Raw genomic sequence first — 144,179 nt, 5'->3', positions numbered from 1 at the left:
TGAAGGACTTTCATGAAACCCAACACGAGATCTGAGAAAACCAACAAAACAAAGAGTGGTGGCTTTTTAATGTATTTTCTTGCAAAGTACCTCAGTCAGCAGGAAAAAAATGGAAATATTAGAAGCCTTTTGCAACAATAGGCCATAATGTATCTGTGGGAAATACATTATAGCCATCTCTACGTTGATCAAGTAAAGAAAACTAGGAGGTTTGCAGTAGATAGTATCTTTCTGTCTCAGTGTATGCCTTATCCATCCATCCAGCCATCTATCCATCCACCTCCATTGTGGCCACTATCCTGAAGGTGACCTGCTATAGGTGATCTGCTCTCCCTGAAGGGGAGCAATGAGCTGAGAATTTCCCCACACAATGAGTCGAGTTTCTAATTATCATTAAAAGGCCGGGTCCGGACCAGGAGCAGATGAGTTGGATGGTAATAGAGAGAGTGAACCTGGTTTATCCAACACGTCACATACCGCCCTTTGGCGTCAATAAAATCCACTATAGTTAGTTTTAAGAAAGAACTACATAGTTGGGCTTTAAACTACGTTTGTACAGTGAAAATGACACTGAACTTTGTGAACACGGGACACGAACGAACAGCTGATTGTAACGCGATGCACGGGATACAAGCTGCTGTCTCCTGGATGAAAGTGTTCTGTTTGTTGATCCCATCCACATCCCCTCCTGCCTGGTTTACATTGTAGTTAATGGAACGCCCGGTGTGTTTCATACCGGCGCTAAAGGGTGCCTTGTGCAGCGGTATCAAACGACAATGGCCGTGACAAAGCCTCGGTATTTAACGCCCTGGGAATGAGAACTGGTTGTTGTATCACTGTGATGGGCCTCGGGCCTGTTTGGCAGGTGCATGTAATTGGAAGCCAGGACCGTCCACTTGGGCTGACTGGCTGGAAGCGCCTGGGCTCAATACTCCCAGTGAGAGGAGAGGAGAGGAGAGGAGGAGAGACTCTCTTCATGAGCTTTGTTTGGTCCTTTATCATTTTTTCCCCACCAACACCGGCACACCATACTTCCCACACATCCACTCAATTCCATCCCTGACTTTACTGCCATCCACATCTCATCTCTTTTTGCTATTTAATTTTTTATTTTTTTTTTAGGGCTGTCAAAGTTAACGCGATAATAATGGGTTAACGCAAATTTGCTATAACGCTACTAATTTATTTAACATATTAACACAACTTGATTTTTAGCTCAGTTGGAAAGCTACAGTTAAGATACTGGTATCATATGAAGCTCAAGAGATCCATTGGTACCAACCATGTCATGCTAGCTTGTTGAGACGGAGGCTAAATAATGCTCCAAACTTGCGCAACATTTTGGTGAGGAAAAACTGGCATGGCCATTTTCAAAGGGGTCCTCTGACCTCTGACCTCAAGATATGTGAATGAAAATGGGTTCTATGGGTACCCACGAGTCTCCCCTTTACAGACATGCCCACTTTATGATAATCACATGAAGTTTGGCGCAAGTCATAGTCAAGTCAGCACACTGACACACTGACAGCTGTTGTTGTCTGTTGGGCTGCAGTTTGCCATGTTATGATTTGAGCATATTTTTTATGCTAAATGCAGTACCTGTGAGGGTTTCTGGGCAATATTTGCTCTGTGGTGTTAATTGATTTCCAATAATAAATATATACAGTACATACATTTGCATAAAGCAGCATATTTGCCCACTCCCATGCTGACAAGAGTATTAAACACCTGACAAATCTCCCTTTAAGGTACTTTTTGAACAGAAATTGTGTGATTAATTTGCGATTAATCACGATTAATTATGGACAATCATGACATTTTAATCGATTGACAGCTCTAATGTTTTTCTAAATAAATCAGTTCATTTAAGTGCTGTCTTGGTGTCTCCCCCTTTATTTGCCACAGTCCTTTGAACCAGTCTGTCACATTGACTCATTACCATGCACTGTTTTGGACCCCACTGCAGTAAGCTAATTTCGCTGCGGAAAGAGGATCTCAGAAGTCGTGTCGTGACTCAGACTAAAACATTTTGAAAAACTGCTACAACGCTGTAGAGTTGTGGGAAACCAGCCGTGCTTAAGCAGTATATTGATCATCTCTCTGCAAAGTGTTGACACACTGTGTAACTCCACAGAGCGGGTTCACCTGCTCTGCACCAAACCAAATCATCGGAGACTCTTCATGTTTACTGCCCCTCGGCAACATAACAATGAGACAAAAACAACAGCTACGTCGGAGAGAAAAGATGGCGAATGTTTGGGAATATCGTGAGACTATTTTAAATGAAGCACAATGGCTTAATTTCCCTTCACTCGTAGCCGGAAAAACTGACACATCTAGCCCTTTAGATTTTCTTCTCTGTGCCGCTGCAGATGAAAGCGGGGCAGGAATCACGCAGCTTCAACATTCTCACTTGCAAATTCAGGGATGACAGGGTTCCTCCGCCAGCTTCAATTATGAATGACAGCCTTTTATCTCCTGCCTGCTAATTAGGTGAGATGATGCTATATGCTCACACCACGTTCTCTTCCCTTTTTTGTTCTCTTAGATACCTGAACCCCAGCCTATTCTAGTGAAACAGATAAGTGGGGAGAGAAATGGGTCAAGAAGTGTTATCGTGGAGTTCAAAAGAGTGAAGTTTAAAGTCGTACAGGGGAGGAACCACAAGAGGAAAAACAATTTCACTGTATATCAAAGATGGAATGAAATATTTTATCTGCAGATCCTATATGGGAAATTGGCAGCTGCTGGAACATCTAAGGCAGAGTTGATAGCGGCATTTTAATAATTTGGCTTTATGGTGAATATATTAATACGGAACAACGCTCAAGTAGCTTGATCCTTCGCTCGCCCTCTTTTCTTTTGTGGACGCTTAACTGCATGGACATCCTCGTCCAACGTCACAGGGACTGATTTGGAACGGATATCCAGAACTTTAACAAGTCATTTTTAGAGTTATATGGAAGCGTAGCATTTAAATACAAGTCAAAAAGGGGCGCCTCTGAAGGATTAGGTCACAGTTGAGATAGGGGAAAGGATCTGGGGTCAATCCGACTGGATCCAATTAGCTGCCTCTGACAGGAGGCCATGACAAGCCTAACGCTGCGGCGACATCTCATTCTCTGAGCCGGGGTCTTCACTCGCTCAGGGATAGAGGACTCTGGGAATAATAGAAGAACAAACAAGTCACGACTCCAGGAGAACACCCACCAGATACTCATTAGAAGAGAATCTCTGCCTTTTTCCCTCCCCTTCCTCTGCTCGCCAGCCCACCCTCCTCCTCCTCCCTCCCTTCGTCCCTCGACTTTCCCTCCTCCGAGTGTGTGTGCTCTTCAGATTGGATAAGATGAGAGGAATATTCTTTTTTTTTCCGGGCTCTTGGACACTGACAGCATTTTTTTTTTTTTCCCCACTTTGCAGAATATACAGTGAGCAGTATTGACAGCACTTTTGATAGCATTCAATTAAAGTTTTTTGAAATCTGCCTGAGGTGACAGTATTTCCCGTTTCAAAGGAGAGCTATAAGGCTTCTTCGTTCTGTAGAAGAATCGCTTCCACGGAGTTTTGTGCTTTCCCTTTTTTAAAGTGTTGTCAATTATTCATTCTTAAACTTTAAAAAAAAGCCTCTATTTGATGTGGGTCATTAAAAAAGGAAAACAGTGTGAATGTTTAATGAGCGGTGTCACTGTTGGCAAAGAGCTTAGCAGATTACAAAACTCAGCGAGTAAGACACTGGATTGTACACAAGCTAACCTCCACATGAGGAAAGTTTGGCTTATTTTTATCACACCCAGGCTTCGTAGAACAGTTCATCCTACATTTATACATATTAAGCAGTCACTTAATGAAATGCTGTTTGCCCAAAACTTCACAAAGTAATCCATGCCCCCCCTTAAGACTTAAATACTTAATTTTCAATGCATGAATCTAAACCTCAGAGAAAAGTGAGGTGATCAAAATGCAATCTTTTCAATGTGGCATGTTCATTATTGAGACGAAAACCATTTTCAACAGTAATTACTCACAGAGAACACCGCTCCCAGGGACTAAACTCTTTTCAGTTGTCAAGACAGTAAACAAGTGGTAGAAATGGGGCTGAGGGGATCAGTGGTCCTTTGAAGTGTTCCCTCCTTGTTTAAAATAAGAACAGTGGCTCGTCTGTTCCCCTTCACGGCCGTGGAAAGAAGCAGCAGCTCCAGACAGGAAGCTCCGTGGCCTTGGCTCCCCATTTCAGGGACCCTGGATAGCAGCCTTGAAGCAGGAAGCACTGGGCGATGGACTAATCGTATTCAGGTCCCTGAACAAGTGCCTTCTAGGCCGACTCCCGCACAGCTGTGTGCGCCTCTGAAACCATCACCAGCTGGGCTGAACAGGCCATCCAGCTAAGGTTATACAAAGGGCAGGAGAGGAGCAGCGATGACTGGGGGGTTTAGATTCAGGGTTTTATGGAGGGAAGAGCAAGTCCTCCATCATAAATAACAACAACTATCACATCAGCGGCGCCGGAATGAGTTTTCAAGTGTGGGGGGGGGGGTCAGATTCGGATGACGTAGGCTAATACAGTGTTTGTTTTACAGTGTGTGTGAGTTTCAGAGACTGTGTTTCCTGCATTCTGGTGATTTTAAAAAAGTGAAAATAACTAAATAATAAATATTGTTACACTGCAACAGCATTTTATTTTTGATTTTACCTTTACCTCACAGGAAAGAAAACTTAATAATTCGCCCCTCTGGAGTGAACTTGGTGTTTAAATCCATGGCATAAACTAATATTCATCCGTTTTTATCTTTGCTCCTGCTTGAGTATTTCTTTCTCTTATTACTCTCCATTTCTCTGTCCTTCTCTCACTGAAGGTCCCTTCAGACACAATGCGACAACGGCACCACCGTGCTCTGAAACACATTATTTCCAATGGCTTGCGCCGCGCTACGACGGCTTTCTGCTCTCTTCTGCCGGGAAATGACAGTTGGTGTAGCTCTATTGTCATCTGGGTGGAAACAGTAGGCATTATACACACTGTTCAGTTCCAGAAACAGGCTAAGATAACGAAAAGAAAAAAAAAAGTGTGAAAATTTGCCATAAATCGTGAAAAATACGGGAGAATTGTGACCGGAGGAGGAAACCAGGAGAGGGCAATGAAAAACGAGAGTCTCCTGGGAAAATCCGGAGGGTTGGAAAATATGGTGAAGGTGACCTCAGAGCCTCTGGTGGGGTTCGGGGTCATACATTTTAAAGTTAAATGCATCAATCTGGTGCACTTTGAGAGCAAAATTACGAGGCTAGATCTATGAAGGACTTGGTGCTGTAGTAAACAATTTAATCTTACAAGTTGTATGGTTATGAATGCTGATGGCAAAATGTCACACAGCATAAGGATGGTAAACGAGGCGGGGTGTCAACATTGCTACAGACCCCTCGCACTGAGGACAGTGCGCCCGGGTTGACAGTCGCTCCGGGAATCCCGCCCCTCCCCACGGGGAGAGAGGGCGCACTGCACAGCCCCGGGCAGCAGCGAGGTCCTTGCGAGAGATGTTATAAAACTCACGGTCAGGCCTTTCCAAGCAGACCTCTGTTGCGGCACACCGGACGATGCGCCCAGCGAGGGTCAGCCCAACAGTTGAGAAGTGTAAAAATATTTTAGGTTCATTATGGAACTGTGGTGGGCTGGATGTCAGGTCATTTTGATTTCATTTGAATTAGGATACACAATGGTTGATTATGATTGGATAAAGATCCCCATCACACTGTGCGATTGCAAAATGTGGATACAAATATTATTCTGTGCTTTTGTATTGGGCGTCAACCTCGCGTTCACACACGTATTGTTGAAAAAAAATAATAGACTTGAAGCATAATTAAACGCTTCGGTTCAGGTTTAGGTTATGTGAGACACAAGTGCCAATCGCCCCTTGACCCCCCTAGTTCCGGCGCCCATGCATCACATCTTCAATAAATGACTTTGTGTTCTGGATGGAAAGCAGCTCATCTAAACCTCCACATGTCTTTTATCGTGAAGAATACAGTCAATCACATGTACATTTCATTATGCCTATACATAAGGTATATGTGGGCAAGGCCACGTTTAATAAGACTGCATCAGATTCACTTTGCAATATCTCCCCCGCATGTAACATCCTATATATGAAAGGTCACATACATTCTTTGCTAATAGAGGTTTTGCCATTCAGAGGGACCGCCACGGGCAGATTAAAGCAGAAACACATAATTTGTGCTTATAATTAATGTTTCAAAGGGCTATTTGCTTGTGCGGTGCTCTTCTTGAGTGCTTATTTGTGACACAGCTTGTTTTTAAAAGGAACTTCTTTGCAAATAAGACTGAAGTATTATGCTTTAATGTTAAGCAAAATGAAGCCCCAAAAATGCTCAGGCGCCCTCGGAAATCATTGCAGTGAAACTGAACCTTGGTTTGAGAACATTAAAAGAATAAATAGCAGATAAACAGCGAAACTCTGTCCTCCACTATATTTTTAAATCATCGAGCAAGCACTGTAAGTACCCAGGATAGCTGTCTTTATTATCCTCAGAAACCTCTGTTTGAATTCATTTTCTCTTACAAGGTCTTCAGCTTCACCAAAACAAATAGTCTCAGATGAAAAGTACTCAGGGTCATGAGAACTTGGATAAAAAAGGTACTGAGAAAAACAATGTTGCCCCGATATTTTTCTTTTTTTTTTACAAGTTAAAAAAAACAACAACATACTGTATTGCGCAATGTAACACTCACATCTTATTTTTATGAAGATTAAAGAGATGACTTTATACATTATTTAGTCAACCTCATTACGGATTTCCAGAAGGATATTTTGAATTCAACTTTCATCACATCATGAAACTTATTAGCCTACAACAAAAACTGACTTCCTAATAATTGTGCATTACATGTCATTTACTTGGAGCCAATCACAATTACATTTTTATTTATATGCTTCTAATTTGTTTTCTATATTGCATTGTGATAGGAAATGCAATTACTGGCTGGATTATGGCAACGTTTTTTACAAGTGAGGGAAGTTACCAAGCTTATGTACCCAATCCGTTCTCACTCCCAACTCATCAAATACCACCGTTTGGTCAGTGCCCCTCGGCATCGGAACCCAACGCACGGAGACACCCTTTAGCAACAGTATGTCACGAACTGGGCTTTCAACTAACTCCACTGTAAACTCCTCCTGCAGCGTTATTCGACAGTCAGTGCAAGTGACGTGATCATAGCGTGAGAGTCCGCTAAGGACGGGCGGAAAGGGTGGTGGATGGGTAAAAAAAACACAAGACTCTCAACAGGAGACCGCTGATTGTGTCCCTGGTAAAACTAAAAGTAACATTGACTTATCCTGTGAAAACAGAAGTTTATTTTGAAAGGACACTATGCATGTAAGAAGCGTGTATTGACATGCCGTCCCCGGTTCATCCAAAAGTAACGCTAGAGCGGTACCCCTAGCGTCGGTCTCCGATGCCGACGGACACTGACCAATCGCGGTATTTGAGGAGTTGGGAGTGAGAATGTGTTGATCTACTACATGCCGATCAGGTTTGGGCATCAAAAGCACTTTGGTTAAGGTTAGGGAAAGATGGTGGTGTTGGTTAATAAAGTAAACATATTGTGTCTTGTGCATTAAGTCATTTCATCTGTATTAAACCAAGACCATAATCTTTTTCTAACCTTATCCAAGTATTTCCTTCAAAATAAATTTGCTGTTGCAAAGTGGTATCAACATCATTTCTAAGAGACAGAGTTGCACTGCACAGTACGACATTAAACTGAAATATGTCTACCTTAAAATAAATAAAGGCGCCCATTATAAAATGATTTATAAGTTAACAACTTCTGGATTGCCAGCTTGTAAAAACTGTCTTGGTGTTGATCCTCCTCCAGCTTTACACTGGTTTGTTTTGCCCTTTAGTTTATCAGCGAGACCTCTACAATAAACCGTTTCACCAGTTCCTTTATGGAAAAGAGCAGCAGACCACCTGGACCATAATCCATTTATTAATGATTTACTAATTCTAAGTGCAGACTTGATTAGAAAGTTAGACGTATTGCCCTTTATTAATGTTTCAGCAACATTTCTAACTGCATATTTGATGAAGGATGGAAGTAGATCATTAAGTCTAATTTCCAGCAACATGCTAGTCTAGATGCTAATACCTGATGGCCAACAAAGAGAATACATTTTGGAGGTACTGCTGAGCATAAACAACAAGCTATACCGCCACGCTCAATTTAAGAGATAGATAATGCTCGAGGATATATTCGTCCTACTGATGGGCAGACAATCTTATGTATGACAATTATACATGTTGACTACAATAATACCACACTGGGAATAGACATATAGTCACTGCAGGCAAAATGAACTACATGTAAGACAGCACAGACCCATGATTTGATATCACTGAGAAATTTACCAGCACTCCTCTATGATATGTTAATTTTAAGTCAATAGTACCACTTTCATAGTCGATCTCATGAGAAGGTATATAAATGACACGATATTCTTTATTCTCATTCAACGGTTCGTATGATATCTATCATATCAAAAGTTATTTTTCCTTTTTCATTCTTTTTCCGACTAATGTGTCAATTTACACTCATTACATGCATACAGACTTCTCAAAATAAACTTCCGTCTTCACAAGAAACAACTTCCTTAGGCAACAAAACTACTTAATTAAGTTAGGAAAAGGTTGTGGTTTGGCTTAAAATAACACCGAAAGTTGCATTACTTAAGTACGTAAGTTACGTGACAAATAAATCAACGTCGACATCTGGTTTCACACGGGATACCAACACTGGTCTCCTGGGCAAAAGTTCAGTATTTCTTTTCCCACCCATCCACCCTGGACTCCTCCCTACACTGCGTTTGCCGCTCTTTATATTTCCTGGTTGACAATTACGTGGATTACATACAAATTGATTCCTTGGGATATACACAAATTACAGTGCGTTACTTTTTGTATGTATAGCTACAAACAGTGCATAAGACCAGCCTGCGATATTACGGGGACATTCAGTGTGTTGCATTTTAGGCTTTTCGCGTGTCATTTGCACCCCATGCAAACCAAAAAGTTTGGTTTAGGCAACAAAACCACCTATGTTTAGGAAAACATCATGGTTAGGCTTAAAATTAGTACATAAACTAACTAAAATGTGTACGGAAACAACATAACATCAGTATGGAAAACACAAATGTCACTAATGTAAATTACAAAAAAAACCCACCGGTCTCCAACACTGGTCTCCTGGTTGAAAGTGCTGTTTGTTGAGCCTATCAATCATTTTTCTCACTTTTTATTCTACATGACTAGCTCTGAGTGTAGCATATTTGCGCTGCTGCGTTTACATTACAGTCAGTACAGACTACATGGCGTACAAATGACATGCCACAAGCAAGAACGGTTTTCTTATTGCACTCCAAATGCCTTGAGAATCATCGTGTCATTCATACGCCATTTCAGTGCAACCGGGCTGTCCACAGACATACACGCCAAAGTACAGGATATAAAACTACAGGGGAATCTCTACCTGAAACCAATTCAGTTGCCATAATTACAACTTTAATGAGACAAACTCCACAGTAACAGACAGAAGCTGTGATACTTGCATGAAAAGAACGAGGGGGATAGCAGTGAGAATCTGAAGTGAGTTGTAACCTGCCTACTGTAACTCCTAGTGACAGCAGAGCGTCTCCCCATAACAACGCCGGGGCTTGTTATGCTAATTGCGGTGCATATATCCAAGTGAGAATCCAAGAGCTGCAGTCAAAGCCGCCGAGTTTGTCTGTGTAAAGTAGATTTAAATCTTCATTATACTCTTCGTCACGTTTATTGAATTACAATGCTCTGCATCTGAATAGGGAGCGGATCTTTTTTTCTGTTCATTTTCAGATAAAGATTATTGCTGGATCTGGGCATCGGACCAATTTATGGCTTTAGAGGTCTGAAAAATCTAACTTTAATTTGAGGAGGTGGCGGTGGAGGGAGTCATTGCTGATGGACATCATTTTCTGTGTCCGCGCCGAGGATTGCCGAGCCTTCGGAGGAGGAGGAGATTGGAACAGTGTTCTCATCATCCCTGAGCCACTGGGTCATGGTTTAAACACTAATCCTAAAGGATGAGCGAGGCAGAAACATCCACCACAGCATGCTCCAAAGATTGCACCCCTTCTGTCTGATCGCATGCTCACAAACCAAAGTACTCGTGGTGGTAGGGAAAAGGGCAGCTGCAGCTGTCAAGCACTATGGCTCTGTCATTCTCAGCGGGGGAACCAAACAGAACAGTTTATCCAACCGCTCTGACAAATATGTGACAGAGGTTGCAGGTGAACGTTGGTTAACACTCGCGGAGTCGTGGCACGGCTCTGCCTGACATTAAATCGTGGACCAAAACAGATTTCCTCCACAATGTTCCATCACAGCAATCAATAACACACTTGTAGGCCAACCATGGGCGTTTGCTTGACATTCACCGAGCGCTGGTACTGTAAGACACTTGGAAATAAAAACCAACAGGTGCAGTTGTCAATAGGAATTGAAAAGCCTTTACAACAAAGGCTACCTCCGGCTCTGCCTGCCTGGAGGCATCACTGCCAGCTTAATTATTGTTTTGCTGTCACAGCGATAATTCATTGAAATTACAGTGCTGTTGTGAAACATTCAGAGGCATGCCAGCTTGTCTTGCTGGGCAGTACAAACAGGTACCGTGCTGCTTTGATTAAAAAAATGTGCACCCTGTTGTTGGCTGAACCGTTTCTTCTGTATCGGAGCCGCCATTATTACTGGAGTTGCACTTAATGGTTCAATTACGGAACAACCGCTGACTTTTGTGCTTAATTGCCAAGGAATCAATTAAGGTCTATTTTACCCACACAAAGAATGAGATCCTTGTTAAAAAATGTGGCCAATCTGGGATTCAGTTACTGGAGTATTGAGCAGACACTCGCCATAAAACCTCAAGACATGGATGCACCCTGAAAGGAAATTTCGACCAGGTTAAAAAAAACTAAAACTTACTGAGGCAATTATAGAGGCAAACCATGGAGCATAACAAACTCATTATCTTGTGTTACTGGTTGCCGGAAGACAACGGTAGAAACGTGGGTGTGAGAGTAGGAGAGAGGAGTGTGTTGTGTTGGAGTACAGAAACTGTAGCTTAGTGTTATCACAGACTGTATATAAGGAATGGACAAACTCACCGTGATGTGGTTTGTGAACAGCCGTTTTGAAGCCTCGAGTTCAGAATTTTGGCCATCACCATCTTGGTTTTTTGCAACCGGAAGTGACACGAGAGGGTGGAGCTAAGTACGACCGAATGCTGAATAAGACATTTTTAGGTAACCAAAATGTTACAATTAACTTTCATGAACTGAAAACCCACTAAAGTTTTAAAACGAAAACACAAAAAACACCCAGACTGGACAACGCCATGGTGGCAACAAGTTAATCACAGGGTAGCCACGCCCTAAAGCATCCCCTGCTTTATGGTCTATTTGACTCTAAATGGGACCATAATTTACAAAATGAACATCATGCTGTATTGAAGAAGACTCGAAACTAGTGATTGAGATCATAAACTCATGTTTACAATGTTTACTGAGGTAATAAATCAAGTGAGAAGTAGGCTCATTTTCTCATAGACTTCTATACAATCAGACTTCTTTTTGCAACCAGAGGAGTCGCCCCCTGCTGGCTATTAGAAAGAATGCACGTTTAAGGCACTTCAGCATTGGCTTCACTTTTCAGACCCGGACATAGCCCACTGAGTGTCATCTCAGCGAATTTCAATGTTATGGCTGAATATTTAGCTGATTTTGACAATCAATATGCAACACAAGATTTCAGAGCGAGACTTCTCCGATCGAGACTTGGTTAGACACAATAACAAATAGACCAGATGAAGTGAAAGGCAAGGAAAACATTTTTTATTTCTCTCTAGGGTCCTTTCCATAATGTTGTCAGACACTTCTAAAAATCTGAGCCCGTCAGTGGCAAAAACAAGCACTTTTAGTTGGCGCATATTGATGGTGAGGAATTGCCCCGAGTGATTACACTATACAGCCCATTTAGCGGCTGTCTTCTACAGCGTTATCCCTCAATACTGGACCAATTTTAAAAACAAATATTGTCCCCACTTACACACAATAACATGGGAAAATAGGGTCCATTTCAAAAAGTACCAAAGTTACCCTTTAAGGCTTATTGGGTATTCAATATTGGATTTTAAGGTGAGAAGGAATTAACATAATCTTACTGGAGATGTTTGCTCCATTATTGGATTTAACATTTAAATATCAATATTCCCACACAAGAGGGCTGAGTCTTGCCACATCAAAATATCTGTATATAAAAATTGTCAATATTAAGAGCGACGAGTGTTTGTCCTCATATTTTTGTCTTGCAGCAACTATGATCTTAATGTATACAGCAGAAAAAGAGTGACTATAGGACTGGAGTTGATCTTTTCACTTTTTTTACTGCTGCTTACAGATAAAGGGCATCACACAGCTTCAAGCACAACACCGCAGATGCATTGTGGGAGATATTCCCAGCCCTGACGCACCTTGGACCTGTGAGTAAGACGTGAGTTACTTACCGTCAGGTGCGCTGTCGCCTGTTCCTGGAGGACCAATTACTCTGTATGTTTGCCCTAAAGTCTCATCATTAAACACATCGAATGTTTGAATAAAATATCAGCCGAGGCAGAAAATGTGGTTCACCCTATTGATGGCCTCACAGCTTGATAAGAAGAAGCTGTCAGTTTACAGGATAAGGCTGAAGATATTCTATGTATTGTCAAGAAATCCCATAAAAAAAAAATATGCAGTCTCAATACATCTGGAAAATATGAACTCATGACCCTCACAAACACAATGAGGACCCAAAAACATTTCATTTATATATGACAAAAATAATGAAAGATTGAAAATACCTCAGGCTCCCCAAAATGTTAAAACCTATTTTTATAGCCCACAAATTCTGGCTCGTTCCCCTGAATCCCCCCGCATGGACAGATGGCAAACAAACTCTAATTCCTATCAAGTTAAGGCAGGTGTGCATTTGCTCGAGGTAAAATGCCGTGGCAATCCGGAGTCGAAGCTGTCTGGCCCTTGGCAACCTCACAACCTTGAAGGTCAGCTTCTCAAAGGCAACTGATACCCCTGACTGCAGCTCTTTCTGCTCGTCATCCATTTTGGCAAATGGCAAGACCGAGCTGATCAATCAGGAGCCGTCAAAAGGCCAAATAGAAAAAAAAAGGCCAAACCGTAGTCCTGATCCTCTGTATCGACTGCTTGGATTATAGAGGATCACCCTCCGGGCTCTCTGCATGATTTGGCCATAACTCCGATCGTGATGATAACTGCGAACTTCAGAAATCAAACTGCGTGCATCTGTCCTCCTGCTCGTCTGCCAATCTGTAAAACGATCGATCTGTTTGAATGAAATAATGCATCTGTTCTGCATTGCAGCAGCAGGAAATATGTTGTTGAAAAGTCGTAGTCGTGGAGCAAAATCGACGTGTTCCAACATCAAACACCGTATATATTCCAAGAATTTCCTCCGGCAAACATACTTAAACATGCATTCAATAATGGAAAATCTGTAACTGTTAAATTTTTAAATCAAATAGTGAGCATCTGTCTGCTGATTTGTTCATCCGTCTTACCCTGAGGAGGTACAACGGTGTCGATGCGGTGAACAGATATCATGAAATTAAACTTTCAGTATAAAAACACTGTCATTATTAACAGCAGTGAGTCAGTGATTGTTAAATGTCAGGTGCTAAAATCTGTGCGATTTTATTGCCTGTAATCTTATTTGTTGTATATCTACAACTTTGTTTAATGTGCTGCTGCTGTCTTGGCCACGACACTCTTGAAAAGGAGATTTTTTTAATCTCAATGAGGCTTTTCAAGGTGAAAGATTCAAAGATTGCTTAAAGGTAATCTGTGGAGTTTTAGACCACTTCTGTCAATACGGTGCAAGGTTTGATTTTGTATGTATCTCGTGCTCCGTTATCAAGGTGCACAAGGACAGACATGTATGTGAGCTAGGGTTTGATGGCATTTTATTGAATCTGAATCCAGCATTGATTCCAAACCCATTTGAATCCCTTATAGAATCTTTTAAGGTTTAGCTTTAAACATTTACAAGTAACTAAACTTAAAGATCTGAAATCTCATTTCATTAGATAAGAAACACTGCGATCTTTGGTGGTAGTGAAAATGAGAAATTAAATCTCACTTATACCTCTTATTTTTCCCCAAGCTATTTACTCCCAACACTGGAGGTCCTGATGCAGTACTATTAAAGGGGACATATCATGCTCATCATGTTTCATACTTATATTTTGGGTTTCTACTAGAACATGTTTACATGCTTTAATGTTCAAAAACACATTATTTTTCTCATACTCTAAAATCTGAATAGCTTGTTGAAACTTGTTGCTGCCCACAAAAAAAAAGCTGACTGGGTTGTTTTGTTTCACATTTAATGGGTTGTTAGGCACTCCAGATACCCAAATGAATGTGCACAAGCACTGAATGGGATTTTTTGGCTGAATAGAGTTTACCAGACAACAGCTGAAAGTAAAATTTGACTGTAGCTGTCAAATAATTCATGTTAATTAGCAACAGTTTCTATTGCATTTATATTGTTTATCTGCATTTTAACCAGCAAAAAATGAAAAGCCACCTTAACGTTTTCTACATTGCTCTTTGCTAATAAAAAAGTAAGCATCAGAGCTTAGCGAATGTAGGTATTTTGCAGACAAGAAACCAGACAAGAAATGGAACCAGCTACCAGAACCCTAATCCAATGAGCATGTGGGATGCAATACACATTCCTCTCCACTGGTTGAAATATAAACACTGTCGCTTCACAGCAAGAGGGTCGCAGGTTCAAACCCAACTTGGGGCCCTTTCTGTGTGGAGTTTGCATGTTCTCCCCGTGTTAGCGTGGGTTTTCTCCGAGTTCTCAGGTTTCCTCCCACAGTCCAAAGACATGCAGGTTAATTGTTGACTCTAAAATTGCCCGTAGGTGTGAATGGTTGTCTGTCTCTATGTGTCAGCCCTATGATAGTCTGGCGACCGGTCCAGGGTGTATTCTGCCTTCGCCCAATGCCAGCTGGGATCGGCTCCAGCCCCCCCACGACCCTGAATAGGATGGATGGATGGTTGAAATACAAATATGGAGTGCACACAAGCCATAAAATATGAAAGAAAGAAGATGCAACGCTATGAATGAAAGATGTTTGTGGTAACATGCCTAGAAATAACAAATTGCAAATATTTTGAGGAAAGAAATGCATTCTGTATAATTGTAAGGACTCAAGGACATTTACAGTACAACCCACAGGGAACCTTTAATGTTCCATATCATCACAATTCTAGTATCTACAGCATCCGTAGAGCCTGCAAGCTGGGAAGCTTGAAATAGATACAATAGCAGCATTTGAACACAGGCTCATATATATTTGAGAGAGCTAATGCATGATGGATAATATCACCCTATTGTCCCACCAAGTGCTGCTTTTCATCCCTCGTTGGCTCAAGTATCACTGCGGTTGCCGTCCTGAAAGGAAACTGTCATCAGGAATCACAATAGACTGCCAGTAGCTTGTCAGTTGAGAGACATTTCATCTTACAATAATAATTTCACCCCAGTGTTCGACATCAACAATTGATAATGTGCAGTGTGAATTCTGGGGTGTGTTGAATATGAATGCGCCGAGGATTTCAGCAATAGTTACCACTCTGCTTAGACATTTTGGAAATCTCAGAGATCAAACGTTGTGCTAACTCTTCACAGTGTCAGTCCTCTCTGAGTCTTTCAGCCGTGTCGTGTAAGAGCTTTTGTGATCAATACAGTCAAGAATTCTCCTTGAAACAAAAAAAATCTGTTTTAGTGAATAGGTTTCACAACATTACATCATGGATGAGACTGTACACGGGCAGAAACATCTCAGTGAATCGCCGCATTCATTCGGAAGGCATTTAATACAGCTCATGCATTTTCCAATTACACTTCAGTGTCGGCCGCTGAATTGTAAATGCATAGTTAGCAGTCATCTATTTTGTTTCTCGAAGGTTTAATGAAGTAATGAATCAACATAGGACTTCATTATTTCTCTGCCTACAGTGAATCCACAGTATGCTACATACTGTGAGCTTTTGGCACAGGTTAAATTATTGAGGCTCAGAAGGCCGACAATTTTATTCCTTAACAATTCCCCCAAGGACTGTGGGGATACGTAATATTAATTAAAACAACTAAACATGACAAACACATTTACAGTGATCCACACTAGATGGCTAACCTGAAATGTACTGCTAGACAAATACATGAACTGTAACAAGTGCACAGCACTTAGTTAAATGAGATTAGTTAATCCTAATATTGTTTACTATCAATGAGAAGGACAGTATGTACAACATCTTCGTGTTCCAGTATTAGGTTGGTTGCAAAGAGCGCCTCGCAGTCTCTTTGGGAAACTTAAGGCGGTCATTAAATATTAAGTGTTGTACCCAAACATGTACAGCACGAGAACTGCCTAAATGTGCTTCCATGCATGCATGTATTGATGGAAACATAAAAGCAACATATATAATATGCATGATGCCAAAAAGGCAGTTGCTGAGCTATAAGAACTCTATGCACTTATTAGACTGTGCTAGTATTCACATACCACTGCATTCCCCTACAAAGCTACTTAGACAGTATACAATCTGGACGTAGTCTCCCTAACATCACCCGTAGGTTTCTGAAAAGCCATTGAAGCTCAAAGTGGGTGATTCTGGCCATTGGCATCTTGGTAGTGATGCTTAACTCCCTCTAATCCAAAAATGGGCAAAGAGGTGGATCGTTGGTGGAGCTGAAGTGAGCCCGGGTGACACAGCAGAGCAGACAGCTAGCAGCTCGACCTGGTTTGGCACCCACCTGTCACTCAAAGCGGCCACACCCTCAATTATGCCGAACTTTAAGCCTTAATGCAATTTAAACGGGTGAGTTGTATAAAAATTAGGGCTGTCAATCGATTATGATATTTAATTGCGATTAATTGCAAATTCATCACACATTTGTATCTGTTCAAAATGTACCTTAAAGGGAGATTTTTCAGGTATTTAATCAACATGGGAGTGGGCAAATATGCTGCTTTATGCAAATGTATATATATATTTATTTTTGGAAATGCATTAACAACACAAAACAATGGTACTGCATTTAGCATAGAAAAATATGCTCAAATCATAACATGGCAAAGTGAAGCCCAACAGGCAATAACAGCTGTCACAGTGTGTCAGTGTGCTGACTTGACTATGACTTGCCCCAAACTGCATGTGATTATCATAAAGTGGGCATGTCTGTAAAGGGGAAACTCGTAGTTACCCATAGAACCCATTTATATTTCACATGTCTTGAGGTCAGAGGTTAAGGGACCCCTTCGAAAATGGCCATGACTGTTTTTCCTCGCCAAAATTTAGAGTAGGCTTGGAGCGTTATTTAACCTAATTCGCGAAAAGCTAGTATGACATGGTTGGTACCAATGGATTCCTTAGGGTTTTTGTAGTTTCATGTGATGCAAGTATGTTCACTTTAGCATTAAAACTGAGACTGAGAAGATCGATTGCATTAATGCGTTAAAGAAATTTGTTGCGTTAAAACTAATTTGCGCTAACGCGTTAACTTTACAGCCCTAAGAAAAATCCGCCCCCGTACAGTTGTCATGAACGGGCAAACTAGCTAGAGAGACCAAAACCGTTTTTTGTACAAGGCTGTAAACATGTTTATTTCTGCTGTAAAGTTGGGTATTTTAACACAAGGGCCTGTGGGGATTGACTCACTTTTGGAGCCAGCCTCAAGTGGCTATTTGAGGAACCGCATTTTTTGGCACTTCTGCGTTGGCTTCACTTCTCAGCACCGGAGGTTGTCGCTTGGGAAATGCACATAATTACATTTGTGCATAGCGTGGACCCAGTCCAACTCATATACTGAAAAAGCACTGCATTATTAATGATGGTGTAAATTCCTATGGAATGAGCCTCAGTGTTTGATTCACAAAATAGGGATATTTCCTGAGAGTGAGGCCGTGTTGCAGCATTGATCCAAATGTTGGATAACGTGGCAATTTGTGTAATGAAGGACTTCTCCTGCCACAATCTGTAGTGCTATAATCACAACCCCATTCACTGACATGCCATTTTTCCTCCATCAATTGAACGCCGCTCAAATGCACCGGTACTCTAACCCCCCCCACCACCACCACCCTGCCCCGCCTCGAGATTTCTTGGCATTTGCCGAGCTTTGGCCCCTGCCTCGTCTCAGCAAATGCACAATCAATTTTACCTTCTTGTCTCCTGTTTCTAATCCCCCAACTACCTTCGTTACTTGCTCGATACAGTTCGGGTTCGGTACACTCACTCTGCTCGATGGTTTCTGCCCTATCAGGTGCGCAGGGGATCGAATGTCGGCACTGTCAGGCGGCTCGTCTCAGCGCCTGAAGACGAATACCAGACAGTTACTCCTTCTCTTCGCTCTGTCTTATTATCCTTCACCTTGTCTCGCGTTTTCTGCTTCACCTTTATGCTGTGCACGGAAATTAATAGAAATCATAGCTATTACACACAAATCAATTCCCAAAGGCTCAATCAGGCATAAAAGGCCTTATTACATTATTTTATACTCATTATCAGTTGAACACAAAAGGCATAGAAGAGGCCTTAGCCCTTTTGTGATTAATCAAAAGCACTTGAGGGTAAAAGCTTTATATCTGATACCTTTGAACAAATGTATCCATTTTCACACAGATTAGAGTTATTAATTTTGATGGGCACAGTGGAATATCTTTCTTATTCTCTGCCACAATGCCTCTTCTATATACTTTACAGCTGCGAGTCTCCAGCTGTGATAAAGGCGATGCAGTCAAGATCTCGGAAATCACACTGTACAGTCTGAATAAATAAAGCCTCGTCAATCATCGCCAGGCTGACATGTTGTAAAATGCCTCATTAATGGCTTAATGAATCACAATATAAAGGTGTTGCCATCTCTCCCGCCTGCCTATAGGCATATATACGTGCATGTCACTTTTATTGATCCAGCCCGTACGTGTTGATATATGGTCTCAATCTAATTGCACTCAGTGAAGGTTTTTATGGGTGTTTGCAGGGAAGGACATTTATATGGGGCTGCTTGAGCTCACCTCCAGTCATGTGATTTTGTCATCTAGTTTCCTGGGACAAAACTGCGCCTCCGTCATTAAAAATAATCACTGGTTAGGGAGAAAGATAGCAAAATGAAAGGGCACTGTATGTTTTATTAATAAATCCTGCGACAATCACTCCGTGGCTGCGAGAGGTAACGAAGAGAATCACAGATGAGACGATTCATTAGTTTGTGCTGATAGTTGCGGACAAAACACCGCTATTATGAGCAGCATAACTTCTCAGTTGCTGAAAGGGCTAATTCACTTTTTTTTTTCCCAGTTTACCTCATGTGAGTTTGCTGTAATGTAAAAAAAAAATCAATACTCCATCCCACAGGGAGAATACCAAGAAAATTTATGTTACAACGTGATGTATGTGAAACAGTCTCCAAGAGCAAACAGCTGTGGTAAGATACAATCCCTAAAGTGGTATTGCCAAACATTACCTTCCCAAGGTCACCCATAGAATAACAGGATACTGTTCTCAGGGCCACAGAGAAGATATCAGGTAGTGGGCTAAATGACCCGCCTCATTCCTGCAGCCATTACTCCCCTGTCAGTCACGCTCCCCACAGAAATTGTAGACAGTAATGACTTCATAACTGATAACAGTTGTTGAACTGCCAGTAATATGAATGTCTTCAATTGTTCTTTAGAATACAAAGCCACTGATTACATTCAGATATCCGTAATGTCCTTTAGATCGATGTTTGTGGCTATTGCAGAAGCAGTTAAATGTGTGATAATAGGTCTCAATTGTACTGAAGTGGTGTATGTGTAAGTGCTAATGTGCACATACTAAGAGTGTTAGGAGCATCCGTGTGCCATGGTCTTTGGTATAAATTAGCGAGTAATTATCAGTTTCTTAAAATTAGCCCGTAAAAATATGATGGACAATTTACCCTTTTCATTGCTTTGTAATTAGTCCAGAGGGATTCTTTTTTATGAGTCACTGTTAAATGTCTAGATGACAGCCCCATTTATGTTCACCTTTTCGCACTGAAAAAGCAAAAGAAAAGCACAGCTGATGTATTAAATTGATGAACTGAATGTAGAAAAGCGAAGGATTCATCGTGTAATTACTTTCAGGGAATTATGATATAACCATTCTTTTTCCCCATTGTTGAGAGGTTTACAAGTCTTCAGTTCTTGCATGGAAGCTCTGCTATACTGTACATCTGCTGTACTTTTATATAGACGGCAAAATCTAAAGTGAAATGTGAGCTTGACTTCTATGTCAAAGATGTTAACAAGTGTCAAAGTGCACATGTAAACCTTAATTTCTGAGCGACCAGTTAAAGTTACATGTTTTTAAATTGCACAAAAGTCATTACAGGTTTTACTAGAAAAGTGCACTCATGCACACACACACACACACACACGCACAACCAAATACATAAAAGACAATAATGTCAAACACAGTTATTGCCACTGAAATGCACTGATGTATTGTAACAAGCGTTTTACAGGTAGGGTTGGTAATTGTCTTGGGCCTGTGTGTTTACCTGTGTGTGTGTGTGTGTTCTTTTGTGCCTGTGTGTTTCCCCACGTACCGCCTTTCTCCCCGACCCTTGTGGTTGCAGCGGGTGGCCGAATCATATCGCTAATCATGGCTGGGGAATTTACGATGGTCAGTTGACCAGTGTCCGTAGTCGTATGACAGCTACCTTGAAATCTGTGTGTGAACTGTGACACATGTGAACTGTTATATTTTTGTGTTTTGTCTGTTTTTGTCTTTGGTTAATAAATCCCTCCTTATTTTTGCTTACACCTCCATTTTCTGGATTTTTTTTCTCCCCAGTTTAATTTTATTGTTACCCCCCTCATTCCCCGGCCCAATCGGGGAACGTTGCACAAATACATTTTTGTTAAATTTGTTGAAATTCTCTTTACATCCCGACGGCAAACAATAAATCAAATACTCTGACACAAAAAAAAAGAAAAACTGTGTATCTGTGGCTGTCGAAGGATTGTGATCTGTCTGCAAGAACTCTGCCTCGTGCACTCATTACACATTACCAGAGTCTTCCACAAGCTGCTTGGTTGACAGCTTTGAGTACTAACAATAGCCATTTTCATTGTTTACGTTGATAGTGATAATTTTGGGGGAGTGGCTTTGGAGGGAGGCCTGAAGTGATGGGCTGTCAGTGTCGCCGCTTGCCGACTTTCTCCCTAGATTTAGTGACTTTTGGAGCTAGTGCTGCCAGCTACTTTCATTGGAAAACAGTTGGCAACACTGGGCTTGGTTTTTCGGTTAGATATTTTTTTAAATCTAGTGTAGTCTTGCTAGTTTCTCAGCATTACCGACCCGACCTTTAAACACGTTAGGGCTGTCAGTTTAAATAGATTATGCAACATTGGAAATGTTAACAATTTGGCCCCTAGCAGCCAGTAACGCTTGATTGATGTTCATATAAATGCAGGATACATGTGATGTATAGAACTCTCAATTGGAAATGATTGAGATTATTTCTTGTATTTTTTTTAAACCTCATGTTCTTTGGCTGTGTCTATAGGGCATCGCACACATCCTGACTTTTCAAATACCATTTGCTGCGCTTCCATTTCTGTACCTTTATGTCAATACATCTTACTGTAAGGAGGACGGATACACCCACACACTATAACAAAGTTTAACAGGTTTCAATAATGTGATACTGACAACTTAACATTGATCGAGCCGTCTTTTTGCTACAGTGACCAGGCAGGTCACCAAGACACAATATCAGGATCATGGACAGTTACATCACCGCTTTAAATGGAAAAGAAGATGTCTTTCACTCTCCGACACACATACACACAGGAAAAGCTGAGTTAATCCCTCCCAACAAATAAAGTGCCAAAGTCATACAGTCATGGTCGAGTTCAGACACACAAAACACAGATTGCCTGATATTTTTTCAACTTGCCACATACTGCCACTTTGTCACACCCCTTGGTGTCACTTTAGGATTAGGCAACAAAACCACTATAGTTAGGTTTAGGTAAGAACAACATGGTTGGGCTTAAAACTACTACGTTTCTACAGTGAAAATTAAACTGAATGTACGTACGAACGAACAGCTGATTGTAACGTGACACATGTGACATGAACAACAGTCTCCTGGATGAAAGCCCTGTGTTTGTTGGACCCATTCACCTCGTCTCTTTCGCTCTTTAAACTACGTCACCACACTTCCGCCGCACTTTCTATGAGCATTTACTGGGTTTACATTGTAATTAAATGCCGTGTGTGGCGATACCAAACGCTGACGGCCGTGACAAAGTGTATTTAACGCCCTGGGAATGAGTACGGACAGATTATTTTTATATTTACACCATGTTGAATTTAAGTTAAATGCATCATTTGTTTGAACTGAGGCAACAACAACCAGGCATTTGGTGACATCTTATCGTATTTGGTGGTTACTGCACTAACGCTGGCATTATCACAGTTCTGAGGCCAGTTTTGTGACCTCTCTCAGGCCATTAAGTGATTTTAACACTGGAATTATGTTGAATAACAGCAATTAATGTTTTGTGACAAACTGCTGTGGAATCAAGCCATTACTACAATACTGCATATAGCGTTGTTTGTATAGTAATATTAGTTGTGCTCTCCTAATATTGCAGTAAGACTCAAAACTAGGGCCTTTATAAGGCCTGGACCCTAGACTAAATATTGAGTGACCAGACACGTAGCAGCGTGTGAAACTTATTGTGACCAGAGTGAACTCTTCATTTTTTAGTTCCTTTACTTACATAACCAACAAGAAGTATTGATCAGACTTCTAAACTTAAAGTGTAGACTAAATTTGGATTGCAGTTACTCACTCACTGTGTAACCTGCTACAGCTGCATAGTCATTCAGCATCACACCGGAAATGTGCTAAAAACAAATCCCTCCATAAATGGGTTTCCTCCAGTACTGTACATTCAATCATGGTAGGAGGATATACAGTAGATTTAAAATAGATCACAATATTATACCCTATTTCAAGCATCCTCTCATCCGTCTCTGCCCATCTCCGGTTCCTCCAGGGATGAGTAGGAGGCTTCTTCTGCTCAACACTGAGCCAACACATAATGTACTCTTGTTAATGTTGTTCCATCATTTCATAACCTATTGTGAAAGCGGAAGATGATACACACTGACCAGCTAATGTTAGAAACCCAGACAACGAGAAGCAGCTCATGCTGCATCCTGAGTGAGGAAGCGCTCCCTGTCCTATGTAAACAGAGGTTACAGATAACTTTAGCTCTATGTAGCTGAGGACATATATCATATCGGTGCTTGTGCACATACATTTGGGTATCTGGAGTGCCTAACCACCCACACACTATGGAATAAGAAAATTCAGTACCTAAATCCGAAAACATGTGACTTGGGTGTTAAAGAGACAGGCGCTAAAATGGAGCGTTTCAGACAAGAGGGCGAATACAGGTATATTCAGACCGACAGAATGAGAAAGATAATGTGTTTTTTGAACATTAAAGCATGTAAACATGTTCTAGTAGTACTAGTAAAAAACCCAAAATACAAGTATGAACCTGAAAATAAGCATGATATGTCTCCTTTAAATACAAAATCCCTTTGTATTGAGGCTTGGGGGTTAGGCGGTTAACAAAGCCATGCTGTTATATAACAATAGATGGATGGTAAGATACTGTGAGCTAAAAAATGTCCCTGATAAGCAGCTGTCAATGTCAACTGCCTTATGAAAGGAAAATGCTGTTCGGTCATGATGTCTGGAGAATGGCTATTTTGTTTTAGCCTTGGTTGGACAATATATAAGGAGGACACAGATGATTTAACTGTAGACTTTGCTTCACTTTGCTGTCCACACTGCATATTCATGAAAACATTAGTTAGTTTCAAAGGATTGTTCTGGTACTTAAAGTCTATAATTATACAGCCTTTTCTCAAAAGTTATTTGTCCTTATTGTAAACTATCTTAAACAGCAATTTCCATTTGTTTAAAAGGTATCAGTGGTGCTCATGGGACATTTCCAGCTCTACTATAAAAATATATTTCATTTTAATTTCCTCTCTCTGTCTCATAAAATACACAACAGAGATTTATCAAAGCCTAATAAATTGCAGAGGAAAGCACATAACATCTTGGAGTCATGTCAAAGAGGAGGTCGGGCACTCAGAGCACAGAAATATAAAACATACCCTGCTAATCACGTTGCGTATGCTTTGTGATTAGCACAGCTGCTTTTGGCTACAGTTGCAGGTCTGGTGTATACCTTCCTCATTAATTTGATTTAGAAAAAAAAAAACGAGTATCCCCTGCAGCAGACATCACTTGGAAAAGGAATCCATTTCAATTTAGATAGCTTCCAATCAGTGGCACTCCAGGTGGTAATTACAGTATATGACAAGTGGCCATGTAAACCCTGATACCACTAACAAGGTGTCGGAGCTGCTCTTTTTGCTATTTAAATGTGAATGTGTTGACACCTGATTAATTGGCCACACTGATTGAAGATTCTGCATCACCTCAGAGGCGTAAACAGTGGACATAAAACCACCTTAGATCAAACCTTTGAAGGATTGTGGATAGCTGCGAAGGCTTTAGCATCATCTGATTATTTGAAACAAGAAAACAAAGTCGCTTGTTTCACTATTTGGTCGGCCATTGTCATGACTCACGCTCGTGCTCAGTGGTTTCCTATTCGAATCACTCAGCTGCTTTTTGGAATAGATCTATTAGGAATCACAAGCTCACCTTCTTGGGTTTGAATATTCTGACAAAACTTTCAAAATAAGTCCCAAATGTGTTCATACTGAGCTAAATAAAACAGAGCACTTTTCAGAAGACTTTTCTTTTGTCACATCTCTTGAGCGTGTTGGGGGAATGATGCGTGCAAAGTCTGCTTGTCACATGTTTGTCATACTTTTACAGGGAGTGCTGGAAATGTGACAACATGACTTCTCAATCCCTTGGAGCATATTGTAGGAACCCAAATGGCAAAAAAAGTTTTTCTTTTAACCCGTCAAAATAGCACAAAGGGAAATGGCACATATCCTTTGATGTGAGAGAGGATTCACTCTCATGGATCACAGTATGATGACACACCCAGTTAAACAGACCTAATGAAGGTTAATTGATCGCAATATTGTAATATGTATATTGTAATAATATACATGCTGCACTTCTCGGCCTATTTTGTTGGTTCGTAGTTTATTTATCCTATTACTGTGGATAATTGGTCACACAATGTTACAATATCAGAGCGGAGTTTAATTAAGTTTTCCCCAGAAATCATTGTTGCTGCAACCATTAATATAAAACGCTTCACTCCCTTTGCACCAGAGATTTTTTCCAGGAGGAAAGCTACCCAGCCAGCACCAGAGTTGCAACAAATGTAATCAACAAGGAGCTGAAGCGTTTATATGCTAACTGGTTTATTTGTTAAACTGCAGAGAGATACATTTAAAATTAGTTATCAGCTCAAAAGTATCAGGTAGTGACAGAGAAATTAAAGCTAATGTAAATCTGGTGTTATGTAGCCTATGACGGCATATTAGGGCCATAGGTAAAAAAAAAAAATATGATATGATATTCAAGTCTTTAATAATGTTTAAAAGTAGATGTGTTTCTCCTTGTGACTAGAAATGTGGGCCTTTTTTTTGTTCATTCATCTTTGTTTGTGTACAACGCACAGAGCTGACTGCAAGATTGAGACGCATATTCCGAATGCATTACCTACAATGGCCCTATTTGCCAATGTAGTTATGTGAGCCCAGTTGAAGAAATTATTATTGAGATAAAATCATAAATCTGTATTATCTGTGGGATATCCGAGATGAGGCATAACTGGGAGATCTGGCAGGTTCAGGCGTTCGGCCAGGGATGGGCCTGGATATCGATTGAAATGCAACAGCTCTTCTGGTCCATCTCAAGTTAATACCAACATAGCCTTGCTATTTTATCCCTCAGTTAATGACTCATGTGACATGAGGATATGAATGAGCCCCAAGGGTGAACATATCTGGGACCCCCCCAACTAGAACTGATGGAAGCCTCTAAAATCAGTGGTGAAACAGCTTCAAGACCAAACAGCAGCTCATGGCGACACACTGCCCTCCAACAAATGGTTTGGACTCTTGGCTAATAGTGGTAATAAAATCTCTACATGAGAACATGTGTGATTAGAAAGCATGTGTTAAGCAATCTCCCTGCATAATGACTTAAAAAGATAAATAAATAAAAAGGGTGCAAAAACAGGGTGAACATATTGCAGGCAACCAGCAATCAGCATTGACCAATCAGGAGAAGGCAAATGAGAGGCAGCATGTGTCTGTGATTAACCCATCATCTATAGGGTGTAACCAGAAAGCCTGCAACAATGACTCGGTAGATGAAACTGATTTTGTCACCTTTTACCTGATTTTTTCACCCTTTCTCCCTCTTGGAAATTAATTAAACATGTTATTTTTTTGGGATCTGAAAACATGTGTCGGTTCTTTATTTCTACGTTATTTTTATACTATTCTTGCACATATCTTGTCTTGAAGATGTTCTGAAAAACACTCCCCCCCCTCCCAGTACCTAAAACTCATTCTTCAATGATAAAGAAAAAAGCAAATTCAGTTTCTTTTCATGAACTGCTGGGTATCCTATTACCTGAATGACTGAGAATCATTTTAGAGATTTTGTCACCGTATTTGAAAAGAGATGCAGTGGCAACCATTTGAGCTTAATTTACTGCTCAGTGCACACGTGCTTCTTTTCCTGTTATCTTCATAAACTCTTTTTGTTGTAAATGATCAGAAAAATACTGACAACTGCAGGAATCTTGTGTTAAGTTACCACCTGCTGTGGCTATCCAATACGCTTCGAGGAAAAGCTTTGCTTTTAACTTTTGAATATCTTCTTAAAAGGTAACCAGCATTTAATCAGCACACCCAATCAGCAACCTCCTGTTGGGCTGCGTGCAGCTGATTTCAATTCAAATCAACTGGGGAAATTATTTACAGGCATGAAAAGAAGGAGTCACTGTCTCACTGTGGCAGGGTCCAAGACACTGACTGGAGCCATGAAGTACTATATGACAGCCCTGCTGATGACTATAATGATATATATTCCACATAAGAAAAGATGAGATGAACCAGTGTAGCATAAAGCTCTGCATTAAATGCCAACCCAGTTTAGTGAAGCCTGAAAATCAAAACAATAGAGCTGATATGCAGTGTTTGGTGATAATTATCTGCGGGTTCATCACTATGAGTGACCCCTTTCACATTTATTTATATTCAATAAAAAAAACAAAATACAGGCTCCTTAATTATGAAAAACATATTTTAATTACTTGCTTAAATAAGACACTGGAAGGGCTTTATGCCAGGATCAACTGAGAACAAATGAAAATACTAAATGTATCAAACAATATCACTAAGATGAGTGACCGTGCACTAATAGACTTGCGTCTCTTATAAGCTAAGAGGGCAATGGCTATAGAATGGGGATCAGCATTTATCAGCATGTGTTGCTATGGGAATACTAATATACATCACTGAAGGAAAGCTGGCTGCTTTTCATAATAAATAGGATTATAAAGTGAAGTAGCCCGTGTGACCTTTACATTTCTTGTACATTGTAATTTCATCTCTGTTTTAATTACTATGTTTAATTTATTTACTTGCATGATCATTTGATGGTATACTATATTTGCTGCCAAAATTGGTCCTTTTATTAATATGTAATGTTTGTTATAATTGGAAAACCCTAATAAAAACATAAAAGAAAAAAAAATGTCTCAAACACATAACTCAAACTCAACAATGCACCCTTCAACTTCTGTTTGGAGCTGAAATACACGGAATTTGTGCAAAACATCAAGAAGAGGAAAGACTGCAAACATTTCAGTCATTAGCCTGCAGCTGTGCTGCATGGCCTTCGTTTGCACCTACAGGTGTCTTCAATAGCAAATCAAGAGAACAGAGCAAAAGACTTCATGCTGGCCAACAACAATCAGCACACAAAACACCTGGTAGTCAACATACAGGCAAATAATTATAGGAGCCAGGCTATGTATTTACACAAATAGCATACACAGCAACATTGTAGAGGACACACTGGTATTTGCATAAAAACAGCATTATACCATTATAGACAGCATGATGGGTCTAAAACCTCTTTTTAAAATACTACAATGTGGTGTTTTTAAGGAACAAAATACATCTATATGTAAGTTCTTACTTCCAAATTTACATCCCCTCATCAACATTAACAATTCTTGTTGTGGCATAAAAGCGTCAACTGAGGAGAACACTAATGAAAAAAAGGACATATACTTTGCACAAGAAAGGAACTTGTGCGTTAATTTCCCTTGTCCGTGACAATTTGGTGTCTGAAAATGTCTACAAATACAATAACCTCATTCTCTCAATCGACAGGCTTACATTTCTTGATTGCCTCCCCTCTCTTTGGTTCGAGACCTTTTTCTATGCTTCTCATTGCACTTTCCCTCCTTGTAGCACATCGGATTAAAGACTGCTTTCCAAGTCCTGTGAGGCTCCCACTAATATAATGTCAAATTGATCTGTCAGCCAGAGGCCCTCTGAATCTGGGACACTTTCCCCATCCCAGAGGCATGATTAGTGATTAAAATGCCGCGCTACATCCGCGGAGCAACTGGTGGCTGCTGCTGGTTGATCTTTCAAAATAAAAAATTAACATCAGGGGTTCACTGGTCAGCGTGTGTCACAGCTCCAAGCTTCGTCCTACTTTTGTTCTCCAACACTTTGAACTCGGCGTGACCCTGTTCATCTGTAAACCAGCAGATGAGCTGTAAACCTCCTCCTTAATTTGCAGAATAAGTGCCGCCTTGCCCTTAAAACGTATAACTCCGGAAACATCTATGAATGTTAAATCTCTCTCCCCCCGGCTATAACTGCATGGCATTTATCTTGTGCGAGCGTTACCGGCAGATGAAGCGTGTTCATCATTTTGATGCGTTTACTTGACAGAGGAAAGGTATTGTGGTCTAAAGCGTGTGGCGGGAATGTGACAGGCATCCCCCGCAAGCGCCCGATATGACTGTCAGAGGTAACATAACAATGTTTGTAGGCCTGACAAAGATGTGAATCAACTGTCGCCTTTGAGTGTATCCCATGAGCTTTCTCATATGTGCTGCTGCGTGCATTTCCACTCACAAAGGCCAGAGAGAGAGAGAGAGAACTTCACAGACCTGAGAGGTGATCATTGGGAACGTCAAGAGTGATGGATTCAAAGACATGCCTTGGCACATTTATGCGCTCAGGGAGAGTTGGCTAATGATCTGTGGCATATGGACAATTATTCTTATGGCATTGATCATTTCCTAATCAGAATAGTGCCCCTTAAGGCCGCCATGCTGGATGGCTTTCAGCCTCTTGCAGAGATGTCAAGGGGGAAATGATCTGCAAAACAAAAAACACCAAAGACGGATGGATGAATAATCTCCACAAGGTCATAGATCTTGTTTTTAATGATAAATAATTGTCAATTATATCAAACTATACTCAAAATCAATGCATGTCTAATCCTACATGACATTTTTTATAACACTCTCCATGATCTCACCAATTTCCACTCCGCTAGCCGCACGCATCAGTGATTCTCTCTTACATGAAGCGAGCACGTAAACAGCTTCTCTTTGCCACATTGTGCTGTCATTCGCATAATGTGCTTTGTGTGTTCAAAGAACTATGGGTAGAAATGATCAATTAAAAAGAGACAAACCCATCATTTACCTCAATTATTGCGGGAATTTATCAGTTTTCCTTCAAGGCAAAGATATGGGATCATAAATCACAGGCACACAAAACATTCCCCCGAGAGAGTCGCAGAGACTCTTGGAATGGAGAATGGCTCTTCAGTGATATAAAGACATGCCTCCAGGAAGAACAACATGCAGCTACTGTACACTGAAGGCCCTCCTGCACTGAAGAAAGTGGAATTTAGATAATATTTATGTAGAGGTATAAAAAAGGGTTTATTGTTTTTAAGAGCCTTGTGTCACCGGAGGTGCTCGCTTATCAATAAGAGCAGCTACAGTTGTGTTTATTGTACAATCCAAACACTCCACAGTAGTTTACTTTTTGTTTTCTATTGATAAGTTATATATATCAAACCCTTTTCCCACCAAAATAAGCACATCTATGCAGTTTTTTTAAACACTGGAAAACCTAAACTAAAAGTAGGTGATAGACTAAAAAAAAAACTTTAAACTTGAACTCCTTTCCCATTGCGAGTATGCCATTGCTGTTGCATTGAAGCAGGGTTGGTAAACAGTGAAATGTTACGGTTGTTACTTCTTTTTTACATATATCTTACTTATTCAGTCTCTCTTTCAAACTCTCAAACCACAGTTAGTGATTGTTGGAACTGTGGAAAGACTAACAAAGACGGTTTTGATGAGTTTTATTTAGTTTCTGTTGAGTTTGAATGAAGTGTGTTTCGATGATCAGTGAGGTAAAATGACTGTTGTCTGACTGGAGTCTTTTGGCTTTGAGAAGAACTTATTAATTGTATGTTTTGTATGTTAATACATTATAGTAATTGTCCGAATCCCTGTTGATTTTATTTGTTCAGTGTCCATCCGGGTGGCATGTTTCCATCACTGCTGATTGGAGCTGGATCTGATAAATACCCGACTATTGCATAGTTATTTGTCTGGGAATGAATGCTGATGGCAACATTTCCCACTAAAGACAAAAGCCAGATATTAGTGGGTGTTTTTGTCCAGTGGGAAAGGGGCACAAGTCTAAGTAAAATATGCTTAATTTTAACAAAATCAACACCACTTTAATTTTGCCAAGTGATAAACAGATGGAAAGCAGAACTAAGCCAGTTCTTTTACACAGTTTAACACAGGCAGCACTGAATTTAATCATTGTCCTGGAGGTTTAGAAAATAAATATGAATAAAATATATTCCTGCAGTGGAAACGTGAAAGCCTCTGAACAGCCACACAGGTGTTTTCAGTTAACCTGGCTGATTTAGACTGGACTGAGTGTGCGTGTACACACTAATTGGTTGACATCTACCTGTTAGTCTCCTGGTAGCTTTGTTGCACCTGTTAGGGCGGGACTAATTACACCTTCATCATTTTTATTGGTAGATGAAGATTTGTGAAGTGATAAAGTCTCATCAAAGCTCTACCCACCTTCATTCTGAGCAGAGCAATCCTCCTTTTGGTTTGCTTTCTGTTCAGTCTTCACCAACACTTTCTAATCTGCTGTCTCACATTTCTGTCCAGGTTCACAAACCCTCCAGCAAAACCTGCGTAACTCCTTGTAGGCTTACCAGCTGTGAAGACACAACATGTATATAAGACAACTTTGGAGGATACATTTCTCTTTTGGTAAAGGCTGACTGCCACCTCCAGCCCCTGGACCACACGCTCCACTGAATGCACAGCAAGCAAACTGATATCAACTCTCCATTAAACTCCCGTTGCGACCGCAAACACCCCAAATAGTCAAAGCAACAAGAGCGTTACTGGGAAGATCTGTAATGATATTTTTCAATAATACACATTACTGAAAAAAACATTCTGCAACGAGCAGTCCAAAACTCTAGTGCACTACGTCAAAGATTTAATCGAAATAAAAAAAAAATTAAAATTTTCAAAACACATGAAAGAAGCACTAAATTAAAAACAAACTCCACAGAGCTCGGGCTTGGCTGGGGGTGACTGCGCTCTTGGCGTAAATCACTTCATTAGCTGGATAGTAAATAAAAGAAAACAAAGTCTTGCATCAGGTTGAGCTCGGCTCTTTTGCAGATGAGGTAAGCAGCTTATCTGCCTTGCAATTAGGGAGGGATTTTCTTTTTCATGGGCCACATTATTTAGCACAGCTAATAAGCAACTTTGGAGTGCCATCAGAGCAATGCAGGAATTACTTTAGTAGTCAGAAGATGTGGATAATTCAGTGGGATCTGATTTTCAAAGTCAATCTCAAGTACTTTAGTGATTTGAATCAACCCATCCACTACTCCCAAACTTCCTCACCCGCCCTGAATCAATATTAGTCTCATTCAACACGTTAAAGCCCCTGTTAAAGGATTTAGTGCGTAATGGAACTGGTAACCCCTGACAGCTCCTCCTGTGTGTTGGATTGCAGTATAATGAATCCTGGGAATACAGCAGAAGGGCAAGGTATTTACCCTAGCTGCAAGGCAACCGCCGTCCATCCTGCAAACAGCTTCGCTGCCACACTGAAGCCCCGGTAATGAGCTGACAGGTGAAATGTTTACACTCGGATTGCCACTCAAGTCTGAGGGGCTGATTCTCGATTTAGTCTCTTTTGACATTAATGATGCCAGCCCAAATGGCTCACCTTTCCATTGATTGTCACATGTTTCCTGAAAAGGGTCCTCACACACTTTGATTCTGATACACAAAATCCAAATGGTGCTGCATATTGTTTTCTGTGTTTGTGACGAACATTTTGACCCTGTGCCGGACAAGATTTATATTCAAATACAGCTGTCTTATCAGTGTAAATGTCAAAGTAGTTCTGCAAAAGAAGAGAACTATCCTATTTCCATTAGCCGAGACCTTGTGATGTCCAAGATCAGGGCCGTTTCTAGCTTTTGAAGGCCCCTGTTTTGTGAAAGTATGGTGGAGGGATTCCATCCATCTAAGGTGGTCCGGGGGCATTCTTTTAATAATTAAACACATCACTCTGGTGCACTTTAAGAGAAAAATAAGTAGATCTGTGAAAAACTCTTGACATATTTTTTTTTTTCTCTCAAATTCAAGAATTTAATCCCACAGAAAATGATAATAAATGGGAAACACTGGGGCTCCTCTGCATCAAGAAAACTCCTGAAAACGTACAGGATTTACAGAATCTGCATTATAACATCTCCCAAATGCACATAAATGAGACATTTTCCTTAAAAATGTTTATTATAAATTATATTTTAAATGTTAGGAACACATTTAAGTTGATAAAGCCTCTGAAAACACCTGTGTGGGTGACATGGGTGTTTTCAGTTAACCTGGCTGATTAGACCTCAGGACTGAGTGAGCGTGTACACACTAAGTGAGTGATGTCTTCCTGACTCTCCTGGTAGCTTTGTTGAACCTGTTAGGGCGGGACTAATCACACCCTGATCAGTCTTATTGGTAGATGAAGGTTTGTCCACCTGAGTAGAGGTCTAATCAGCCACAATAACTGAAAACACCTCTGTGGGTGTATGGAGGCTTTAAGGAATCAAGAATGTCTCCCAAAAACAAATAAAATGGTCATTACACAGATTAAACATAAACAACCAAAGCTCAGTAACTACATAGCCTATTTACACATGTATTGTGAGTATATTATTAAATTCTTGTGAATTAGGCTGGATAACAAGATAAGGTGTATCCGTTAAAATAAGGTATTGCATTAACCAAATGCATATGAAGTAAAAACAGTACATACATGTTGTCCACGCAGGGAGGAAGAGGGAGAAGGTTAGAGAAAGCGGAAAGACAGGTTTGTGTGTCAGTGAATTGGTCTACACGTTCACAGAGCTATATTTTATTCATGATAATATATGTTTAATTACACTAATTGCCATTTTAGCACCTAGGTGAAAGAACTGTTCAGGGAAAACTGCTTTTAATGTTGGCACACTAAACATTTATGGTGTTACTTTGTAGATATTACAATACATTTGGTAATGATAGCAATGCTGCTGGACTTTAAAAGTATGGTACGCTATAGGGTTTGACGGGGGCATATTTTGTTTTCTGGTTTTAGGGGCTGGTTTTGTCAAACAAACCTGGAAACCATGCCCACCACCCACACCCCACTCTCTTTGTCAAAAATGGCATGGTAAATGTGTGCATTTACTAAGAAGTATATTCAAGTTAAGTGTGTTTCATCTCCCCTGATGAAGGTCTAGTTATCAAAGACTTGGCTTTATCATTACATTCTTACATCTTATTGTGCAGAGCTTTCTTTTGACTGTCTAATATCTTCGCATTGATCCATAAATTGCAGTGACATTCTCATACAGTATGTAGGCGAGTGACAAAGTGAAAAAGACCTTGACAGAATACTGTATAGTCACCAGCCTTTTTAACCATTTCCATTATGGATAGGCTCAAACATTTACCTTGAACGGAGTATATATTAGGCTGTAGAACTGCCTTGAAAGTCCTTCATTATCCACTTTGTTGGCCTTTTCTGAGGTCAGCTCAGGCTGTGGTTAACCCACAGGAAGAAATCAACCGAAAAGCTCGCTTCTTGAAGGCACCTCAACTGCCGGCCTCCACTTGGCTTGTGCGCCACAAAAGGGTTCTCAGCTCCTCTGTGGCTGGCGAGTGGGCTAATGCTCCTCATTAGAGAGGTGACCTTTCCGGAAATTGCCGCTGTGCACTCCTCGCCGCCGCCTGATTACCTGCGTTACTGCGGCTAAAATCAAATACCCCGCTCATTCTCACAAGTCGGAGAAAACACATTTCGCGGACGCTTCTCTTGGCAGGCGAACCGGATGGCGGCGCAGGGGTTGAGGAATGGACTGGACATGATGATTGTGCTTATGTCAGTAATAGTGGTGTATGGGAGACATGTGAAATGTGTCCTGGGTTTAATCGCAGTGACAGAAAATAACAGCTTTGGCCATTGCTTTGATATGGTTGTATAGAAAAACAGACCTACGTCCTAAATGCCCGCTCTTAGTTTTTCTAGGCACTTAATCGTACATGTTGCTTCAAAACCTTCAAATCCTGATACATCAAAAAAATCTGAAAAAGTTTTGCCTCGGGCCAATGAACAAGTGCATATACTTTTTTGTTTTATGTGGATTCAGGATGATCTTTTCTTAACATAGTGAGATATGGCACTTTTGAACATTTTAACTATTCTCATGGATTGCTGCTCTTCAAGGCGGAGAAACATTCTGGCAAGCATCCCATGATTTCCTCGCTATATTTTGATGCAGATCTGGATCCAGATGAAACATTTCTACACCATTTTGATCATTTCTACCAACATTGTTGTCTCTTATTAAAGATGCAGTGCAGTCTGCTCTCTATGAATGTTTTCTACTTTGTTATATGGTCTGTTTTTTTTGTTTTTTTTCATCAGTAGCATATTTTTCCACAAAAAAAGTAATTTCAATGGAATATGGTGGATAATTAGGCTATAGTCCAAGAAACTGCAGTTCTTTGCAATGACATGCTCATACTACACAAGTTGTATGTTTAATGTACAACTCAACACATCACATTCTCTGTATATGGAAATGTACTTGGCCAGTAAAACAGACCTTGATTGTATTTCTAGTTAAGGTGAAGGGATCTGCCTTCACCTGCAGTGAATGCTGCTGTTCAGCGACGCTGCTCCAACAGTAAACACATACAGACGACAAATGACACGTCTATAAAATCCAGATTCATTGAGGTCCTCGCAGGAATGTCGATGCCGTTGTGGATTCATTCATCACCGGCCAACTATTTCCTCTGGAATGAAATCTGAAGACTGAACTGCATGTGTGTGTGACTACTGTAGAGAGAGTTACTGTACTGTAGTGGTATAAAGAGACACTATCTTTGGTTGAACAGCAGAGCAGTGCTTTTGAAGAGCAGGTAAAGAGCAGAGTTTATCCTGCTTCATGCAAGAGAGAATCATCAAATATCTGAGTTTTTTCCCCACTCCACAGATTTAGGGAAGGTCATTCATGCTTATATTTCTACCTCTTTACACTGCGACAACTCTCCCTACTCCTGTCTCAGTCAGCTAGAAGCAAGCAGCTTGAATCTCAACTGCAGAATATGTACAGTATGCTGTCATTTTTTGTAAAGTAGTTTTTCACATATCTTTGTTGAACTGAATTTCAAATTCTTTCAACAGTGTACATTATTTTTTATCTACATTTCAGTTGCCTGATCAAATTGTCCAGCAAATGCAAATAAATGCCATAAGACACTGAGCTTTAAACCAATATGCTGAAGGAGACGATGCAGCTGGACAGGTTGGAGACACTTATTTTGAAAGTGGCATGAAATGAGGTTTCATAACGACACGCTGAGGGAGAAGGTAGCTGCAGTACCTGGCAGCTTTCTCCATAATCACACGAGGCTCCCTGTTCCAGGTGGCATTTCTGGCAAACACACCTTGCATTCCTGGAGGTGCCAAAACACATTGACGTTAAACGCAATGTTAATCTTCATATTCTGAACTAAGAATGTGTTTTTCACCGAACAAAACCACATACCTTCTCTCTGAGCACAAGACATATATAAAGGTTTGCCATTGGGTGATAGCCAGAGATGGGTTTTACCTTGCACTGAGCCACAGATGGAAGCTTTCATCAGGCTCCTCCAGGAAGTATTTGGAGCCTTCAAAATGCAGATTCTCAAACAAATAGCAGTAATCAGGATACATTATAAATGCTGTATGATGGGAGATTGTGTAAAATGGAACAACCAGTCGGGTGTTCTAAAAGCAGCAGAGATGATATTAGCGCTAAAGGAAACCCAGCTTGAATCTCTTACTCTAGTATGATGTGATGATGTGCATCTGAAGAAGCACTGGAGCTACATACTAGTGCTTTTTTTTTGCCATTTTGAAATTTAATGTAGCATTAAGCCTGCGTGTAAAAGCTTGGCAGTTTTTTTTTCATCATCGTTGATGCATATCTTTTTGGAAACACAGCTCTCAAATCTTCTGCTATAAGATGTGCGAACAAAATTACTTAAACATTACAGTTATAGGGCCTTAAATAGCCTATTTCCATGAACATTTGGTGCCTTTCAGATTCAGCTTGGATTTTTATGTGCCATAATAACATCACATCCAATTCCATAAGCCATGGTCGCAAAGAGCTTTAGGGGCATTCAGTGGCTTTAACACAAATAACATTTTGCCATGTGGCACATTGTTTTAGCCTATTGGCCTGGGTGGTTCTAATTCAATTCAATGATCATAATTATGATGAATTATAATGTGAAAAGCCAAACCTAATAATAGTGAAAATACATTCAATTAAATCACTTACACATTTTTATGAAGCTGTGAAATATGTGACATGCACCCTTTTAGTGCCCATATGTCCATCCATAATTAGCACTTTGGGTATTATTATTCCATCAAACTAAGCAGACTGTACAAAATGTGTAATAGAAACATCAGGGCATAACCAGTGTTTAGCTACCATTAACAGGACTTGACACTGCACTAATCAATATTCTTATATATAAACAATGGCTGAAATTATTAAATGAAACATGAAATATGACCAGAAAAAATTAATTAAAGAGGAATTATTATGCTTTTTCCCCATTCATTTAGTGTGTTATATGTTTTTTTTGTGCATGTAAAAGGTCTGTAAAGTTACAAAGTCCGGGCCAAAGGGAGTTACTCTCCCCCACAGAAACACTGCTCCTGAAGTCCCGCCTTTCCTTCTGTAACGTGGTGATGTCACCAAGTAAGATATTTACATAATACCTGCCTAGCGGCTAGTTTAGTACGCTCTTAAACACAGCTAGTTAGAGCGGAGCTGGAACGGAGTCTGAAGAGTCCCAAGAGAGTGGGTCAGCTGACCAGAGCAGACAGGGCTTTTCAGGAAGGGGGAGGGGGGGAGCTAAAACAGAGCATTTCAGACAGAGGGTGAAAAGAAGTGCTGCAATAAAGCCGGTATGAGAAAAGTAAAGCTTTTTTTTAACATTAAAGCATGCAAACATATTCTAGTAGAAACCCAAAATGCAAGTATGCATTGGAAAATAAGCATAATAGGTCCTCTTTAATGCAGCTTTAAACTAACAATGAGGTTTTATGATTTCTGATGGCTTAAGAGGACTAAATATACTATTCTGAATACCAGATTACAGCTGTCTTCTGTGTAGAATTTGCTTCTCAATAACAGGTATGCATGTAAATGAAAATTGTTAATTTGTAGTAACTGTATATGTATTTTTAGTTTCTGTGATACAGACATGTGAGAGGCAGCTCGGAGAATTCATGCCGCTGTACAACAGCTTAACACTTTTTTAAATCAATGTTGACTGACTGACAGTGGCTTTAAGGCAATGTTTTACTTGTTACAAATTAAGATTTCTGTTGTCATATCGGGGTAAAACGGTAACCGATCACAATTGTGCTGACATACGATGATATTTCAGCCCACAGTATGAAAACAGCAAATCTCTTCCCCTGAGCGGAGGCTCATCCCTCTTTAATGTGTTCTATTCCAAGAAGGGCTCGTGGGGTGAATGCCTCTCGGATGACCTTCCCCAGCTGATGAATTCCTCCACAAAAACACCCTATGGTATTGCGACGGCGCTCGGAGCAGTCATATTGAAAAGTCATGTTCTGTCAGGTGCAAGTTAAGCTGTCATCCATTTGTTTTTTTATAAAAACGACCTCTCTGTCTTGGGTTTAATAGGAATCTGCTCCAATAATATGACGCTTTTTCTGTCTGAGAAATTGGATTGTTGATTCCTTCCTGTTCAATATGAGTGGTATTTAAGGGGCATAACTTTTTTTTTTTTTAACACTGTGCATGGGGCACAACCAAAGATTAACTTTCAACCAAGCTTTACATAAAGCATATGGGATGTAGCAAACGCATAATAGACTTCTTACAGTGGATCAGGGATCTACTCGGATGCCTATGAAATGGAATTTTCCAGTCTGACACCCTGATAGACACACTGTTGGAAGCGTCTGCAGGTATATATGCCACAGTAAGCCATTCATGGAGAAAGCTCAGCCAATCTGATATGGTATGCATGGCGTCGACGTGGTGCGTGCGTCCACATGGTTTGTTTTTATCAGTGTGCCGAGGTGGTAGATGGAGCTTGGCGGAGTGTAATGGAACTCCCACTGTACCCCTCATCCCAGGGGTTGAGATCTGTCTGATACTATTAATAATGACATTCTGCTCATAATCAGGCAACAGAAAATAGATGCACACTACTGAAACATGGGAGGAGGAGGAGGAGAGGAGTCGCTTATGTTACACAATGCACTCATAGATTCAATATAGAAGTGGCAGTGCGGATGGGGAGCAGACAAGTGGAGGCTGTATAGTGCTATTGTTGGAAAGTTCCAACTTTGACAAGAGAAACAATGGTAAAAGTAGAGAAATGCTCTTACATACTGGAAGTCTTAGAAATGTGTCTGTATTTAACTGTATATAAAGTATGGCTCCGACCAACTATTATTTTCATAGATTTTCTCTTGATTGTTTTTTCTGAATAATTGGTTAATCTGTTAAAGGTCCCATATTGTACGTGTGTATGTGCTATATAAACACTGTGAAATACAGCCCATATTCAGAAGCTGGGCCTTTAAACGAGCCATCAGGACTTCCGTAACGTTGTGATGTCACTGGTAGAAATGCCGCTAAACTCTGTGTAGTTGACAGTCCCCGGCTGCAGTGATGCTTTGAAGATGGCGACAGCTGCGCAGATGTCGAAGACTGCAAAACGCTGACCAATCAGAGCAGACTGGGCTTTTTTCGGAAGGGGGTCTTCAAGAGACAGGCGCTAAAACGGAGCATTTCAGACAGAGGGTGAATACAGGTATATTCAGACAGACAGTATGAGAAAAATAAAGTGTTTTTTGAACTTTGAAGCATGTAAACATGTTCTAGTAGAAACTAAAAATACAAATATGGAACTGGAAATGAGCATGATATGTCTCCTTTAAATGTCTGAAAATAGTGAAAAATGCATATCATAATTTCCCAAAGCCCAAAGTAGCATCTTCAGATTACTTGTTTTGTTAAACAAGTAAAAGCAGTGAATCATCACATTTGAGACCTTGGAACCGGCTACTTTTTGGCATTTCTGCTTGATAAGTGACTTAAACTATTCATCAGTTATCGTTAACCATCTATTTCCACACTAATACAGTATATGTGCTGTAAATATTCATGGGCAGACCCTAAAGATTTATTCAAAAAATAACTTTGAAGTTGCTAAATCACCATTTCAAACACTAAAACAAAGGTGGGTGGTAAAGGTTCAGTGCTAACATCATTCATGAATCCCTTTTATACGGTGACTTTGAAGTCAAAAGTCATCGCAAGTCTAACTACTCACCAGAATACCCTGTGAATTTTGGCAAACTACTTCAATTACTGTCTCTTACCAGTCATATTTAGTTTGCCTTATGATTATTTTTTGCAATAGTGAAAAATAAATGAACAAAATTAACTTTTTAGCTACTTTTACAGCAACGTGTCTGTACTGTATAAGATGCAGTGGAAACATTCTTTAGACAGCACCTCAGGTACAACATTACAGATACATGGCTCGCCTTATTGCTGAGTGGAGCAATGGTAGTGTGAGAAAGTTTAACTTTTCAGTTTTCCTTATTTATCCTTATTTATTTCCTAACTTTGTATCTTTATTTTTTTAACTAAACTCATAACTATAATAAACTCTTATTGTAGCACAACTTTAATGGGCCTTAAGTGTTCTGTGACCTTCTTCATTGACCTCTTTGGCAACCAGCCGGATTTACCACATCAATACAACTAATCTCCTCCTACACAGTTCTCTGACACGGCATCCTCTGACCCATCACTTCCACTACATTCACCCTGTAATACACATAAACGGCAAACATTTTCACAACAGAACAAGCCAGTAAGAAAGAAGAGAAAAAAATACTACAACAGTATATTAAAAGACTTAAGAATGAGGCTTTAAAATAAATGAAATGAACAGTTAAAATGTCTGTCTGTGTGTGGGAGTGCTGTGTAGAGTGGGGCTGCAAGTGCCTTGAAATCCCACCAGGCACAGACTTTATTCCTATTTTTGAAGAAATCTCAGTACCTGGTAATCGTTGAGTCATTGGTATTGATCAACAACCCCATTAACGGCGTCCCCTTCAACATATATTACGAACATTTGGTGCAACGGGGCAGTAAAAATCGTACTTATCGCCACTTAAAGGAGTTTCCACTTGTCTGAAAGGGGACTTTTACCGGTGACAAAGCTTGCAAATTAAATAACCGCACTGAGATTATGTTCTCTAGAAAATGGAGAGCTCAAATGCAGACTCCGTCTTAGTGGAGAGTTGGTGGACTACTCTGGTGTTCCTTATGTGAACTGCATAAATATTAAGTTTCTTGTCCTCAAAAGTGTGTGGCAAAATGTTGTGAATTCAGCCTGTCAACACCTCCCACAGAGTATTATTAGAGACGCATGTTTTCCCATCTGAACTCCGAGGTCATGCTAAAGGATGGAGCTGATGATGGCTGTGATATTTCGAGTCTATTCTTAATGTTTTCAGTATTTAGCTGTCAGCTATTGTCAGTAACGTTTATGATGAAAAGGGAACATGACAGCTGTTCTTTTTGTTTTGGCCCCCGACGAACTATTGTGCCGTGCATATTGTTTGAGCAGGACTCACGGCATTTAACATCATGTCTGTCGTGTATCAAGGCTTGAGCATTTTGTAAGACATTGTCTCTCAATGCCTGCTTCACTTGCATACAGAAATCCATATTTCTTTTTTTTTCATGCAAAATCCCTTCGATATGAGTCTGGCTTAAATTCCCTTAGCTGTCTGTGTGTAATAGCTCAGGCTCAAATAGGGGTAATATATGCATGCCTCTGAAACAATCAGTCTTGTTTATCCAGAGCCCTTGAACCTCCAGGATCAGAAAGTTTCTGCAATGAATTCTGATTTGCTAAATCCCTGTCCAATTTATTGCCTCAACTCTGCACAAACATCAAAACAAACTCTCTCCCTTTTTGTGGCACCAGCTGTTAGATTTACAGAAAGAAAGGGTTGGATGATAGAGACACGGCGGATTCACAATTTGTTTATTAATGTCGGTTTCCTTCTCGCCCTGTCTCTGCCTCCCTCCTCTTCATTTCCTCTTTTCATAAAAAAAAAAAAAAAAATCTTTGCATCTGCACTGCAGCGCTTGCTAACTGAGAGGGAACTTTTACAAATTTTGATAGAGATCTTGCAGGTTGGTGGATTCATTTGAAAGTTGCCTTGGCTGTGTCTCCTGCCACACTCGAGAGTTATATTTGGCGTTAGTGAAAATTCTGTTTCCTGAATGTCTATGAAGTTGTTAGAAGGAGACGGAGCCGTGTGGGTTGAGAGAGCACGGATGCATAATTTGTATCTCAGGTGCTCATTGAAGTACACTCGCTTGGCTGGAGTCGCAGCTTCGCCCAAAGTGTAAAATCTCAGTTTATGGCGCATCTGTCCTCTTTGAGCCTCGATGAAAGGAGATAGAAAATGGAATCAAAAGACTCAGATTTAGTGAAGAGGGGAAGTGATTAATTGCTCAAAGCCACAGTTGATGTTTGGACTTCTGCTTACTTGTTATTGTCTCTAATTAAAATGATGAACAATTAGGAATGCAAATCTGTGTCCTTTTGGATTTTGGGAGCAATGGAGAAGTATTTAGCTGGACATGTAGCCTGATTGTGATCTGCATATATTTCAGATTGAGATGACTTATTCTCCACAGTGGGAATGTTTATTCTTATCTTTCCAGCTGTTTGGTATTATCCATTTTTTTCCAATGATTTGACCCAATTAAGACGGAGTCTTCAGTCATGATCTACGTGGTTACTGTATATAGAGTGCTGCAGGAATGAGTCCTAAAACACAGAAATTAGTTAGCATTTCAGCACTTCCAGTTCCCTCGTCTGGAAGTCAATGTGTTCTTTGAATGGGTTTTTAGTTAGATGCTTGAAATAAGGTTTGTGGTTAAAACAAGCTTAGTTCGTTAATAGCCTAACGTTAGCTTTTTACTTCTGGCAATTGCATTCATGCTTCAAAAATCCTAAAAGTGGTGTTCATTTGTGAAGATTATCTTGCTGAACAAAACATGTAAATATTATAAACTTTGCCACAGAGCTTATTTTCTGCAATAATCCAAAAAGTCAAGGGAACCGGGGCGATGCTAACTTCCTGGTTGGCCTACAAAAATGTCACCCTGCACCACTCTATTATGGCACAGCAGTGCTTTGTGCTTAATGCTAACATGCTCAATGAGAATCACATCAGGCTACGCAGGTATAACGTCAATCATAAGATAAGATGAACCTTTATTAATCCCCAGGGGGGAAATTTGAGTGTCAAAGCAGCAACTGCAGCAAACAGAATGAAACACAGGAGCGGTACAGATACATATAATAAAACAATAAGTAGAGATATAAAAGATACAGCGTGAATGGGTGAATAAATGTAATATGTGCAGTCTATATAGTGGTATATGGGATGTATGAGAGTGGGTGAATAGCCATGTGAAAGTGTGCCAGTGGTTAGAAGTCCAAGGGGGTTGCAGATAGTGCATGTTTGAAGTTGTTAAAGTCTTCCTAGTTCTCATATGGGGGTCAGCCGTGGTTATGGAGCCTGATGGCCACCAGCAGAAGGACTGACCCAGGCGCTTTGTGTTGTGCCGAGGGGCGATGAGTCTGTGACTGAACGTGCTCCTCATCTTGACTAGCTCATCATAGAGGGGGGTGGGAGGGGTTTTCCAGGATAGCGTCCAGCTTCCTCCTCTTCCTCCTCTCTGCCACCACCTCCAGATTGTCCAGTTCAGATCCAACCACAAAGCTAGCCTTCCTCACCAGCTTGTTCAGTTTGTTGGCATCCCACCCCACCCCAAACATACCACAGCAAAGAAGAGGACACTGGCTACTACTGACTGGTAAAACAGCAGCAGCCTGTTGCAGACATTGAAGGACCTGAGCCTCCTCAGGAGGAAACAGTTTGCTCTGTCCCTTCCTGTAGAGGGTTTCCACCACCTACAATGATCATGATCACCAGCATGTTAACTAAACAAAAGAGGCGCCTGAGGCTGAGGGGAATGTCATTAGTTTTGCAGGAATTTAATGATAAACCAAAGTGTTGGGACAAATTTTGACCTGATGACACTAAATGGAAAGTTCACAAAATGTATTTCAATTCATCCTAAAGAGGAACATGAATGTCTGTGCCAAATTTCACGGCAATCCATCCGGCAGTTAAGATATTTCTCTTGAAGCGAACACTTTAACCTGGTGGTGGCGCTTGAGGAAAGCTCATTAGGATTCATCTGGCAATCCATCTAAAGGTTGTTGAGATATTTCAGCGTGGGCGAAAGTGGTGGACAGACTGACCGACATTAAAGCCCCTGAAAATGACCTTGTGTACTTCCAGTCACAGGGTCCAGGATTAAGATTAAAATGTTAATATTTAGCACACAAGCTGTGATGTGTTTCTAACAAGCTTCAATTCTCCATTTGTTGCTCGGTTTGATCTTTTGCCAGACCGTGCGTGTCAGATGTTTTGGATGGGATTCAACAGCCTTTTTTGATCGCAAGATGGTAATGGCTTGTATATAGACCGGAACATTTAATTCTGCCTCTCACCACTATTTCAGTGTTTTCCTTTTATCATCTAAGCACAATTTTGCATATTTCTCATTTCTATTTCCCTTCACCAATGCCGTCTGGATTCAACATTTGACACCTTAGAAGAAGAAAAAAAAATGCAGCAAAGAGGAGAAAGTCTGGCTGTGAAGTGATACACTCTATATCAGTCTATATACAAACCTCTCATATTACGCTTTTTAATCACATATCCACACCAGCGGGGCATTAGGTGGTGGATCTCATTGCAATGACGCAGCATTGCATTAGGACTCGGGTTACGTGGGATATTCCACCACTAAATTTCCCCGTGTCCGTCCAGAGGCCCTCTCCGCCGCCGAGTTTATCGCAACAGCTTGAGAGTAGATGACCCGCCAGATGTTTGTAATCTCACACCGAGAAGCTTGTGACTGGGGTTGCAATCAGATAACGGAACATATAGGAAGGGATTATAAATGGTGACAGTGAGGGGAAAAAAGGCTATAGATTCGACCGTAATCGCTGATAGATGTCCTCTTCCATGCTCATCACAGAATACTCAGTGTACACACCAACCCAATATCTAATATATATATATATATATATATATATATATATATATATATATATATATATATATATATATATATATATATATATATATATATATATATATATATATATATATATATATATATATATATATATATATATATGCCTGTTTATTTTCCACTGTATCTAAAAAAAACACTCCCCTCATGATTGTGTTGTTGCAGCTGTGAATAAAGTGAGTGAATTTAGAGCTTGCACACAAGGCGCAAGCTCATTTCTTCTTGCTAGTTTGTAAAGCCCCATTGAGAGTGTATGGTTGTGTGGGCAGGTTAATGATATCAGCTTGAGAGTAGTTTTTAATCACAAACAGACTAATGAGATAGGTTGGGCTGGAGTTACTCCAGCAATAAACAGCATCACAAGTAGCTCCCTCCCTGCCTCGCCTGCCGCCCTCCCCTCCATTTCTCTCTTTCTCCATTCCTCTTTCTGCCTCCTTCGCTGTCTAAACCCAAGAATGAAGAGATTTAGGAGAACCTGAACGACGAGCGAGAACACAATGGTGCGGATTAAAAGGAATCAGTCACATTTACAGGAGCGAACAGCAGGACATATTCACCCCGTGGCGGAGCACCAGCAGGTTTATTGGCGGTGGAGGAGCGGCATTGTGAGCCAATCCTGGTGGAAAAGTAGGAAAAAACAAACATTACCAACACGTCCTGACTGCTTTTGACAGAAAGAGGTCTTTGTTTGTTTACATGCATAAATAAATATTAATGACGGCATTAACGGGATTTAGGAGTGAAAAAAAATAAAGTAGCGCTGCGGTCAAACGGCTTTAAAGGAACATTGTCATTTATGCATAGAATTATTCATAGTGAATCAACAGAAGAAAATGGATCCATTTAAGTTTTTACTGTTTTGACTCCACATTCCTGCAGTGCTGCGGGGAACTAAAGCTTTTTTTTTTTAACATTCCTTAGTACTGAAGTATGTTTCACTCCATTAGAGAGTGAAAATTGGAGCCATGGAAGTGTAAAGAATTGGACATCAGTCCCCCTAGGCCCCTGAGGTACATCAAGAAATGTTGGTTTGCCAAGCTCTCCCAGTTAAAAGCATGTTCGGTCCGTGAAGATGGCTCCGCCGGGGAGAGTACATTAATGCAACATGTTACTCGGTGCCGGCTGAGTCCTGCGGTTATATCTCATCCTGTAACATATGGGTTTGGATGGTGGCTGCTCCTGATGAAAGGGCTCACGTTTTCCAATCCTGCAGTCCTATTTAAAGAGATAATCCATGACATTTTCATATAAATAAATTATCTTTTTGCTTCCACCGAATTGAGATGGTGCCTACTGATTTAACCTATACCCAGTTCATGAACACTGTAACAGCTTTTTTAAACATCCAGTGATCAGGAGCAGACTAGCTGTGGATGAAGTGGGTTATAGGTGTGAGCAACGATGGGGCTGATTTAATCGTTCTTCGTTCCCACAGTTTAGCAGTGGATGTCTTCCCTGACAGAACCACAACATGGAGGAAAGCTTAGTGCATCAGGTGAACACAGGCAGGCTGTTCCCATACACCGTTCGTAGCTATACCTACCAAAAGTAAGTAAAGAACCAGGAACTATAAAGAGTGGAAAACACCAGACTTTTGTCCTGGAAACCGGTGTTCATATCCCGTGTGAAACAGGAATCAATGTCGATTTGTCACTTAACTTCTGTACTTAAGTTATGCCACTTCCGTAGTTATTTTTTTCCTAAACCTAACCAAGTTGTTTACGGTAAAAATGGAAGTTTATTTTGAAAAGACTGGAGCAGAAATCGACACATGCGTCACATGTAAACGTATGAAAAATTAGGAATAACTTTTCGTGAGATATTGTATGAGGATATGTTGACGCAGGTGAGTGGCATTAAAAAACATTTTTTATCACGTTAACTTTGACAGCCCTACGTATTTCATGTATAAAATCAGTGTTACTGCTCCATATAATATATAAATATCATGCATTACTATCAATCAAGCTATTTATTTATTTGTTTTGGAGTTAAACACACTGGAAATGGTTGTTTTTCTTCTCCCTAATGTGCAAATCAAACCAAAACCGTGACCCAAAAACCACCATACAAACCGAACCATCGGCTTGTTGAGCCATTGCACCACTATTGTGTATAGAGGACACCCACATGGTGATGGTGGTCTGTTACTCTCAATCACTTCCCCTCCATTAGAAAGATTGACATCTTATCTCTGCCACTTCATGAATGCTCCAAGTTGTATTAATGTGTATCATAATTCAAAAGTGGTTTTGTATCTTCATCAGCATATTGTTCTTCCAGCTGCTCCATTTCGTGTTTCTATCAATCTTCCTTGGTAGAAATTGCAAACTCCATTATTATTATAAAGTATGGGACTGATATGGTCAACAGGAAGTGGGAGATTTCAGGGATGTAAACTTTGGCTCCTGTGCAAAGATACAATTACCCTCACTGCTACAGAGACATGCACCATCACAGGTTTCTATATTGAGCGTTGCCTTTAATTCCTGAGAAGACGAGGAAAGGAGCACCTCTTCCAGGAACCGAAGCAGCAACAACAAAGCAATACAAGGAAAAACACATCACAGCAACGGCAAATAAATGCACCCTCCCGACAACGACCATTTGACACCGAAGATATTGCGTAAGGAAATAAATAAAAAAAAGAAACAAATTATAAATTCATGAATAAGAACATGAATTTGCAGATTATCACTTTACATCCATCCCAGTTGGTTTGTGTTTGTGCGTTACGTCACAGTGGATTAGCCGCTCTGAGTGCTGGTGGGTGTTTTTCAGTAGGCGTGGCGTGAGTCCTGCTCTCGGATTGTGGACATTTGGTTTGGAGCAGATTATGGGTCTGTGCTTGTGCTGTTGGCCTTGTGAGGATAACCACACATGAGCACAGATCACCGCACAAACTGGCGCGGTACTGGGTAATGTGAATGGCCCTGGGTAATGCAGTGTGTGTGTGAGGGATGGACCAACAGAGAGAGAGAGAGAGAGCATGTGTATATGGGTAGCTTTATTCTTTTTAATCATATTAAGTTGGATCATTAGATGGACCCATTTAAACAGCGCTTTCACGAGGTGTACAGGACCAAATCCTATTGGATATCGGCCTAATCTACCGCAAAAGCTCTGCAGCGTCCAGTTGCAGCTTTGGTGGGGACTCTGTGTCCCTCGGTGCAGGCCTGGGTATGAACATACGTGCAGCATTAATTTGGCTGAATTAGGATTGAGAACAAATTGCCACTCTACATTTCCAAATCCGGGCGTGATTGAGAAATAATGAGCAGCTCAACCCACATAAATGGTTCACGAGATTATCCCCCTCTGAATTACACAGCTCACCCCTTTTCCTGGCTAGGAAGTCAGATGGTTTCATAACGTACAGACTTATCATGGACATAACAAGCCGAGATAACGCCTCGACGTGAGACAGATAGAACTGTCCTCATCAGTCGAAGGTCCTCGCTGTTGATGTCAATCTAGCCATAATTCTTCTAATGAATCTTGTGATGTTTTCCAACCTTGTGTCCATCAGATTCTGCATCATTTTTGGTGTGGTGCAAATATTGTGATGGCCTCATATTGACTTTGACCTTCCCTGGATGGTGGAAGCCTCATTCTCAGTCCACTCCCATCTAAAATGCTCACAGATTATCCCTTCGCAGCATTTCATGCTATGATAGCACTAATGGCAAAAATAGAATCCTGATCCTCATCGTTTAAAAGAGGATCAGGATGAAGGTCCTGCTGATGTGACCTTTAGAGTGGGCCCTCGGGGGCGAGAGCCAATACAGTCACAATTCTGGAGTTGGCTCAAGAGAGCACTGGAAATGGTGATGATCGGTGGAATTACAAGATTTTAGCCCCCCTTTATTCATAACGTGAGTGAAGCACTCACACGGTGCATGAAATACTCCACTGGGAAGGGATCACAATGTGTGAAATTCTTAGATCATACTGTATATTCTCACTTTATATTACACAAAGTCCAAGTTCTGTGGTTTGATAGAGGTGTGCGAAGTTGTCTGCTGTGTAAATCATGTTCTATTATACAGACCACAATCAGTAGGTTAAAAAAGATTCATGTCAGCTTTTTGTAATTATATGTTCTGTCTGTTTCAGCTATAATATCTCCAAGACGGAAAAAGAACTACGTAAGTGTCCACAAGCCAATCAATACCAGTTCAGTGTGAATAAAATTGAATCTGATACAATCAATGAACCTATTTTAAAAAAAGCGATATGACCTACATAGCTTGTTGTTATACGGTTAAATGTCGTTGACGTGTATTTTATATATGATGGATGATGGTACAGTTCTAGGACAAAGGAGGTTATATGGACATTTCAATGAAATTGCTTTGCTAGGCAACAGCTTGGGTCCATGTTTACTTCCTGTCAGTTTATGCCATTCACATACACTGCAACAGGAAATAAACTGGGACACGTTTGGACTGTTTACAACCGTGAAATATTGTGTTCTTAGGTTATGTCTAATAATGTCAAAGGGATTTTTAATATGTGTTTACTTATGGATGTTGTATGTTTCTGGTGGTTGAGAGAATTTTGAGTGGTTGGTTCATGGTGTGATCATGGACACGCCTCCAACACAGCTGTGGACTATCATGACCGAAACAGGAATTTACTTTTTCCTTTTGAATTAACCTTGTTGACAAACTACAAAAAAAAAAAAACTACATTTCTTTTTTTTTTTGTATTTCAAAATGTTACTTTAAACGCCTTGAGATGCACCATCTCATTTTCAAGGGGTCCTGGAAGTGTACAAATATTTAAGCACATAAATAACAATAATAATATTGATAATGATGATAAATTAAACAATTCAACAACAATTTAATATATAATAATATAATAATTTGCCTCTTGTGCTTGTGTAGCCTGTCCTGCAGGTTTCCATGGTGGAGAGGAGGTCGTGTGGCTCAGGTTCTATTTGTTTGGAGACACCTAGAAGCATCCTCTTGGGATTTTCTTCTTTTCCTACCACAGGCCTTTGTCACAGCAGACATTTTGACAAACATGATTGTAACAGCTGTTACTGATAGCAGTGATAACACTGATGATGGCTCCTTTCTATTCAAGTGTCAGTAAGCCGTGACTGTGTGGAAGTGAGCCAGCATGTTCAATACTGGGACCCTGCAGCTAAATGGAATTCAGCTATTACAGGCTTACACCTGCGCTTTGTTGTGCCTGGTAAACATATTGGTTTTACATCTTAATCTTTTTTTTTTTTTTTTTTTTTTTAAGAATGTTTTTATTGAGATCATTCATGCACACGGGCATATCACAAGGCACATAAAGGTTTCAAATAAAACAAACGAGAAAATAATAATAATAATTATTCGTATTATTATTATTCATTAAATAAGAAATAAAATAAAAATGAATTAAATGATAAAATAAATTCATTATATAATATATGTTAAATAATTAAATGCAGAATGTATACTCTCATATACTATAAATGTATTTTCTTTTCAGTTGACGTGTTTCATTTTCCAAGAAGGACATAAATGAGCTCCAGATATATACAAAAAAACAAACTCTTCCTTTTAACAACATATACGTCAACCTCTCCATACGTCAACCTCTCCAGCCCAAGGCATGTCAACATCTCCCCTCTCCACACTCAGCGTGATGGTGGTTCTGCATTTTTCCAACATATGGCAATTATTCTTCTAGCTTGAAGAAGTCCAATGTCAATCATTTTTGTTTTGCATTATTGTTCTTGCGAAGTCCTTTGGGTATATTCCAAGTACACATCATTTTGCCCTTAATGGGGTGTTACTTTTAATTATCTGTGATAAACATTTAACAACATTAAAAAAACATCTGTGTCTTTGGGCACTCTCGTAACTTTCTCATTCGGGCATTTAACAGAGATATTTGGGGGAAATGTGATGAAGTTTAACAGAGGTTAGGTATGCTCTCATTAGTCACTTATACTGAAGTCATTTTAAGCTTGTATTAATTGACTTTTTTTGTGCCCAATCCTCCTCTTGTATGTCTGTTCTCCCAGCATTTAATCTATCTGATGTTGACTCTGCTGAATGTGTTGCCAACAGGTTAAAAACATGTTCCTTACCATCCAAATGATTAAGTGTAGTTTCCTCAATAATATAGATGGGGTATGGCCATCATTTTCTTATATTTTGACGTTATGAAGCTTCTCGTTTGCAAATATTTGAAAACATTTTTTTTTTAATACTTCAGACACATTTGATCGAATGAAAGAAATTTGCCCTCCAAATAAAGATTAAAATCATCTGAACGCCCTTTTCTGCCCATATTTTGAAGCTTCAAATTTAGACAGACATGAGAATGGTATTAATCAATCATCTAACACTCCGCCAGAAAGCAAATAAGCCGTAAAACGTTGAACTTGTTCTATATTTGAATTAAAATTTCAAAGATAAATTTTAGAAGTCACACAAATTTGTTCAAAGTATTTTACTTGTAATACAGTTTGAACGGCTGACTCAGTTTGCTTAAAACACTTAACTCGATGATATTTATACTTCTGACCTCTTGGTTATTTTTCATGCAGTGTTTACAAAAGCTGCAACAGCCTCAAAACACATCAAACACTTGTTTGAGTGGCTGATCTTTATGTATATTAAAGAGATTTTCAAAGAATGAATTATAGAGTGAGTGTGTGTGTGTGTGTGTGTGTTTGTGTGCCGGTGGAGAAAGGTGAGCAAGAGGAGGAAAGGTAGAGAGGGACAGAATAAACAGCCAGAGATAGATAGAGGGCGAATTAGAGTGAGATTTGATAGAAAGAGAGCGTGATAGCTTCGGAGCGTTTAGTATGCAGAACGGAAGGCAAACACTTTTTAGCCCCTCTGTCGAAGTCTGGGACTCCTCTGCAGTGAGCGGTCTAAACTTTCTCATATAAGCCTTCGCCTCGAGCCACGAACTCACATATTTCAGTCACATTCACTGAAGCGAAGGGAAAAAAAATGCCTTATTACTTATGATCAAAGGTTGGTGTTTTCTGGAGGAGACATGGTGCGTCTGCTAGAATTTGCATTTGGAGTTGAAGGCGGGTCATTTTCAGTGACTGGAGAGAGACGTCGAGAAAACGGGCGGGGATTCGTTGTTTTCCTGCTTTTAAGCTCACTTCCTTTTGAAGACTGTTTACAGGAGTAAATATAGCTACGTGAAATCTATGAGTAATAGGAAGGAAGAGTGAAATCACTTTCTCCTGGTGAAGTCACATGACCCTGTAACCTGCAAAGAAAAAAGTCTGCTTAACCTCTTTAAATCTTTGAAGTCAATTTCTAGAGATAAAAGAGTTGTTGTCAGATCTTTGACTGCTGCACTCAGTGTTGTCTTTTCCAGGCCGGTCTTCTGAGAATATATAAACTTGCTCAAAAATATAAAACCCATTCATACTACATTACATTATGGAATGAATGGGGGCCTTTATTAACATGTTGAGATGTCAAGAAAAGTGTAGAACTCTAAAATGGCCAATTTTACTCAAATAAATCAGAATTAGAAATACTTTATTGATCTCCGGAGGAAAATTAGGTTACATTTGCTTTTATATATAAGCATAAAGAAATATAAGTATATCAATAATATATCAATAAAGGAGTATGTAAGATGTAAATAAAGAACATAATGCTACAATATATAACACAACATACATGTATGTAGCATAAAAATAAATAATGAAATAAGAAATGAGAAATGTGGAGAAATATGTGCATCAAACACATAATATATAACCACAATTTAAATAATAATAAACAATTAATGACGAGTGGGATCTATTTAGTGTTAAATATAATTCATGAGAAGAAACATATCATATTCTGTCCTTGCAATCATCCAGATAAGTGTCCAGTTGATTTACACTTAATCAATAAAAAACACATGTATGTATATGTAAACTCATCATATGCAGAAACTCCATAGAAAATACAAAGACATACACACTAAACATCATCAAAAGATAAATACTGCAATATATAATATATAAATACATATGCATCAATAATACCCATCTGTGTTGGACAGCAGCAACTGTGTTGTGGTCTGCCAGTTTGTGTGGTTAATGTGCTTACGAGTGAATAAGAGAGAGGGAAACGGAGGAATGTGAGTACGGGGCAGGAAAAAAAAGACATCAAAATACAATAAAATATTAATAATAGCAATAATGATGAAATAAGCTGGACCAAAGCAGCAAAGCAGGGTTGGAGAATCACTGGAAAGCACTCAAGCTGGTCAGCTGCTGAAGACCAGGTTGGTCAACATTACTGTAATTATTGTTTAATTGCATCATCACTCACACGCCCACCTGTTACATCACAATTTGTGTAATACTCCCTTTAGGCTACTGAACTGTGCCTGATGCTGGTCTTGCTTTGGGCCAACCAAGACCCTTAGAGGGGACACCGTCCTCCATTTCACACATACTGTATATGTTTATATATATATATATATATATATATATATATATACAGAATACAGTTAATTTCATGTCACTTTTTCATGAGTTTGTCGTGACCAATCTCCACCCCCACTCACCCTTGAGCCAGTCTCATCAGCAGCAATCAGCTCGCTCGTGTTAACTTATCTTTCTGCCCTTCTTATCACAGTGAATATAATAACGAAATAACATTTGAGCTGAGCGTTAATAATTCATTGGATTATTTCATATGTGTTGGTTAATTTTTAAAGATATCTTTGCATTGATATGATTATTTCACAATGTTTTATTTATGCATTTAATATTTGCTATTTCGGGCTGTGCACTCTGGAAGTATAGCACTACATGGTTTCTGAGCAAATTCCAGTGAAATGCTTCCAGCTGCTGGAGCTGGTTCACATCTCCTTGACTCTTCAGTCCGTCAGTGCTACTCAGCCTGCTTCCGAAGTGCCAGTTAGTAACACCTGCATCATCCCTGCTAAAAAAGCTTAGGATTTTTGATAGTTTTTTAGAGCTGTTTGGAGATTGATGGAAAGCTTTTTTGTGTCATGAGGTCCATCATTTAAAAAAAAACACAAAAAAGCCCTGCAACGATTAAAATGAAACCATTTTCTGGCATTAAAATGGTTAGATGGATATGATTAAACAGCGGGTTCTTCTATCTAATTATGATCAATATCCAAACCCATAACTGTTGAATTTAACAGTCTGTTCTCATACACTGTTCGGAGCTAAAGTAATGCACTGTAATTCATATATATATCCCACAAAATGTATGTAATCTATGTAATTGTTAATCAGGAAGTATAAAGAACGACAAGCTCCGTGTAGGGAGCAGGTCGGAGTGGATGTGTGGGTCCAAAAACACCTGACTTTGACCCAGTAGACTGCTCTTCGTGTTCCGTGTGGAACCAGAAGTCATCGAAGATTTATTTGTCACAAAATGCCAGTGCCGTAGTTATTTTAACCCAAACCACAATCTTTCCCTAAACCTAACCAAGTTGTTTCCTGTGAAGACGGAAGTTTATTTTGAAAATACTTTATGTAAGTAACGAGCGGAAATTCATACGTGTTGCACACGAAAAATGAGGAAGATATATGAGGATACATTGATATTTAACTAAAATTTGAGATAGACCTATCCCTGATATTATTAAAGGATAACAAATTGGTGAAAGTATGATTGACGTGGATGTCGGCTGCAGAATAACGGCTAAATGCATCATTTTGCTATGCTGATTATTTTCCTTTGCCAGACTTTCTTCCATACCCTGTAGTTATTTTGACTCCCCTCCAAGATGCTAATCCATGTTGCATCCGGACCCTTCGCTGCAGATGGAGTGCCCGTAATTAGCTTCATTTCCCCTTCATCAGTGCAAAAGGAGGGTGAGACTGTTGTTGGTGTAAAAAAACTGAGAGCAAGAAATCCACTCTGACTGAGGGGTGTGTTTCAGCTGATGCGCCGCGTCTGATGAGTAAGTTCTTGACGTCCAGCGGGCGCCTGCAGGCTGAGGTCATACTGTTTCTAGGTACTGTTAAATGGAGCTGTGGCCCCGGCGTGGCACTGCTGTCAGACCTCACAGCCTCCGCAGACAACTTTGGGGGCTTGTAAAGAGGCCAGGGCTGATGGGTTTTTAGTATCCTTGGGCGGTCAGCTGGAAGAAAATTGGAATGATCCCATGGTGTTGGTGGATGTGTGTGTGGAAGCAAGACACTTATCGACTTTGAAGTTCCAGAAATAAGGACATTTAGTATATACCTCCTTCTGGCTTGGGTGGGAATCCTAACCAATATATTGGCAGTGTATACTGGTGGGAAACCAGTGACGAAGCATGTCTATTTTGCTCAAACCTCCTACTAACAAACCCACATTTTTCAAAATATTGCCAAAATATAAAAGACAATTGAAATAAATCAAAATGAAAATTCCACAGAGAGCTGCATGAAAACCATGATTCTGCTGAGGGAATAAAAAAGATACAATAAGAGGGAAGTTGAAGGGAGACTATGAAATCTAATTATGTAAATGTAGAGGGGAAATATATACTCCAATGTGTGAATGTGATTTGATGTACTCGTGAGGGCGGATCCTTGTATCTTGCCAAATGTTCCAAATGTTATTAATGCCAGGAGGAACTCTAGCTTCCTCTCAGCGTGAGTCTCTTTTTCAAAGTCTCAAATCCGCAGGCCTTGTGTTTGCCAGCATGGAAATGTTTCTGATGATCAAGCTAATTTAAAAGTGTGTTCTTGAAGTCAAGACACTTCATGATATTTTCATCAGAGAAGTGCCTTTTAAGTAATCATCCCGGACAAGGACTTCTATCACAGAACACAGTGGTGATTCCTTCCAGTCGACGAGGTTTTATGTTCGCAACAGCATCAACAGTGATTTATATTGAATGAAAAACAGCGGCAGTGATCTGAAATGAGCAGAAGGGTTCACTGCATGGCAGCATGAACAGTGATGGCCACCATCGCTGAATCATTGAGGGTAGCAGCAGTGATTTAACCCTTTACTTTCTGACCAGAATTTGGTTCAGCATTTGCTGGTTTCTTTGGAGACAGAAAACCTGACAGAAAAAAAAGAAAAAGATTGCATATACTGTTTAAAGATGGACGACGCGTCTCCACTTCCTCCCACTGTACAAAAGTGATGCCAAAGAGAACCACAACTGTCAATCATGACATTTCACCCCCTTTTTATAGCATCAAATAACTAACTGAAACCAAACTTATCAAAAATGAACCCTTAAACACATATCAGTGTGATAAGAACTACCTAAAATGACAGAAACCATCTTTGAGAAAAATGTATTTGACTTTTTAGTTTGGCCAGTGTTCCATCTGCTAATATGGAAGGGGGTGGGATTCATGACCTATACTGCAGCCAGCCACCAGGGGGCGATCCAGATGTTTTGGCTTCACTTTATGAGGAGCTGTCATGTCGTCCATCCTGATATACAGTCTATGGGAGGGTGGACACAATTGTGCCAAATACTGTATATTGGTAAACATATGTGTCTGTAAGCATTATTGGAAGAATAGAAATTAATGGCAGTACAATTTATTTTTTTTTTTATTATCATTCAAGTGCAGAAATATTCAATAAAACAGGGAAAATGTTCTGGGACCTAGAGCCCCTAATGTTTGTTGGCCCATGCTACAACTTTCTAACCAAATTTTATTGATATTAATTCAATCGTTTTAGAATAATTTTGAGCAATCCTGCTGAATAAATGACACTAAAAAGCAAACTGCATAAAAAAACAGACTGAAGAGGTATTAATGACCTTGCATCAAACACTTTTCTTTGATTTGTATTTTTAATACATGTAAAATATGAAGAGGTGCTTTTTGAAAAGAGGCAGTAATTGGTATTTCCCGCAGTATATTAGAGATCTATTTTTTTTATTTGTATAATACAATACATTGGAGATGAATTGGAAATCATGTCAATATAGAAAAAAAAATGTAACTCAATCTTAACTTACTCGCCTCTTATTTGTGACATGAGGGCAGGTTTTATCTGAAAAAGTTATTTGTTCATTTACCACAACTTTACCAGAAGAGTAGTTGTAGAAAAGAGGAGTAGCAGTCATTTGAACGGTTTAACATCTGAATGGGACTCAGATAAGGAGTGTTTTTCTGATGATTACCTGAGCAGATATACATGAGAGGTTTGACTGCGTCAGATACAATTACTTGCATCCTCTCAGCCTGCAGCTGCTCGTGTATCAGCTGAAGGTGGTGGGACTCTGTTGGAGGGGTCTTGTTGATTTTTCCCAGTTGATTCCCACTCGAGATCGATATCTTCTCAGGTCCCCTTGAGTCCTCTGCAGGGCTAATCGACGACAATGGAAAGCTCCAGGGATTTGTGGAGACCCTGCCGTCTAATCCTGCCACTTTGTGCGACATAAATTGAGAGCTGTTGACAAGATCTTGACTTCATTTGGTGCAGAATATAAGTCTCGACATTATCCTGGCCTGTGGCCCGCCAGCATGGACCCCGCCACGGGCAACCCCAGCAGAAATGTACGACAAAGTGACATTTCAAAGCTTAAATTATTTTCGTTTCATATTGTATTTTCCATGTCAAGAAAGCATATACTTAATACGACGCCTTGAGGGTCTCTTCTGCTCTCAACGTCAAGGCTGTGATGTGAGGAGTCAATTTTTTTGAATATTCCCAAAGCATTTTCATACACTGTTTAATAATTCACTCAAAATTATATGAAATGTGGCAGTGTTTGTAATATACATAACTCGCTCTAATCACATGCTGAATTTTGTTAAGCTGCCTGGGGCATTTCATTCAACACCATCATGCCGCACGTGCAGCGACATACTTAAGACTTGTAAATATTCTTCATGGGTGGATGTTGACCTTGTTGTGAATTTCATATTATAGCATAATCATTGATTTGTCTGATCTTTCAGAAAGCCTCAGGAGATTGTACCACGAACGGAGGCTACAACTAATAAAGATCAAACAGAGGCCTGATAATTTCATTTCAGTATGGTTCCTTGACCAATATTATATCAAAGATAAAAATAGCTGGTTACATCAGTTGGGAAGTACAGGTGAAAAGTTCAGCATCAGTAAAAGATTTCCCTTCATTTCTGCTCTATATTTCACTGCAAGTGAGCTCACACAGGTCTAATCTGGAGCGTGTCGAGCGCTGCGATTGCCAGCGTCCTGAAGAGGCCGAGGAGAAAACAAACAAACAAAATCTGGACGCCTGAGGTTTGGGATGAGGCCAGATTTGACAAAGCAGTCAGTGCATCACGCTCTCAACAATCCTGAAAACAATGAAGACACCACAGTAGGCCCACCATCTGTTTGGGAGGAGGAATGTTGATTGGCTCCCAATGTGGTTAGTGAGACATAATATGTGCTGCCGTTATTGCCAAATTCAAATGCATTTTGGTACTCATTTAGAGCAGGTTTGCTGACACAATCTTAGAATAGTCCCTTCTAATGTAGCTATTCTTTACCTCATTAAAACAGTTAGTGCACCAGCAATGGAGCACAAATGATTTTCATGAGCTGCAAGAAGTCCAGTAATTGTCTTTTTTTCTTGAGGTACTGCAACAAAAGATTATAATTATTGTTATTATCAATTATACTAGTGATTCTTTTTGTGATTATTCAGTCAATAAAATGGTACAATTTCACAATAACCCAATGTCTTGAATGTTCTTGTCAACAGTTCAAAACCTATAAACATTGAATTTGCAATACTATAAAAGACAAAAGCAGCAAATCCTCACATTTCAGAAGTCCATGTGCTTTGTCGCACAGGAAATCACCACACAATATCAAAAATATGTACGAAATAAGAACTTTTATTCATAATATATTCATACTTGTACACAAGTAAAATAAAATGCATATCTATGGTTCCATTGCAATCTCCATTAACAAATTGACAGCATTCTTTTGGTAAATGCTACCCATAAACCCTTTCTGTCATGAAAATAGAACTTAAAATCGGGGGGAGGTAAAACATTTGTTTTTATAAACATAAAAAACATAACATTACCCAACAAATGCATCACTTTGAATAAATAATGGAGGGAGATCGTTTCTTCGTTAAACCGACCCAACATTCTTTGTGTGCGCTCTGCCTCTGATTTCCTGTATTTGTTTTTTTTGTTTTCGTCTCTTTTTTTTCCGTCTTCCGGTGGTCTGTCTAAGCAGTAAAAGCTTTTGAGAGGGAAAAAGGGAGGAGTCTCCGAAGTGTAGCTTAGACACAGTACAGTTAAGTACATAGAGAACAAACAATTTTGGGCACCAATTCATTATATACATTAGATCTGTAGTGTTCTGTAAAGGCATCCATTTTGTTAAATGTACTTAACGTCTTCATCATCGCTGTTTGTCCTCGCCCACGTTGTGTCAACGTGACTCCTCGCTTTTCAGTCACTGTCTGCTGTAGATGTCACTGCATCTTCTGTTATCATTGTCATGAGCATCAACAATCTTGAGTCCTGTGTTCAGAGTGAGATCAGGAGTCCTAAGACATGGCTAGAGATATCCAGATCATCGGAATGAAGAGAAAGCGCAGTACTTGCAAAGCAGAACCCCGATTTTTGCAGTGGGCGTCCGATTTGGGTTTTTTGGAACACTTCTTTTTCTTTTTGTTTGACACTGTGGATGATTCCAGATTGTCTATAAGGTCAGGGTTTAGATTTTCCAGAGACTTCTCCAAGGTATTGGACAAGGTTCCCAGTGGTCCATCGTTCTGCTTGTTCTGGGTCTCGTTTTTCGTTCGTTCTGGCTCCTTATATTTAGTCTTAGACATGTTCTCCTTTTCCTTAAGGGGGTTGTTAGTGATTTGGCGGCTCTTGCCAGACAGGATGGAGGACTTGTCGTTATCTCCAAGACAACACCTGGGTATGGTGTCCCCGAGAGGATTCTCGGTGGAAGAGAATTTCCCAGACTGTCCCTTGGAGCTGAAGAGATTGGTCTGGATTTGAGGCGTGTCCACACACCCCTCCAAGTCTTCACTTTTCAGTCGTTTCAGGTCCTTTCCCACCAGGAACTCGGGGACATTGCACTCCAACTCAGAGCTGGAACCTTTGAAACGTTTGAACCAGTCCCACAAGGTCCTCGCCCGGCAGTCACAGATCCACTGGTTCCCGTTTAAACGCAAATACTGGAGAGACACCAGCGCGTCCATGGTCTCTCCCGTCAAGACCGTGAGATTGTTGAAGAACAAGAACAGGGATTTCAGCTTAGCAAGATCAGTGAAAGCCCTTGGTTGGACAAAGATAACCCTGTTCTGGTGGAGCAGCAGCCGGTCCAGATTGATTAAGCCTCGAAGCATGTTGTCCGTTACTATCTTGATCTTGTTATTGTGCAGATAGAGATAGGTGAGGTTGGCAAGGTCCAGAAAGGTGTCGTCATGCAGGGATAGAATGTAATTGTCCTGCAGGTAAAGGTACTGTAGGGAGAACATTCCTCGGAAAACCCCAACGGGGAGCTCTGACAGGCCACACCTGTGCAGGTGGAGGGTGTGCAGCTTAGTTAAGCCCCGGAAGGCTGTAGGGCTGATGGTGCGGAGGTTACTGTTGTCCCCAATGTCCAGTTCCTCCAGTTTCTCCAAGCCGTAAAAGGCCCCGGCCTCGATATAGCTTATGTTGTTGGAGTAGAGCCAGAGAACGGTGAGATTGTGGCAAGAGCTGAAGCTGGTGGACCTCACCACCGTTAGCTTGTTGCTCTGGAGGAATATCCGCTGGCTCCGCACGGGGATCTCAGTGGGGATGGAAAACAGTCCTTGTTGTTGGCAGGCCACCGTGGGCCTGGGCTCGCTGTAGCACACACACTTGGCAGGGCAGCTGACAGTTTGAGGCACAAGGTTCAGCCACATCACTAGAAACAGGAGTCGCCCCCCTACGGAGAAAGAGAAAGACATCAGTGGGTTAGTAAATAGGGTATATAAATATTAAAAGTTCTGATATAGTCTCAGAAATCTGTAGAAATGGATGAATTCAGGTCAGGAAGTAATATGCATAAACCATTAAAAGAGCACAGTACATTCCAATCAGACAACATCATTTGAGAATCAGTCTGAAATAGAGCATGGGGGTGTAGCTATCATGTAGATAAAACAGATGAGCAATATCCAATATATGCACAATTTAAGCCAATGACACCACCATCAAATCACATAACCGATAAAATCCCAAAACATTTCGTGTAACGTTCAGTGCATTACTACAGAATGGGGAATCCTTAAATGTGATTCAGCAAGTATTTCACCAGCGATGTTATTTGGATCTGGGGACACATCTCCTCCCCGCTGCCTTTGCTGACATGAGGACCCAAACAGCTGAAGAGAGTCCCGTGAAGGCTGACTCATTTCAAATTGGGTGGGTGGCTTTTATGTGGAATTAGCTCGCTCTAATAGGGCGGACATAACTAATGGTGTTTCAGCGTTCCTGAGGCTGACATTTAGCCTGACGCTTGGAGATAAGCTTTCATGCCAGGCTAAGAGATTGATGCCCGGGGCCAAGGTGGAAAGATGGCTAGAGGCCCCCCGCTAGAGTTTCCACTGCGCAGCCATGACTGAAGCATTTTTTTTTCTAAGTGCTGCATGAAGATGAGGTGTGGTAGCACTCAGGGCGAGGCTTGTAAAGATCCTTGTATGTGTTTGCCCCGAAGGCATCCATGTTTTAAAATAAGGCGTATTCCGCATTTGCTCGCATTAATTATTTCTATTTGTCCTTTGCCGTGGTTCAGCTCGCTACACAGCGCCACGATAAAGTGAAATGGACTGGATTACCATGATCACTCCTGACATTACACTGTTGTAGGCACAGCTGAGGTAAAAAACGAAGCGCATCTATTGGGGCTCACACATTCCTTCATGTAGAGATGATGGTGTGTCTACGAGCAGCATATAATGGCAGGTACTCCTCCAAATCTCTGAATCCACTTCAGCTCCTGTCCTTACTGAGGATTTCCAATCTCTGCTCCCATGCACATGTGAGGAATCCCAGGCTTGCAGGTTTGACAGGTAGTGAGGCTCTGGAAAATGCATGAGCCGTTCTCAGCCCTCCCTCCGCCACCCTCCCACCCCTCACTATCCCTCTTCTCATTCCCCTGCAATGTGTTGTGGTGCAGCTCATCTCTGGACCTTGTTAAACGGAGCTCTGGTGTGGCCTGACAGCAGCCCTCTGCTGCACTTTCCTTCCAATCTCCCTGCTCAGCCGTCAAGACTGCCACCGGAAAGCTGTCAAGACTTTCCACTCTTTCTGCATCGCAGCACTTTTCCCTCAGCCCTGCCTAACAATAGCCATATTTTATCGCACAGCACGCTTCGTGTATCTCCTCTGCCGTCTTCTTTTTTTCTCCCCCCTCTGCTGTCTATTCATTAACAGGCTATTTCCACCCACGCGTTGCATGTCAAAGCCTGGTTTCCTCAGCTCTCGGCATAATATGTCTTGTCTTTGTTAGCGTCCGTTGAATGACAGCGTAAGCCCCACAATGTCATCAACTCCGTCCCAATTATTTCTTTTGCTCCCTAACAGCATCTTCTCATCTGCATCACACTGATTGCATCACCAGATGTTGCAAATATATACCCGGGAGCAGGGCAGGGATTTCACAGGGGGCAATGACAGCCATGGCTGCCGCTGTGCCCTCCTCAGTTTGGCCTTCTGGCCCTCAAATAAATGATATGCCCTGCAGCCACAATGGGTCGTGTCTAGAGGGAACCCTGCAAATTGCGCAATCTGAGTTTCCCAACTTGCGGGTTACCTTCTAGACACGACCACCACAGTGATCTTAATGCCCCGCCCACATTGCTCCTGCTGATTTTCTCCTCTTTCTTTCCTGTCAATACAGTTTTTAGACACCGGTGCAGAGAGATTCTGAACTCTTATTGGGCAACATCAAGTGGAGCACCGCACACATAACTAGTGGTGGGTTCGATTTTGAGCCAGTATGAACCGCTGGAAAACCCAGGCTATTTATGATGATACTTTGACACGAAGAATTCCACCGGTCCCACTGCTCCCAAAACCGGTTCCTTTGTTTCTAAAACATGAATACCAATCAATTATTTTGTCCTTGACCCTTAAAGCTAGGGTTGGTATTGCTCTTCAAATAATTGTTTTTGTTATATTTGTTAAAATTCTCATTACATCCTGACAGCAATCAATAAATCAAATGTTCTGACAAAAAAAAGGAAAAAAAAAATATGGTATCTGTGACTGTCGCAGGACTGTAATAAGCCTACCTGCCTGCCTGCCTGCCTGCACACTCTGGTGATGTGTAATGAGTGCACGGGCAGAGTCTTCCGCAAGCTGCTGGCTTGACAGCTGTGAGTACTAACAATAGCCATGTTTGTTGTTTACATTCATAATGATAATTTTGGGAGAGTGGCTTTGAATGGAGGCCTGAATGAACGGACTGTCAGTGTTGCCGATTTGGTGACTTTCTCACTAGATTTAGTGACTTGGAGCTCGTGCTGCCAGCTACTTTCATTGGAAAACAGTTGGCAACACTGGACTGGGTTTTTCGGTTGGATCATTTTTTGAAATCTAGTTTACTCTTGCTACTTTCTTAGCATTGCCGACCTTACCTTTAAGTTAAATTCATTATTTCCGTGGACTTAAAATCATTGATTTATTTGCTTCCCTGGCATTTGGCCTTTGTGTCCTCAGGAAATGGACAACACCAAGAGCCAAGTGGCCTTGCCCCTAAACGGATGAAATTCCAGGCCTGCCTGGGAGTCACGGCTTCCTGACATCTTTGCACCATGTCAATCGTTCATTATCACATTTCCGAATAACCTCTGCAGGACTTCACAGTTACACCTCTCACCTTCCTCTCCAGAGATCTGTATCTATTGTACAGTATGTACAGCTGCTGTAAAAGTTGTTCACACCACTGACTGGCCAACAATGTTGGTCTTCCACCCCTTTTATATTTCCGTCACTACTTTCTTGTCTATGCCCCGAATCTAAATCGTTGCAACGATTACACAAAAAGGGACTAATGCTTAGCTGTTTGTCCTCACCACTGTTGTTGACACAAACTTAAATATCTTAAAATACAGCAACAAGGTTGTGGGAGAGAAAAAAAAAAAATCCATTCCTTATCGTCTTCTGCCAGCTTTGGTTTCAACACTTAATCTTCCCCTATCTGCTGTGTCAAAGCATGGCTCCCAGCACCGCCTTCCTGTTTCAGACCCTGCCAGTGGCCTTTCTTCTGAGAGCTATATTATTGTACAGTAGCAATCATCACTCTGTTTAAGAGCAGACAAGCCTCTTTGTTTCCTCCCGACTGACACCACCGCGGCCCCTTCAGCTTTGAGTAAAGTACATCACATCACCCCCTCCATCTCCTCCAAGACAACCACTTCTATTTACAATAGGAGCCTGACAATATATGGCAGGTTAAAGAATCACGGGCGACCAGTATTCTGTAGTGATACAGCTTCCCTGCTTGGCTAATTGAATTGTCTGTCAAAACAAATTCTCCAAAATGTTGTGATGCTGCTGAGGACATTCTGGTTAGGACATTATATTGGGCTGATATTGGTCTTCTACAAAAAAAAAATTGGATATTGGCCTCTCAGTGCCCCTTGCTTGGATCATGAAGGTTTTATTCAGCCAGCTTCAGGCATGACAACCTGAAAGACCTGCAATGAAACCTGTTTTGTCAACAACTCACCTAAAAGAATTGCATTAGTATGGATTTCAGAAGTTTTGTCTCATGGTCAAAAAAGATAAAATACTGAGAGAGAAACAAGACTTGGTCAAAACCGAGTACATGGCTGGGACCGTGTATGGTCAGTCTGTGAATTTGTGGTTAAATTGTTATTCAAATAATCAGTGGTCATGTCTATGATGTTAAATCCAACGGTAAATGTCCACCAGGTCCGGCGAGGACTCTAGGGGACGCACTGCTCCTCACAACTGGCCGTTCAAGCGGTGACGTACCCTATCGTGTAATGCACCTGATTGGTCCCTGGTTTTCTGCTTGCCGTTTCAAACAGGAAACAACATTGCGGCCTGTTCGTAAACTTTCTCTTATTCCATCTAAACAATCCACCAAAATCTACTTCTGCAAACATTTTAAGCCAGAAAAGGCCAATGAGGAATCTCCAGCACTCGGCTGACCAATCGTCAAACTTCATCACTTAGTGACAGACTTTTGTGTTTGTAGACTGGCCCCTCTGCGCTTCAGCCAAAAATTGGGCATGAAAGTAAATAAATGCAGACAAATAATATCAGCTAACTGCAACTTTAGTCCAAAAATACTACTGGTATCCTCTCTAGAAGCAGCTAGAGGAAGATGATATATTCAGTAGCAAAAACAGAATGATGCCCACAGGAGTGGACAGCTTTGTTTACTTATTGTCTACTTATAGCCAGACTCCTCGCTCATTAGCATGTGCCCCTTGCATGTTTGGAGCTCTAAGCAAACTCTCAGCACTCCTTTGTCTCACTGTGAAAACACAAACACACATTTAAACTCCTTCCTCATGATCCGAAACCCGCAACGAACACCGAGGGCACGTCGGGACAGGCACATTCAGAGGGCCGACTCCGATTCATCACGGTGGCTTTACTCTGAAGGGCTGGGGATTGGGCAGGGACGGCTAACATGACAGTCTTATCCCCCTCGGCCTGAAGTGGAAGTGATGTCTCTGTCACAGATGAATCACAGTGGTTCTCCAGAGGGACCTCCTGGCCTCTTTCTCAAATCATACATTATTGTGTTGCTCAGAGGCGGGCCTGCATTTATTATAGTCATGATCCTCTCGCTGAGGTCGTGTATCTTGTGAGAATCCATCCATGCATACATAAATTGTTTTTATATCATGTTGAAAGGAATAACTTAGAGAAGCTGACAGTTGCATGAAGCCCATTTTTAGCTCAGCTATGAATGACTTTTTGAACTGAGTGATAAAGGGCAACATAGACTCACAAACACTTCTTATAAGTGAACATACAAATGTGAAGATTACATTCTTCTACTGAGGAGAGATTATGTTTTCATAAGAAAGATCTTCTTTTTATGTTCTTTTTAAAACCGCTCTGTAAATCGTTACTTTGTTATTTTCAGGGTTCAGAATTCAAGCTCTCAATTTCCCAAGTGCAGCGTTTCTACCTTAGACAGGCAGGTGCTGGGACAATTTTTTTGTATCAGTTATTATCATACTGTTTTAGTCTGTGTTGAATTTGTTTATTTCTGTTTTCTCTCTCAATCCCGTCATCAGTGGCTGACTGTTCCGCTTCCTTCTGCTCTCCCTTCTGGTACCATTTTTCACAAAAAAAATAAAATAATAATGACATGTGGTCAACCTGGCTCTCTAAAGCCTAGACATTCTGCATGAAACAGATAGTTGTCAATGCAATTTGGCCAGTCTGAATCAGAGTGAAATCAACACTTTTGGTTTGTTTTCTATTTAGTCTGGTTCGGTTTGACAGTGCCCAAATTAAAGCAGACAAAATCAAAAAAATAATTAGCTGGGGGGGCGTGTACGGAGGAGCGAATTGATCTTTTTCATCTCAAGAGCTGCCACTTTTATGCAGGGAATCATGGACTTTGATGCTGTTGATGTTTGTTCACTTTGACTCGGCACCGATCTACTGTGCACGAATCCCTTCTCCTTCATTTTATCTCAAATTACTTTATAAACATCACTATTTCTGTGGATTTTATCTAGCATATTCTATAAAACATCTAACATCGGACTTCTGCAGAAGTCCAGGTCAGTCCTCTCCCACTCATGTTAACCTGTCCTTTACCTGTGTCCATCTCAACAAACGCCAAAGGCAGCCTGCATTTTGGTTTGCTTGGAAACGGTCCAAGACCACTTCTCAGAAGCATTCTCGGACTAGTTGTTTTGGTCCGCACCAGAGTACGATTACTGCGTTCACAACTGCCCAAACGAACCACACCAGACTACGATTCCTGCATTCACAACTGCCCAAACAAACCCCACCAGAATTGGATTACTGTGTTCACAACCACCCAAACGAACCACACCAGGGGTTGATTAAAGCGGACTAAATGTTGGTTTGTGAGAGCGCCCTTAATCACTCTCAGAACATCAGCAATTTGATCAAAGTTCAGACCCACCCTTGATGATTATGATTGGTTTATGAATACTGAATATCTCTTCACTTGTCTCAGATAAGTGGGATCAGTCAAACATTCCTTTGAGACTTAATCCATTGTAGAAACTGACACTGACAGACAGTGAACAATGGGGAAACTGGACATCATGTTTCAACTCTTGAGTGATTCATCAAGCCTTCACTTTTTGGCTCTGATGGGGTTTGAGTGATGGTGTCCTGGATGTAAAGCAACTAATTACTTGTGTTATTGTAAATGAATCCCTTCTTGTCTACTTTCTAACTTTTTTGTGTTCAGTGCTTCTACTTTCACTCAAGTAGACTTTTTTTGATAAAGTACTACTTTTGAAAGGCGAGAATTACAGAGTAGCCTACAGTTACACTGGTCATGGCAGACCGGGAGAATATTCCATTTAAGTTTGCTTTGAACCTCTTATTCCAACATAACCCTGTGAAAAAGTTTTATTAAAGAGAATAAATGGTTTTCACTTTCAAGAGCATCGCCGCATTGCAGAGGGATTGGTTGGTATAGGGCATATTCATATGGAAAAAGGTTGTGATCAGAGGGCCACATTGGCCCTTTTATGGCGCCCACATTTACCCTGTCACAGTGTTCAAAAGAGCTACTTTTCTTCCTTTACTCAGTTTTCAACACAATTATTCTTACTTCAAGGTCAAGTAATATTTCTTCACTTGCACATTTCACTACTTTTTCAACCTTGATGCTGCCTAATTTCACTTCCTATTGGTGTCTTAGCTACGATGTGATTCTGGTTGTAATAAAGAATGCATAACCATTTATTTTTGATGTTTGATGTAATGTTTATCACCGGAAAAAGTTGCCTTTATTTCTGCATCCCAACGGAAACATGAGTCATCTTCAACCCAGTTCATAAAAGACCGCATACACCCACCCACACACACATACAACACAAACACACAGACAGATTTGTGCTTGCCCTTACAACATTGATGCACCAGATGCTATGATCTTAAATAAAGATGCAAACATTAGATCAAACATGTTATTTAGGACATGATGGACCAGAGAGTGGAGCCGCTGTCCCTAACCGTGGAGCGTTGCAGGGGCATCAGTGGCGGCTTCAGCATGCAGACGAGGACACAATTAGAAGACGAACAGGGGGGACAGATGAGGTCCTGTTTGACACACATCTGACACAGCACTTGCCCAAGCAGATGGCTCATGAATAACGGAGGGAAGCGGAGGTCGGCCGGCAGACGGAAAAACAGAGCCAGGCCGCAGTGTGTGTGTGTGTCGGGTCCATATAGATCTGTATGGATGTATGTGAACATGTGTGAACGCACATGGGAGGGTCGTCTCATCTGAGAGAAAGTCAGAGCGATGTCCTGACAGCGAGAGAATGAGCTGGCAATCAGAGGGCTGTCGGATCGGATCCCTGCTCGACTGGCCAACAATTGGAAGCGAAAGTGGAAGTGAAGAGTTCTCCCTTTCAACAACTGACATCGAATTACCATCGACCCTTGAGTGATGCACTGACCTCCCAGCTGCTCAGATCCTCACCCAGCGGGATATCAGTCAAGACCGTGTTGGGCTCAACATTTACAAATTATCCACAGTGGTGGAAAATAACTTGATAAAGTACATTCACTCAAGTACTATACCAAGATACATATTTTGAGTACTAGTACTTTCATTTTATGCCACTTTTTTGTACTTCGCAACATTTACTGTAGCCAAATATTGGTATTTTTACTCCACTTCAACAGCTATACTTAGTTATATTTTACATACAAACTGTTTCATCCTCTTATAGAATATGACACATTGTTAAAGATTAAGTTACCTAATAATAAAGGTCATAATAAAGGTCAAATTAGCTCCACCTTAACCAGCTGTGACATTGCTATGCTGCTTGCACACTAATTCTCCATTAATAATAACATTCTGCCTACATATGAAATGATCGATCCCACAACTACTACTGCAAATCGATAAAGGTTGGTTAATTCCCATGTCTTTCAAACCCCATTACAGCTTGCATTGCAGGCTTTATGTTTCTGTTAAATTTGTAGTCTACAAGCGTAGGTTTTCCTCTTCCACTCCTTGAGAGCTAGCGTGAAGGTATGGAGTGAAGGTACTGGAAGAACGCTAAATAATGCACAAAGTTAGGAAAAAATGGCATGGCTATTTTCAAAGGGGTCCCTTGACCTCTGACCTCAAGATATGTGAAGGAAAATGGGTTCTATGAATACCCACGAATCTCCCCTTTACAGACGTGCCCACTTTATGATAATCACATGCAGTTTAGGGCAAAAACCATGCAGTTGTTTGCATGCAGTATAAATGTGTTATTTTCACCTATTCTAAAATGGTGTGTTTGAATATTTCTGCATACTGGGGTCCCTAAACAGTCTTGGAATTGCATGAATTGGGTATCACTGTGAAGCTGAGACTCTTGTGGATCCAATGAGTCCAATTGTATTCATGCGTGATGATGTTAGTCCCCATAGTAGCCATTCCATTGTAGTAAGACCATTTTTTGAAACCTGACCTCACAGTATACAATGACCTATGGTGACCTCTAGGATAATCACAGCCTCATGAAACTTTACAGCCACAAACTAGAGACCTAGAGCATTCAGAGGATGTATAGCTCCCCTAGGTATTCTGACAATAAGGGGATTTCTGAGCAGTTTCCAGAACAGAAGTGTACGCGATCCAATCCCCATAAAAAAGCAATTCTTTCAGAAATCTCCAAATGTCAAAAGTTTTTGATACCAAATCACAACATGGCTTTTTCTATGGTGTTCCTCAAGGCCTTGGTGTCTTAATGTGGTATTTTGGAGGAATTTGTGATCATTTTTATCAATTCTCGAGTGGTAAAAAAATGGTTAAATTTAGCACCAAATCTGTGTAACAAATTGTATCAACCCACAAATTGCTGCAACGACTCATGAGACATAATAAAGCATGGGAATGGCCGTCATTGTGAGGGTCACCTGCCACTCAGCAGGCTGGTTGGGTTAATTATCTCTGAGGAGAGGCAGCTGTGGAGCCTAATTGTCCCTGATGAGGATCAGGTGGTTGAAGCCTATATCTACCCCTGGTTTCAGTGCTCAGGTGCTGACTCATTGTCTCTTTGTCAGAGGTAATGAGAGTGCTGTCCTGTTTTTGCTCTATCTGTATAGGGGTGTGTGAATTTGCAGAAGTATCACGTGAACCTATCTGTGGGATTTGCTCACCATTTAGCTTCTCAGAGCTGGAGTCTCTTAGAGTGGGTTAAGTCTATGTGGCCTGCCTTGATGGGTTTTTTGTTTCGTTTATGTTCTAGTCAGCTGCTCGGCACCGGTGTTTTCGTCTTTTCAAGATATATTGAGTGGGAGCCTTCCTTTTAGGCCTGTTTTCATTTGGTGTTTCCCCTCTCCCTTTTAAATTGCTTGCAAAACAACTTGACACACAGTGCTGAGCTGCATCTCAAATTAATCTCCAGGTTCCCAGCTTTCAGATGATGTACACCACTTCTATGTGACATATACTGTTGACCTGCTATCTCCCACTAAACAAACCCTGTAACCCCCTAAAAAAGACAAAACTATTTATGAAAAAGAGAGGGGGAGTGAAAAAGGTTAAAAAAAACTCCAGCGTTCTCACCTGAAAAAAAGTCTCACTTGGCAAAGCTCCTCCAGAACCACAAAACATAATTCAACTGTTTTTCACAGGCTGTGTAGTAGCCTACTGCTCATGACTATTAAATAGTCTATGACATGTACAATTGGTGAAGTGTCCCTTTAAGTAGAGGATGGATACTTCTTACACCACTGCCTGTATATATGGGCAGCACTCCCACAACTATCAATCGACTTAGTTGCTAAAATGACAACGCTTTTTCTTCTTAGTTGCATTTAAAGATGGCTGAAATAGTGTTAGGTATGCTTAAATGGCACTACGGAGGATTCATTGGTGTGTGGTGGCAAAGCGCCGCTGGATTAGAGGGCAGAAATGGCACATTCCTCACAACTCTATTGTACAGTTGGCAGCAAACCAAGTCGCCCTCAGTGCTGCTACAGCTCACTATGAAATGTTCCACGGAAAGGCGTCGGGAGTCAAGTTTACCCGAGAGGTTTTGGCAGAATGGCTCAAATCCAGCTTTGTGCCCGCCTCCACATGTCACAGACATGGGCAATTTTCACATGCGAAACCATGTCAAATGCATAATTCAAGTATCGTAAACTGAAAATAATGCAGCCATCCGCCGAGCATGAGTGTGTGGGGGTGTCCAGATGCACTCTCCAGGCCACAGAGGAGCGGAAATGAATGCCCTACTTTGGGGTTTTGTACCGTGCGGGCTGCCAGTAGTGCAGCCAAGCATTTTTGCTTAACAGAGTGTATAAGGCTTTATCTTATCTCCACATGGCTGGAGAGAAAATAAATGAGAGTAGCTGCTACAGTACATGCCCCATGTGTCTTAGTGTTGCTTAGCCTCTCAGGCAGACTTTAGCACAGGTGTTAACAACATTTATGAGGCATCCTCTTTTTGTTCAAAACAGAACGTGTCATCCTCAAGTACTTAAGAGGATTTGTGTGAAAATCGAGGAAACAGCATTATATCTGTTGGGAGTTGAACTCATATAAAAGCAATTAACCCAACAAAGTGCTTTACCTGAACTCTGTGTTTGCTCCGTCCCATATGTTGTTGTATGTCTTATGTAGTTGTACCATATATGGGTATATTACAGGATAGGTTAGGCTACTTTGAAATATCATTGTTTGGTATGTGAGTAAACGTTTTTTTCTGCATGCCCAATGGCTTTCAAAATTCAATACTTAACTGCATATGAATGGACAGAGGAGAATGTCAGGCCTCTAGTGAGATGCGAATATAAGGACATTGTATGCCTTAGTACTGTTGTTACGGTCCTCTGGTAACAGTCCTGTGTACTGGTTTACTGTGGTGCAGTTGTTTTTCCTTCTGTCAAGAAAGACCTTTAACGTCATCCACTCATCTGGAGGTATTCTCACCTTGTCGACGCCTTCGGACCTCCCACCTGTGTTTGCGCTATAGACCATATATAAGAAGTGGACGTAGTCACTGTGACGTCACCCATTAGTTTGTGGACTGCCGCTTTGAAGCCTTGAGTTCGGCATTTTGGCCATCACCATCTTGGTTTTTTGCAACCAGAAGTGACACAAGAAGGTGGAGCTAAATATAACCGAATGCTGAATAAGACATTTTTAGGCGACCAAAAGGTTACAATTAACTTCAATGAACTGAAAACACACTATAAAAGGGTTTATGTTGTAAGATGAAACCACGGACAACTCCCAGACCGGGCAACGCCGTGGTAGCGACCCGTCAATAACAAGGTAGCCACGCCCTAAAGCATCCCCTGCTTTATGGTCTATTTGACTTTAAATGGGACCATAATTAACTAAATGAACATCATGCTGTACTGAAGAGGACTTGAAACTAGCGATTGAGACCATAAACTCATGTTTACAATGTTTACTGAGGTAATAAATCAAGAGAGAAGTAGGCTCATTTTCTCATAGACTTCTATACAATCAGACAGAGTCGCCCCCTGCTGGCTATTAGAAAGAATGCAAGTATAAGGCACTTCCGCATTGGCTTCACTTTTCAGACTCGGAGGTTGCCCACTTGTGCCCCAATTTTCCCCTTGTTCGTTTGGCTCTTCCCCCTTTTTCTTCTCTGTTTCCAACCACCAATCACCGGCCTGAATTGACGCCCCAGCTGCCAAAAGCCGCTTCGTGAAAATGTCAGTGATGACTGCGATTTAATCTGAGCAGTCTGCCTCTGTGTCTCTCTATTGTTATGTTATCCTGTGTGATAGTTAGCTTTGACGTTAACTCAGGTCTTTTATGTGTGTAAACAGGCTTAACTCATATGAGGCACTAAGTCAGTGGCTGGGATCTGGGCAGTATGTGTAATGTGTTTTATTTTATTTCATACATTCATCATTTCTGCACCACATGTAGTGTTTGACTGTCTAGTGAACACTAATGCTGCTTGTTTTCGACGGGTAAGATTGGTGCAGCACATAGGCTTTAATTTTGTTTCTGTCAGCTGTAGTAGTCAGCGGAAATATGATGGGTTAGGAAGTGTGTTTTGTTTAGTTTGTTTTATGATTTAGCGCCACCCGCAGCCCTTCCTCTTGTACCTCGCCTCACTTGACTCCTCTCCTTGTTTCTGTATCCCGCTGTAAAGCAGAAGTCTTGTAAATCTGTGATCTTTTACTTTCGTCGATACACTGAACAATAAATGGCAGTGCTGGCCTGACTACATCGGCTGTATGTTGCTTCCCTTACTCCTAGATTTGTAACAACTGTTAAAAAATAGTGATTGCTAAAAGTGATGGAGGCTAATTTTGATGATTTTCTCTTCTATTGATTTCCATTTGATTATGTTCTGACTTTTGTCACTACATTTCCCAAAATGCGTTGTGTGCAAACAGGAAATATGATGCTGCCTTGGAGTCAGTGAGTGGAAGGGCCTGTTTTTTCCAGATATATTTGTTTACACTTTAGAAATTCCGCCTTAGCATGTCTTGTTTGCACTTTAATCGGTGTCAACACTGATATCACTGGATTAACCTTCCTCCTGTGTTAGCTTTCTGTTACCATCTCTTATGTTAACGGGTCGGTTTTGACCCATGTCTTAAATCAGCTGTAAAATACACTAAAAATAATTATCTATCATCCAATTTGTTTCTCATCTCTTGGTTACCTTGTTAGGCTTCCTTATCCATGAAAATATTGTTTTTAATATTTTTGGTGTGGGCCTCTGGGCCTTTTCTTTGTCAGTATACCCCTCGATTTCAATTAAAAAAATGGTAAAATGAACCTCAAGAGAATCATATAAATAAATAAAAGGTTGTTGTGTTACCTGACTATTACTAAGGGGTATTAGAACACATCTCTTTTTTTTGGACAATATGAGACAACAGTGGTGGTGTCTGTAAAAGCAAACTTTGAGGAAAGTGGAGCCCTGTCCTCCACCTGCAAGATTTCAGCGGGCAGCTCAGGTTTATTTTTCTTCACTGTGCCCACCATGGTAAGTTTCCTCCTGAGAAGTTCTTGTCCAAGGTCATAGCTGGTAAAGAAATTGTCACAAGTGATATTGTGACCCTGCAGTCCAGTAGTCATATCGAGGACCACACGTTTTCCTTGGTTTTTCTCAGGAATGCCACTCGCAGCTTTGCCTGTGTAAATCTGTAGATTCCAGGCATAGCTGGTTTTTGCATCACAGGCTGCCCAGATTTTTATGCCGTACTTCCCTGGCTTACTGGGTATGTATTGCCGGAAGGGGCATTTTCCTCGGAAAGGGACAAGACGTTCATCCACTGTCACCTCTGGCCCTGGGTTGAACATCAGTGGAAGGAGCTGCACCCATCTGTCCCAGACATCCCTGATGGGGGCAAGCTTGTCAGATCTTGCTCTGGTATCTCTGTTGTCAAATCTGAGGACTCTTGATATCATTTGAAAGGTCTGAAGTGACATTGTTGCCCGGAAAATATTTCTGCCTGTCGATGTGTCCCAGAGACTATCAGTGGCCTCATTGCAGGATCTGTACACTCCAGCAATAAGAACAACACCAATATAATGTGCTGTTGATTCCGGCAGTATGTGTATCAGGTATACATGACTCTGAGAAGAAGGGGTGTATCATATTTTGAATGATGTCCTTACATTTCAGGTGTTATATAAAAACCTGATTCACCACTCTCATCCAGTCCTGGGGCTCTCGTGTCAACAACTCGAATTGTTGAGGATCACGAGCCCTCGCAGTTAATGCACCGCCACTGGCACAAAAAAGCAAATCAGGCCTAATGAATCACCGCTGTATTATCTAAAAAGGGTAACGGCCCCAGTAAATATTGGATGATAGCTCCGGATAATGCTAACACCTCCTCATGTGAAGTGTCAGCTGGAGAGGCAGACGGCAGTGACAGCACCCACAGGCAGCCTCGTATTCGGGGTGTAAGTGAAGATGAGAAAACACATTGAGGTGGTCTGAGCGGAGAACACGCTGTAATGAGTGGTTACACAGTTTGATGTCATTGTAGCCTGTCTTTGCTGTAGGCATAGTTGAGCTCTCAAAGAATCGGTCTATTCGTTTTTTCCCGGGCCTGGAAGTGGAGCGGGTGCAAAACATTATCCACTCCACATCTTTCCGACAGCTTCATTACGACAAAATTCCTGTGTTTGGCAGCGGCCCTCTCGGACCGGCACTCGTTGTGCTCGTCGAAGAGAAACTAGGTCCTGATGTTGTGTTTGTGTGAGTTACAATCGGGGATAAAATACATCTAACGAGCACTTAATCTTTGACCAGTCTAGACTGAATCAAAGTCAATCTGTGAGTAATCCATTTAGTTGGTTTGGAGAATTGCTGTGTAGGAAAATGTAGCCATAGGGGAAACTAAAAGAGATTTCTAAATTGCCAGCACCTTTGCTGCTTTGTTCTTGACATGGACGCCGTACTTAACCTTGCAATAGCCCCTGTGCCCAGGATAGAAACAACTGCAAGCACACACATTAGTCATTCCAAGGTTATGCATAGGTGAATGTACTGTACCGTACAGCACAGAGTGGTATTTCTGAGTGGGCAGATTTCTCATTAATGTGAAAAGACAATGAATGATACAGGTAGATCCACTGCCTGAGGCGAGAGGCGGTGCAAATGTGCCGGAGAATTCATCACAAGACAAACCATTATTGACACCCTTTTTACTGCCATAATGTGTCATCTAACCTCCCTCAGTCGTCTCCAGTTTCGCAATATTGCACTCTGCTGGATGGGCCAGCTGACTATGCAGACTGTCTGCAAATGTGTCATCTGCAATCACCTCAGACTGACTGAGACGGGGCGAGCCCAGGAAGACGTGCTTTATCCGGCAAGTGTGGATTCAAAGAGCGGCAAACATCACTGAGCTCATCTCCACTGAAGGGGAGATAATGCACACTATGGCCATATGTCATCGCGCGCAAAACACATGCACGTGTCGACAGATCCCTATGCTTCCAAAGATTTGAGCACACCGTTGCACCTGCTACACCCCAATATCCACACAGGCAATTAAACATGCACGTTATTCTTGACACTTTTTAATTAATCTGAGTAAAATAATGAATCAAAACGCATTAGAGGACAGGCCTGTCTTAAAATGGAGAAAGTAGAGGTGAGCTCTCACTACATAAGTCAACTAGGTATTTAACCTGCCAGCGATCCAACGGCCCACCGGCGGGCCTCGCTGACATACTGTCTTTCAGAGGCTGTATTGGGCTCGGTTTTAAAGCTAGAGTTCTGGTATCATATGAAACTGGACAAAAACATGCAGTATAAATGTGATATTTTCGCCTATTCTAAATTGGTATATTTGAATATTTCTGCATACTGGCGTCCATATACAGTCTTGGAATTACATAAACTGGGTATCACTGTAAAGCTGAGACTCTTGTGAATCCAATGAGCTCAGTTGTATTCTTCTGTGTTGATGTTAATCCCCATAGTAGCCATTTCATTATAGTGAGACCATTTTTTTAAACTTGACCTCACTGTATAAAATGACCTGTGGTAACCTCTAGGATAATCACAGCTTCATGAATCTTTACAACCAGAAACTAGCAACCTAGAGCATTCAGGAGATGTATGGCTTTCCTAGGTATGTTGACAATAAGGGGGTTTCAGAGCAGTTTCCAAAACAGAAGTGCTTGCCATCCGAAAAATGACATTCTTGTAGAAATCTCAAAATTTGAAAATGTTTGATACCAAATCACTGCATGACTTGTTCTATGGTGTTCATCCAGATCTTGGTGTCTTAATTTGGTACTTTGGAGGGATTATTGATAATTTTTATCAATCCTCGAGTGGTAAAAATTGTTAAATTCAACCCAAAAATTGCTGCAACAACTTATGAAACATAATAGAGCATGGAAATGGTCATCATATACCTCAATCATAATGTTCTAAGCTGTTATACACTTTCACAATTTATTTTAATTCATTCATTCATTCATTAATTCATGTTCATTTCTGATTTATTACGAGAACAACTTGACACAGAGTGCTGAGTTGCATTTCTAATTAATCTTCAGGTTCCCAGCTTTCAGATGATGTACACCACTACAGCATATACTGTTGACCTTTTATTGTAAGAGGTTAAAGCTGCTAAAATCAGTATTTGTATATTAATAATAGATCAAATGACTACGTGACTATGTGGAAGAGGTCACTTGTGACGAACCCACAGATTATAAGCTGTTTTAAGTGAAAAAGCTCTACAATCCACTGTGAGCTACTTGGCTGGCACCAGTCGGGAGATGGACAAAGTTAACGATTAGCTGGTGAACATAACGGAGCATTTAGCAGCTAAAGAGAGTGATGTTTCCATCAGGAGTTGGCGGAGAGCAAAAAGGGCTAAACGGAGAGTGATAATTTGACTTGAACTTAAAAAGTTGTTAACATGTCAAAGGTGTGTTTACAGCTTTGGTTAAAGGCAGGCTTAATTAACAAGAAACCCAAATGTAGGCGGCTTTTTATTCAACCAATGTTTTTTTGGCACGTTTTTCATTTGGGAGGATAAATAATGACTTCAGCATTAGATCATTTTTTTACAGTTTGCAGTTTTGTACTTTTTAATATGTTTTTAATAAGTACTCAGGTGTTAAATCATCCTGTCCCTCTTTTTTTATGCATGAAAGTGGAGCATCCTGGAAGCTGGCCATCTGTGTCCAGCCCTCACTGGATAACTGATAAAGAGAACAAGAAATACGTATTCATTAAAACACCCCGTGCCAAAACCCGTTGGTTGAATACAGTGCAGACGTCAGTTATTTTTCACACTAAACATGCAGACAGAATGAAAATTGGGAGAGGAATGAGACGGATAACTTGGATGAGGTGGGCAGGTGGCGCCCACTTTGTGCCGACGGACCGGCCCATTGTTGTGCAGGTGGTATTTACATGGTCTATTTCATCACATCAAAATGCCAACATGTTTAATCTTTACGCCACATTCAATTGCTCCATCTCAAACGACACATGCTCTGAAGCACCAGCTCATATGGCAGCCATTAGTTATCCATTATCTCAAACAATGACTGTTTAATTCCTTTTCGGTCCTAGTGCATGACTCATCAGACACGCAGTGGAAGGAATACAGAGACACAATGTGCCCACAAGCATGTGGAAGGAATTCGCCAGAGGGAGACAGATGTCCCGAGACTATAGCGGAAAATCAAAAGAATCAAATAAATAAATGAATTAGCTAGATCATTGTGCAAGCTTTAACTAATTCTGGCCAGCTTTCTTGTAGATCCATCTATTTTGGATGTGTATGCAGCCCTGGAGGCATGTTGACCTGAAAAAGACAAACCTCTCCCTTCCTTTCATCTTTTGAGTCAGTTCGTGCGAGCAGATGTATTAGGGCCAATAACACGAGGCCTACTTCTGCTGCTGCTGCCCTCTAACAAGAGCAGTGTTCTCGTCAGTGTTTTGCTCCCATCACATTGGATTTTTTTACAGGTCTTTCATTTCAAAATAGTGCTGCCAAAGGGATATTTGTTGCGCAATGGAAACTATTGAAAATCTGGTAAATATTTGTGGAGGCTACATTACTCTCTGTGACCACATGTAGGTGGGTTTTTGACATCAGTGAGGTATAGGATCTCATATCTTCCCCTGCCTCCGCATACATCTGATTCATTCTCTATTCCAGACCTTCCACTTCAAACCAAAGGAGGAGAAAACTGCAGCTTTGAAAGTGCATTTGACTCATATATACAGTATTTACTGTATATATTAAAGCAAAGCAGAAAATAGAGACCTTCAAGCGCACTAGAACGCCTCTATTCTCCGCTATGCTTTAACCCTCTGAGACCTGTTTAAAACCGTCTTTAGGGGAGATAGCAGGTCAGCAGTAGATGTCACATAGAAGTGGTGTACATCATCTGAAAGCTGGGAACCTGAAGATTAATTTGAAATGCAGCTCAGCACTGTGTGTCAAGTGGTTTTAGTCATAAATCAGAAAGAAACATGAATTAACTAATTAAGAATTAAAATAAATTGTGAGGAGAACATTATAATGTGAGTATATGATGGCCATTCCAATGCGCTATTATGTCTCATAAGTTGTTGCAGCAATTTCTGGGTTGACACCATTTGTTACACAGATTTTAACCATTTTTTTAACACTCGAGAAATGATAACACATAATCAATAATCCCTCTAAAATACCACATTAAGACCCCAAAACCTTTAGGAATACCGTAGAATAAACCATGCTGTGATTTGGTATCAAAAACGTTTGATACTTGGAGATTTCTGCAAGAATTGCATTTTTCGGTGATTGGATGGCGAGCACTTGTGTTCTGGAAACTGCACAGAAACCCCCTTATTGTCAATCTTCCTAGGAAAGCCATCCATTCTCTGAATGCTCTAGGTCTCTAGTTTGTCGCTGTAAAGTTTCATGAGGCTGTGATTGCCCCAGAGGTCACCACAGGTCATTGGATACAGTGATGCAATAGAATTACTTCTATGGGGACTAACACAATCACACATGAATATAATTGTTTTCACTGGATTGGAGTCTCAGTCATACCCCATTTATGTAATTCCAAGACTGTTTAGGGACCCCATCATGCAGACATATTCAAATACACCATTTAAGAATAGGCGAAAATAACACATTTATACTGCATGCAAAAAACTGCATGTGATTATCATAAAGTGGGCATGTTATAAAGAGGAGACTCATGGGTACCCATAGAACACATTTTCATTCAGATATCTTGAGGTCAGAGGTCAAGGGACCCCTTTGAAAATGGCTTAGACAGTTTCTCTAAAACTGAACCTGCTACAGCCTCTGAAAGACAGTAAAGTCGGTCGGGATCACGGGCGGGACTTGAGGGGTTAAAGAGAAAACGAAAACCATTGCAACATCTTGCTTGAAAATGAAACGCCACTAGAGCGGAGAAACAGAATGGAGTGAAAACAGGAGGTGGATAAAAAAAAAATCTACTTTATTTGTAGAGCAAATGGAAAAAAAAAGATCAAAAATCGATTGAGGTAAAAGAAAATCCATGATGATACTCGGAAAAGGGAGGGTAAGCCAAAAAGGGACATGCCAGAGTAAGTCATCACTTTCATGTCAAGGTTACTGCGCAGCTCGTCAAGAAAGGTGAGCAAGCTTTCCAAACTTGAATTTTATCGACTGTTGAATCCTGTCCAGAAAATGATGGCCATCTGCTCACCCTTTTCATAACCAAAACTTACGAGGCAAAGCAGCGTCTGCGAATCAACCAGCAAGTCTTATAAATCAATCTTATCATTCGGCAAAGGATCTGACTGCAGGATCTCTGCACTGCACCACAGCAAAGGGCACACTTAGTGACTTTGGCAGCACTATGCATCTCCCATTTGGGTTCATCTTTTAGTTTCAGTGGGTAAGAGTTGAGGGAATGGGATAATGGGCGCTTGCTGCTGATATTCCCTTTCGGGACATTTTCACACTTCTTCCTCACCTTGCCCCCTGAAAAAGGAATAGCAATGTCTGCGGCCCGGTCGGTTTAATAAGCCCACTTCAGAGAAGGTCTTAGCGAGCTCTCCCTCCTTTGGAAGAATGAAAGGAGAAAGACTTTTGCATTATTTACCACCCGCCTCAGTACCGCCGCACCCTGAACAGACAAAGCGGCCTACTGCAGGAAAATGGATTTTTCTGCAGGGGAGCTCAGATAAGAAGGATAGAGCAGAGGAAAGGATAGAAAGCAGAAAAGGAGGGGATGAAGAATGAAAGACATTAGGCAGATTCCCACCCAGCCGAGTCCAGAATCAGTTGCATTTCTTTCTCAGCCTGTCTGCTATCTCCTCCTCTTCCTCCCTGTTGGCCTGATAAGGGCAGTTCTTTACATCAGATGCCTCCACGGATCAGTCACCTTCTTCACCGGAAAGGTCGAACGCTGGCCCAGAGCTCAGTTCATGCTGGGATGTCATCATCCCTGCCCTTTATCTCCCAAGTGAGGGATGATCCAAGGCTGAGTGCCATGCCGGTCTGCCCCCAATACGCCCTCTAACCCCTTCAACATCTCCCTCGCACCTCCTCTGGGCTGCATCCAGAGAGATAGGAGGAGAGCATGGTGACGGTTTCACAACACCTCGCGGCAGAGCGGCCATCAGATACGGGCAGAGTAAAGATCCAGTACTGGCAAGTCGTCAGGGTCGCTAAGCGATGGTGTCGGTCGGGCTATCTCCCAACACCCCTCACTTCTGAACACGAGATGAGAAGGAGGGATAAACACGTCAGCATATGGCAACCACCTGAGACTTTACCCTACTTCCCAGAAAATAAAAAATCTCACGCCATCCGCGCACACCACTTCCCCGGATTCCGACACAGGTGTTTGCAAAGTTGTGTGTCACAGTCCCAAAACGACTGTAAGTGATGCGCTGGCGCAATTTGCGCGTCACTGTACTGTGGGACGACCCGACTGACAACACTCCCTGCTTTGCTGCCTGGGTAATGAGTCATTCCAGCCCTGGAGGAAAACAATCTGGTATTTTTAAACTGCATCCTTCAGCTGTTCCTTTCTCCCTGGAGCTCCAGCTTGTAAGCTCTTGGTGGCTTGTAAAATGAATGCTATTCCTAGTGCTTGTGCTAATGGGCCTGATATGTCTGAATAATACAAATGCATTACAGCGCTTTTAATGGTACTTTCGGTCCATCCACGTCCTACCGATTGAGACTTACTGCTCTGCACAATGCAACAAAATACCATATATGTGTGTGAGTTAAAAAAGCTAACCAGTGGACTGGTGCTATTAGTGCGTGGTCAGGTTAGAACACTGTTTTTGAATGCTGAAAAAGAGGAGGACACTAGTAGTTTAACTACAGTGTGAGAAAGCATTTTCCCCATCTACCCAAGTGTCTCAATTCCAGGAGTGAAACAGCAAAGGACAAGCATGTATTTTAAGTGTTCATAGAACAAATGACAACACATCAAACTAAAGAGATTCTGTCTCTGAATTACACAACATACCAACAATTAAAGAAGTGAATTCTACCCTTACAAGATTACAACGAACAGGGACACTTTATGCAAATGTATGTATATATTTATTATTGGAAATGAATTATCAACACAAGACAATAACAAATATTATCCAGAAACCCTCACAGGTACTGCATTTAGCATAAAAATTCATTGAAATGCATTGAAACACATTTTCATTCACATATCTTGAGGTCAGAGGTCAAGGGACCCCTTTGAAAATGGCCATGCCAGTTTTTCCTCGCCAAAATGTAATGTTAGTTTGGAGCATTATTTAGCCTCTTTCTGACAAGCTAGTATGACATGCTTGGTACCAATGGATTCATTAGGTTTTCTAGTGTCATAGGATGCCATTATCTTCACTCTAGAACCTAAAAATGGCAAGTTACATTAATGTGTTGAAGAAATTAGGGGTGTTAAAACAAATTTGCATTAGCGCGTTACATTTGACAGCCCTAATATTTAAACGTGACATTTCAGAAAACATGTAATACAAAAATAATTGTCTGGGGAGGTTTCATGGTGATATCTATTAAACATGTTTACCCTATTCACCTGCAGTGCCTTGCAAAATGTATGGAATCTTACAATACATATCTTTAGCTTTATTTTCCCTCATACTCTGAGCCAGACATGTCTACTTTAGTAGCACTGTCTCACATTCACCAATTCTGGTTTCATTCCTATCTATATTCTGAAGGTTTTTACAGAGGGGTTTGTTCATACATCATTCATAGCCTGATTTATAGAAGATTTTATTCCTAAAAAAACATGGTGAATTGATTTTTTTATGGCTGTTGACAGTATTTTCTGATTCATGGAGTGTAGTGTCTCCCCTTAAGTTAAAACACTGGATATACATTTCTAATATGTATTGGTTTGTTATTCTGTAGAGTGTAAGCAGCATTTCAATGTTGTAGCTGTTTCAGTTCATATTTTACATATTGATTGGTAGTTCATATCTATAACAATGCATCACCTTCAAAGTTGACCATATGTTCTGTCCATAAAATCATGACTTGATAAGTAATTAGAAACTATAATTGTTGCAGAATAAAAAGCATAATTTTTAATTGTACTTAGGTAAAGCACTTACAATAGTGTTTCGCATAGCAAGTACATTTACTCTGTTGTACTCTAACAGGGTGGAATGTTTTATCTTTAAAGGAATATGACATGTGGAAAAGAACCTCCATGATCAGCTTCCACATTTTTAAAGATTTTATTTTTATATTTTCTCAATAGTCCACACATACTGGTCTATGTAAGGGATAATGTACAGCGAGCAGGTCATTGTTGTGAAATAAACCCTGCTTTGTGTCGGGGTCCACGGTGCCGCATCGCTCTGAAGGGGTTTATTTCACAACAACGACCCGCTAGCTGTACATTATCGAGCTTATTACACGGCTACTTACTTAAGAAATCAATAATTTGACACAAAAATGGTCCGACATCAGAACTGCGCCCATAGCAACGGTCTGTTATACATAGCAACGGTCTGCTATAAAGAAATAACAGACCGTAGAATGCTGTCATTGACCAATCAGAATCGAGTATTCAACAAAGTCGTATAATAAGCTACTGTAATACCTCTAACATACGACTCACTCGACATTGACATATCCAAGGGACTGGTTGTAAGAAGACATCAAGTCTTTTAAGTTACTGTAGTCCACTTTTCTACTTAACATCCTCTGATTGATTGTTTGTGTTACCTCGCATGGCAGAATGTGTACTCCTCTGTCCATGAGATGCATTTCTATCAGCTGATGGTTTGTACATGTGCCTCTTCACATTATGCATATGTTTGCTGGCTGCATGTGACGCGCAAGAAACAAGAAACAAACAGACAGCACAGGACGAAATCCCTCCTGATCCCCTCTCACATGAAAAGTCTTCTCTCCGCATTCTGCTTACAGAGGCGCTAGCGTTGTGCCGCATCACCTGAGCAGCCATCACCTGACAGCGGGGATTTCAATCATTCTGCTGAGCTCGCAACCCCGTCTCCACCGCCGCCTCCCCCGTACTCCCAACGCAGCCGCCCCGCCACTGTCATGCTAATTTACTAGTCCACACTGATGGGAGCGCTCACGTTTTAGAGCTTCCTCGTAGACCCCATCATGGGCAGGCAATTAAAGTTTCAAACAGGAGCACAAAAGACGATAATTTTTTGCTCTCTCCTGGGGAAAATCCGCTCAATCAAAGGTCACAAGACAACAGTGCGTGGTTATACACACACACACACACGTTTTCCAAAGAGGAAAATAGCTGCGAGGCAGAAAGCAGCGAGATAGTACATTCACAGGTACACCGGTGCATTTCTACAGGGCATCTAGAAATAACTGTGCAGCAACTGAAGTGGTTAACAATAGATTATGTTTGCTCTTCCACTTTTGTTGGCTATATCTATGGTAAACCGCCTCTGGTAAAGTAGAATATAGAGGCTCCGTGTCTGCTCTGAGCAACAAATGATGCTCCCACAGATTATCATTAGTTTCACCAGCCAGCAGAAAACAACACGAGAGGTTTGTGCCGCAATGGATTGAGCACAAGTTTGCTCATAAAGTCGAGCAAGAACTCACAGTGCGTTTGGATTAGCATTCTGCGTGAGTCCAACCAGCAGAACACCCTGATCTTCACATGATATCTACAAGGCTCTGCATGGGCTCATGAAAACGACGCATTATGCACTTTCAAAGGAGCTTATGGAGCTTCCTCACTTTTTTTTTTTTTTCACGAACATGACATGCCATTTATGATTAATGACATTACTGGCTGGGCCAAGATAAGAGCTCAATTAGCTGTGTGGGCAAGGACCTTGACTCTATCTCCAATGACTAATCCCATGGCTTTTGTTATGATTAGCAAGAGCAGAGTTTTAATCTTGGCTTCTCAGTGCCTGGCTGACGTTGGCCCCTCAAACACGACCGATTCATTAGCGGTTAAAAGTGCACTTGTGCTGCGAGTGGCACAATTCAGCACTACACTATGGCGGCTGCATGGGCGTTCCCCAGTATACATAACTCAGCCATTGGTGTGCTTTTGGCGGCGTCAGTGGCAACGCTCACTGGCAGGGAATTAAATTCAGTCTTTTAAGTGAAATTAATTTGTCCACCTTGTTACGATGATTGTAATAATTCAGGGAAAATGTGTAAAATAATATGTTTTCTCTGCAGAACTTTCAGAGGCATCAGTTTTTTAAAGGTGTTTCATCGTAATAAATCAGGATAAATCTATTAAAATAATGTTTTTCTCTGCATAACTTTTATTGCCCGGAACTTTATCGAAGGTGTTTGAGTGTAATAATTTAGGGAAATCTGTAAAATAACGTTTTTTTTGCTGCAGAACTTCTAGTTCCGCCACTTTTTTGAAGGTGTTTGATCGTAATAATTTAGGGGACATTTTGTAAAATAGTAGTGTTTTTATGCAAAACCTTGAATTAATTTATAGTTTTGGACATTTATCTGAATAAGCATGATTTACTTTAATTTTATGATTTTTGTTTGGCAGCTGCTGCTGTCAGTCATTTGACTGTTTTTTTATTTTTTTTTACAGTGTTGGCTACTCAGTGCCATTGATTAACGGTTACAATTTGCACTTATGCTGCGAGTGGTACAGTTCAGCACTGCACGACGGCGGCTACATGGAAGTTACCAAATCTACCAATCTCCGCCATGCTGAGATTGGTAGTGTCAGAGTCAGTGGCAACGCTCACTGGTAGGGATTTAAATTCAGTCTTTTAAGTGAAATGAATTCATCCACCTTGTTAATATTTTAGCAAGAGGGGCCTCTTGAGAGTTATCATCTAAGCCCACTCACTCTCCCGGGGGGGTTTCCTGCCTGCATGCTTGAACCGGTGCTAGTTTCCTACAAATATATTTCTAGCTGCAGCAGCATTGCCCAGGGAGTTTTGCTGAAGCCCATAATCTCTACAGAACCCGGGAACTGTCAAACGACTGTGGATCTCAGTTAGATCCCAGCACAAAGAGGTCCCCTAACGAAGCTCTCAATAATTCACCACCGAAAACAGTCAAGGACAATCCTTTCAATCTAATGACTTTAATTTGGTGTGAAAACTTTTAGCGAGGCATTATGAGTATGAAATATTTAGCAAATAAAAAAGTAATATGAGGATGAACCTTTCATTAACAAAAGGAAACGCCACAGTATGCAGGGAGAGGAAATGGGCACGTAATATAGTGGTATTAATCTGTGCTGATAGAAGGTACAAAGTACGAGAGATCTATGGTTTCTGCAGTAAAAACCCATCTTGCATGATGCTGCACTTTGTAGCACTCACGCTCTGCAGGGGGAAACGTAGCGCGCCATCTGTTCGCCGATCCCCAGCAACAAACAACGGACAGACCGACGCAGCAGACAGACCAGCAGACACAGGCGGGCACCACTCCCGCACCAGCAAAGAATTGTGGGAAACGAGGGAGGCAGATGCTTCGTACGCACGGCAGCTAAATGTGTGATGAAAGCAGTCGTCAGCTGCTAGGATTTGATCAGGAGGCCAGAGCTGACACCGCGCACACCGAGGAATGATGCAAATCAGGGCCGACACTGCAAAGGAGCCGGCGTGCGACGAGAGAGACTCAGGATAGCGAGGGGAGCAGGAGAAAGGGAGAGACGATGGGTTAGGGCAGGAGACGGAGGGGAAGGAAAGCAAATGTAGCGGCCGTACAATGAGAGACAACACGGTATAAAAGCTTGAGAGAATAGAGGGAGAGAGAGAAAGGTGTGTATCTGAAGAGACAGCCTGCAAAAGCGGACTTGACAGTGTGTGGAGGGGTTGCAGAGAGAGAGAGAAAGAAAGAAAGAGGGAGGGGAAGAAGGAGAGAGAAAGATTTAGGGATGCAATCCATTTTTAATCCGAGATGCCAGAAGTCGACACACAACTCGCCTCAATCAGAATTGCTACACAGTCCAGTGGATGTTATTCTTGGATTAAGATTAATGTGGGTGGCTCACCACACGCAAGCCCACACCCAAACAAATATGAACAAACGTGTGACTTCACAGTCTGTCACATAGCACTGTGAAGCAAACACACGATCTAAAGTGTGGCAGAGAAAAGAGGAGATGCAATTGCCCAAATCTGCTGCTATACGGACATGTGAGGAAGGCTTAAGCTTGCCCCCTAGTGTTCATTCCGGTCCCTGATGGCAAGCAGAACAACACAGTGCAAAGCAATCTCCATCTAAACAAGGTATTATGTCTGTTATTACACCCCTAAAATCACATTTTCTTTGAACAAGCACAAAAAAAAGTCTGCCATAGGGTGGTTTTACTATTGGAACTGTTTTCAGCACTTACTGTTTCAAGGTTTGTCTTTAAACAAATGTCATTTTCCTGATTATAGTGCAGCTATTTGCCCTTTCCAACTGGTTTCAAGATAGTGATGCTCATTTCAATAAATCTTCTGAAACAAGGGCAGCTGCAAATGGTGAAGAATCATTTTTAAGTGAGACACTAGAAGCAAAAACATTGTTTTTCATGCACTGATTCATTTTGAGATTTTGGGCTATTTTGCTTCCGTAACATATCTTCTTTCAGACTAGTGGAAAGAAAACATCCAAAATACACATTTAGGTGTTTATTTTACTACTTTGTCTCTTTGTATCTGTAGATTTCTCCCAAATTCACCAAGAGTTATCATTAGATAATGCCTCATTTGCATCTTTAAACATTGAATTTCAGAAAATTGAAGTTTTATAGTGATATCTATGTTAATTTGTTTTGTACCTATGGTATTTTACAATCCTTCCCAGTTTCACTTCTATCTATATTCTGAAGGTTTTTCCAGAGGGGTTTGTTCATATATCATTCAAAGCCTGATTTATAAAATATTTTATTCCTAAAAACATGACTAACAAAATTATTTTGTGTACTAAGGCTTATTTGACTTTAATATATCAACAAAATGAAACAAGAACTTTAAACTTGGCTTTATCCAATGTTCAGATTTTTGTTCTGGAAATTAATGCAATTTAGCGCATATTTGATAAGATAATGCCTCATTTGCATATTTAAACATAACGTTTCAGGGAACTTGTAGTACAAAAAATAATTGTCTTAATGTAAGTAAACAACTGGGGAAGTTTCATGTCGGTATCTATTAGTTAAAATTTCTACTCTACCGGTAGTGTCTCCCCTTTTAAGCCATTATTGTTAATATTAATGTGTTCACTGTTTTGATAGAATCCGTTGCACATTCATATCTTTGTATCTGATAAAGCAGCATTTGTCCTACTTTGATAATTACTGTATTTGGTACAATAACACATACAGTAAAGCCATATATTCATAAATAAAATAATATCCTGCAGTTTGGCTGACATTTGACCATCTTACCCATTCTTTTTTAGATAGCTACTGTAGATAGATACACAGAGACATGGATAGAGAGACATAGATAGATGTGGAAATGAGCATATGAATATTTCCTGTTTCTGGGTTTACAAGTACATATGTTGATGAATAATAAAGCAGTCTGGCATCAAAGGCCATGCAAAAAGCATGTCCTACAGTGAGGAAGAAAAATACAAAATACAGTGAGAGGCAGACAGTTTCATAACTAATGGTGTATAAGCCTGTGAATCGACATCAAAGTCAGCACTACATTAATAGAAAGATTCATTATTTGAAAGATAAAAAAGAATGTGATCCATTAACTAGACCTTCATCCGCTCGGCTCTGGAAATTCTCCATTTTGTATTGCCAGCAGCAGATTTGATTTAATAATGTGCAATGATTCAACACTGAAATGCCAGCACAAGGCATTCCAAATGATGAAAACCCAAGAAAATACTATTTACATTCAACATGTTTGGACAAAAGAAATGACATAAAGTTATTTAATGAAAATTAAATTTAATGGAGACACTGTGAGATTAATATGACGACCATAAAGTTCATGAAAAACAGCCCAACGCTAAATTAGGAGGTTGAGAAGTTGAATAAAAACTATTCTGACACAACATATCAAAATTAACTATGATTGTCTCCAGTACAGAGAAATGCCTGCAGTGCTGTTTGTCTTCAGTGCAGCTCATTTCCATTGTTGATAACCTTGCTGCCTGGACAAAATCTGTCTGGGCATGTGAAAAGGCATATTCATGAGACATGTTGCCCTTGTGTCCGTGCTGTACACCAGAGGGTACTAAAATGTTTTTTTGTCTCTTACATCTCTTTGTTTTGAGCTAAGCTTTGCAGTTTGACAGCTCAAATCCCAGTAGTATGAAAGGCAAATCACAGCAAAGTGACTGCAGCAGCATAGCTGTCATTGGCTTAACATGGTTATCAATGGCATTTGTAAAAAATATCAGTGAACAATGTCAATAGCCCTGGTCAAAGTAAATTCCTTTAATCAACACCTTGTCAAGAAAGGATTTAAACCCAGAGGACAAAACCCTTGATCGATAATCCATTTGTAAACAAAACAGTTGCTTGAAACACTAAACTAAGCCATGAGTTGGTATGGATTTTAATCATTTTCTAAATGTGATGCCTCACATTAAAGTACGGAAATATTAAACTCTGGTGTTAGTGTCAAATGTAGACATGCAAGTAACGATTACTTTCATTATTGATTAAAGGACCAGTGTGTAACAGTTAGTGGGATCTATTGGCAGAAATTGAATATAATATTAATAAGTAGGTTTGCTTTAGTGTATAATCACCTGGAAATAAGAATTGTTGTGTTTTCGTTACCTTAGAATGAGCCGTTTGTATCTCTATATATGGAGTGGTTCCTCTTCATGGAGCCGGCTACAATGTTTCTAAAGTAGCCCAGAATGGACAAACCAAACACTGGCTCTAGATAGGGCCTTTCACGTTTTTGCGTTGGCCACTGTAGCTCAAGCTTCAGTTGGTTACAATCTGCAACCTCACTGCTATGCTGCCAAATCCTACATACTGCACCTTTTAATAATTAAAAAAATGCCTATTGAAAGTTCCCAGAACTAACGTCATTAGATAACTTGTTTTATTTCACAATAACAGTAATGTAACTTATAAAACAAAACCCCAGTCTCGTGGTTAACAGTGGTGTGTTTTATGGACCCATCCAACCCCCAACCGCCATAGGTTGTCTTTCTCACTTTTTATTCTACATCACTACCTCTGAGCATGGCATATTTACGCGTAAGCGTTTACATTGGACTCAGTAGGCCTACAGACTACATGGCGTACAAATCACACGCCAAAAGCAAGAAAGGCGCTCGTATTGCACGCTAAATACCTTGTTCATTATGGTGGCAATCATACGCCTGTGATGGGCTGCATGTGGACAGGAAGAGCTCGGGATCAAACTGCCAACCTTGTGATTAGTGGACAAGCCGCTCTAAGTCCTGAGCCACAGGCAAGAAAATTATTAAAAGACCAAATCCTCAAATTTGACAATCGGCAATTTCTGCTCGATAAATTACTCAGTTTTCTGTCGATAAACTGATCAGTTACACGACTAATCTTTGCAGCCGCAATCTCACACCCCAAGAGTCAATTGTTAATTCAGAACCTCCTATTTCTATTATATATAATTCTATAGTAACACATAGTGGCGTAGTGTTATTATTGTGTTACTCTGTGGTGTTTTTATTCCCAGGCTCTGCAGTCTGGGAATCCTAACACTGGAAACCCTGACTGTCTACGCTGCTGGCTCCCAGTCAAAACTCGTGCTTGTTGAGGGCCGATTGTTGGTCGGGGCAGGAAACGCCTACATGCAACAACAGTCTGTGCAAAAACAGGCTGCTTGCTTTGGTCGTATGATTTCACAATTAAAGATCCTACTATTCAAAGTCATGTTAGGCTAAATACCAGAATGAAAGACATTTTTTCTAACGACTTTAGAAAAGCAGCGCCATAACGACAGGAGGGAATGTGATAGAAGGCCATGGTAACAGCCTTGCTAGCATAATGTGATAGATGGCCATGACTTTGTAATCAAAAGTTGCTAACTGATTTCCACCTCACTCTTTTGAACTTTTAGTCTTGTCTTCTCATTATGATTTAACAGGGCATAGAAAAACAACGCTGACAATCCCCTGATACTCAGATCTATTATATGAGCATTTCTGCTTCCCTTAGTGGAACAAATTGGTTGTCTTAACCACGACTCCCTCACACAGAACGAGATACAAAAGGGGAAAGGGGCTCGGGAAGATGTTTCTCAAAAAAAGAAAGCATCTCATTCAGTGGGATTTTCCGCAGTATTTTCACTTGAGAGCATGTTCCCCTGCAGACATGGTCGGCCGACACAGAAATGGACATGAAGGTTACGATCTAATGTCTCCACACCGGATCAGTCTGACCAAAGGATCCTATATGGACAAGATAAGCAGCACCTGCCCTTTATAACTGAAGTAGCTTATTACAAGGGGTTGCGTAACCTCCTCTGAAGACTGCCCTCTGATACAGCCGGCAGAGCTTCGCAGTGAAAATGCAAAGCCATTCCCCTATTGCAAGGAAAGAGAGACTTACAGTTTTTTAATATATATTTTCCCCCTAAACTGAAAATCACAGCACAAAGTGGGGATAAGCAAACAACAGCAAGAAATCCGCTTGTACTTTTAAAAGGCCTGTTTGGCATTTCCATATGTGTGCATACGCAGAGGGATTAATTTCTCTGAGAAGCTTGCAGGATTGATGCTCACTGCAAGCTAACCAGCTAGACATCATAGGCAGCAGAATGGAGCAAATACTCGGGGTGATAAAAAGACCCCCAGATCAAAAGCAAACATCAATGCTCTGTTGCCCCCTTAGCTAATGCCATTATTCAAACTCCAGTATTTCCTGTTCTGTCAATAGGATCTGGCGCCGAGCACCAACAGTGTTGGATTCCGCCCTCTGCTCAAGACTAATCTCCCACCTGGAGAACTTATCTGATGGGACCTTACACTTAAATCGACATTTTGAAGATCAGGGCCGAGGTCGCCATTTGGAGTCTATTCCTTAAAAGAGCTTATACTTTCTTGCGAGCGGCGAGGCTAGATACACTCTCCAAAACAGAGTCGATAAAGTACCCGCTCATCAGGAGAGCGTGACAGCCGGAGAGATGAGACCACATCAATCATGTGGAGTCCAATAGCCGCTCTGTGACTCAGATAAAATGAGGCGCGCGGACGGGCGGCTCCTTAAATAGGCACCGAAGGAGACCTTCTACATCTCGCTTATTTGGTGGGAGGTCAAGAGGTCATTATACCCTCAAGAACTTTTGAGTGTCCTTCGCCGCTGCGTTGATTGAGATCCAAACACTTTCTGAATCCCAAAAGGAGCTCTCTCCTTCTTTTTCACTTCATGTCACTTACACTAAAGTCAAGCTGATTTTTCTGCAGGAAATCAAATGCCACTAGGAAAGTGCACTCAGCAGAGTGCAGATCTCAGGTGTGTCTGCAACGACCACTGCTGTAAAGTTTGATTGAATGAATACAGCCCACAACTGGCTAACCCCCTCCCCACCCCCCGACTTGACTGCAAGTGTATCAGACGTGTTTTTTCACTCACACGTCTCACACAACAGATTGTAATCACAGCGTTGTAATCTATGCAGATGTCTGCGACGACTCTGTGCAGGCGCACGTCTCAGCTCCGTCTCATGGGCGTAACCTAAAACGTTCATTTAGGCTTCAAGCCTACTAAGCAAAGCTGTTAATATGTCACTTTATTAAGTTTTAATTAGGGCTGTAAAAGTTAATGTGATAATAACGCGTTAACGTGACTTTGTTTTAACGCCACTAATGTATCTAATGCATTAACACAACTTGTGATTTCTAGGTTGTAGTGGGCTTAGTTTTAAAGCTAGAGTGAAGATACTAGCATCATATTAAACTAGAAAAAACAAAGAAATCCATTGGTACCAACCATGTCATACTAGCCTGTCACAAACTGGCATGGCCCTTTTCAAAGGGACCCCTTTACCTCTGACCTCAAGATATGTGAATGAAAATGGGATCCCACCATGGATGTATTAAGAGGACTGGATACAGCGTTGGAGGCGGGGCCCCGTCCATTCCTGTGAAAGTTGCCGTGACCTTTACAGAGATGTGACGGACCCTCTGGACGGATGCCTTGAGACATGCCCGGCCGTCGCTTGAGCTTACTTCTGTATGACCAGTCTGGTAAAACCACACTGAATCATTCATTTAGTAGGCAGTAGGCAGTACATACTGATTGAGTTATTAGTATGCAGTAGCTACGTTAGTATGCGATTTCGAACACAGCCTGCGTCTCTGGCCGCAGAGCAGCGGGCTGAGAGGCGGCGATGCACTCAGCTGTGTGATCACTTGCGGCCCCTACCGGCCGGGGACCGGTTAAGAGTAGTGAAAGAGGAATCGGCACTCACACATACACACACACACACGACCGATCTCATTATCTCCATATCCCCCCCTCCAACGTAACTTCTGCTTCCCCTCAGCCTTTTCATTGTCACGTCTCATTCCTGCCATAACAAACTTTGCAGAAATGCAAAACGGGATGCGTGATGAACCCAAAGCAGCTCTGGCATCGGGCTCCCCAGGGCAACGTCTGAGCAGGCGAGTCACAGCAGCAGCAGCTGTTGTGTTCTGGCACCTGTTGACTGCGGATGTCACCCGAAATCCGAACACGTGTCTGTGAGCTACTTAGAAGCACGCTGTCTTTATGTTGCTGGGGGAATCCTGGAACTTGTTTGGAGGCGTTGTGTTGGTGGTGTGAATGTATTTAGACAGAGGTCTCATGCCGACTTCTGACCTACTTTCTCTTTCAGAACTGTATTTTGACATTTTCTGTCTAACATCGAACCCTGCAGTTAAACATTACCATTTGGTATTTTACACAAGTCAAGTCAAATCTTTTCACGGAGCACATTTACTTTAAAAATACCATCCTGTTTTTTTATGTGCTGAATTCTTTCCAACTTAAAAAAAACCAAAGTATTTTGAGGTGAACAAAACCAAAAGTTCTTTAGAGAATAAAATATGGTATTTAATCAATGTGAATCTTTTCTTCTTCTGACTTCAACAGCACTAAAGAAAAGTGTGCCAGGGACAAGTAAGCCTTTTTAGACTGAAAGGTGCACTAATGTCTTCTTTGGTTCTGAAGGAAGCGCTCCAATGTCCACAATCCAAATGATGATATTCTGTTGTCACCAGTGTTGTCAGTCTGACTGGACAGTAGGAAAATGTGATTGACATTTTTTGTTTCCTGATGTTTTATAGAACACATTAATAATAAATTATTCCAGAAAATAATCTGCAGATTAGTCAATAATGAAAATATGTGTTAGATGGCTTGTTACAACTTTGGTTTTGAATCTTATTTTTGCTTTTTTTTTTCATTTCTATCACTTATGATCATCACTTGTTCACAACTCATCTGTTCATTTGGACATAAAACTGAAAGTGTGCATTTACGCAGCCCGAGGGCCAGAACCGGCCCGCCAAAGGGTCCAATCCGGCCCGCTGGATGACTTTGTAAAGTGTAAAAATTGCAGAGGAGTCAGCAATTCAAAATTTTCAATAAATGCACTGTTATTCCTGTTTGTCCACTGAGGGCCGCGCTGTCCTAATAAGAGTATCGGACCCCATGCTGGATACATTATTATAGATCCCCTGTGCTTACTTACAGCAAAGATGCTCTATAACAAAGATGACGCATTACAAGCTCCACCAATAGTTTGAAATGGTATGCACTACCTGTCTCTTAAGTGGGCGTGGTCATGGAAGAGTTGTGAATATTGTGTGAATGGATTAAATCAGATTGGGTTATATTTACATAATGTATTTATATTTTCTTTTGCCAACATTAGATGTGTACACAGCTAACAGCCATATTAAGCATTACGAAAATGTGTTAGCTAGGGCGTTTGCGAACGTTAGTTCCCAGATCTCGCGAGAGTGTGTTGCTGAGACAGAGAAAGGTCATTGCCAATGCAATTTTAGTGTCAGAATGTTCGGAGGATATGTTGCTTGTGAAAAATGGGTCCAATATTTATTTTGGTGACTATGGGGCGAAAGAATCAGTCATAATCTGTGTCCACGTTCACTTCTACCATTGGAGTTAATAGACTTGGGACATGCCGCTGTAAACTGCGTACAGGCTACGTGACACAACACTGTCAAGCATATGCTACTGTTCCTGCAGTCCGCCGGTGGAAAATGTCAGTGTCGGGTTTTCCAAGAAAAATGGACAAGCTCATATTTCTTCACAGAGGTAACTGGGAAGCCAGCTCAAGAAATGTAATGTTCAGCGCCACTATCAGATTTATCATGGCGAAAAATACAAGAACTTAAGACAACTGAGAACAGAGAAGATTAATGATTTGTTGGCAGGTTTGAGGAAACAGCTGTAGTCGTAGCTGAGAGATCAGCGAGACCTCTCAAGCTGTTCATCATCTGTTTTGTAAAAGATCTGTTCATTAATAGTGAACATTTTCAGAATGTACTTTTTTACGCTAAAAGAAAGGGACACATTTGGAAGTTGTTGTTATTATGCACTGGTTTTCACTGGTCCGGCCCACTTGAGATCAAATTGAGTTCTCCAGGGATGACACATTTTTGTAGGCCAACCAGGAAGTTAGCATCACCCTGGTTCCCTCAACAAAAAGCCAATGGGATTTTTCCATTAGGTTTTGGATTATTGCAGAAAATAAACTATGTGACAAACAGACATTCATGATACTTACACGTTTTGTTCCGTAAAATAACCTCCACAAATGAACACCACTTCTATAATTTTTGAAGTGTGAATGCAATCGCCAGAAGTAAAAAGCTAACATTAAGCTATAAACGAACTACAACACGGTCACATGAACGTTTAGTAGTCTCATTTAGCTGCTTGTTAGCAACCGTCTTTTTAAAAAAAAATAAAGGCTTCAAAATTCACAAGTGGGATCTTTGTTGATATATTTTATGTTGTGGAACAAAACATTAAACTCTCTTGAGCTTTTGTTAACCACAGGCCTTATTTCAGGCATCTAACTAAAATCCAATTTTAAAAAAAAACATTTACTTCCAGATGTGGGAACCAGAAGTGCTAACTTATTTCCGGGTATTAGGACTCATTCCTGTAGCACTCTATTGGGCTGTATGTGGCCCATGAACTAAAATGAGTTTGACACCCCTGGTATAATAATCAATGCACCGAAAAACGTGTGCATGCACAATAAGTTAGAATGGTGAAAGAAATCACCCCTTATAGCCCTGCCTCTGCCGAGAGAACGCCGGCATCAGTCACTTTCATCTGTTTTCATCACTTCCTCTCAGACAGATAAGCCATTTGAGCACCTCCTCAGGTATCCACTGTGGTACAGTATGCAACTAATGACACAAATATACTACAGACACCCCGCCATTCATCTTCTTCACACCATCATTTCTAAGTCAATTAGCCAAGTCAATATGCTGTGTCAGTTATTACCTGCAATTTAGCATAGGTAAATGACTTCTATGCAGTGCAGACACCTCTATCAGGTTGACACCAAGGTAAAGGCAGTTGCAGGGGAATCAAGATGACAGATTGACGGCACAGAATGGAAACAGCCTCGGCTTGGTGATTCATGAGCGCTTCAGTTGGGAAACGGGAATATTGTGTAGGAGGCATCATTATATGAAAATAGTGAATTTTAAAGTTGAAGCAAAGACCCCTATGCAAAGTAGTGAAAGAGAGACAAGAATCCAGAGGGCGACATTAGTATGCATGCTTCCCCTCTCCTTCTCTGTCTTCCTCAGTTCCCAGAGTTCTCTGCTGCAGTCTGATATTCTGTGCCATCACCAGCCCTGCTACACCACCTTCCAAGATCCTTTATTCCCCGTTTTATCTTAAACATGCTATGTCGGTGACAGCGACGTCGCGCAGGGAAAGAGCAGCTGAAATCTTCTTTTAGAGAAGCTCGAGAAGCAGTTGTGACACTCAATCTCTAACATTGTGCTGCCAGCTGGCTCCGCAGAGAAGGAAGAGGGATGTACGCTCCTGCCGAGGGGACACGGTTAAAATTTACTACAAGTTTGGAGATACAAACAAGAAACTTTCAAAGAAACGCAACGCCCATGAAGTATATATGGAGCTGGGGGGTGAAATAGAGCGAGAAGGTTTTGTCTTGCGGTGTAGATTTTGCTGTATAGCGGCAGTCAATCCAGAATTTCCATTTCCCTGCTGATGTGAACAGCCTATAGGAAGCCTGTGCTGGCTTATATGGACTTTATTTAAAAACCCCTATTTGTTATTCAGAACAAGTTGCACTTGATTTAGCTCTTTTTAATTTCCACACCACATTTGGGAGGCAGCATTGCCTCATCAGAAGCTCATTTTTTTTCTAACAAACCGAGAGGGGAACAGCTGCAAGTCTGGAGATTTTGCTGCCGACATGGAAAGCAGTCATTAAAGCAGTTACTTGAAGTGTTGGCGGGGGCCACTTTGCGTACCAATGAAATAGCGCTGTCACCTGGGAATCAAGAGAAATCACAAACCAGCTCGCCATTGTAAATATTGAAATTTAGTGTTATTAGAGTGTTATTAGGTTCACCGCCTGATGCCAGCGCCAACAATCCAAATAATAATAATTTCTCTAAACAAGTATAAAGATAACAATACGGTTTCAAGTGTCCCATTAAGCATGGCTCATCTAATCTTATTCTAGCTGAATATTAATGACAGTTCTGTGATTGTGTTTGTGATTATTAAATCTGCAACTAACTTGTATGAGGCTGCACCCGATTTGAATGTTATCAGCTCATTAAATGTGAGTCATCAGTAGTTATTAGCCTCATAGATGTGGGTCAGAGGCCTGCTACACCTACTACGTTGTAAGAGTGAAAGCGGAACTTAAAAGCAACACATTGTAGCCATAGACTGTATAAGAAGTGGACGTAGTCACAGTGACGTCACCCGTTGGTCTGTGAGTGCCGTTTTGAAGCCTCAAGTTCGACATTTTGACCGTTGCCATCTTGGTTTCTGGCCATCACCATGTTGTTTTATTGCAACCAGAAGTGACACAAAAGGGTTGAACTAAGTACAACCAAACGCTGAATAAGACATTTTTAGACGACCAAAATGGTTATAATTAACTTTGATGAACTGAAAACACACTGTGAAAGGGTTAAAGTTGTAAGACGAAAACACGGACAACTCCCAGACCGGACAACGCCGCGGTTGCGCCCTGTCAATCACAATTGACTCTAAATGGGACCAAAATGTACTAAATGAACATCATGCTGTATTGAAGAAGACTTGAAATTAGTGATTGAGACCATAAACTCATGTTTACAGTGTTTACTGAGGTAATAAATCAAGTGAGAAGTAGGGTCATTTTCTCATAGACTTCTATACAATCAGACTTCTTTTTGCAACCAGAGGAGTCGCCCCCTGCTGGCTGTTAGAAATAATGCATGTTTAAAGCACTTCAACATTGGCTTCATTTCTCAGACTCGGAGGTTGCCCACTGATTCTAACACATTTTGAATAGAAACAAAACAGCTTCTTTAGGTTTAGCCAACAAAAACACCTAGTTAAGTTAAATAACTGTTTGAAAAGTCAAAGTGTCACTTAAGGTTGTGAACACAAAGACAACTTCACATTGTTGGTTTCACACGGGATGCTTACCCCAGTCTCCTGGGTGAAAATACTGTGTTTTGTGTCCCATCCATCACCCCTTAGCTCAACCCCTTATGGAGTTTCAGGGTGTATACTACAGCACATGACTTCCAGTTTTTCTCCTGTCATAATTACTACGGTCTCTAGAGGTCAGCATTGTCTTCTGTTATTCCTTCTTTCAGTGATCGCCCATGTGAATCCATGATAATACCTACTAGTGGGTTTAGCAGGCCCCTACTGACCCACATATATGAGGGTTATAACCACTGATAATTCCCATTTAATGACCTGAATCAGCCATGAGCCCATTAGTATTTAATATTTAGATTATTGTAACATCAGCATACATGATTTGGTTTGTTGCAGTAAAATGTAGACGGCACCACAATGGATTAGAAGGAGATGATGCAGTTAATGAGAGAGATGTTTACTCTCTTTCACATCAATGTTTTCAACCTGCATGTTGTCTTGTTTTTTTTTTTATTTTCCTTCCGTCTCTCCTTCCTTTGTGTGTCTGATATTTGAGGTTCATTTCAGTTGCGTTGCATTTTAATTTGGGCTGGCATCCTTGAAATTAAAAGGAAGATAAAAGGGAAACTGGCGCTATGTTAATATCTCTTTGAAGATGGAGTCAATCTGGCAACAGAATGCCTAGCCCTTATTTTCCCTTCCCTTTCCCCTCTTCCTGTATTCAGCACAGTGGATAAGTGATAACTGCAGACTCAGCTTAGCAACAGCTTACCTTAGGTGGAGGAACTCTTAAAGCCCTCTGCTTTCATCTCGCTCCTTTGTGGCAGAAACCAGGCTTTGTTTTGTCTTTTTTAATCTACATCTGGACGCTGAATATTTATCTATGTCATTTTTGCTTATTCCTACATCCTTCCTTGCGGAGAGACACATAATGCAGCCGTCTGGCTGGATTTCCTAACATATAGACAGTAATAGAAGAAGTATTCAGATCTTTAGTAAAAGTGTAGAAGTATATGCAGCAAAATGCACTTTAAGTATCAAAAGTAAAAGTACTCATTATGCATAATGACCCCTGGCAGTGTGGTACTATGATTCGATTAACGTTACTATAAGCAGCATTCTATGCTGTAGCGGGTTAAAGTCATTTTAACAAATGTATATACTGTTGGGCAGTTTATTGTATAAAAATGCATCATATTTTTTAAACTGATCGTATAATTTGCATGTAAAAACCTTAATCTTAAAGTATAATGGTATGGAGTACCTCAAAATGGGACATAAGTACAGTACTTGAGTAATGTTACTTCCCACCACTGGGTATAGATTAACCTCCTTCCTGGTTTATATAATGGTACTGTGTGTACATCAAGTAGGAGAAGTAAAACACTTTCTGCTCATAGGCTGCAGGCTGTTGTGGAATAATGGGTGCCTGCACAGTAATAACGACTGTGTGTGCAGCAGTCGTAACCATTATGCAAGTCCTTCATGCATTTAACCTGCATAATCCTCCATTAGAGCGCTATAAAAGTAGAAACAACTTGGTACATTGCGGTACAAAACTCTGTTAATCTGCAGGCAATTTTATGTAAATTGTGATGATGTAACCTATAATTTTTTGCTCAAGAGTTGCCCTTGAGAATTGCTCCAAAGCGAGGCAGAGTTTCAGCAAATACTGCAATACAAACGAGTGTCTACAAAAGCAGCATCTGGTGTTGTAATACCTTCGGAAACAGCTTTTTCATCACTTCCTCAAATACCTTATTTTTCAGTTTTCTCTACATCAGGCTTTGTATTTATATCTTAACATCTTCTTATCGCCACTGTCCTGTAGATGAAGTACGGATACAGTATGAATGCGGGTGATATGATGTTGATCCACCAGTTCTACTCATCTAATACTCTCATTAGCAAACATTTGATACACATCTTTATTTCATTAAAGATATTAAAGGGGACATATCAGGACTTCTTCAGTGCTTGTGAACATACATTTGGGGATCTGGAGTGCCTACCAACCCACAAACTGTGAAATAAGACAACCCAGTCAGTTTTTTGTGGGCTCGTGACTAGCGACTCACATGACTCACAGGACTAACAATACTAATGAGTCATGTGACTAACGAAAGACATGACAAAAGAAGTCAATATATAGCTACTTTTAGTTTCACACAGGCCACGAACAGTGGTCTCCTGGTTGAAAGTCCTTGTCACTAACGTGACTAGCGACTGCCTAACATCCCACGTGAGTAGCGACTCACGTGATTCATGGGACTAACGATAATAACGAGTCATGTGACTAACGAGAGATGTGGCAAAGAAGTCAACATTTACTTTTAGTTTCACAGGGGCCACGAACAGTGGTCTCCTGGATGAAAGTCCTTGTCACTCACATGACTAGCGAGTGCCTAACGACTCACATGACTAGCAACTCACGTGACTCATGGGTCTAACGATGCAAATGAGTCACGTATTCGATGCCGAGGGGCACCAACAAAGAGTCGGTATTTGAGTTGGGAGTGAGAACGGGTTTATGTCACATGTAAGCTCATTAGAATATACCACCCACAGCTTGAGAAGTACCGTTGCAAAGGTGCACCATATTTTTCTCGCATGCCAATCAGAGCAGACTGGGCTTTCCGGGAGGGGTCTTAACGAGACAGGCGCTAAAACAGAGCGTTTCAGACAGAGGATGAACCCAGGTATATTCAGACAGACAGTATAAAAAAAGATTGTGTTTTTTTTAACATTAAAGCATTTAAACATGTTCTAGTAGAAACCCAAAATATGAAATATGAATCTGAAAATGAGCATGATATGTCCCCTTTAAGTTTTTTCCGAGGATCCTCGGGGAGAGCAACTAAAAAGAAAACGTGTGAGAAGCAATCTGCCAGAGTTTTGACGACACCCGTATCAGGTCTCTGCACCCGAGCCTCCATCTTGTCTCGTCTAGAGCTGGCGTACATGTCACGCTGCGACTTTAATACCCAGTTAATTACTCTCATCTTGACCTGCCTGTAAAATGAGCACGGCTGCCACCCATGTTTCTGTTATCTGTGCAAAAATGCATTAGCGTGTGCCCCCTTTAATGGCTTTAATTAGTCGTAAACGGAGCTGATTCTCCTGTTAAGTGGACGAGGAGTCGATACTGTAATACAGTCCCAATATGCACAGCTCCAACTCTATCTCACTGAGAAGGTGGTGCACAGGAGGATAATAGCAGAGGGCGGCCTGGATAAACCCATTCAGTAATAAAGAAGCTACTCTAGGAGCATATCAGGCAGTACTCACTCACTACTCTGTTATGAAAAAAAAAACATAATTAGAGTGCTGTTGTATCGACAGAGGACTCCTTATAGAGGAGCGGTTTCAATGTCAGTTACATAATGCAGAATAGGTTTGCAGTGGAGGAGATGGAACATCAGCAGGGCCTATTGTCAGCGGAGGGAGAGGGACTTTATTGTGACATCTTCCTGTCAAAATAAAGTAAACATATCCTCGGGTTGAGTGGTAAGACATAGAATATGGGTACAGCAAAATTGGGAAAATAACAAAAGCTATTTTTTCTCCGTTTTTTCAGGACTGAAAGCTGTCTGAAATAATACTGCCGACACAAACTCATCCTTTTTTCAGCTTTAGTCAACAATGTTTACCCAATAAACGCTTCCCCATATAAAAACCCCTGCAGGTTCAGTAAATGAGGCTACTTTGAGGAAGACAGACCCATAAAGTTCATGTCAGTAAACCATATCTCCTTTCATCCGCTCATCTGCAATAAAGTTTCCAGACTCCAGTCCTTCCATTTGCTGAGTAATGCCGGCGGTGAGGTGCAGTGCTCTCACGCTGGAGGAAGCTAATGGCTGGTTATGGTTTCTAATGCATGATGCTTTAGCTCTTGAAATAACAGGTCTCTATTATGACTTTGTGTGCATATAGAATCCGTTGACTGGAAATACGGATACCACAACGTGACCTCCTAGAATTTGTGAATGTATATGTCTTGACCTATACAACCAAGGATTTTTACTGGAACATGAGATCTGTCCACCAGCTAAACTATTACTTGTATTTGGTGATTGGTAAAACAATGATCTGTTATGATATACAGAGCCGACAGATGACAATACTTTGCTAAAAACTGAAAGTCATCCTCTTCCCCCCCAAACCAGCTCCCTGTCACTTGTCTACAATAAAGACAATCTATGAAAAGCTGCAGACATCAACTGTAATGTAAAGAAAAATCTAGGCAAAGGGACTACTTAAATCAGGCTGATATCATACACGTAGCTATACCTACAAAAAGTAATCTACTGTAATTCGTATATATCCCACAAAATCAATTTGTATTTAATCGTAAACATAAATCAGGAAGTATAAAGCATGACAAACGCTGAGTAGGGTGGAAGTCGGGGCGGGTCCAAAGAAAATGCACTTTCGCTCAGGAGACCACTATTTGTCCCGTGTGAAACCAGAGATCAATGTTGCTTTAATTGAATGTTTCCTGTGAAGACGGAACTTTATTTTGAAAAGACTGTATGCATGTAATGAGCTGAAATTTATGTCTGTTGCTGGAAATTCGTAAGAGAACACACAAAAAATGAGGATTAACTTGTCGTAAGAAATCATACGAAACGTTGTATGAGGTTGCTTAAAAACATAGATTAACAGTGTTGTGGAGAAAAAACAAATTAAATCAAGATCTGAAGAGATGAAAACAAAAAAAAGAAGATAAGCTAGAAATAATAAACAAGGAGAAAAAAACAGGAGTGACTTTAACTTGGAGGGGAAGGTGTTCCTATTTCATGGCTGTTTCTCCAGAGTTAACTGTGGGAGATGGGCTACTCACCTCACCTGAAATGCGGTCCGCCTCCTAAACCTTGAGTGAGTCAGCAAGCAGCAGGGGGTTCTAGCAGCCGGCGTGTGTGTGTGTGTGCGCGTGCATGTGGAGCTCATCTCGCTGAAGTGTGTATGAGCTGAGAGGAAAAGTGGAGGAAGAGTGCGCTCTCTCTCTCCTGTCTCATATTTCTCTGCGGTGTAATGTGCCGCCTATCCATGCGATGCCTTTTAAAGGCATGGTGGGAATCGCTTCACAGTCAGGCACGAAACTCAATATGCTAATGCCTTCCAAGGGAGCGATGGAGGGGGAGAAAACATAACCTGTCAATTACCCACGGCGGAAAAAAAAAACGCTGAAAGATTTATTGAAAATCACCCTAACCACCAGAAATTTCCACAAGACAAAAGAGCTTAAACATGCGATAGATCAAAACACAAGCCACCGGTTGTTTGACTAATTACAAAATCATGTCAGTGAAATTAACCTCCTCTGACTTAATGGCATCAAGTTGAGTTATATTAAGTTTAAGGGTGCATATGGCAGTTGTATCTTCATCAATTACTTCTTGAAAGTGCCAGGTGGAAATCGCAGGCTTTGATTTACGCTAACAGAGAAAGAAAAAAAAATCTGGATCTGTCAAAACTCATTATCCAAACAAGTGGAGCGGGGTCTGTGTTTTTGATGAGAGATGCAAAACGGGTAAATACAGCTTGGGAAAGACAAAAAGAAAACAATCCGCCATACATCTGAACAGCCAGCCTCCTTCCAGTGGTGGCACAGTCTCACCCCCATGAGTGTTTGCTGGCTGAAGACCCAAGGAGGCACAGCGGGACCATCAGCATTGGTCTCAGATTATTCCGTCGCTCGCACAGACATCATCAAGACCCCTCAGCATAATTTGTTTACAGCTCGGAGATGGAGTGTTGGCAGTGCTCATCCCCCTCACTGGAATAATTGCTGTGATGATAGGCTTTGCTGGGAACACGGACAGACATGTGAAAACAAGCACCATTTCTGATTAGAGGTTTTTTTGGAAACCGAGCTGAGGCGACGCAGCCGCGAGAGCGACATATCCCCAGAGCAATCTCTACGCTCATCAGATCAATCTCCCTTTGTGTCTCTCCGATCCCGAATGTCAAAGGGATTCCATGGGAAATATTTTTTTAACGCAGGTCTCCCGCACGCTCTAATGGCGCTGAGAGGCGTGTCAAAATGCTGCACTGCAGGATCTAAACACTGACTGATAACATATGGGGGAGAAAAAGCGTCTGTATTTGTTGTTCCTAACACCTTTCTTGGGGGAAATCGATGCAATTCCAGCATTGGTTGGAATAAAGACAAAAAAAACGGGGTAGTCATCATGATCGCTGATTGCTACCATATGGCTGAACAGACAAAGATCATCACACACTTCTGAAATTAATGATCTACAAAAGACAATACAACAATAAAGATGTCAAATCAACATTTCTGTTGCAAAAACACAGAAAAGAACACAAAAAGTTCTCAAAAAAAGGGAAAAAATCTGCTTTCCACTAACACAACACACTGTATACAATGGTTCATGACCTCAGCTTTGGATGCCGTTCCAGCCTTTGATGGTACTCTGGTTCATGGGGCTTAATCCCATGGATGACATATGGTGCCGTAGTCCACACGAACCTCATCAGTGGAGGAAAATCCATGTCCGCTCTCCCCTGCCAGCCACCAGATACATACCGAATCCCCCTCCATCATCATCCCTCTATCTTCCCTCCCCGCTGCTTCCCCTGAGCCCAGCAGATTACAGATATCATTATAATGGACGTCCTGGCAGGCTAGCTGCGGTCACATTTAATTTGCCGTGGCCTGATATCTACACAAGATAATCAGCATTTACACCTGAGAGTGAAGACGGAAAAAATGAGCGACAGCGCGTACGTGGATGAGACGGTAATAGAACTGGAGGTGGGAGGGGGGAGAATGACCAACTCGGTGTGAGAGGAGAAGCAAGAGTGAAGGAAAGATTGCAAAGAATCAGAGGGAATATGCATTCAGCACACAATCCACTGGGACAAAAGGAGAGTAACGATGAAGCACACTTGTCAGATTTGCATTCTAATAAGAATGACCTACTTCGGGCCCCTGAGATGACTGAGAGCGAAACCTGATTCAAATGAACATCCCTGAGCACAGATGTTACATCTTAGCTTGCAGGGAGTTACCTTCCCTTCATACTGTATATTGCTCTTGCGAGGGCAACCCTGTCCAATTGCATCCACGTAAACAATAGTGTTTCTCTTTCAAAGTGAAGGTTAGAGGGCACTCTTATTGTAGCAGACGAGTGGGATCTTCATTGATTCCACTTTTGGGAAGTCTTACTTCACTCCGGCAGCGGTTGCAGGATTATGTATTTCCTGCTCGACGAATCCTTTTCCTCCCACCATTGACGACTTTGATTTGTGTATGTAAGAAAGTTATATCTGCCACCTGAAATTTGTAGAATTATTGTATAAAGCCACCAGAACAGGTATATATTATATATGTTTAGCACCCACGGCGTGAGCTTTCACATCTATAACAGGTCAATTTCCCCTGAGCCCGAGGAGTGACGACCTATTTCCTTTGAAGGGCTGCCCATACATATTTCAGCCGAGAACTGCCTACCGAGCTCACAGGGACACATTACTGTTGTGAATGTGTTGCAATGTGACTGTATGAAAGCCCAATCTGTCACTGAGTTTCTGAAAGGCTTTGTTCTACCTCAATTTTAAATGGAAGTGGCCTATCTATCTATCTATCTATCTATCTATCTATCTATCTATCTATCTATCTATCTATCTATCTATCTATCTATCTATCTATCTATCTATCTATCTATCTATCTATCTATAATCTTATTTATGATGCACTGCAGAAAACACCTATCTGAAGGAGTCATTTTGACTCAAATTAGCATTTTATTAGTAGTGACATGCATGGAATCCAGCACTGTTTTATCTCGTTGATAACAGCTTCACTATTTACTGTTCACTCTCTTTACACCATGTCAGAGCTTTATTAATTTGCGGCTAAAGCAAAGTTCACACTACACGACTTTCAAAGCCATCAGATCACTGTACTGTTCACACTACATAGCTTTGCTGTCTTGTAATCAGGAGTCTTGAAGTCGTTTTCTTTTTTTCTCCAACACTGTCTCCTACAAAATTATGTTCCCATACAGCTAAACTGCATTCTCAATTACGTTTCGAGGGAAACGTTTTTTCTCCCGGATTACAGTTGCAGTTTTAAACAGTTTTGAACATGTGGTTAACGTTGTAAAATTGAAGTAAAATAAAACATAAAATGCAATAAAACTACTTCTTTACACACGGGGCATGAACAGCGGTCTCATGGGTGACAGTCCTGTGTTTGTTGGACCCATCCATCACCCCAAAGTCCAACCTATGCAGACTTCTGCGGACTATCATTAGAAACGTATTTGTGATACATCAAAACAAATATAATCCGCGCCAACATACCTTATTCACAATGCAGTTTCGCTGTATGGGAATGTAATTTTTAAGAGACAGGGCTGAGTTTTCACACTACATGACTGACCGGCGACAGACGGTCACACATTACAAGATCGTTCACCAGGAGGAATCCTAGATGAGGTCTCCAAACTACGTTTTGTCACGAAAATGCATGCAAGAAGTGACAATGACGTGATACCATGGGACAGGATTTTTTGACATGATGTTGTCTTTGGCACACGTGTTCACAAAATAGCCTGTTTCCACACGTCTTTACTATTATAGTATGTTTCCTCTAGGTGCGACAATAACTTTGGTCCATGTTGCAACACATACAGTAAAGTTCCTATTATCACAGTTGACTTGAAACAATAAGCCCCATGTCTTGCGCTCTCATTGGCTGTAGCTCCCCGACGAACTCCTTGACAGGTCCAGATGTTTACCATGCTAGATATCTGGGATGTGTCTGCAATGTATCGGCAATTTGCAAGCGCCGACCAACTGATTTGCCTCTGATCTGGGGCTTTTGTTGAGGAGCTCCAAAAACTGTCTGTGAGTGGAAAATTAGGGCTAAAGCCGTGTAGTGTGAACTAGGCATTATGCAAACAAACATCCTCTTGCTGCTTCACATTCAAGTAGCGAAACGGTTTGATAGCAGCCACAGAAAAAGCAATGTCACTTTAGTGCTGACCGCGATCGTTCATCAAAAACAAGGAAGTAACAAACCAAGAAGGAGCAGTGAAGAGCTGCAGGTGAAAGGCTGCACACCTTCAACTTCTAAGCATAATAACCGTAGACTGTATATAAGAATTGGATGTAGTCACGGTGACGTCACCCATTGGTTTGTGGACTGCTGTTTTGAAGCCTAGAATTCTGAAATTTGGCTGTCGCCATCTTGGTTTTCAGCAATCGCCATCTTGTTTTTTTGCAACCAGAAGACACGAGTGGGTGGAGCTAAGTACAACTGAACGCTGAATAAAACATTTTCAGTCAATCAAAAATTTTATAAATAACTTTCATGAACTGAAAACACACTATGAAAGGCTTAAAGTTTTAAGACGAAAACACGGATAACGCCATGGTAGCGACCTGTCAATCACAAGGTAGCCACGCCCCAAAGCATACCCTGCTGTATAGTCTAGTTGACTCTAAATGGGACCATAATTCACTAAATGAACATCATGCTGTATTGAAGAAGACTTGAAACTAGACATTGAGACCATAAACTCATGTTTACAATAAAATAAAATCAAGTGAGAAGTAGGTTAATTTTCTCATAGACTTCTGTACAATCAGACTTCTTTTTGCAACCAGAGGAGTCGCCCCCTGCTGGCTACTGGAGAGAACGCAAGTTTAAGCCGCATTGGCTTCACTTCTCAAACCGGCAGGCAGCAAGGAATTACTTCTTTTATTAATACAACGTGAGTTTGTTTGGTTGCACTATAAACAAATGTGCCAGTTGCTCTTCTGTCATATTCATTGTTGTATTTTGGTGTTTTCTGATGTATTAAACCACACTTTATGTTACCATGGTAACCACAAATGTCACCAAATCAGCCAGGACCAGAAACTTAATTCTAACTTGAAATTTCTAAAACTCAGCAGCACTTCAAAGAAGACTGGATGAGACAGATACAGAGACAGATAGCTGCACTAAAATCAAGTATTGGCGCTTGATGAAAGCTTTTAGGACGTAATAATGGCCAATACCTTGTTATGGTGGAGACTTTTAGATAGTTTATCCATCCATCCATCCAATTTATGGCTTGTCTAGCCTGTCTGTCTGAGAATGCCGCCCTCTCTGTCATTAAGTGGGCTCCGTGATCTCAAGGTGCTTTTTTCTTTCACCCCACGCTGCAGAACTATAAGCTTGCTAAATTATGCAGCATACAGTGTTCGTCCTTCACATAAAAACACCCATATAAGCAGCTATTTATGCAAGTTACAGCATCCTTCTGAAGTGGTCTTTCAGAACTTTGCCTTGAATGAAGATAAATAGCAAGAAGAAGAGAAACCAACCATGAATACAGTGGAGAAAGGTGACCCACCTTCGGCATAAGCGCCTCAACAACACGGTGCCAGGGATTGAGTAAGAAGCAGCATCAAAAACACCAACTCCCATCTGTCGAGTTTGCATCATAATCACAACAACAGGCACGCTCACAAAGGATGATCACAAGGATTGGTAGGGAGTCCATTTCACGTCACTAACGCTAATGAGATCAACGCTGCTAAAAATACCAGAGAATATTTATCCATCCTTTGGGGGAAAAAAATCTAAGGATCGTCCTCTGGATATATTCCCTCTAAAATAGTCCGTTGAACATATGATAGTCCTGCTGTTAAATGTGCAGCAGCCAATACTGACTGAGTGCAGACTTCACATCAGATCGTATGTCAGCAAAATGTGGCTAATTATATCAAAATGTCCTCCGTGTTTACTGAAGCCAAGTATTGATGGACCTGCCTCTTTGCTATCATCAAACTCTCTGCTGTAGATCTATGAGAACTGTGTTTTTTTTAAAGGGGACATATCATGAAAATCTCCTTTTTTCAGTGCTTGTGCAGCGATAAATCGCATGATTGTCCGTAGTTAATCGGGATTAATCGCAAATTAATACCTTAAAGGAAGATTTGTCAAGTATTTAATACTCTTATCAACATGAGAGTGGGAAAATATGCTGCTTTATGCAAATTTATGTATGTATTTATTATTGGAAATCAATTAACAACACAAAACAATGACAAATATTGTACAGAAACCCTCACAGGTACTGCATTTAGCATAAAAAATATGCTCAAATCATAACATAGCAAACTCAAGCCCAACAGGCAACAACAGCTGTCAGTGTGTCAGTGTGCTGACTTGACTATGACTTGGCCAAAATCTCAAGTGATTATCATAAAGTGGGCATGTCTGTAAAGGGGAGATTCGTGGGTACCCATAGAACCCATTTTCATTCACATATCTTGAGGTCAGAGGTCAAGGGACCCCTTTGAATATGGCCATGCCAGTTTTTCCTCACCAAAATTATAGTGTAGGTTTGCAGCGTTATTTAGCCTCATTTGTGACAAGCTAGTATGACATGGTTGGTACCAATGGATTCCTAATATTTTCTAGCTTCATATGATACCAGAATCTTCACTCTAGCTTTACAACTGAGCTCGCTACAACCTTATAAATAGCAAGTTGTGTTAATGCGTTAAAGAAATTTGTTAAAACAAATTTGTCTTAACGCATTACGACAGGCTCATTAGAATATATCACCCACAACTTGAGAACTACCTTTGCAAAGGTGAACCATATTTTTCTCGTAAACCAATCAGAGCTGACTGTACTTTTTCGGGACGGTGTCTTAAAGAGACAGGCGCTAAAACGAGTGTTTCAGACAGATGGTGAATACAGGTATATTCAGACAGACAGTATGAGAAAAATAATGTTTTTTGAACATTAAAGCATGTAAACATGTTCTAGTAGAAACCCAAAATACAAGTATGAACCTGAAAATGAGCGTGATAGGTCCCCTTTAATATACACATTGTATACGCTATGTCCAAAGTTTAGATATATCAATCTTGCTTTATATATGTAAATTATGTTTGGTTACAGTTATGTATCTATTTGTCATGGTTTGACAGATATCAATCGATCAATCCAACAATGTGTGTTGGTTGACCAGTTATGCTAACCCTTCCTCCTAACACTGTAATCAATGACAATGTACTCGTGCTCCCATCTTGGATCAGCCGGCCACTTTATCTCTCTGAGTGGCACCGCAGCCTGCAAGAAGACGAGCGGAGCACGGGTTGACTTATATGGCTGACAACGGCTCCATTCATGCGTCTAATTTAAGAGCGGCTTCTGCTCTGTCTAATTAACAATTTACTAGGCCATCAGTCAGCCTCCCCATTGTGGTATAATCAGCGTCACCGACGTTCAGGCAGCTCGGCGCACACTTTCACATCTGCAATAGGATTAGAACAGCCATGCAACTTTCATGGATACACAGACGGGAAAAGTGGGCACGTCGAGTTCAGAGGACGCGGCGAGAACTAACTCCGAACTTGAAAGATGACATTGTGCAGTGGAGCGAGATATGGGCAACATGTTCAACAAATTAGCCAGCTCTGTTTGTGCATGCTATGGAGCCGTATAATGGTATTGCCGTGTTAAAGGAATCAACAGATGCATATACGCCCCCCCCTGGGGGAGGGTTTTCTGGCTCAGCCAGTCGGCTTGTATCACGACTCCGGTGTGAACGCAGCTCTGACGCAACTGCATATTGTGTGCAAATTCCCCTTGTCTTTTATTTAAGGGGTTGGGCTTGTAGGCATATGGGAGGTTTTGATCTGCTCTGTCATGCATATGCACCTTTAAAGGATTATGATACAGTGTCAGGGTGGATTTCTGTATAAAGACATGAATAAATCCCCCCATAAAGGCTGCACCCGCCTCACCACGCTAAAGTTGCATAACGCTAATTCTCCTGGTCCTCCCTCTTCTCCCACACCCTCCTCAAGAACAAGAGCCAACACTTATTATTATAGGAGTGGAGTGGAGGGAGTGGGGGGGTAGCATCTACAGTTCTCTGCTCATTGTCCCTCCAAATATTCTGACAGTAGAATAATAACCCACAGAGAGGATTAAGGACTGGTAATCTCGGGGAAGAGTGTATTCCATTTCTACTGCTTTCTGTATTATTTCGCCCCTCAGCTTCCTTCTGTATAAACAAATAGAATTTTACTCGTTTATCCACTTAGTTCCTCTGTCTTGCTGATTAGCAGTGAAGGGCTGGGAGGCTGGGACAACCTAGAGCGGATGGTTCCAAGGATATCTGAGGCCAGCATGCCTCTGTGTGTGTGTGTGTGTGTGTGTGTGTACTGTATAAACAAATGCAGTGCTACTTGAAGGGCGCGGCCAATTAAAAGCAGCCCCTGAAGGAGTGTGCTCATCCGGGTGCAGTGAACACAGCAGATCCACTCTCAGATAGCCGGCTGCAGTGTGTCACTGTAAGCAAAGCATTAATGCCACCAAGGCTACGTAGCACAAAGTATTGACATCTTCATCCTTTAGACACGCAGCAATCGATGAGAAATATGAATACAAAAGGCTCACAGGATCACGAATGTAAAAGGAATCCAAAACATTTATGTGTGAAGTTTTTGCACAAACTCTAGTTTCTTGTATGTGTTGTGACTGATAATGCAAGAAAATAGTACTGGTTTATATGAAATGTGGATATGAAATCAGCATCAAAACATTTGAAATGATAATACAATGACATTAATAACAGGGCTGTCAATCGATTACAATGCAATTAATCGCATGATTGTCCATAGTAAATCATGATTAATCGCAAATTAATTTGTTAAATTTGTTAAAACAAATTTGCATTTCATGGGCAAAAATTACATAATAACGTTTCAGCATATTGTAATTCAAATGTTCTGAGAGATAACTAGACAGGTCATTTCAGAGAGAGCGTTCCTATTGGCTGTGCTCGGGCTGGTGGGCGGTGCTTGGTAATAAAATGTCCATAAAATGGGTCATTAGACTGTAATAAATGCAATATTCTGTTATCTTATATACAAAGGCTGCCATGCATTACATAAAATGTTTACATAAAACATGTAAAAAAGAATAATTATTCTTGTTTAAATTCAACAACACCTCTCCAGAGATGTTATTATGTCATCCAGTAGTACATTGCATAAAGAGAACAATTACATTTTGGACATATTTAGAGGGATTCAAACTCTTTTGGCAAGTTTTAGACACCATTATCAAACAATAATTGCACTGTTGCTAAGAAGGTTTGACTATGGTGCATCATTGGATGGGAATGTTATTGACAAAATGCAGGGCTGTGCAGATAAGACAAAGACACATGGAACCAAGGCTGGATGACTGCATTGGAGCCAGTTACCCTTAAAGTACCTTCTGTATTTACTGTCAATGACTAAGTTTAAATGCACAAAATATTCAGTTTCTTGCCCTTATTCCAAAAAAGACAATACTAAGCTGATTACATGGCTAATGAAAATGAAAATGTATTATAAATGTAAACGTAACTGGATCCAGTGGAACCAAGAAGACAATACTGATGTGTTTTGTGGCAGCACACAACTGAATTACCCAGCCAACCCCTCTGTTTACCCCTCTCAGTGTGATTTGGTCTTGGGTTGCAGCCAAACCACATGTTGCACTCATCAGGGCTGTGTTGACCCTCAAAACTTCATCACTAAGGGACAATTACCAATCCGTGACCTTTATCGACCTCTATGGGTGACCAGGAGGAATTGCAACAACATTAGCAGAACTTATTATCTCCTCTTCTTGGAGCTGCTCAGGTCTCTGGATCAGGTAATGAGGCTTATTAGTCTTCATAGCTGAAAGGTCTTCCTCATAGCACCGCCCTCGATTGTTAAAGACTCGGAAGAAAAGTGTATAAATGAGACCGGGGAGACCGGGAGGGGTGTTGAAATTGAGGCCGGAAAAAAGCTAGAAATGAAAGCCAGAAATCTCAGCATCTGGCACAGCGATCGATGACTCGGTTGTATTGATCAGCCTCGCAGATATATTATCGTCATTCTGTGTACAAGTAACACATTCCACATTGATGGAGTCGGCGTTAAAGAAAAATGCAGTGCTGCCAGTTCTCTTTCTCTCTCTCTTTGCTGCAGCATCCATCCATGCACACATACTGACATGTGATGAAAGGCAATTTAGCTGGAAAGCACATGGTGCCACACAAGCGGCAGGCATGATAAGTCGCACAACCTTCTCAATTTCACATGCATCCCTCTCTTGTCTTTCTCTTCACTTCCTCACACCTCCCCTTGCACTCATAGAACGCAACACCCACACACACACACACACATTATCCCTCCCAGCCCTCCCTACACACACACACACACACACACCCATACGAACACAAAGATGGATCAATTTCACATTCAGGATGCGGAAGCTGCTGTAGTTGTCAGTTTATGGCACAATGTTTGATCCCACCTAATGCAGCTATGCAAAAATCAGCCATTGTCATTCTTTTTTTTTTTTGTTTTACGTTCCAAACAATTATCTCGCCACCACAGATGCTGCATCTTGTGTCCTATTTTTTAAAAAATAGGGCAGAGTTTTTGGCAAGGCACCGCCAAAACAATAACAAAAAGTTAACTAAATGAAAAAGAAAAATGCCTGGCCTTATCGTGTAGCGGTTTAAAACTCCTGAAGAGAAAGCTTTCAGTTCCACCGTAATGGTTTTATCCATTAATTTGGGCTTTATTGGCTTTGCTTGGCAGACAGGGAGCAATGGCACCCCCCAAGCAACAGCTTTCCCACAGAAGCCATTTGATCATATGCTGACTGGGTTGAAAAACAGTGTAAATTAAAGTCCCTCCTCACTCTGACACTTTAAACACAAGACACGACAGGACATTTTTTTTTTCTTCTCAGCCAAATCAGAAAGCCTTGAGAGATGGATACCAATTATAATTGCAGCAAGAAAAAATCAGACATAGGTGTGTGTGTGTGTGTGTGTCAGATGCCCGGTTGCTAAATCACACTGCCAGTTGGATGGATGATGAAAACCTGCCTGAAAGGGTCTGAGGGACCTTGAGCCATTCTGTGCCAATGGATGGATGGGTGTGTGAATTTGCATCACCCCTGTGACATATCAAAGAGAATGCACAAGTAGATGCGTAGCCTCTTTGATTTAAATGCAAAGTTACTCTGTAGGGCCACAATAATCTGCGGCTTTTCTTACCATAATCCTGCAGTTTTAGCCAAGTAATGAACAACGTGAGAGAGAGGAGAGGGAGTGTGTGTGCAGCATGTTGCATAAGCACTCTGTGTGTGTGTGTGTGTGTGTGTGTGTGTGCAGGCCAGGGTGGGGCAGGGTGGAGATGGGGGGTTTTCCACCAAGCTCTTGATGGAACAAATTGGATGTTGCATAGATGCACTTATACATCTCACCATGGCGCTGCTGCTGCTTATCAAACATTTCATGTCAGTGTTTTTCCTCTCTGCTGCTTGTCTGCATTAAACATATTTACGCAACGCAGGCACGGGTACAATCAGGCGTGCATAGGAAAACACACGCACAGACATGCCAGGTGCTTCCTCCCTCCTCCTCCTTCCTCCTCCTCCTCCTCTACCTCCCTCCACTCCACCACCTAACACAAACACACACACACACACACACACACAGCCTACAGCACTGCTCCTGCCAAGAAATGCAATTCTTTTTAGCCATTTCCGATGGGAGTGGAGGAGCGTTTTTTCTGTCCTCATTAGAATAGCCACACGTCCAGTCCAGTCGATGAAAGGGCCAACATTTCCCTGTCTTTTTTGGCGGCACCCCTGAGTGGGACGATGCCTCACAGAAAACAAGCAATTATAATAAATAAGCCAAAGGAGAGCTGGAGAGCATGAGGGGCATTATTTGGGGGACGCCAAAGTGCACCATCTGCCTCTGGACTCCCATCATCACCATCACAAGCTCAGCCGGATCGGATGCCCGGGTTAAGTTGCAAATATCATGCAGAGCATATTGACCACTACACACACACACACACAGCCTCTCTTTTCTCACGCGCGCTCGCCCTGTGCGCACTGATCTTTGCGCGCACCTAGGCTACAAAGAGAGAAGAGACAAAATCTGCTCTGAATTGCGACTCAATTAAGAGCCACCAGAGTCAAGGTCGTTTACAGCCTGCAACATCCACAACTGATATTGACATCCGCACCAAAAAAAAACACAAGGGAATAATGTGTTACTGCGCAGATTAGAGGTGCAGATTATCAGTCATGTACCAGTTTAACCAAAAACCCCGGAGGAGCCAGCAGAGTAAAACTCCAATTAGGACAAGTGATTTATCTTTGGCTGCATGTGTCTCTTTGCTCTCCACAGACCTGGTGACACTGATTTTTTTTTTTTATCACTGCGCAGTATAACCAAGCCTGCTTTTATGGGGAAACTTTACAAAAGACGCCCCTATATCATCTAATGCATATATACTCACCATCAATAAGAACGGTCTTCATGATTTAGAGGTGAAATCCAGAAGCTGTGGGACTATAAATCCAAAGTCGAATGAATCCCAGCGTGCTGCGGAGATACAGATATAGAGGATATCCGCTGTTTTATTGCAATTTGTGGGTGATTTTTGCAAATCCAGGACAGCACCCTTCAAACTTTAGCCGTAGGTCTTCCCGAGTGGAGAGCCACGTCTCCGGCTGCACCCGAGCTCAGTCATTTGGACAAAATAGTCAGCAAATAAACATCCAAATTGGGATCAGACACAGACCAGTCGACACCTCCCCAAAAATATATATCTAGGGCGCGCAAAAACAGCTCCGGAGGAAGAGCTTCAAAGTGTTAAGTGGAGACAAATCAACGGCACATCAGGCGAAGAAAAAGCAGTATTGGATCCATGTTTTTTTGAAATCGCAGCAGCAGCACATATTATCCAGTCCGATCACTTGTATATTTCCCAAGTAAACGCGCGGAGGAAAAGTGAGGGTGGATGCGCACGGAGGTCGGCCGCACTGCTGAGCGTCAGTGTGCGTTTACCGCGGGGAGGTGGAGAGAGGGAGAGAGGGAGGAGAGATGGAGAGAGAGAGAGAGAGCGAGAATCCAGAGATGAATGTTTTATGGGGATGTATCACGCTGCAAAAAAAGATATTCCTCTTAAAATCTCAAAGTGGGATTGTCACACTGAAGGCGAAGCCAAATAGATTTTACGCATTCATGCTGTGTTTGTGTTTTTTTTTCTGCCTGGTTTCACTACAATTATTTATAGATACTATAAAAGATAATATATGGAAACATAAGTTCACATAAGTGATGGAATTTGAAAGATTTTCAAGAGTGAATCTGAGCCTTAATGACTTATTCAGACAGACATTTCTTGCAGCGCAGGGCTGAGCTCTAATGAATGTTTTATGTGCAGGAGTGTGGAGGTGGAGGTGGTGGTGGTGGTGGTGGTGCATGGTGGTGATGGTGGGTGGGAAAGTGACGTGAGGCGAATCTATTTGGATCGGACACGGACAGGCACGCACATGCATACGAAAACACCCCCAAAAGACAGGCGAGGAAGAGGCTGGCCTGCTGCTGGGACCCGAGCTTCCTCCCAGGGACATGGACTGGACTATTAGGCTGCTCTGATGTCGGAGGAGGAGGAGGAGGGTGTTATAAACATGGCAGGAAGAAAATTAAGATTGCAGTTCTGCTTGGTTTAACCGGACAGACAGAAACAAAAACATTTTAAATCCACAGTTAAAATCTTCTCCTAATGTTCTTTTATTTATTTATATTTTATTATAAGACTATACTTTCCCTTATTTTTATTTTTTTATTGTAAATTGTTTAGGAAATAAATTAGCATTTGTGTATATTACATATAACTATTATTATTATTATTATTATTATTATTATTAGACTATACTTTCCCTTAATTGTTTTTTATTTTATTATTTTTATTGTAAATTCTTTAGAAAATTAATTAGCATTTTTGTATACATTTAACTATTATTATTATTATTATTATTATTATTATTAGACTATATTTTCCCTTAATTGTTTTTTATTTTATTATTTTTATTGTGAATTGTTTACAAAATATATCAGCATTTTTGTATATTACATATAACTTGTATTATTATTTTTATTATTATTATTATTATTATTATTATTATTGATTATTATCTTAAACTCAGGCATACCTTTTCCTCTGTGCATCTCCTCCATATGGAGAGTCAAAGTGCCTGGAAGTACATCATGTCCTTTGCAGAGGACCCCACATTACTCCACTCATTTGATATGATAATGGTTGCTTTTACAAAGTCATTAGACTATTGAGCAGCAGAGAGGCACTCTGGCAATGCTGATTGGACCGAAGAGCAGTCCACCGTCGCTCTTGGTCGGCATGCTATGCTTGGCTTTTTTTTTTGCTGAAACCCAGGAGGAGTGGATTCACAGCAGCAGCAGCAGCAGCAGTATCTATTATCTTTAGGTAGCACACGCCCCCTACCGGCAGTCATGGAAACACATCTTCAGCACCATGGACAGAGACAGAGAAGCCTCATCTGTGGAAGATGATTCTCTGCTCGCCCTGAGAGACAGCCAGGCATCATACTGTGTGTGTGTGTGTGTGTGTGTGTATGTGTGCATGTGAGCTCGAAACTATTGAATTCACAGTGGAGAGACAATGTTGTTTATATTTATTACATTCCCTATATGGGGGATCTGGAATATTTCCATCTGCTGGCATGTACATCATAATGAAATATGGGAAACTTTCCACTGTTTCACTTGGAAAAAGCATCCATACAGAAAATACTAGATTGTGCAAAAGGCACACTGGCACAGGATCACATGCTTGTGTTAATTATGCTTTAGTATGTAGACTGAGACGGGACAGATTACCACAGGGGAGCAGGTGAATGGAAACCACAGCCAGGTGGGTGGTGTAGTCGAGCGAAACGGGGGTATGTGCAGCAGGCTAATCCCAAGCTTACAACTACCACCAATATTGAATCACACCATCAGAATATGTCAGCGAGCCACTCGCCTGGTATTTGCTCACAGCGGAGGCCGGCGGGGCCAGATGGCCAGTAGAGACACGGTCCAGAGCTGCCGCAGCGACCTGCCGAGAACGAGGTCACCCCCGCGAGAACAGGAAATGCTGTCACCTTTCACGGTCGTCTCTTGTCTCTCCTCTCTCCCGCTTTCATCTGAATGCATTCCGTGTGGGCAAACACATGTGTGCATAATCCCTGTCATGCTGTGTGTGTGTGTGTGTGCCCGGGAGTGTGCTGGAACAGGCAAAGTGCCATTTCTTGTGCAGGATTTTATAAGGCTTTTCTCAAGAGGAAGAAAAAAATAATAAAAATGCAGTTATCACCACTACTAACAAGGCTGGTGGGGCAACAAATGATGCATTTTCTAAACCAACATTCATATATTTTCTGTCCTCTATATACAGAATTAAAGCCTATATAGAAAATGCATTCTGGAGTAACCCAGTTCTGGAGACATACTTCCTGTGAAATAATTTTTTGTATATGTAAAGCAACAATAAACATCATTAAATAGTCAAGAACTGGAGTTGCATATCAAATCACCATTACTAACAAGGAGGTTTCTAAACCAACATTCATATATTTTCTGTCCTCTATATACAGAATTATAGCCTATAGAGAAAATGCATTCTGGAGTAACCCAGTTCTGGAGACAAACTTCCTTTTGAAATGATTTTTTGTATATGTAAAGCAACTATAAACATCATTAAATAGTCAAGAACTGGAGTTGCATATAAAAAAAGGATCTTAATTTAGTCACAAGCGTATACAGTGTTGACGTGATTGCTAAAAATTGGCCTCTGCAATCCAATCCCAGAGTGTAACCCTTCCTAAATATATCCCCAGCTGTAGAAAAACACTCATTTGGCTCACTGGTTAAGACGTCTCCTTGTGCCAGGAAGCGAAAAGGTGTACTGTAACAGATTACTGTACCTCCCCCAGCTCATTATACAACATGCCTACTCACTCCTCCACTCATTCCATTATAGTATATCACAATGATATGCGCCATCCAAGTGAAAAGGACACAGGTAAATTGTCGTGGGAGCCTTTGAGGCTGGAGGCCTCCGCACGACGAGCGACTGTAAATTAACTAAGGGTGGATCATTGCCATGCGAATGGGAGAAAAAGGGAGATTGGGGATCTTTAATTCATGACACTAATGAAATGAGTCAAGCTGTTGAGTCTCAAAGGCGGCGGATCCCCAGACTGAGGCTCTGCTATTCTTTTCATCACAAGTCTGACGGATCAAAAGGAGAACGGGGGGCATAAATGACTTCCTTTGGTAATGGGAAAGTTAGTTGTGTCACTGCTACTACTGCGGGAGCTACAGTATAGGACCGATGTTAATTACAGTACATGAATGGAAGCTAAAACTGAAGGCTTTACTCTAGATGTTGGTTCACTGGGTTATGTGTATGTCAAAGGTCATCAATCCATCATATACTCACGCAAAGCATGGCTGTGACATGTTCATTTTTGTTCTTGACAGTGCATTCAGCTCTTCCATACTCCTCAAAAACATGGAAATAATCAAGAATGGTACAAGAGATGCCGGCGTTTGCCACCATAACACTTTCTCTGCTGTATTTGGCCAATGCTAAACCATAACTGAGCTTAAATACATTTGTCACTGTATGCAATATCACTCTTTTTTACAACTTGTCCCCCAAACAAGCAGCATGGGGTGTCTAGGATAATAAAAAATAAGCTTGAGTTTAATAAAAGGGACAGAAAAAAAAAAATCTGAAAACTGCGTAAAGAAAAGGGGAGAGTAAATGCAAATCATCCTCGGGCAGGGAATCCCTGCTGGCTGAGTTTCACAGTATGTGTTTGTGAAATATGATAGGTAGAACCACTTCAGAGCAACGCTGTTATTTTTTACACTAATCGTTGGAGTAAGAGTTATTTTTATTGGTCTCGTAACTCCGCACATAATACAGAAATTGGTGGATGGGCCACATTAAACAAACACACAAGTGTTATATAAAATGCACCAGAAGATGCAAAAGCAAGAAAACACATTTAATGGAACAGTGTGTAGCATGTAGGGGGATCTATTGGCAGAAAAAGGAATATAATATTAATTAGTCTGTTTTCTTTAGTGTGTAATCACTTGATAATACAAATTGCTATGTTTTTGTTACCTTAGAATGAGCCGTTTATATCTACATACAGAGCGGGTCCTCTTCACAGAGCCAGCTGCCATGGTTCTACAGTAGCCCAGAACGGAAAAAACCAAACACTGGCTCTAGATAGGGGACATTTGCATTTTTGCGTCGGCCACCGTAGTTTTCCTACACGCTTGGCACATGGGAGAAGTTTCAGTTGGTTGCAATCTGCAACCTCACTGCTAGATGCCACCAAATCCTACACACTGCACCTTCAAAGAATAACTCTGTAGAGTGGTTCCACTGATGGGAAGTTATATAAAATGAAAATAAAAAATATTCAGATGTACAGTATAAAGGCATCAATTAGCTCTTGTGTTCTGTTTACATTCGCTTTAAAAATATATATATATATATATATATATATATGAAGCTATTGAGACAAATCTTTGTTCTGGTAAATCAGAATGTAGGGAAAAACATATGCCAATTCCAATCCCCAGCTGCTCCATCAACTCAGACATAAAACAGCTGTCTTCAGTGACATAATGGGAAGTCAATGTACAGTCTGTACTGTACATGTGTGCATATATTTGCTTTTGCACCAATGGCTACCCAGTCATGCAAATAAAGCATATTACACTTGTACCTTCTGACAGGATCTTGTAGCAAGACATTTAGGAATAATGTTGTCTGGGGTTTTTCCTATACTACAGTCAACTTTACATATGTAAATTGTATGTCCTAACATGAAGGGATGTTGTTTCACAGCCCTTTCCAAACTGTTGGGAATACTATTCTGAAGAGAAACCATAGACTGTATATAAGAAGTGGAGGTAGTCGCTGTGACGTCACCCATTGGTTTGATGACTATGGTTTTGAAGTCTTGAGTTCTGCATTTTGGGTGTCAGACCCTAGAGGTTGCCCACTAGGAGAAACAGAGAATCCTTTTTGTTAGTTGCCCCAGAAAGTAGTCATCTTTGAGTCTAAAAATGCTGAAATGATCATGTAAAACATCCTACTTTATGGAAGTTTCCAACTGTAGGATGTTAACTCCCTCCAGTTTGCAAATAATCTCCAAATTCCCAGGAACAAAAATCCAAGGACATGACCTCAGCATCCTTAGTAGGCCTGTAGTATTGGGTTTCAGTGTATGCAAATTAGCTATAGCTATAATAGCTATTATGCATACAACACCTGACTATAGGATAGAAGGTGCAGCTGCCAGACAACAATGATGAAATTAGCTGTAATCCACTTTATAACTACTTTACCTAATTATGTCTTTGTATATCGTTTTGCAGTGTATAGTGAAACACTTTGAGAACATTGTTAATTTTCCGATTGTCACACTGATAAGGCATCTCTGAATTGAAATTGCCCTTGAGGAGCAGAATCCAATCACAGCGATGTATTCCCTTCACAAGTGCCATTACTCTCCGCGCCGACCAATTTCTTATGTTTATTTTCTCGCTCTTCCTCCTCCTTTCTTCACCAAACTCGCAGGACAAAGAGTTCACTCTGCTCTTCCAGCTATTGCTCATTAGGCCTGGGAGTCAGATATTAATTCCGGCCTGGGTGAAAACCCTGTCGCCATTAAGATCGGGTGACAGCTCATTTTCCTTGGTGGCCTGCACAAGACAAAAGCAGCGATGGAATTGTTTTTTTTTTTCCGGTCTGTAACCTCATTAACTTATTGGAATAAAGACAATGTGGAGTTGTTTGCATTAAGCTGTAATTATGCTGATTTACTCACTTTCTCCGTCTCTCACTCACTCTCTCTTCTCTTCCCATTTGCTATTTTAATTAGATTCTCCTCTACTCAAACATTGACATTGTGGACTTGTGGCTTTTGACTCGTGAATCAAGCACCCACACATCACTTCCTATATGAATTTGAGTGTCACGTGTGTGTGTGTGAGGAGAGAGTAGATAGGAAAGTGAAGGCAGAAGGTAATAAAGGGTCCCATGCAAACATGCCATATGTCTTCACTAGCCATATATTACCTGGCTTGACAAGGCTACATTCCATGAGACTGTCAATGGGTCGGAGAGGACAAGTATGTGGAAATTTATTCTCCTGCATGTTCACGTGATCGGTGGCCTGACCTTGATTTTCTCTTCCTTTTCAAGTGAGAGTCGGAGAGGGGAAAAAAAGGAAAAAGAAAGATAGAGAGACAGAGAGAGAGAGTGATGCTTGGATGAATACAGGCTTTGTGCATCTGTCTTATGTGGATTTGATTTAGTCTTGTCTGCCGGCTGATAGGGGCACGGATAGCAGATGTTAGCCATGCCTTCCACAGTAGTGTGTGCTCACAATCTTCACATGAAATGAATGATAATTTTGTTAAATGATGTATTCACAACTTACTTTAGAATTGATTCAAGAAAATGTGACTAAATGATGTTAAGGAAATATCTTTCAGCTGTTTGAGAAGTCAAAGTTTATTGTGAATTCTTGACAAGTTGACATTGACATTATTACCTGAAGCAAAACGATGGTGATTTTACCGATGTGTTTGCTTGTCCGTCTGCCAGCAATAAATCTTAAAAAAGCTATGAAAACTGGCACACAAATCAAGCCTTTGGGTCCAGGAACATTTAATCACATCTCTTATTTCCACAGATCTAAAACAACAAATAAAATCCATCAACTCAAAGAGAGATTTAAACCAATTTAAGCATGTTTGAGAATAGTTTACTGTGGCAGACATTTGCAGTCTCTGGGTGGCTCATAGTGGATAAAGGGCCTTTTAGACACAACACGATTTGAGCTACGCACACCGCTGGGTTCAGCATACATTCAACAAGGTGTTGCGGAGGACAGAGCAAAATAGGCAGGGTTTTCAAAGCTACTAGTGGGACTACGTCATTTTGTTGTTGCCAGCAATGAAGATGCATCTGTCCCGTGCTAAGAGGCTACCTATAAGCTAGCTGTTAAAACACACCTGATATGCACAGGCGCAGTTTGTGTCGGTTCATGGGGCTAAATGAACCCCGTAGTGGCCGTGGCCAAAAATGCATGTTGGGATAACAATATTTCTTTTTATAATATAGAATTAATAAACTAATAATTTATTGTAATGATGAATAATATCAACCTTATTGTGTCTTTTTATTGACAAAATAAGAAGCCAACAAGACATTTATGATTTTTTTATTTACTTATAATAACAAAGGATGCTCTCTGTCCACACTGAATCCGTTAAATATGCACTTTCTGTTACGTCATGTAAACAAACCACGTACCTATCGGCTGTGCGCTCGAGATCAGACTTAAAAGATTGGTGATATTTGCTATCTTTCTATGTTTGTACTTTGTAAACTAAAAACATGTTTTATATTGTGATATTTACTGGTAATTACATACTATATTGCCAACTGAAAGTTGGAAACTTTCAGGCAAAATCCTGGCGATTTCCCTCCAGCCAGCCGTCATCTTATTTGGGTTTTTGTAGTGAAATGAGGAGAATAAATAACTTCACGAATCAGCTGTTCATCGTCCATTGTGGTGCTTCCAAAGCGAACAACAGTTCAGCTCAAAACGGTGTTGCACTTAACAGCATAGCGTTGCTCGTGGCCAGTTAAGACACATTCCAGTAGAAAACAATGCAATCAAATTGTCGCTGGCACTCGCTCGCATTCAGTTGGAACATGGTGTAATGTACACAGCATCCCAATACACTAGACCTCTCTGTGTTGTACACATTACATTCCCTCTGGATTTGTTTTTTTGTGAACCCCCAACCTTAAAGTTCAAACCGCGCCTATGCTGATATGCCTACTTGGTTGTAAACATGTTTCCAAGACAGGGCTTTTGTCACAGTCTGGCTCTGTGTTCACAAGCCCTCAGCTTTTTTGTAGGCTGGACTGAGTTGTTTTCTGTGTTTTGGGTTTTCTGTGTTGTTTTTTCTCCTGTGTTCCTGTACTGATCACCTCATTCCCCTCACCTGAACCTCTCCGCCCATCTCTGCACCTCCACCAGATTAGTTTGTATTTAACTCCTGATTTTCAGTTCAGTCTTTGTTGGATCCTTGATTTTGTTAGAGGTTCAGTTCTGCTTTGCCTGCACCAAACCTTGAATTAAAATTATTTCTCCAATTTGCTTGTTGCCTGTAATCTCCTGCGTTTGGGTCCACCTGCTCCACTCTCCATGACAGCTTTCCTCCCGAGGTCTCGATACAAGTGCAAACTTGTGTTGTTCAGGGAACAGACACACAATATTATATTATTATTATATTGTGTGTCTGAATTCCTCCATTTTTTTACTTCTGTGCCTGGCTGGTTGCCTTGTTCCCATTGGCCATATGGGTATTCGTCACAGAGCGCAGCGCTCGCCGACGAAAATAATGGGTTTAAGCAGTGGTGCCATTGTCTCGTTGTGTCTGAAAGGGCCAAAAGTCATTATTTAAAAAGGAATATTTTTAATTCCAAAAAGTTTGAGAAGTTTTTAGGAACTTGTGAAAACCTGTTGACAAGTACAAACTTTTACATTTTATTAGATAAAAAAGGGTTAAGGTCTATGAGGCTCCCATGAGGCTGCAGTATTCTTTACACCGCACGCTAAAGTGTTCGAAGGCTGGAACAAAATACTGATAATTTGTCTATTCTTACTTTGCCTTGGGGCTGGAAATATGAAGGTTTTACAGACTATGGAAGGTCATGAGGCCATTAAAAAACAGCAGAGTTTGTTCTCGGTGTGCTCAATGTGATCAGCAAATTGCATAACATTGGAATATGAGATATGTAATTGAACAAAAAGCAGATTGAGTATGCAGTGTTCACACTACAAAACTGATCAAATGAAGTATACTCAGTCTGAACACTATTACGATTGACTTTTGATGGACACAAGTCTCCCACAATGCAATGCAGAAAAGAAACGTGGAAAAACATTAAATAATGTGGGTGGTGGTGGGGCAGCTCAAAAAAGACAACAAAACAAAAGTACTGAATCTCAATTAAGACATTTAGTTTTTGTCTCTTTTTGAAGTTTCATTGATGTCTGATGTTGTGCATGTACTGTATGTAGTATATAGTGTATAGAATTAGTATGAAATTGGGACATGTCCAAAGAGTCTACAGCCACACTAGCAGCTCTGTGAGGCTGTACTTGGCACAGTGGTGCTTTGAGCTAAATGATAACATCCATAAGCTAATAAGTTCATAATGACAATGACACATGGTGATGTTTAGCAGGTATAATGTTCACCATGTTCACCATCTTAGTTTAGCCAGTTAACATGCTAACATATGCTAATTAGCACTAAACACAATGCACAACCAAAGCAACATTTTGCTGTACATACTGGTATGTATATGTGACAAATAAAATCTCTTGAATCTAGATGGGCATTCCGTTAGCTTTGCAGATATTTGGTCATTATCAGTTGACCTGATGGTGGCGCTAGATGAAAAGTTAGGATCACCAAAGTCAATATAATTTATTGTCTGTGAATCATGAACCATATCTGTCCAAAATGTGGTACAAATCAGACTTTTAGATGTTTTGATATTTCGTTGGATAAGTGAAAAACTTGATCTGCAGGTGGCACTATAGGGGGAAAGTCAAGGGATCACCAAAGTTAGCGGGATTCATCCTCTGGGGAGCATGAATGTTTATAGAAAATTTCATGGCAATCTATCCATTAGTTTTTGAGATATTTCAGTTTGGAACAAAGTGGTTGACGGAGCAACAGATACACATTGCCATCGTTTGCTATGCAGCAGAGAATTGAAATCTCGGCTTCATGGTTGTACTTAAAAATACATGATCAGGTGTTCAGACCCAGAGGTAGCCCACTGAGTCAGACATACTGTAATCATTTATTTATCTTTAGGCTCCCTTTTTGTAGCAGGGCAATAATTAAACAACATTTTAGGGCCTTATCCACAGCTCCTAAATATTCAATTTTACATATATATCTGTCTGCTTTTCTCTTAGCACCACTTGGCTTTCTTAAATTCAACATTATTTATTCATAAAGAACAAGGATTTATTGGTTCTTATTAAAGAGTGTGTGTGGTCATTGCATTTTAAAACAAGCTACTCAACCACCCTTAAGATCAAACACTTGGCTTTTTATATAGTCGGCTTTGTGTTACTGTGTTAACAGCCATACACCCAGAACAATTTGTCCTGACTTGCCCCGGACAAAGAAACAACTCAGAGTAATGGAGTCTCCTATAAAGAAGCCATATTGCTCTCCTTTGGATGTCGATGTAGGTCAGATTAAAAGACTACAAGGTGAGGTGAGAAGCACCAGCTGAGGCACTATACTCTCTGGGTTCCTTATTTCTTAAATCCTTCTCATTCCAGATTATTTCAGGGTCTAATACCATCTCCACGGTAGATAAAGCCGATTACACACCGTCTCTAAATGGAATTAGGTAATTTGCCTCACTTCATTCAGCGTAATCTCCACTGCCAACCTCATTTCAACTGCTCCCTCTTGACTCGATCTTTTCCCTCGCTATCAAATTCAGAACCTGAAAAAAACTAATTGGGATATACCCAATGTGTTATTAAGACCCAGTAGCTGGTTCTCCTTTAAACAGAGAAGTCACACTCACTAGTCCAAAGGAGATCACACACAAACGGTTGCCTCGGTTCAACCTATCAAATTATTAAGGGAGTCTAGGATTTGCCACCCAATTCCAGGCTATTTTGGGGCTTCCGTTGTTCACAAGCTGAGTGAAGGCAGATCTCATTGTAGTTCTGAATCAGATTGGATTATGAGCTTAGTCTATTTTTTCCCGTTCTCTCATTGTATTTGTTTCGGGGGGGGGGAAAGAATCACAAGGAGTGCAATGATGCAGTGCTTTTTCCCAGCACAATCACATTTGTTGTGGACAATCTAAAGCCATTCAGTAAAAATGTAACATGATACGCCACAAAGTTATTTCAGAGAGCTTTATCAATTGATGATCTTTCAATCCACTGGTGTCCAATATTAAAATTCAAATGCAATCTCATAGCCACAGTTACTGAGTTTATAATGTCGAATCATATAATGAGATCTTCTCACTCCCTAGATGTAAAGACGGTATCATACTGGGACATCAGTAATATGTGGCATACATGTATCGCGCAGCAATCTGATGCAGTGTCAATGTTTGAATTTAAAGGTGGACCGCCTTTAAGTCATATGGTTTTCTGTGAGATATTGAGATTCTTTGAAAATGTACAATCAATCTTCCACAGAATGTAAATCTTTTTTTTTTCCGCTAAGCTTACAAAAGGCGATAAGACACAAGCATGAAGATTGCGTGCCCCTGGTCACAAAAAGAATGACCCCTACTCATGATTAACCACAGAAAAATACGCTATATTTCTCAGCTTGTCAGTAATCTGCCAGTCTGGCTTCACAACTATTCATTTTCTTTAGAAATCTCCTCTGCCTGCCAAAAACAACCCCAAAAGCCTCTTAGCAGAACATATAAATATACATAGTTTCCGAAATACTGTGTAAAGCTTCCTTATCCATTTCACAGGTACTCTGTCCAAATGAATTACAGATGAGGCAGTCCATTTGATTTAAGGAAGTTGCCCATGTACAAGGGAATTCAAAATAGCCCTGGGCAGGAAATGAAAGAGGAAGCGGGTAACCCTGAGCCTGGCAGGATGCATCTGCTTACTTTGCCAGCTTTGCCATTGAAATTGATGGAAAACCACAAGGGGTTTAGCCTGAGGACTCTCTACTGTCCTTAGATAGCCAAGAAACAGGACGATGGCAAATCCAAGGTCTTTTTCGAATTAAATTTTGGTTTAAAGTAGAAGTTTACCAATGTCGGTGACTAGTTTGCATTACACAAGAGGCAGAGCTAATGTCTCAATAGTGGTGTGGTGGTCGTTGATAAGGTGGGCGTACTACTAGGTAGAGATGGGTAGGTTACAGTGGAGGAAGTGGACATACTCTATATATTCCAATGGCTTTTTTGGCTGATAGGTGGATATACTGTAAACCGCCAGAAAAAGACTTGGGTTTACTCTATTAGGGATGCACAGATATCAATACCGGATCGGATATCGGGCCGATACAAACTCAAATATTCTATGTTTATAAACTATATACATTATATACTGGAATTTTCATTCCTGTTTAAAGTTAAGATTTGTTTGCCAAGTTGCTGGTGTACGATTTATTATTTTGATGATAAATAAACAGTATGTATTTATTTCTTACATTTTGTTTTACAAAGTTAGGAAAGCGATGTTTTAAGTCAATCCTGATATTGATGTAAAAAGATGTAAAAGAATGATCCCAGTCACTTCCACACAGTGAGGCATACAGCTTATGATATCAGATCGGTACTCGCTATCGGCCGATACCCAAAGCCCAGGTATCGCTATCGGTGCATCCCTACTGTGTATACCTGTGTATACCCTCCACTACACCACTGTGTCTCAAGCATCTATCCAACAATGCATACGTATGCCACTATTTACATTAAAAAACAATACATGGCGCACTCCATGTGAAATAATGACTCCTACCCGTGCTCGCATGATCTCTCAGGGAGAACATGGTGCTCTATCATCTGAACACAAGGCACTTATGAGCTTAGTGCTCAGTGCAGGAATTAATGAACAATGGATTGAAATCCATTACATTACTCATAACAGGCACCAGGGGAGCATGTATATGGACAAACTCATGGATTGTGCCACTTCGCTATGGAAAACAATGACAAATGGTTGAAATATTGGAGGGTCAGCTAGAAGTCTATCACCTACTGCTCCATGTCCAAAACATTTCTATGAAAAAAAGTGATTGATGGCTCACATCAGCATGTGACACTCTTCACGTGTCCGGCAAGTCACAGATTTGACCCTTGAACCTGCCATCTGCAGAGCCAGGCACCACACCGGCGGGATGGATCATTTTTATGGCTTTGCTGGGAAGTTCTAGTATTCATCAGTAGTAAGATTTAAGTTTTGACGAAAGAAAACAACCAACACGTTCTCGTCCCAACTCGCCATATACTGACGCTTTTTCAGATCCATCTGCGTCACTTTTTAGTCGCAGTAAACACGTGCTTAATGTTGTGAATTAAACAAAAACACTTGCTTAGGATTAGGCAACAAAACCACTTAGTTAAGTTTAGGAAAAAACATGGTTGGGCTTAAAACTACGTTTGCACAGTGAAAATAACACCGAACTTTGTGAACACGGGACATGAACAAACAGCTGATTATAAGGTGTCACCGAGGAAACTACGTCACCACAGCACTTTCTGTGTTGGCATAGTAGTTAATGGTTAATCCGGTCAACTCATACCGACGCTAAAGGGTGCCTTGTGCGTCGGTGTGGAACACCCTCAGCCGTGACAAAGCGTTTGTTTTTGACGCCCTGGGAACGAGAACTGTCTGTATGCATCAGTATATGTGCAGAACTGAAACGATATCAAGGCAGGCCAACCCTGAACGATACCACTTCTTGCATTTCAAAGCACATTACTGCTTGAAATGATGAAATTACTTGCATTAATCAAAAAAACATGATGATTGATTATGGGTTCTGTATGGAGTACTGCACATTAATTAGTGGGCGGTGTGGTTAGCAAAGCTTGCGGCTTGGGATTTCACTGGTTTAAAGAGAGGAAACAGTGGGTGGGAGTCGTTTATGAGCAACACCCTCTCTTCGTTTAGCACGTGCTACACTTAAAACGAATTGACACTCCTTAATGCTCAACAGGCTTGCACTGGGAGCTGTTGTTAATGTGTAGAACTGCATGTATGGGAGATTGCTGTTGATGTTTGCTCAGTTGAAATTACTTGAACGATTCAAATAAATATGGCCCCCAATTAGGCTCGGAGTGATCCCAGATATCATGGGATGATCATGTGTACGGTGGTATTAGATCTGACATGATGACTCAAAGGCCGGACTTTATCCCTGCTAAAGATCTGGGCAGTAGCTTCCACAGAGTCCCATGGCTAACAGCTCTCACTTCGTCTCTCTGCAGGCGTCTGGCCCCGGACTACTGGCCATCTCTGCAAAAAGGTCAGCAGGAACCCTCTGGGCTCATAAAGACAGGCCAATTAACGCACCCGCACTTGGAAACCTGCATTATTTATTCAGGATCCCCTCCTTAGGACGAGAATGGGAATGAGGGAGGAGGCAGGGGAGGATGTAGGAAGAGATGAAGGAGATCAATGGAAATGTGGAGTTTAATTACCGTCAGCTCGGCAGGCCATCTTCACAGGACTAAATCCTTGGCAGGGGCTGGTGGAAAGAGACCGGCAGCACCCGGAGCCAGTATCTGTGTTTCTGACACGTTTCACTATTCACAGTGGTGTTGTGTTTAACAGCACTTAGATCAGGGCGAGAGCAGTCCTACTTGACAAGGCCGACACGCTTTATGATGAATAATGAAAGAAGTGTTTTCGTCAAAAGCCCTTAATTGGCTTAAAGGAGAGAAGCATTTGCGTAGAGCTTGAAAAACATCCCTTCTTGTCAGGATGTAATTGAACGTCCTCTGTAGATAACTTTCCAGTCATGATGCACTTACAGCATCACTAAATGCAAACGTGTTAGCCCAGCCCAAGGATAAACACTTAGTTTCACACCAAGTGAAGGAAATGTGATTAAGTCCCTACATCTACACATCAAGCGATAAACATCATTAGATGGAAACCGCCCCGTCTAATTTGTTGTGATGTGCCTGTGATGTCATGATTGGATGTGCTCCTCTAAATGAGAGAGAGGCAATTCCAGCCGGTTCGGAAAAACACTTTGATTAATCATGCTATGTTGTTGACTGCAATTATGCTCGGATAATGAAACAGGTTATTTCAGACATGATTCACACCAGCTGAACAAAGAAACGCACGGCTTAAATGTGCCCATTCATAAATGACACTGTGATGTTTTAGTGGCGATCTTTTGCACAAAAACATAGCGTGATGTCTACTCACAACATGTCACAGTATAGCTCTTCGTATGTGAGGCATGTTGTCAACTGCCGATCCCAACGTTGCACACATTTCTTATGTAGAATAAGTGTTTACTTAATATTCATGTAAGCAGTATTTTCTTCTGGAGATTCACATCCCCTTTGAACACATGGAAGAGGCACATTTTCCATCCAATTGTTAAGGCTTAGGCAGGCTTTGTGATCTATTTCTATGACATCAAAGAAGGAAGTATGTTAAAACATGCCAAGATTGTTCACAGGTATGGCTGCAACACCTTCAATGTTTGTGCAGAGGGTGTCAGAAATTTTAATTCATTGTGAATCATATTCCTTTGACTGTGTTTAGTTCGTACATCATAATGCAACAACTTGTTTCGATAGAAATTGTGCTCTTTAACTGGAGCATTTTATCTTGTGAATAATTTCATTTGTGAATTTGTACTATTTGGGAAACTGCAGACAATAAACTGGTTGTTTGCAACATTGATGACTTTTTCAATATAATAGCAAGTCAGATGAGCAAATGCATCTGTTTTTTCGTTTTCGCTTTAACACAGCGGGGAGCGTGACGAATAAACAACACGAAAATGCAAAATACTCGCCTGTGAATCTTACGTCTATGGCTTTTATTGTGGAAACTAAGAATGGAAGGAGTGGATCTGGTCTGCGCCGCCTTTGTCAAGGTTGAAAGGAGTAAAGTCTTTCCTCATAAATATTTCTGCTCAACATGATGTCTTTATTCAGAAAAATCATCCAAAAGTTTCGCTATTTTGCCATGTAATATTTGCGTGCTGTTCAAAAGTATTCATGACAAAAACAACAGTTCGAAAAGATATATTAACGTGCAAATTAATAGCATGAAAAAACTTCTGGGCGTGACAAATAAACAACATGAAAATGCAAAAGCTCAGAAAAATCAATCAACAGTTCGACAAAATATATTGATGTGCTCTCGCACAAAAATAAAAGCATCTCCGGTGTGTAAAGGCTTTAAGCTGCAACTCCGGAATGTGTTAATACTTAACCAAATTGAGCATATTGAGTAGGGAGTCAGGTTAGATATACAGTATATGCCAAATTGAACCTGCTCACCTGCACCCCTCACTGGACTCCTCTCTGAACATTTGCCCGTGATAGACATACACAGCTATGACCCAAGGTCAGAGGCATGAAGCTGAGTTTGCCAGCAGGAGGGCAGGTTCTCTCGCCTTTGACCGCTACCCACGGTGAATCGACCGCCCATAACACAGCCAGTGGTCAATACACTCAGACCCAATTAACGGCTCCTTCCTGAACATGGGTCGGTGTTATTTCATTGCCTTCTTGGAAACATTTCATGCAGCTGACATACATGCTGTATGTAAGAGCGTATGTGCGGATGTGTTCATACATTCACTTATTAATTTTGCTTAACCAGGTTGGCAACCTGAGAGCACATTCTGTTTTACAGTTGGTGCTTTCAAAACCCTCTATGCACAGTGTTTGATTTATAACCTAAATATAGTATGCCACTTCAGATTTGTAGTCCGATGTGAAAGTATTTCATGGCTGATGAAATATTACAATACATATAGATTTCATTATGAATCTGAATAAATAACACTCTAGTTTCCTAGTGTATCGTATGCTGTTTAAGGCTCTGATATGTAAGAAATAATAGATCAACCTTTCAATTTATAAGCTGTAGAACAAAGTATCTTTGGTTACTGGAATCTTTAGAGGGGAACACCACCACATAACTGAAGAATAACAATATGTTATCTCCATGGGAAAGGAAAGTTCAATCAATATGTGTGAACATGAGCCACTCTCTCTAAAAGCTAGACACCAGAGAAGTAAGTCTCAAACTTGTGATGTCATAACGACTGGAGCTGCTCAATAGACAAATGAGAGACTGTGGACCCAAATAACATTTCTTTCATTTTTTATGCCCAGATGAGCTTTATTCTATTGTAGTGTTGTCAGCTGTGAAACAGAAAATGTTCCCATATACTCAGATCGTTCCCCTGGGTGCTCTCAGTGTCATCTAGAACATCTCTCCCAATGTATTGTCTGTGGAGCCAGGCTGTTGTTATACACTGTTTGTAGCTAAACCTATGAAAAATAATGCACTGTAATTCATGTATATGCCACAAAATCAATTTGTGTGTAATTCACGTAATCATGAACCAGGAAATATAAATAGCATTGAAAGCCGTTTAGGGAGGTGGTCAAAAAATCCTGAACTTTCGCCTAGGAAACCGGCGTTTATGTCACGTGTGAAACCAGAAGTCAACGTTGATTTATTTGTCACGTAACTTACGTACTTAGGTAACGCCACTCCACTTCCGGAGCCAAACCACGATCTCTTCCTAAACCTAACTAAGTAGATTTCTTGGCTAAACCTAAGGAAGTTGTTTCCTGTGAAGACGGAATAACTTTTTTCGTAAGATATCATACGAACCGTTGTATTTTTCATTTATACCATATGACATTGATTATTTGCGATTTATCAGTCTTGTTTTTGGATTTCAGAGAGAGTTGCTTATGTTTACTAATATTTTTGGACTGTCTTTGACTATAGGAATAACATGTATGAATTTTGACAATGGGCATAGTTCCCCTTTAAGGAACATTTTTTTTAGGTTAGGAGAATATGGTTACAAAGCAGAGTAACGGTTTTGTCAAGGCAGGCCGCTAAACCTTTATCCATTATTTTTCCACGATCCCATGGTGTTTTTTTAAAAAGGTGGTTAATGGAACGTTGTTTTACAATCTGAGGGAACTTGTAGGGGACATTTTTAAATCTTATCTTAGTCAGTGCAGTCTCACTAAGAGCCAGGCTCTCTTCTTCAGGTACATCTTGATCACACTCGGTTACACATGTTTCACACCTGGAAGCTGTCTTGTACAAACACAGTTTAATCTGGCGGCCACTGCGCTGCTCCACTGGAACTTTCAGGGGTTGAGAGCCTTACTCAAGTGCAGCATGGTGGTGATAATGACAAAATGATGAAAACATGAGTGGCTGGTTTATTCTAACGGCAAGCATTGCGGATGTAGCCTGCTGGTCTGGGGATAGAACTGGGAACATTATGTGAATTAATGAATTACAAATGTGAAAGTATTGTCACAAAAGATGCAATTCTCCAACATTTTCAAAAATAAAACAATTTCTGTTTCATGCACCAAAGTGATTGGCTCAGACCTGGTTAGATTGTATTAGTAAGTAGGGTCAGTGGCCCCTCGTTTCCACATGCTGAAGTGCCTTTAACACTGAACCCTAACTTGCTCCCAGTGATTGTGTGTGGGGGAAAAAATGCATGTTGTTTTGAACAAAAACATCTGCCAAACTAAATCAATGTAACGGTAGAAAACATGAGAGGCTTATAGATGTGAGGTAGCTGCCAGCAACTGTGCCTGTTTGACCAAAAACATAATTTCCCACGCTGGATATGACACTGTTATGTGTTTGCTTTTTCAATTGATTTATATGTTATATAACCTTAGACATTCTGGCCTAAGTACCCTCTCAGATATTTTCCAGTGCCCATGCCTGTCATATATTTCCAGTACGCAACATTGCAATGTGCATTAAGTGCACCGTATCCATTGAACTGAAGTGGCTACTGCGTAATTTAGACCAAGCAAGTGGGTGTTAGTCATTAGTCACTGCTGGGGTTGCTGTTGATTTCCTCTCTGTGTGGGTAGGGGATGTATATTATGAGATTACCACGCTGATCCTCACATCCTCACAGTTATAATTAATGCAGGACTGCAGGTTGGCTGAAAGCTTGCTGCTTTTTAGTCCAGGCAAACTCTCTAATGTACCCTTGAACAAGGTACTCTATTATGCTTGTTCTTTGTCTGATGAGCCTCCTGAAGTTTTGCGATTTGACGTCTTAAAAGGAAAGCAGTGGACTGCTGTACTGCACACGCAGTGCTCAGGTTATAACAGAAGCTTTGTTCTGGTCACAGGCAGCATTTATAGGGGATTTGATGACTTAAAATTCAAATTCAGAAGTGAGCAATATGCATCGGTGAGAGATACACTTGCTTCTAAAATGCATGTCATGTATCAAACACCTTAGTATCGCCATCATGAAGCAGCGTTTGGTCAGACTGGTATGCTGGAGGAGTACAAATAAGGAAAGTTTTGCTTTGAGGACCAAGACGGATTACCTTGCACGGCAGCTGGATCGGGATGCGGTATCACATATCACACGAAAATACATCTTGTCAGGCTCCAAGTATTTGTGTCCGGGAAGCCAGATCACGAGCCTATCAGTGTCCTGTGAGGAGCTAGTGGCAGCTTAGGTGTGTGTGACGGCACGGAGAGGCGACTGCTCGTTCTAAACAACGATGGAGACTCCTGAAGAGGTTAGCGTAGCTCCAATAGCATCAGTTATATCAGAACTAGAGAGTATTTCTTCTTTGAAAGAAAAGGGCAAAGAACGGCACTGAAGGCTTTTCTCGATGGAAAACAAATGTCCGCTCTTCTCCCCACTGGCTATGGTAAGAGTTTGATTGACAGATGGTTCATCCAATCACCTGCCAAGTATTTTTTTGAAAGTGCCTGCCCTTTTCTAAACAGTTTCCAATGATGGCTTCTCAGATGGTTCTGTGTAACAAACCATCTGGCGTGTCAGGTCACAAGACAGATGCCTTAACACAAATTGGTTTTAACGCCACTAATTTCTTTAACACATTAACGCAACTTGCAATTTTTAAGGTTGTAGTGAGCTCAGTTTTAAAGCTAGAGTGAAAATACTGGCATCATATGAAACTAGAGGTAGGTACCAACCATGTTATACTAGCTTGTCACGAAGTAGGCTAAATAATGCTCCAACCTTGTGCTAAATTTTGGTGAGGGAAAACTGGCATGGCCATTTTCAAAGAGATCCCTGACCTCTAACCTCAAGATATGTGAATGAAAATGGGTTCTATGGGTACACACGAGTCTCCCCTTTACAGACATGCCCAGTTTATGATAATCACATGCAGTTTGGGGCAAGTCATAGTCAAGTCAGCACACTGACACACTGACAGCTGTTGTTGCCTGTTGAGCTTCAGTTTGCCATGTTATGATTTGAGCATATTTCTTTATGCTAAATACAGTACCTGTGAGGGTTTCAGGACAATATTTGTCAGTGTTTTGTCTTTGTAACTGATTTCCAATAATAAATATATACATATATTTGCATGAAGCAAGCATATTTTCCCACTCCCATGTTGATAAGAGTAATACATACTTGACAAATCTCCCTTTAAGGTACATTTTGAACAGATAAAAAATGTGCGAATCGTGGTTAATTTGCCATTAACCACGATTAACTACAGACAATCATGTGATTAATCACAGTTAAATATTTTAATCGATTGCCAGCTCTACTAGATATATGTGACTTTTGAATATAACAATCTAAAATTATGACAATTTGGGCCTTATTTAGTTGTTGTCTGTTTTACCCATCATTTCTATTGATTATGATAGGATTGTACTTGTACTTGTACAAAGTAAGTAGCCAAAACTATAAAAATACAACCCAGATTGTAATTAACTGGAATTGTCCTTTTTCTGTGCAAACACCCTGTATACAAGAGAAGATCAAGTTCAAGAAATGTCCGAGTGGAATCAGGCGTCTTCGACACAGCTACAGTGGCTTTGAGACCAGACACCAGAGCCGGTGCACTCACAGGTTGGTTATTTCACAATGGCTTCTTTTCCTCTTACCGTTATTACTTCTCTCAGCTTCAACCCTGCGAGGTAAGTATGGCCTCAAAGCAAACAATACACATAAATTTCACAGGAGAGCTCCGCATGGGAAAACTGAAAGTAACTTACAACCAACACGTATCCTGTTTGGGGTGACCTTGTCCATCAAAATGACACATGCTACACAATCATACAACTTCCTCATGGTCTAAGAGACAGTTATGGGCTTGGATTTCAGTTTTACTGGCTTATTTTGTTTTCGAAGTAAAATCATAAGACTCGCAATCAGATTTGTTTGTATCTTTATTTATCATGCTCTTTTTTCTTTGTTTGTTTTGAGGTGAGGAGTTTTTATAACCCCCTTGGGTTCTTTTGTATCTCTTCTGCATATTCTGTACTTTTGAAACTTTCTGTTTCATCTTTTTCCACATGTGCACATAAATAAAAGCTCAGTTCTCAACATCCCGGAGAGCTGGGTATAGAGCCAGAGTTGGAACTAAAGTTGACCAGGACTGTGACAAAACAATCATGATTTCTTTGGGAGCACTAGACAGTCATCTCAGTCGCCGTCTCGCCTCAGAAAGGAGGAACTCTGGAACTTGGAAAATAAATTCCCTTCCTCAGAACAGCTTAATTCCTATATCTGCACTTAAACATATGCAATTACATTTTTCTTACTTAATGCTGATATGTTCAGTAAGACCTGGGCTGACAACGTAAACATCATCTACATCATGCTGACTGACAGGCCGTCAGTAAAGCTGAATACATTTTTAAGTGAGTTTTCACAAAACCTTGTTCTCAGCACCAGAAAAATAGTGCACAATGTTAAAAAAAAAGAAAAAAATGCAAGCACACGCACAATCTGCTGCTATTTTAAATTGTACTGTTCAAAGTTGTAAAGCAGTGTGTGCGCCCTCAGTGGCTCGGTGATTGACATATGATATGTGCTAGGGTGCGAACAACAACAACCAAAAATGCTTTGGATTGTTATTTGATTTTTGTCGAGAGATACTGTACAAAGATTTCTTTGTTCTCAATCAAATGCTTTTGAGTGAAAGAAGAGCACCAAAGGCAAATTGCCTGTGAGCTAACATTTATTCATAGGTTCATACATGGAGCAAAACACAGCACGGCTATATCTGATATTATTGATGTTATTATCATGTTAACTTTGACAGCCCTTATAATTCAATAATATAATAAATGTTAGGTCGAAATGAGCCATTCTACATAATGAATACTTTTAATTTTGATGCTAATACTTTTGTACTTTTACTTAAGACTTTGAATGCAGGACTTTTATTTGTAATTAAGCATTTCCACACTGTAGTATTGCTAGCTTTACTTAAAGCTCCAGTGTGTAGGATCTGGCGGTATCTAGCAGTGAGGTGAGGAGATTGCAATCAACTGAAGCCTTTTCTGTGTGCAAAGTGTGTTGGAGAGCTACGGTGGGGACGCAAAAACGTGAATGCCCCTCTCTAGAGACAGTTGGAGTAACGCCGGTGCATAGATTGTTTGTGTACGTGGGAAGTGAGTGGTGAAGCAAGAGAGAGAGATCGGCGGCGACGTGAGCGAGTAACGTTATCGACTCCGGCCCAAGGAGGAAAAGTTAACAGAGTTTGGTTTGTCCGTTCTGGGCTACTATAGAAACATGGCGGCCGGCTCCGAGAAGAAGACCCGCTCCCTATGTAGATATAAACGGCTCATTCTAAGGAAACGTAAACACAACGATTCTTATTATCAGGTGATTATACTTTAAAGAAAACATACTTATTAATGTTATATTCCATTTCTGCCAATAGATCCCCCTAAATGTTACACACTGGTCCTTTAAGACTTTGAATGCAGGACTTTTACTTGTAACAAAGTATTTTTAAACTGTAGTACTGCTACTTTTACTTCAGTGAAAGGTCTTAATACTCCGTCCACCACTTGTCAAACCACATGCTTACATTCTCGTCAGTTACATATGAGTCAAACAGCATGCTTACAGTGATTATATATCCATCCACAGCTGTCTGTATTCTCCTCCATACCTCTCTTTGCTGCTGTATTCTAATATCTCATTTGTCCACTGCGCCTGTCTCTTCCGCTCCAGTCTTGTCAGCGAAAGGTCACTCTGGCCCTCCAAGCAGAGTGCACACTTTCTCCAGGGAAATTAATGGTTTGAGCCTTCAATTGCTGCCTCTCTCTTTCTTCGCAATTTGCCGGCATTGACTTGGAGGATGCCTTCAAAAGGTAAACGTACACTATGGAGACTGGAAACAGATGGGCACTCCTCTTGTGTTGATGAATTCACACATTGGAGGGTGCTTCTTGGTTTTTTTTTTCACGATACCGGACATTGAAAAAGGAGCAGGTGGAGCAGACGGAGCTCTCCCAGACTCTTGCTTTTGTGTGTGTGTAAACATTATAATATTACATCTGAGTGAGAGACCGTGTGTGTGCACCGGCATCATTGATTCTATTTAATTTCACTGCATCCCACCGCGGAGGTATCAGTCGGAGGTTTGTGTAGCGGTTGAGGCAGCCACCCACCCGCTTTCCGACGTTGCGTTATTGATGATGTTCTCATCCTCCCAGACAATCACCAGGGATACACGGACAGACGAGGGAAATATGTCTTCATTCTCCTGTCAGGGAGGTTTACGGGCAGTTGATGTTCAGACGCCCAGCGCTGCATCCAGAATGGATGATCAGGAGAGTGCTGCAGAGTTGTGGGAGTTTGTGATGAGGGCAGGCCAACCTTCACAGAGGCATACTTTTAATGTTAATTAACATGTGACAGATGGGGGGCCCAAAATGTCACCGTGACACTTTTACACGTAAAACATTGCTCACATGACAATTACACTTTTATATAACAATATCAAATATTGGCTGGGAATGAAAAATGTCCATCTTGGAGCACAGAGTATACAAATTGACATGAAAGAGCCCTTTGTACTGGAGAATATTGTCTTCTTCTTTGGCTTAATCTCTGGCTTCTCAGCAGATTCTTGTCTGCTGTTCAGTAAAGTTATCCATTATATCGAGGCTAAATACGGCCTTGACTGTCCAGTTGTTACATTACACCTCAGCGGAAGTCTCCCCGGGCCCAATAAATCACACATGCAGATACTAATGGAGGTCTTCAGACTCATTTATAAGCCATGCACTGATAGGGGGAGAAAAAGGAAAGGATGGTGTCTTTTCAAGAAGACTTGTTTTCAGACCCGTAAAAGAGATTTTACTACAATTGAGTGCAAAGTGGTCAATTAGGCATCGCTCAGGCAGAGCTGGGTTTCTGCCAACAGAAAAGTTTTGTAAAAGGAATGATTCAGTCTCCAAAAAAGGCTCTTTTTTGTCCGGGCAGCGCTGAAAGAGAGCAGTGTCACTGCAGTGTGTTAATATGCAGAGTAAAATTGTGCAATCTGTTTAATTAGTGAGTTTAATGGTCACATATTTCATGCCTGTAGTTAAATTCCTTTGGTCTAGATCAAAGAGAATGCTGATACGCTGTTGTCTTTTTGGTTGTAGTCCGTTTCAGCTCCATATTGAGGTATTATGAACACACCAACAACACAACAAGCTAATGGTCTCTGATGGTTAAAGGTGCTACATTTGAAATTCAGAACATTAATTTAGCAGCAACATCTATTTGCTATGTAAAAATATAGAGGAATAATGTCTACCTGAGCAGAGAATGAAGTCGTTCTCCCTCTGTGTGTGTTGTAATCTGAGCTATTCCGTGCTTTGCCGCTGTGCCGGCCACATTTGCATTTTAGTGCATGTGAGTCTCTCCGTTGTGCCCCACTGGCTAGCTCACACCACTCTGCACTGCGCTCATAAGGCGGTTACAGATGATAACGCCATCCCGACTGACAGTGTAATCGCAGAAGCGTAGCGTCCACCCTCCAGTTCCCCCCACCCCAGATTAACACTGTTAACTCTGTCAGCATTGTTACTGTTATTTGCACTATCCGTGTTGTTAGCACTGTTGGCAGCTCAGCCGTCTCCATGTTGAGAGCCGTGTGGAGGCAATAAATAAGCTCTGAATTCCGTATTGAGAACTGTGAAGTGGGAAAAGCTATTCCACATGCCCCTGGTAAAAGTCCCGTTAATTTTTTTCCCCTAATTTCAAGAATGCCGCTAATAGAAAATGTATTCTTCTTTCTTTGATAAAAGAGTGCAAAAAACATCAGGGAAGAAGTTAACTATGACTCCCAAGATGCATTCATCCAACCAGAAGCTAAAGATTATGTCGTTAAGAAAAAGGATAATGCAAAAAATGCATTTTAGGAGCAGTGTATAGGATCTAGTGGTGAGGTTGCAGATTACAATTTTGTGTAGCGCGTAGGATTGCTACTGTGGCCGAAGCGAAAACGTAATTGGCCCTAGCCAGTTGTTGTAAGAGTTGAGTGCTTAGAGTGTGTGTACGTGGGAAGGGAGTGGTGAAGCAAGAGAGAAAAGTTTAAGTTAAGTGTTTGGTTTGTCCGTTCTGGGCTACTGAAGAAACATCCCTATGTAGATATACATGACTTATTCTAAGGTAACAAAAACACAACTCTTATTTTCAGGTGATTATACACTAAAGAAAACATACTTATTAATATTATATTACATTTCTGCCAATAGATCCCCCTAAATGTTACACATTGGTCCTTTAAATGAATTCACTTTAGAATTCTATGGTATTGTTTTGGGATTAATTCAGCAACTACGGTGCAGTGCTTTGTTTTAAACAGCAATGACAAAGTGTTTTGAATTGGCTACTGCTCTGATTTGCACATCTGACTGGCTTCTTCTCCATAGTTAAGGCAACCGAGGGTCATGGCCGTGCCACATGCCAAAATGACGGAGAAAACATTATTTATCAGAAACAAAGTTGAACAGCCTTCTCTTTCAGTTTAGTACTTCTGATTCAGGGACTTGCTTTAGACGTTACAGCAGTATCTTGTTCGAGTTCCAGCAATGATAAATGTTGCTATAGATTTGCCATGTGGCTAGACCTCGCTTTTTTTTTTTTTTTTTAAAGTATAGTGTCTTTTTTCCACACATAAACTCAATCTGACTGCAATCTGAGAAGCACTAGGTTTCAATGGGCTGTTGATGGGGTCAATACTTGTGATGTGTGCAGCGAATCCAACACAGTGCTGGATGGAGGGAGTCTGTCTCTTTGTGGCTGCAGGCGAGATATGATAGATTGGAGACCAAACCGCAGTCCCTCTCAGGTCTCTGCTGGGTGCCTGGGGCATCCACAGTTCAAAGTCCACAGCGCAAAGACATTTGAAGAAGACACAACGCTGGATGACTGAGAGGCTATCTAATGTGTGTGAGAGAATCTGCGGGGATATGGGGTTGGAAAGGTGAGGAGGGATGGAAGGATTGAGATAAGGATAGATAAAGTTCGTGTGTCTGTTAGCAGACTGTCAGAGGGCTTGAGAGCCAGAAAAAGAGGCCGAGTGAGCCATCTTTTCATCGGGGTTTATGAGTTGTGTCGTTTGTACACAACTTGTACAGTACACTTGAGAGAACATGGAGTCCTGTGGGATTACAGTTCGCTGTACTGTGATTATATGGTGGAGAACTCCGCTAAAGTGTCCCACTTCTGGGGTTAGGGATTAGGGATTTGTAAATAGGAAAATGGGAGTGAAGCCTGTTGGTCAGATGCGAAACAGTGGGCTCCATGTACCTCAGCGCTTTGCCCTGGTGTTGATCTGCTCCTAAGGGGATTTAATACATGAACCTTACCATCCCATCCTGTCACTTTGCACACACCAACACACACGGTTAATGCAGAGGTTCATGCACCGCTAGGTTTTTCTCTGATAATCAGTACTTTCCCCCCCGACGGTAATCTCAGTTCCTCTAATCTGCCTCTTTGCAGGTTTTGGAAACTGCGACCAGCTATTATCAATATGCTCCCACAATCCCTTTCTCTTTCTGCAATTAAAAAGCCGTAATGTAATTAATACTGCTATAATGTGCTTCTCTGTCACAGTGACAGTCCCCCTTCTCTGTATTTTGTGCAGCGCACAGCCCTCTCTCCCACTCAACCTCAAACGGTCCGTCTGTATCATGTCAGTATTTGTATCATGCACCGACTGCAAGCCACTAAGCTCATAATCTAACTCGCAGCAGCAAATCCCATTGTAGCCATGCCATTGTAAGGGACACAAGTGAATATGCGGTGACAAGTGACCTCTGTGTACTGTGTTTTGATAGTCACGGGGCATCAGTGATCAATAGCGGGCTAATCGTGAGTGCGGTGCCTGTCTCTGCTATTGACTGTGTAATGGAAAAAGTCTAGACAAAAAAAAAAAAGCTGCTCTTGACCTCGTTTTGGTGCACTGCAGTACATTTTGATAGCTGTAGTCGAAATTGAAAGTTTATATTTAGATACAGAATGTTGTGCAAAATATTTCGACGGGAGAGGGCACGTACCTCAGCTCTGAAACATTTACAAGTCGATGCTTGTATCAGCATGTTCTACACTATATTGTTTAGGACAAGGGAACAGCATTTGTCACTGAGGTGTCACCGGTGTATAACAAGCCGTGCAAGCTGAAATCCCCACCCGCTTCAAAGTCTATGTTGGTTTAAACCTGTTCCACACTTGTCACCCTCCAAACAACAACTCTAATCTCTCTGAATAGAAATGCTTGACATGTCTCACTAACTAAAAAGTCTTTACATTTTTTTTTCTTTCCCCCGATTCTTTTGCTGAGACGGGCAAATGTGTGGACCGCTCGAGAGTGTGCAGACATTTGTTATTCTTTTTTTGTAATATAATTTAGTTGAAA

General features: G+C 40.9%; 1 protein-coding gene across 1 annotated transcript; it reads right to left on the bottom strand.

Moving 5' to 3' along the window:
- Window positions 1-58,897: 58,897 nt before the first annotated feature.
- Window positions 58,898-116,664, bottom strand: rtn4r (reticulon 4 receptor). Its single transcript, XM_037778628.1, has 2 exons — window positions 116,106-116,664; window positions 58,898-60,965 (listed from the first exon to the last, which is right to left on the bottom strand). Exons 1-2 carry the CDS (start codon window positions 116,125-116,127, stop codon window positions 59,587-59,589), a joined length of 1,401 nt encoding a protein of 466 aa, XP_037634556.1. The 5' UTR covers window positions 116,128-116,664; the 3' UTR covers window positions 58,898-59,586.
- Window positions 116,665-144,179: the final 27,515 nt, after the last annotated feature.

Source organism: Sebastes umbrosus, chromosome 8, assembly GCF_015220745.1.
Source record: "Sebastes umbrosus isolate fSebUmb1 chromosome 8, fSebUmb1.pri, whole genome shotgun sequence".
NCBI classification, from domain to species: domain Eukaryota; kingdom Metazoa; phylum Chordata; class Actinopteri; order Perciformes; family Sebastidae; genus Sebastes; species Sebastes umbrosus.
The sequence above is the reverse complement of the archived record's forward strand: the minus strand, read 5'-3'. Positions and strand labels throughout refer to the sequence as shown.

Bases quoted from the DNA above. Each gene is read 5' to 3' on its own strand.
- rtn4r (XM_037778628.1), bottom strand. From the start codon at position 116,127: ATGAAGACCGTTCTTATTGATG. The intron at 60,966-116,105 runs GTGAGTATATAT...CTTTCTCCGTAG, and splicing joins GAAGACCGTTCTTATTGATG to GGGGGCGACTCCTGTTTCTA.